The 144,179-nt window shown below is 40.8% G+C and overlaps 4 protein-coding genes across 9 annotated transcripts in view; all 4 read right to left on the reverse strand.

Moving 5' to 3' along the window:
* Positions 1-21,925: 21,925 nt before the first annotated feature.
* CDH17 (cadherin 17) lies at positions 21,926-46,918 on the reverse strand. 2 transcript variants are annotated; one of them, XM_027659182.1, is made up of 18 exons: positions 46,810-46,918; positions 44,005-44,074; positions 41,166-41,264; positions 40,372-40,509; positions 38,709-38,847; positions 38,088-38,246; positions 37,248-37,447; positions 35,655-35,786; positions 34,664-34,814; positions 33,720-33,935; positions 32,365-32,441; positions 30,872-31,063; positions 29,410-29,654; positions 27,558-27,688; positions 26,393-26,629; positions 24,377-24,493; positions 24,154-24,270; positions 21,926-22,677 (listed from the first exon to the last, which is right to left on the reverse strand). In XM_027659182.1, exons 2-18 carry the CDS (start codon positions 44,047-44,049, stop codon positions 22,571-22,573), a joined length of 2,502 nt encoding a protein of 833 aa, XP_027514983.1. In that variant the 5' UTR covers positions 44,050-44,074; positions 46,810-46,918; the 3' UTR covers positions 21,926-22,570. The 2 variants fall into 2 exon arrangements, with proteins under 2 accessions (XP_027514983.1, XP_027514982.1); XM_027659181.1 differs by lacking the exon at positions 46,810-46,918 and adding an exon at positions 44,367-44,457.
* A 12,798-nt stretch (positions 46,919-59,716) lies between these two features.
* Positions 59,717-68,615, reverse strand: GEM (GTP binding protein overexpressed in skeletal muscle). 2 transcript variants are annotated; one of them, XM_027659179.1, is made up of 5 exons: positions 68,472-68,615; positions 66,424-66,766; positions 63,233-63,309; positions 62,540-62,744; positions 59,717-60,934 (listed from the first exon to the last, which is right to left on the reverse strand). In XM_027659179.1, the coding sequence occupies exons 2-5, from the start codon at positions 66,755-66,757 to the stop codon at positions 60,657-60,659; spliced, it is 894 nt and encodes a 297-aa protein (XP_027514980.1). In that variant the 5' UTR covers positions 66,758-66,766; positions 68,472-68,615; the 3' UTR covers positions 59,717-60,656. The 2 variants fall into 2 exon arrangements, with proteins under 2 accessions (XP_027514980.1, XP_027514981.1); XM_027659180.1 differs by having other exon boundaries at positions 68,467-68,615.
* Positions 68,616-101,807: 33,192 nt separating this feature from the next.
* RAD54B (RAD54 homolog B) overlaps positions 101,808-144,179 on the reverse strand; it is a 64,424-nt gene continuing 22,052 nt past the window's right edge. Inside the window, exons 1-13 of one of the 4 annotated variants that reach the window (XM_027659093.1) lie at positions 141,364-141,725; positions 126,408-126,608; positions 123,012-123,299; positions 120,387-120,549; positions 119,456-119,681; positions 114,371-114,578; positions 113,668-113,807; positions 112,790-113,080; positions 111,258-111,433; positions 107,519-107,780; positions 106,161-106,227; positions 105,649-105,849; positions 101,808-102,630 (exon numbers count right to left, since the gene is read on the reverse strand). In XM_027659093.1, coding sequence (XP_027514894.1) covers positions 102,404-102,630; positions 105,649-105,849; positions 106,161-106,227; positions 107,519-107,780; positions 111,258-111,433; positions 112,790-113,080; positions 113,668-113,807; positions 114,371-114,578; positions 119,456-119,681; positions 120,387-120,549; positions 123,012-123,299; positions 126,408-126,432 — 2,274 coding nt within the window. In that variant the 5' untranslated portion in view covers positions 126,433-126,608; positions 141,364-141,725 and the 3' untranslated portion in view covers positions 101,808-102,403. Of the gene's footprint in view, positions 102,631-105,648; positions 105,850-106,160; positions 106,228-107,518; positions 107,781-111,257; positions 111,434-112,789; positions 113,081-113,667; positions 113,808-114,370; positions 114,579-119,455; positions 119,682-120,386; positions 120,550-123,011; positions 123,300-126,407; positions 126,609-134,425; positions 134,430-141,363; positions 141,726-144,179 lie in introns of those variants that run through there. The other 3 variants (XM_027659094.1, XM_027659092.1, XM_027659091.1) reach the window with 3 other exon arrangements.
* The window catches only part of FSBP (fibrinogen silencer binding protein), a 6,670-nt gene continuing 4,310 nt past the window's right edge, over positions 141,820-144,179 (reverse strand). Inside the window, exon 2 of the mRNA XM_027659095.1 lies at positions 141,820-143,316. Within this exon, the coding sequence (XP_027514896.1) occupies positions 142,791-143,316 (526 nt within the window). The 3' untranslated portion in view covers positions 141,820-142,790. The remainder of the gene's footprint in view (positions 143,317-144,179) is intronic.

Below are 144,179 nucleotides of genomic sequence, written 5' to 3' on the forward strand. Positions count from 1 at the left end.
TCACGACCCTTTCCACTATCTCCTCTCTGGGGTGCAGACCCCAACATGACCTTGAGAAGGGTGAAGGGGAGGGACAGGTCAAATCCCAGAGACAAAGCACAACGGATTCGTCTATGATTGCTGTGGGATTAGGCATATCTTGTGCCAAGAAGGCTTGGTGACACACAGGAATGGAGTAAGCCCAGGAAAGAGTCCTACAAAGCAGCAAACTAGCCACAGGGTTTGACGAATTTAGGTATTTCTTTCCTATAGTTTAGGGCTTTGAACAACTGCATAAACTGGTTCGTATTTCAGAGACTTGGATACTTGATTCTGACATGGAAGATAAAGTCCTTCACTAGCCTGACTACCCTCCTGATCTTTCCTTGCATACAGTAGTACAAAGTGTTAGAGAGTGACAAAGGTGATTGTACTGCCTGAAGTGTCTAGCTTGACTTGTGATTGCTTGCAATGAGCAATCAAGGCTTGAACTCAAAGAGCATGAAAGGTCTGGCATCCTCTCGTAGCATTCCGAAGGATACACCACTTCCCAAGATTAATATCTTCTGCTGTCTGAGACACAGGAATGGAGGAGCTCTGTGCTTCCTACAGCCCTACCATGGTCCCAGAGAGCCAGGGGAGAAAATTCCCTGGTTCCTATTCCACCACAGTCTGGTGCAGGAGTAGGTGTGACTTTCGCCAATAATGACAAAGCAGTGGATGAATCATAGCAATTTTCTCAACCTTGATTGCTCCTTCTGAAATGTATAGAATTATCAATCATGTTACTATAAAACACTTAGGTACAGCAGCCTCCCCAGGCCCATTTCAGGCAGCATTGCAACAGGCACTGTGCAAACATGAAGCTGGGCATTGCATGATCCATGAGCTCCTATTTTAAGTGGACCTGAAAAATAGAAAGAAAACCAGAGAGACACAGGTGAAGGGATTTACCTCCCCTGACCTGCAGTGATCTAAGTTGCAATGCCCTACTAATGGAGTCCTGCCTTTTAAATAATAGCTAGCATGCAGGAATATGCTTTTCACATGTTTTTTTCAAGAACAAATCACAATAAATTAAGCTTGACATTAGTATATGCATGCAAAGCCTCAATTAAATTCCAAAACACACTTTGTTTACAAAAACCTTTACATACAACATTTTCTTGGGGTTTTGTTTTTTCTGTTAAAAGTCAGTCACACTCAAAATATTTGTTTTTTCTTCAATGGAAAATTGTAGAGTCACAACCTCGAATGAAGATCGGCAAGCAAATCTCTCTAAGCTGCCATGCCCTGTGGATAGAGGCCATGGTGCTGCCCACAGACTTAAACTGCTTTGCAGAAGATTTGGCAAGCAGAAATGTCTGTGTCAGTCCCAGTGAAGCCCAGACAGGGTAGATGACATAGGACATCACAGTCAATGGAGAAGGAACTGGGATACCTCTTTTCAGTGTATATCACACTCACAGAAATCAGTACTCAAAGTGTACAGCTTCAGTACCACCCTGACAGTTGAGATAACTTAGGATTGCTGGTACGGCACAGCTCACCATGGTTCTTCCTGCCCCTTTATGCTGTTCTGAGACCCCATGGGTGAGAGTGAGCCACAGATGCGAGGGAGATGTACAGCAATAACCTGTAGGCTCCAGCACGTACAACCATCTCTGTTAGTCCCTAAGAGCTCAGAGCAAGGGCACAAAAAACACTTAGTGCCAATATCAGTATGTGTATTTGGGCATTAGTGAAGTTTTCTATTCTACTGGCTATTTTCTATTTAGCTTTACAGTATTACAGTTCTGGCCAGACCATTGTTCCCATTGCTATTTTTCCAATAGCTACATGTTGCAGATTACTCCTTACTACTACATGGAGCCAAAGAAAGTCACAGATGATACAAGAAGTTCCATGAATAAAAAAGCAAACTAGAAAGAGCAGAAATTGTAGTATGATATCTTAGAAGACTCACACAAAAGCATGAGCTATGTTATGCTTGTTGGGTTAATTCCAGTAACAGTTTCCCTTTTCCGCTGTACACACTGCACACATGGTGGACAGAAACAATTTTAGTCTCATTCCAAATTCTAGGGAAGATCCCTATTGACCTTGGTGGGCCTGAGGTTCTTTGCTCTTTTTTGGGTTGCTGCGTTTGGACAATACGATGGATAATTACACATGCTTTTCATTTTAATGCTTCTTCTGGACATTTTTGTAAGGTGAACACTTAAAGCACAGCACCACAGAGACACAGTCTCCTGATTTGAGGGCAGCTGCTGAGCTGATGCACACTGCAGTGCAGTTTAGGTACAGTGTACCCAGGTGAAACCACAAAAAAAGGCCAGGGGACTTTTAAACTTGACATTAGACAAACAGGGTTGGGCATAATGAACTTTTCAGAGCTATCTTGCTTTTGCAGAAGGATGAAACAAGTCAGTGATGACAGAACATGAACTGGACAACTAAGAGGGGTCTGTTTCGAAGGAGCTCATCTGTGAAATGGTGGCTGGTGCCCAGAAAGTGCAGTCCTGGACACAGCCTGTGGCCGGATGTCAGCTGTATTTCTGTTTTTCTGTGGAAGTCATATTCTAAATATTGAAGGAGACGTGAGGACAAGAAAAAGAAAAATTAGTTTACTCCACTCAAGGATGGATTTTGGTAATGAAACGAACAGGGTGTTACAAACCAGAAATGATCTGATGGTGTGCAGCAATGATTCATCTGCTCAGCAGAGATTACAAACAAAAGAGACCTCTGGCTTTGCTGCTGTTGCCGGCCAGTGCCAGGATAAACAGTGATGAACATATCCATTGACACAAGGAAAGAAACACTTGCGTAAAGAGAAGGATTTGCAGAGCAGGCTCTTTGCCCACCTCTGCTGAATGTTCCCGCCAGCAGCTCTGGGTGCAAAGAAACCCTGTAGTCTATCCTTATCCCTGTCAGTCTGTAACACCTCAAGCTCTGCCCCCCTGGTGTTGATGCTGTGCCTTTCATGGGTGATATTTATTGCCTATCAGGAGCTAGAGGAATACTGCCTCCGAAACAGCCCCATTTAAATCCTAGTAACTTCTCCTTCTTGCCTGCCTTGGGGCTGATTAAGGAAAACTACTGACTCCCCACCTGCAGGTGCTCAACACATCTTGGAGGAGGCCATCAGTGACAGGTGCCACCCACTCTAATTGGGCTATAGCATCCCCAAGATACAGACCAGGGACACTTTCACTTTCAGGACATGTGACCCTGAGAGCTCCACAGAAATCAAAAGTTCTGGTGAGAATGGTACCTCTGGTGCTTGGAGAAGAGACAGCACTGAGCCAAAGGTGTGTCTGTGGTGTGACAGTGGTTCTTGAGTGGTGACACTGCTTGTCATGTTATGGTATTTTATGAAGTTTTGCTTTATTCAGATGGGCTTCTTAGATTGTGATTCTGTGATTCCCTTCAAAACATGGACTCAAGGACAAATGCTACGACAAACACACCAATGGTAAGGGATAAATATTATAAAGCTTTTTAAAGATTTTTTTTCTTTGGCCAAGATAACACCTGCTAATTTTAAACTATTTGAGGGATAAGAGACCCTTCTCCTCACATTGTTAGATAGAATCACAAGTTGATTGCTGAACAGCCTTTCTGGTTTTAAGCAGCTACAGACCCATAAATATTTCCGCCAAGGCTTGTCATCTCCACAGCAGTTCCAGCCCCTGTTCAACCATACCAGCAAGCAGTTCCATGAAGGTTTGCAAGGGCAGTGTTTACACCTTCCAGCCAAGCTCCAGTGAGGAGCTGCGTCATAGTGTTTGTTCTTTCCACTCAGCGAGATTTGCAGATTGCCACTCCTTCCTTGTGAGGAAAAGTCCAGGTCTCTTCTGACAAGTGGCCCTCTTGTATGGGCAGTCACCCACCATCCATCCCACACTGGAGCTGGGGTAGTTTGTGGGAAGACTCACTGTTCTGAGCTGTGTACTGAGCTGGTGAGATATCCCACCCCAATCCTGACACCCCTCTTAATGTCATCATAACCTGAAGCCAAATAGTAGCGAAGCTCTGGGTGTTGTTTAGGTGTGTTTAACTTTTCCATAATAGACATTTTAAAACCAGCTCCTGTTTTCAATGTGGAGTTGAAGATCATTTGAAAGTCACATGGGGACACTCCCTGCCTCTTCACTCAGCTTCCTGGAATGCACACCATTCTGTGCTATGGATGACTTCCACTTCATTTACTGGAATTACCCTGTCCTCGATCACTGCCCAAGTGCTCTGTTAACAAACTCAAGTCACAGTAATAAATCTTTCTTGGGCTCAGCACCAGCTCTGCCAGAGCTGTGAACCCACGTGTCTTGGGATGATGTGAAATTAGTTATACACGTAGAGCACTGGAAACCTAGACCTACACCTCTTTTCCTGACATACCTCTGTACAGAGCTTAGACTTAACCATCTTTTCCTTTTCTTAGAAATCCTCACTGCAGAAGCAATTAAATAATTGCCAGCACCCAGCTCAGGCCTGTGTTACCAGTGTTGTTTTCACGCAGAACTCCTTTAATTCTCAGTAATCAGCACTTATTCAGGGTAACTCTACACTGAGGTAGCTGAGGGAACAGGAGAGCCAACATGAAGCACAACAAAATGTAGTCTTTATTGAGGACCAGAGCCTGCCTGCCCCAGCTGGGGTACTCCCACTGACCACAGCAAAGTGTCTCCTCTGGCAAAATGGGAGGATGGGGTCTGTGGTTTGGTCCCGTCCCATCGTACTAGTCCTACAGCGAGGAAGGTGGTGGCTGTCCTGAAAACCTGCATTCTGCAGGGTCTTGTTGGGGAAAGGTTTGATGTAAAAAAGCAGAGGGTACACACAACAATGAGCAGAACAGAAGCAGACTTGTTCTCTCTGCAACTTTTTCTAGTGGGTAGAGCATTTTTGGCAGGAGGTTAACTGATCAAGACTGGAAAAAGATATTGGCAAGAAAGAAAAGGGTATGGATGGCCACACAAGAACTAGTCTTTTTTTTCCAGTGGAAGGCAGTTTTCTCAGTCAAACAATGCCATTCATGTCAAAACTGAAATTTTCCATGGAAATATGGGTATGTCAAAAGCATTTTATTTTGGAGAAGGAAAACAACCATAAGCCTTTAAGGAAGGTGGAATATTTCAGTCCTGTTTTTAATTATTATTATTTTAAAATTTCAACATTCAGTTTTAAAAAGTGCAATGTTTTCTTTCACTTTAGGATAATGTTTTTCAAAATATTTGAACTTTTTCTCATATTAAAAATGCAAAAGTCAATGTGAAATATTCTTATGGATGGAAAATGGTAGATTTTTACCATTATCATATGCTTTATGAAATTTCATGGTGCTCTGTTCCAGTTAGAAAAAGAAATTCCCCAAAAGAGATATTCTCAATCCCACACAGCTCTAGAACCAGCACCAAAACACAAAGACTAGAAGGAAGGAGAAAATCCTGAAATGCAGTAAAAGCATCATCATGAATCACATTCTCAGCATGTCTGAAGTGCCTGCTTAGCCCCTGGACACCAGGAAGCTCTGCCTTTTCCTTCTGATCTCATGAAAAGTGTAAAAGTGAAGGAGTAAGTAAATGAGCTCCCACTCTGAAGACATTTGTAATTAAAAACTCCATTGCAAACAGATGGTCATCTGGGAGTTCAAGGTGTAATACCCTTTCCTGGTTCTTAATCTGCCTTCTGTTCCAAGATGGGATCAAAAAAGAAATTAGATTTGTGCTTAATTTTAACTTGTTATCCAGCAGTGTGTCCAGGTGGCCAAGAAGGCCTGTGGCATGTTAGCTGGTATCAGAAATAGTGCAACCAGAAGGCCTAGGAAAGGTGAGGCCACACCTTGAGTCCCGCGTCCAGTTCTGAGCCCCTCACTACAAGAAGGACACTGAGGTGCTGGAGTGAGTCCAGAGAAAAGCAACAGAGCTGGTGAAGGATCTGGAGCACAAGTTTGATGAGGAGCAGATGAGGGAGCTGGGATTGTTTAGCCTGGAGTAAAGGAGGGTCAGACCTTATCACTCTCTATGACTACCTGAAAGGAGGTAGTAATGAAGTGGAGGTTGGTCTCTTCTCCCGGGTAACAAAAGATAGGACAAGAGGAAACGGTCCCAAGTTGCACCTGAGGGGTTTAAACTGCATATTAGGAAACATTTCTTCACAGAAAGGGTTCTTAGGCATTGGAACAGGTTGCCCAGGCAAGTGGTGGAATCACCATCCCTAGAGGTATTTAAAAGACACGTAGATGTGGCACTTAGAGGTACAATTTAGTGGTGCACTTGGCAGTGCCAGGTTAGTGGTTGGACTCAATGATCTTAAGGGTCCTTTCCAACCTGTATGATACCATGATTCTATGATTCTATGTTCCTGAATGCACCTAGGTGTACTTTGAGTTTAGTGACTGCTTTGCATGGTCAGCAAACTGCTTCTGAAATCTTTTGTAGTTTTGTACCTTATGTTTCTCCTCTCATCCAGCTCCTGGATGAGTGCTGGGTGGGTGAGGGCTTTTCTTCTTTAATAACTACACCACCTCCCCCTGTATTTACATGTCTTTCCTGCTCAGCTTCCTCTCTTCTTTTCTCTTTGCTTGGCTTCCTCTTCTTTTCTTCTTTTCTACTTTTCCTTTAGTTGCTATCCAAGCTTTCCCTGCTAGTTGCAGTCCCCTTGCTTCCTCTCATGTCCTATATTCTCTGTCACAAACATTGATTTTCTCTTCTTGTTTTCGTAAATCCTGGGCCCAGTGAATCTCAAGTTATTCACACTCTTGGAGTGAACATGAAACATGAACATCTGACTCTTGAGGCCCTGTGGTCTGGACTGGACATTCAAATAAACCCAAAGTTTGTGGACATATCCATCACTGTGCAAGATGAGGAATACACAGCTGTCCAGTTCCCAGCAGCCCAGCTGCTTATTTATTTGCTTAAAAAGGCACAAGCTCTTAGGGAGATGAAATGGAAGAAGAGTAGTGACATACAAAGAAAGGAAATTGTTTGCTTCCTGTGCAGATTAGCTTCATCCAAACTCAGACTTCAAAAAGATTTGTTACTTTTAAACACAGCGGTTCTCCAAAGAACATGTCTACGATAAAATGATGGTTGCACCTAATCTGCTTTACGCTTTGTCTCATGTAGACACTAACTGTAGACGGGTTTTAGTATACACTGCACTCACTGAAGACATTAACTGTTATAAGGAAAGCACATTGTAAAACTACACACAGCTATAACTTTATTATGTAATGCATGGCCTGCGAAAATATGATTTTGCTGTAGATCTGAGAGATAACCTTCTACCAAAAGAAGGTGGTACTGTGTAGTTTATAGGGGGTTCCTGGCAGTCAAGAGACCTGGCAGTCCCAAAAAGGGAGCACAGTATGTGTTCCTCCACCATGGGATGACGCCAGTGGTGCATGTCTGGAAGTGATATAGTATAATCACACAATATATATATTGACAGTGCATAAAGCTTAACAGTCAGATTGATGTGGAGAACTCCTCATTCAAATGGGAGGAATGAATGGTACTGCTAAAGCAGAACAGGAGTGAGAGGCCCTGCTGACAGAAGATGAACACTTTTAGATTTCCATGCACCCAGCATTTAATTCAAGTCTAGGGACAACTGCAGTGCTCTAGTTAAACCAGGCTAACGGGTCATATGCAGGAATCACAGGTGTTTATGCCATCAGAAGCAGGGGTCTGCCTCCTCCTCCTCCTCCTCCAGCAGCACATGGGACCATCAACTGCAGTGTCCTGCTTCTCAGGCAAACCTTTTGAGTGCAATCCTGCTATGCGGGAATCCTACTGCATGTTGATACTGGGCAAATCTCTTGTTCCAGTGTTATTATTGGGATGACGTGCCGCAGGCTTGCTCTTCTGAGTCATAAAAGCCAAATTCTATCGTCTACACTAATGCTGTTTGTAACTAGTTTAGATTTCCATCTTATGCCACTTTCCCTTATATAGCTATTTTTCTTCCCCTGGTGTTTACTCTTTCCTGATATATTTTTAGAAACCTTTTGTATTCCTTTTCTCTTCCCTGCTAAGCAGGCGCCAGTGCCTCCTGTAGGATAGTGTCCATTAATCTGATCATTGTCTCATCTGCTCCTGTTTCAAATAATCCTTCCTGACAGGGGATGCCCAGGAATGTCCGCAGTGTTTCAGACGGGATCTCACACTGTGAGACACCAATACTCATAATTTGCTGTCTGCACATATTTGATTTTCTCATGGCTGTGTTGCAGCAGTGGTTCATGCTCGTCCAACAGCATACCAATATAATAGGCTTCCCCTCAAGCCATTCCCATCTCTGGTTTCAAAATCAGCAAAAATTGTTTTTGATCCCCAAGTAATGGTGCCCTTCACAGTATTAATATCGAACCCATTCCTATTACTTATTTCTCAAGATCACCTTTTATTCCTTTGTGATATTCTGGTTCTGCATTGTGCTGACAGTTAAAGATTACTCGTGTCTCTAGCAAATGCCATTGCAAAAATTACAGTCTTTGCTGAAGTCCCAAAGGAAAATATTTAATTAAATGAAACAAAGCCTGATCTTTGATAAACTCTAACTTATATGTATGTACTCCAGCTTAGTAGCTTTGTTTTCAATATGATCTCATTTACCTTCTCATTGTGAAAGCCTGGTATGGTTTTTGATCCCACTTCTATTCTCTACCTCCCTCAGTTATATTAAGCATTTCCCATTGGACAGTGAATCAAAATACCAGCTGACACTCAGTGGGATTAGATCTGTTGGGTTTTGGTTCTTCTTTTTTTTTGAGGGTGGAGAGGGGGGTAGAGGGGGTGGAATTCATCCTTCTGTCAGTCTGGTATAATTAAACTTTGTAAACCCGTGTGCCTTTGTTTCCATTCAGAAATTATTTTCATGTCTTTAATTATTCCTTCTTTTCAGTTATGCTTGTTCTTTAAAGCCATTCCTACTTCTGAAGTGAGAATACTAGTCCTGGTTCAGAACACTAATTTTTTCCTTTCTGAAACATCATAATTGTGATTCTTTACTCATAATTGTAGCATTTTTAACTTAATACCAAACTGCGGCTACCAAAACTGTGGTTGCATGTAACTAAATCTTGTAGAATTTAGGAGATGGAAGCCCATTATTAGGGTTCCTGAAGTTTTGTTTACATCTCAAATGCGATAATTTCTTTTAGTTGCCTTGCTTCTTTCCATGTTTTATTTAATTTTTCTCCTTGTATACTAAGACAAAGTATGAATTGAATCTTTAAGCTATTTAGTCCTTGCTCTGTTGTGACTACATTTCTTCTTTCCCTGTTACTATTTTTCCTTATTATACTACTGAAAAAATGTTTTATTTTTCATTTTCATTGTAACAACTATTCTGATTTTTGGCCTATTCTTACTTGACATTTGCACTTCCTGACATACAAAACACAGTTTTATTTGATCATAAGAATTTGTTTGTATTCTTCAGGGCCATAGATTTACATACTCGTAATTATTTGTATTCTTTAAGGACTATTCCTAATGTCTTCTTCAAGAGGATACTCAGTCAATTAAGTCTGGAGTGCTTCTCTGTAAGTTTGCCTCTCCCTACGAAGAATTTTTCTATTTTTGACCTAAAGAAGTGCCAAGATTAATCCTCACTTGGTTCATGGAGTTTTTCAGTTCAGCCAGCTTCACCATTTTTCCTCCCACTTGACCCTGAAATTGTGTGGGACCTGCAGCTCCAGCTGGATCCTTACAAGTCTATAGGGCCTGATGGGATTCATCCCAGAATCCTCAAAGAGCTGGCTAATGTCATCACAAAACCTCTCTCAATGATTTTTGAGCAATCTTGGGAATCCAGAGAGGTCCCAGCTGACTGGAAGCTGGCAAATGCTGTCTCAATTTTCAAGAAGGGAAGGAAGGAGGACCCCATAAACCACAGGCCTGTGAGTCTCATTCTGTGCCTGGTAAAGTTATGGAGAAGATTATTCTGGGAGGTATTGAAAAACACCTGAATGACAATGTTGTCATTGATCACAGCCGGTGCAGCTTCACAAGAGGAAAGTTCTGCTTATCAAAGCTGATTTCCTTTTATGACAAGGTAACCCATCTGATTGATCAAGGGAAGCCAGTTGATGTCATCCATTTGGATTTCAGTAAAGTTTTCAATACCATCTCTCACAGGATCCTTCTGGACAAAATGCCCAGCACAGCTGGATAAACACATCATGTGGTGGATGAGCAATCGGCTCACAGATTGAGCACAGAGGGTAACAGTGAATGGGTTAACATCAGACTGGTGACCTGTCACTAGTGGGGTAAAACAGGGCTCCATCTTGGGCCTTATGCTCTTCAACATCTTTATAAATGACTTGGACGCAGGACTGGAAAGGATACTAAGTAAGTTTGCAGATTAAAAAAAAACTGGGAGGAGCTGTTGACTCCCTCAAAGGTAGGGAGGCCCTGCAGGGAGATCTTGACAAGTTAGAGGACTGGGCAATCACCAACCACATGAAGTTCAACAAGGAATAGTGCTGGATTCTGCACCTGGATGGGGCAACCTGGGATGTTCGTACAGACTGGGGAATGAGATGCTGGAAAGCAGCACTGTAAAGGTACCTGGGGATTCTGGTCAATGGTAAGCTGAATATGAGTCAGCAGTGCCCTGGCAGCCAGGAGGGCCAACCATGTCCTGGGGGGCATCAGGCAAAGCATCACCAGCTGGTCAAGGGAGGGGATTGTCCCATTCTGCTCTGCACTGGTGTGGCCTAACCTTAAATATTGTGTGCAGTTTTGGTCACTGCAATGTAAGAAAGATATTAAACTATTAGAGAGTGTCCAAAGAATATGATGAAGCCATATGAGGAGTGACTGAGGTAACTTGGTCTGTTCAGCCTGGAGTAGAGGACACTGAGGGGAGACCTCATTGCAGTTACAAGTTCCTAGTGAGAGGAAGAGGAAGGGCAGACACTGATCTCTTCCCTGTGGTGACCAGTGACAGAACCCAAGGGAATGGCCTGAAGTTGTGTCAGGGGAGGTTTAGGTTGAATATTAGAAAAAAGTTCTTCACCCAGGGGTTGGTTGGGCACTTGAACAGTGCTCCCCAGGGAAGTGGTCACAGCGCCAAGGCCGACAGAGGTCAAGAAGCATTTGGACAACACTCTTGGGCACATGGTGTGACTCTTGGGGATGGTCATGTGCAGGGCCAGGAGCTGGACTTGATAATCTTCGTGGGTCCCTTCCAACTTGGTATATTCTGTGATTTTGTGATTCCTGGCTAGTACACCTAGAAACACTTAAATTCCTGTTGAGCTTTTTTCTTCAAGCTGAACTTGGAAAGTTAAAATATGTTCACATGACTGCATTCATCACTGCATCTTTAAGACTTGTTTTCTGCTTCAGATTGATGACTAAGACATACAGTGATGGTCTCCTGTTCTCAGCTCAGTTTCTTGAGATTGTATCTTTTCTGTCCTACTCTTTTTCTGGTGGAGATAGTGGTTCTTCTGTTCTTCAGTTAAACCACATCCTCTTTACTGCTTTATTTCCTCTTTGTACTTCTGGATGAACTTTTTCTTTTATTTGTTTTCTTTCTTCCTTGCTGAAGTGTGATACCACACTTCTCCTACTCCCTTTCCACACCATCATGCATGTCCTGTCCATCTTCAGGGTTACTGCTTGCCCATGGGTGCTCTGTTCCATCAACCACGTCAGGTAGGGCTTCATGCATAAATAGTTGCTGTCGGGTAACTCCTCTAGCAACTTATGTTATCTTTGCAATCACACCCACTTGGAGATCTCTCTACTCCTGCCTTAAAAATGAATTTAAATTGCCATCCTTGAATTTCCTCATCCTTGACATTTTTCTTCACAGTTGTTGCAGGGAACTCTAAGCTCCCTTTCTATAGACTTTTATTCATTGTTTTCCTCTTGTTTGGCCCAGTCTAGCCCTTCACTTAGTACTGCAGTTAAGTGGCATGATGGTAGAGCTGCCCTCAGTGTCCTCACATGTCCTGCAGAGAGTGACAGATCCTGAAATGTGAAAAAGAGGAGTTTCATCCTTGCAGCCTCTCCTGATAAAGATGCTGCTATTGTTGTTTACTGTCATACCAATACCATAACCAAGACACTTGATACTGTATCCAGGCTAGGATGCTCCTGGCCCTGGGTTTAAAAGTTAGAAACACAAAACAAAACAATATTTTGAGGGATGGAGGACCATTGCAGGTATTCTGCCAAATCTTGGATTAGCTGATGAATTGCCATACGTTAGCATTATGTGGTTCTACTGAGTTAACATTAAAGGCATATTTTTTTGGTTCTGTCTATGAACAAGCCCATAACACTGTGTGGGTGCATCCAGGGTTGTTCTGGAGCTTGCTCGTTAAAGGTGAAGTTCATACTAAGGGCAAGTCCAGGCTTTTGTCACTTATGTTGACAACAGAACTCTGCATCAAGTAAAATCTGGAAATTTATATCATCTACTCTTCAGAAATGAAGTATTTCAGAGATAGTAGGAAGTACTACAATTTAAATTGGCTTTCAGGGAACACACCTGCATCCATCATATCAGAATATGGAAACCCATATTCTACATCTCATACATGTTTTGTTATTATGCCTAAATACTCAAATGTCTCTAAATTCTCCAGTGTTGTTCCAGAATTTTTTCCGTATTTTAGCATTAGATTGGTGTATAGTGACATGATATAATACCTATTTTCTTGAGAAACTAGGATAATCTTTGTATTCCCTTTGCCCTGGGACATCTTTGTCAAGGTAATGACTATCTAACCCCAAAAAAAGTGACAGTCATGGTATTTCTACACAATGCCTTTCAAGAGACCATAGACATTCCTCTTCTGGATCATTGTTTTGATACTGGGATCTTCGATGCTGCTCCAACTAATTAAAAAATTTATTCTGCCTTTTGATGTACATTACAAGTTCATCAAAGACTTTTCAAGTGAGTGGCCTCCCTATTTGTATTATCCTAAATAGAGAGTAAATTCTTTGTGGGAGTCTGTTTTGCTTTGGAGCAGCCGAAACAGATAATCACCTCATCCCTACATGTACACACTGAAACCCAGCAGAACTCCTCTCTGTAGGGACAGATTCTTCTGACTCTGCGGTGAAGTCAGTGCTATCAAAGCAACAGGCGGCTTGGTCCTTGTTCTGCTCAGTGTTTAGATTTCTGTAACTTATCAACCAAGTAATCAAAACATCAAGGCAGATGCTGAGTAAAGGGAAAATGCATGTTATACTGTTCTGAGACCTCCTGGTTCCAACAGTGAAAAAATGTGCAATTTACAGAGGGCATTCTGCAGGAATTATCCTAGTAAGATAGTTCCAGTAAAAATCCTAGTACAGGTCTGCCCTACCTTGACAGACTAAAACAGCTAGCTAGGATTAAATTAAGGCTTAAAGGCTGCTCTGTCATAAAAAGGTGAGATTTAATCCTGGGGGTACAAATTGGGTTGGAAATCCTGGAGTGTGCATAATTTCTGGTGGACAGACATAGAAACCAGACATCTGAATATCTATCGACTCATGTAATACCTAAAATCAGACCAATTCACAAAGGCCCCCAGCACTCTGTTCCTTCCAGATATCAGTGACCTTCTTTTCAGAAGTCATCTTTGATCTGTCTTGCTCACAAGACCGTATCTGAAGACCATCATCCTTGAAGATGGATGGCTCCATGCATGGATCCCCCCCCGGCCTTTAAAGCAACAGGTTCCGTGAAGTGTCGATCAGAGTAATTTCAGGCTGATTTCTTCTACCTGCTGCTAAATAGTCTTCTAAACATCATTTTCAAATCCTTCTACATCCCTCTGTCAGCTAGTCCCCTGAAATGAAAATCATTGTTAGGTAACACCACTGTTCTCTGAAACTTCATCAGTGTGATGTGGTGCTCACCTAACCCTTGGCCATGTTTGCTCAAGGCAATGCCCTCCATGTCTTCACTTTCCAGGGTGCTTCTTTGTCATCTGGGGACTCCTCCCTGCTTCTACTCTGAACTTGGTGGTTCCACTTGAATCCCCAATGCAGCACAGCTGATCAGCCACCACGTCAAGGAAGTTTGTCAAGAATACCTGCATTGCTTCTTTTCGAAAGTCCTTAATTTTTCAGCTGACATCTGCATATTGGAAGTCATTAAAACACAGAACTACTTTTCACTGTTATCTAAACCCATTTTCAACAAAAGCACTGAGACATGCTGTGTTTTCTTGCCCAACTCTACAAGGGTCTGGGAAAGACTGTCATGTTTCATTGCTTAACCCTTTTCTGTTTGCTCACATCTCATTTTCCTCTCACATTAGTCATGGTCATGACTCTTTATATGACATCTCCCCTGGCCATGACAGCTTTAAACACATCTTGAACCCCAGGGGGTAGTGCAACAGGCTCCCATATTCACAAGCTAGGAAGGGTTATGTCATTGCCATCTGCCTGGGCCTTGCGGGTATGACCCAGGATCTGTATCTGAAACCTGAGCCTTCCTGGCCCAGAACCTGTAGGCCACGGAGGACACCAAAGTGCTCCTTAGGAAAAGACTTGGCGGTAGGCTTAGGGCTCATAAGCATTAGCAACTGCTCCTAACCAGCCCGATTACCCTGCTCCAGTGGCTGTCTTCCCTACTCTCCTTGCTTTTGAGGTTTCCTGACGTTTTAGTGACTCCGAAGTGCACCCGTGCTTTCCCATTGGATGCACTGTGCTCAAGACTCATTGATGTTTTAAATCGTGACCTGACTCTCAGCCATGGACCCGCCTTGCCCATACCTCCACCCTGGCTTTGGTCCCAGCCTGTTTGACTGCAAACCCTGTCTACTTCCATAACTTCTGCTTTCCTACAGTTTCAATTGGTCCACTCTACACCCTTGGTAGCGCACATTAGTTGCAACATTTGACTGTCTTTTCAGGCAATCAGCTGAGAAACAACGTCACTGGCAGGCTGATTATACTAATTCTGCTGTAAACATCATGTGAAGACGAAACATGGCACAAGGAGAAATGGCCTAGGAAACAACACAATGACAGAGAACTGCTTTTTCTCCCATACATGCTAGCTTTTACAGGAATGTTTCTTGTAGAAGTGTTTTACAGAAACACTTCTTTGTTAAGACTACCTCCAACTAACATTTCCAGATGCAAATCTGCACACTTTGAGAGCATCTTCAGACTACAATTGAGTTGTACATCTTTTTGCTCCTTCTGTTGTGTGCTTTGATGACACCATTTAATACCTCTGTAGGAGAGCACAGCTCTGTTATATAATACAGTGTTAAAAAATGGGACTCTGCAGTGGGTGTTGGCAAGAACTCAGTTTTCAGGTTAATAGTTTGGGCAGTTGCAGTGATGATGGTGAGTAATTTCTGAAGAGAAGACATAGGTCTTACTGTGGTAATTTATAAGTCTGGACCATAGTAAAACTCTGGTATGCAGTGCAGCAGAAAGCTAGCAGAGTTCGTTTAAGACCCTCAGTGATATGAAAGCTACTGACAATGTTTTAATAGCCACAGGCCTCTCTGAGGGGCTGAGAGACTTCCTAGCAGCAAATGAAAAACTGCAAAAGGAAACGAATGCTCTTTGTGCGCATGCAGGAATGCACATCAAAGGCAGACCAAGACTGGGTCATAGTCCCTTGCAAATCAGACAGCCTCTGGAGACTGCTGGTATCAACAATATTTAAAAGCCCAGGGTATCTCTCACTCCAAATATTCTGGGAAAGTGGCTATCATCACAGCTCTGCTATGATAATTCCTCCCTGAGCCTCTGGAAACACAGTCCTTTCCACATCTCTGGAATCTGAACATCCTCTACATGTCATCCCCTGAGTCACTTGGCATCTTAGTGGATCTGGCTCCCTCCCTCCCTTTCTCCTTCCTCCCTCCCCAGCATTAATGCTTTCTCCAGCAGGGCTCTTGCTGCTCCCAGATGCTCTGCTAAGGCAGCCAGCCCACCTTGGGCACCACCACGCTGCCACTGTTGCTAATTGTTGCTTATGCCAGGTGTTTGCTTAGTTTGTGCATAGTTGTCTTTTCATCAGAGCTGGGACATCATCCACACTAACAGCACAGAAGGAGCTGTGTGGTGGTTTCAGCTATGCTAGTGACAGGCAGGCAGGCTCTGCCTGAGCTGGCAGCCCAGTGAGGACTCTCCAGGAGATGCCAACAACCCTGTACAGGTGATGGAATTCCACAAGTTGCCTTGAAAGGCTATACCCAGAGTCATCCTCTACAATGCAATCACAGACCTCTGGAAAGGTAAAAGACATTAGCAGGTGACAAACTGCAAGCCCAACATCCAGGATGCTCCTAAAATACCTGATATTTGTAACTAAATGACTTGTTGGTACAAAATGGTTTACTAATGCTTGAACCCACACAGCCAGAAAAATGAGCAAAAATAGACACTGCCTAGGGCTTCACACGTGTCCCCTTCTCACTTCCCTCTTATTTAAACTAATTAAGCACCATTCAGCTTTCTTTTGGCCTCAGGTCCCCTGAAGTAAGCACGTAGGAAGATGCCCTCTTACCTACTCATTCACCCTAACTGATAGCCCACACTGACAGCCTTACTTATACAGAAATAATAAACCACTCTGATCTGTGCCTCACTTAAAAGAAGTGCACTGTGCATCACGGAAAAAAAAAGTGGAGCCCAGTAAAACACTTAACAACTGGGACCTAAGACAATAAACGTAAGGCTCTAAAAATTAGACTTGGCAAAAGGCATTGCAGATAAAATCAATAAGGAAAGGATAAGAATATATTAACACAAAATATTTCCTGGGGAAATGGAAAAAGTTTCATAAGAGTAGATTTTAACATCAACAGAGTTATCCAAAGGGCAAGAAAAAAATCTGTAGTCTTTCAGATGTTGGCCAAAAATGAAAGAAAAACAGGCGCCTTCTCAGTCAGGTCTAGCAGCAGGAGCCACCAGCAAAAGGAGCACAAGAGGGGTGGCAGCTGGAAATCCTCCAGCTTCTGAAGCTCGTGGCACTTGTTCCCTCTAACTCTTCTGTGGCCACCAGATCCAGAAGTATGTGCATGTATCCTGAAGTTCACTGATCTCCTTCCAGGTAGGAATGATGGTGATGGTTCAGAGTTGCTGCACAGCCTTCAGGCCTGTCCACTCATGTAGGTCTTCAGCTAAGGCTCAGAACACACTTCTGCTCTCATTTTTTGGTATATCTTGCTTGGTGCTGCCTTCCTGTTCTTTCTACCTGCTGCTCCCACCATCAGCTCTTCTGGTAACTCTTCACTGTCCGGATTGAATGTGTGAAAGCAACACAACACCAGCTATGCCAGTCCCCATCTCTTGTTAGGCCAGCTGGGACAAGTTAGTTTCAACAGCTGTAACTCAGCTAAATCAGTCAGTAAATCAGTAGTAAGTCAGTAAATCTTTGCTGGCATCACTCTAGTACTACCAGTGCTCCACTGCTTTCCTACAATGGCTTTTCAGTGCTGAGCAAGGACAGGCAAGTCACTTTCCTGAGAAGGGACAAGCAGCATGGGTGAGCTCACTACACTGAGCAGAGGGATGTGATAAACCCTCCATGAACCTCACCTGAGGAAATGTCTTCTGGGTTCAGCTGTTGCATCTCTTTGGTTTTGCCAAGCAAAAGAAATAGTTTTGCAATGAAAACCTCAGGGTGTGAACTTCTTGAAGTTTCTGGCAGGTGGAGAAACAACACGAGGTGTGTGCCTATGCTGACTGCCAGCAACTGGATCCCAGCTCTTCACCTGCCAATGGGATTAATGCACGGGAGAGGTCTCCCCTCATCTCCAGCTTCCATCTTCTTCCCCTGGAGTTCATCTGTGGCATAATATCTATTTGCAACTGCACTCATCGTCTGTCTGTGGGCCCCAAGCTCTAAATAGAACAGGCTCAGATAGTTTGTCTCCCTGCACTGTACAGTCTTTCACTATCAGTGGAGGAACATGCTGTTCAGCGACAAGTTCAAAGATCTGCTGCTGGTTTGCCTTTAATCTTCTGTTTTGTTTTTGGAATATGCAATCAAAAAACTGGAAGTGTTTTTCCTGGCTCAGGATCCTTAGCATGATCATGCTGTCCATCTTTTTGTATGTTTCCGTGGTATTTAATTGTACTGATGGATGCTCATGTTGTAATCCTTTGGTCACAGACTCTGGTGCCTCCTTTTTCTGAGCTCTGTCCATGGAGGATCACAGAATTACAGAATATTCTGAGTTGGAAGAGTGTTCCCCTGCTGTGGCACAGACCTGTAGCTCTGGGACTTTTCCTTGTGATTGAAGCTGTAAATTTCTGAGTCCTCTGTTCAAGACACAAAGTCAGTCAAGAGGCAAGGAGAACTTCTCTGAGGGGGTGAATGACACTGGAATCACATTTAGAAACTGGGCACAAAACCTCTGATGTCTAGAAGGAGTGGTAACTCTATGGATTATGTGGTTCCTTGCTCTAGTTTACATAAGCAATTAGCTAATTTTAGCTCTCAGTTCTGGCAAATCTGCAGGAAATAACACCGGGAATAAATGTGTTTATTTTTTTTAAAGCAAAGTCTTCTCAAACTCCTAGTGAGGTGCACCTAGGATTAGCTGCCACACAGAGAGATTAGGAGAGCATCCATCTGCTTCCAGCCAAAACTAGTTGCCCTTTAACATCTAGCTTCCTAATCCCACCTAAGTGCCCTCTATGCTCCCCCACATGGTCTTTGCCTACTCCGAGACCACAGCTCAGTACAGAGCCATTCTATGGGTGAAGACACAATTCTGCCTTCATTCCCCAGATCTGGGGGGAGTCTGTCCCCCAACGAGTGCTGATGGCTCCAGCCAGCCTGGTGGCATGGCCGTCCCAGCCATGCTGCTGACACCCAGCCCTCCCCAACCATCCCCATGCCACAGGGGGCTGCCTTACCTTTATCCCCATTAATAGACACAGCAGTAGCTGTGTGTGGTGGATACAGCCTTGTACATTTGAACATGTGAGCAGAGCTGATGAACTCTGCTTCAAAACATGGATTAAGGACATGTTTCTTCTCCCCAAGAGCTGCTGTTCTGTGGCATTTGTTCTATAAACCTAGATAAAAATCTTGTTCGTACTTTTCAAGTTTATATTTACAAAAGGGTTGAAAAATATGCATAATGACAGTTTAATTAATGTATTCCATTAATCCTGGAGATAATCAAAACCCTGATAAGCCTCTAATCTTATAAAAAAGGATTAGAAAGCACTGAAACATCTTTTGCTATCTGTGAACCTTGTAATGAGATGTTGCATGCTTGGAGGAGGAGCCAAGGAAAGGAGCAGTGCCAGAGGACATATTCTCAGCAGATTTCGTCACTGGATTTCTTGTGTGATATTGCTCTTGGCGGAAAGGTTGTAACTGGAGTCCAAAGCCATCAACACTGTTTCCAAAATTTGTCCTCCTATCAATGTATAAAGTTATTCTAATAATTTGTGGATAAAAAGTAGGAGAGCTTTAGCTTCTCTAACGTCTTCTTTTAAGTATCATGCATTTAAAGTACTAATTTGGTTTTAATGCTTGCAGACCTTACTAATTTCTTCAAAGTTAATCCTGCATGTGTGAAAATCATGCCAGTATTCTGGCATGTAACCATTGCCAGAATATCTTTTTTTCAAGAATAAAAAATGAGTATAAGTAAATATTTCAAAGGCGTTTAAAAAAGCAATAATACAGCCAACTTCAGAGAACTATTTTTTTGACATCTGTAAAAATTCTTGTTTCAGTGCTGTCTATAGCTTTACACTTTTACGCTTAAAGTGTGGTTTATGTGTTGTCAGTTATTACCAATAAGTGTCAATGAAACAACTTTGAAGGATATGGTGACTAACAGACATTGTCAAGAATTTGAGGTGATCAAAAAAAAGTAAAAATGTGCTCATTCTTTAAAACTTGAATTCAAAGCAAAAACATAATGCACAGGGCAAAATGTCCTAATAACTGCTGCTCCTACAGGGACCTGGGAACCACCTGGAGCTGGTGGGAAGCATGCTGGGAAGGAATAATAATAAGTATTGCTTCTCTTCCTCTCCAGAGACCCAAGGAAAACTGAATTTGTCCCTTGGAAAGGAGGCTGGGGGCAGCAGTCTGCTCGGGGCGGGGAGAGTTAAGGCTGGGTGAGAATTTTTGTCTGGCTCCCAAAAGATACTGAACCAATAAAGGACCCAGAGCAAGACTGGGTTAAATAAACCCCTGGAGGACTGGGGATGAAATCCTGGCAGGCAGGCAGGCAGGAGGAGAGGGAAGAAAATGAGAATATTTGTCAGGGTTGGAAATTTTTTGTTTGAGGGGGTTTTTCAGTTGTTTTTGTTTTGTTTTGTTTAAGGGAGGACTACTGCACAGCACAAAAAGCACTAAGAAGCATGTGATGCCCCAGCCACAGGTTGGCTAGCAGCTGCATTACTTAGTTATGCCTGTGTGAGCATGAACATCACAAGTCCCTTGACTTTGGGCAAGTGGGGTGGGGAAGAGGGCAGAGGTGAGGTGAGGCAGTCAGGGTGCTGCAGGCCCTGTCTGTGCTCTGCTGCAGGCAGAAGTGTGGGCTGTCAAGGGGTCATTGCAGCAGCAAGGGAAAATATGCTTGGCCCTAGAGATGTCCACCCAGGGCAGCTGCCAGAGAGGGAGCACCCCAAGGTAGTTTCATTCAGACCTCTCCTACCACACGTGAACCACTTTTGGTAAACACTTGCAGTAGAGTTGACTCCCAGTGCACTGAGACTGAAAGTCTTCAAGACCAAAGAAGTGTTCAAGACCCCGAAGATGGAGAGAACTTTTTTGCTTGTCTGAGAAGCTCTGCTATCCACTGGTCTAAGGGCAGCTGGGAGCGGGTGCAGTGAATTACCCCATGAGACACAGGAAACTGCAGCAATGTCTCTGCAGGTTGAGGACAGGGATAAGGTGCTGCTATCAAACCAGCCATGAATGCAGGTAAATAAGACAAGAAATTTTTCGATCCTTCTCCAGAAAATAAATTTTTGAAAACAGGAGATGAGCTTGGGTAAACTTATGAAACAGAAAGACAGGTCAAGGAGGTAAAGCAAAGGAGAACTTCTGCACATTTTCCTCATCTTCAGATAAAGCTGTGTGGCTATACACAAGTACAACAACTCCTGAACTTTGGCTCCTTTATTTATAAAACAATATACTAATCCTAATCCCAGGACACACTGACGTAACTGAATGTCATACTTTCCAAATATAATGGATTGCATTTCCATGATAAAATAAATACATTCCAGCAGTGAGCCCCACAGCAAATAACAGAGCTCCAACAGCTGGAGAAGCTGGGGTAAGAGGTACAACAATTGAGTTGTGTTGTTGAAGCCCAAAAGCAAAGTTTTTGCTGGCAGTATTCTAGGAAAACCTATTATAAATGCAATGCTACCAAAAAAGTGCTCTTTTCTTTCTAATTCTGTGCTGCATGCAAAAGCTGTTAAAAAATTCTAGGTAAGCAAATACACTCTTTTCCATATGACCTTCTCTTTGATATTTTCAAAAATGGATTATCTTTTTAGTTTAACACAATATTTGTCAGCTTTTATTTATAGCTTAAAAGAAAGACCTCCCACGAACTGTCACCAAAAATGCCCTTCTATAGGCATGCTGTCAGGAGAAAGGCTTTCCTTTCCTGAGTGTCATCCTGTGCTCAAGTACATTTTACTGTAACTAAGATAGAAATGCTTCCAGCAATCATTGCATCTTCAATCAGCTGGACACATCACTCACCTAAGAGCCATTTTTAATCTGTATTACATGAAAGTGAGGGTTAAATACAATAGATAACCAAGCAGCAATGTTTGCTGTCATGTACGCTCTCTTTTTTTAAATTTATTTTATAAAATAAGTAGGCACTAAAACCTTTAAAGAACATTTTTATTCTTATCTAATGTGTAGGGGGCAAGAGCAATATTTGCAGCAGTATGATACAACAGCATATTACCCAAGTCTACATGACTTGGCATGGTTTGTTTTCTTAACTTGGAAACTGTAATGAAAGGCCATGGCGCTTTACAAACTGGTTCTACTCTGTGGGTATCAAAAATGAAAAACTGAAATGTCACATAGTTAGTACAAATTCAGTATAATGTAAGCAGGCATGACCCAGGACAGATTACATATTGCAATATATTTAGGACCTCCTTTGCTGAGAGTTAGAGAGATTCCTGTCCTTTCATGGGACATCTTCAAAGGCAGTGCAGGACTTTATTCCCTTATCTGCTATTCAGTGACTTACTGAGATGGAAAGAGACAAGTATGTGCAGGTCAATAAAATGTAGTCCTTTGTAAAGTCCATATTTACTTCAGCTGTCAAACAAAGAAGGATTGTCCCATGTTTTCGTCCTTGCAGGAGCTCAGCATTTGGTGTTGTCATGAGTTAACACTTCAGTCAAAGCTGATATGCTTATAGTGGCTGCTGCAGAAGACTGTGCATGTGTTTTGTTTTGTGACTGAATAGTATGACATACAAAAGTGAGGCCAAACCCCTGGGAGTCTGCTTTAAAATGTTTTTGTCCTCAGTTTGTGATAGTAGACTTCTGGTCTTTGGGAGCTGCAAAGTTCACTTACTCACAACCCAAAGGGCATTTTTGCCACATTTTGTCACTTGATGAAACAGTCTTTAAGTCAGTCTGTTGAGTTCAGCACTATCTGTTGCATCTTTGTGATGGCTCTTTTCATTTTTCTGTTTGTATTTCATGTGGAAAAATGCGCCCCCTAAAATGGCACCTGAAAAATAGAGAGCATTCATCAGTAAAGGGAAGAGAAAACTTTCTAAAAAGATGTTTCAGCAAGGGCCCTGACATCTGCACTGTAATATCCATGGTGCTTTACCTCTTGAATAGAAACAAACAGCTTTGGGGAATGACCATGAAGCCTTGGACCAATAGTATGGACCCAAGGAGCTGGTGGGCAGGATCAGCTGCCCTGGGGCTCAGAGAGGCGTTCCCCCAGAGAAGAACTTCACCTCTAGGATCTGATCAGATGGCAAAGTGTCTGTTTTGGCCTTCCTCCCTTTGAGCAGAGATTTGTCATGTTTGTCATGACAGATGACTGTCCCACTGTAACAGCGTTGGTGCAGCTTCACCTTGAGCACAATGTGCTGTTCTGGGCCTCACAATTGAAGAAGGATGTTAAGGAATGGGAATGTACCCAGAGAACAGAAACAAAGCTGGTGAAAGAACTGGAAGGAATGTCCTATGAGAAGTGGCTGAGGACTTTGGGCTTGTCTCGTTTGGAGAAAAGAAGGTTGTAAGGTGACCTCACTGCTCTCTAGAACTCCATGAGGAGTGGGAAGAGAGATGGTGAGCTCTTCTCCCTGCTATCCAGGGATAGGACATGTGGGAATGGCTCGAAGCTTCACCACGGGAGGTTTGGACTGGACATTAGGAAGCATTTTTTTTACTGAGAGAGTGGTCAAACACTAGAAAAGGCTTCCTAGAGAGGTGTTCGATGCCCCAAACCTGTCAATGTTTAAGAGGCAATTGGACAATGCCCTTAAAAATATGCTTTAACTTTTGGTCAGCCCTGAAATGGTCAGGCAATGGGACTAGATGATCATCGTAGGTCCCTTCTAATTGAAATATTCTATTCTATCCTAATACTAAAAAATATTTTGTCTTGTTTTGAAAAAAGTTTTAAGCTACTTGTTGAAGTTGCATCAGCTCGAGCCTGTAAGAACATAATACCATTCAGTACTGCTTAACAATGTAACTATACTTTGTTCATGTAAATTCCCACAGCTCAGAGTAACTCTCCATATGAATAAGGTAAACCTACAAAGCTGAAATAAATGAATAAAATCATAACTATAAGCTACGGGTACAGATATTTTAAATATGACATCCCAATATTGTCACTATAATCTGGATGCCCAAGACAAGGCTCCAATCCCTTCCTTGACAAAGAAAAGGCAGTAGGTAACAATGAAGTGACAATATGCTACAAGTGCAGCAGTTTCTTCTGTCCTAGCTGATTGCTATGCCATTGTATGTCAATTAAAAAGCACAAAGTAAAGAAAGCTTTTCTTGAGACCAAACACTTAAGTTTTCAGCAATCATGGCACACAATCATGAGATCTCCCCTCTTTCATTCTGCAGCATTCATGACAAAATTTCATCCAACAAGTGAATTAGTGTCAGAAATGCAGTAGCACCATCATATCTCGGAGATCTGGCTTCAAATCAACCAAGAAAAGTGACTTACCAATGATGAGCAGGACCGCAATTAGAATCCCAATTGCCTGCCCAGCGGTTGGCCAGGAGTGCTCACGCTCTACTTCAATAAAGCACGAGTTTTCACTTGAACACTTGCAGATGTTTACTGCAAAAAGAAATGCCATTAGGTTAATGAGAAGTTTAGTAGTTACATTTGGTTAGTCATAAATATACATGCTGTCTTGAAACTAGTACTTCTGTGCATAGTATACCTTTAAGATGCACCTTGTTTTCCAATGCTGGCTTTCCATTGTCATTAAGTATTATTGGAACGTTATAAATCTTCTCTTCAAAGTTAGGATGTTTTGGAGAGAGGTAAGCATGAGTAGCTGTAAGTAGGAAATGGGACACTCATGTCAGCATAAGAAAGAAATTTATCTCAACATTCATACCAGTTGCAAATGTGCTTTTTTTAAGGTTGCTTTGCACGTGATGGTAGTTCCTGTTTTCCCCTGTCTTCCAAGGTCTCATTGGCTTGCAGACATGAATTAAAAAGGGATTATCCAAAAGCCTAGTCTGGCCTTCAGCATAATACAATCATAGAATTTCCTTCCCGATTTCTACGCCAGCCCAAATCTGACATTGGGTAGTGCAACACTGACAGCATCACATCTAAACCAAGAATAGCCCTTTATACTCAGAGAGACCAATACTATCTTAAATTGTTCACAGGGTAATTTAGTAGGATGGGCCATCCTTCTAGCCCACTTACACTGTTGCATCTGAGACACTTTAAAATTTGGAAAAGCCTATAACAGCCACTAAGATCAGATCAAAGTTCTACTAATGTCAGGATCATGTTTTTAGATCAAGTGGAGATTGCGAGCATTTATTTTATTTTTTCCTAATGCCCTCCTTCAACAATTTTCATCTCAGGGGCTTCTTGAGCAAGATGTAATTTCTTGCTTTGAACTTGTAGAAAATTTAGACAACATCCTGTGAGAGCAAGTTCCAAAGTCAATTAGCTCCTCATTCTATTTGCACGGGAAATAACTCCACAAGCTTCATTTAAGGTTCCTAGGTTCGTATACTGGAAGAGAGGGCAAAGAATGAACCTTTGGCCACCCTGACCATAGCATTCATGATTTTATAACTCTCTGTCATATTTTTTCCCTACTGTCTTCCAAGATAAAAGGTAGTAGCTTTCTTTGCTGCTCCTATGCACTTTCTTATATCAGGTTACTCTGTAACTCTCATTATCCTTGTTACTCTAACCCTGTTTCCAGTTATACTGCATCTTTGTGGAGATAGAGAGACTGGAATTCAATATTTGAACAAATCATGGATTTATACAGGGGCATAATGGTGTTCTCTGGTTATCTTCTCTGGTTCTTTCCTAGTAATTCTCAATATTTGATCTGTTTTTCTGAACACTACTGATAAATTGATCTCATGTTTCCATGAAACTGCTTACAGGTCGCCTTCCTGATTCATAATGGCCAGCTCAGCACCCATGATTTCAAAAGTGAGTTTGTGAGTCCAGGGTCCATTAGCATCTGCCATGTTGTTGTTCAGCCAACTCAGCCTTGCTAGAATGTTCTGAAATTCTTCACACTTGGTTCCTACTCCAATAACTTTGTATATGAGTAAATTTTGGCTTCTCATAGCATACCCATATGTATTGAATTATGCAGATCCTGGCAAAAAAACCTTTGGAAAACCACAGATGAATTCCCTTCACTGCAAGAGCTGACCATTTACTCCAACTCCTGAATTTTAAATTATTATTTATCCTTTAATTACTTGTCCCTTTAACACCATGGCAACCCAATTTTCTCTAGTGGGACACTTCATCAAACATATTTTATTAATTCAGGCAGGCTCTATCAGCCAAGCACTTATCCTTGCATTTATTGCCCCCTTCAAAGAGCTCCATTTGGTTTGTGAGGCACGACTGTTTTGCGCAGGAAATGTCAGAAACATACAGTTTGCAAACTGCTCTGTTTCTTTTTCATCAGTGATGTGTAGTCCTTAAGCAAATAGTACATGTCATTCTTACCTGCTTCTCCTCTCACAAGTACTCATGAGATTTTAGCTTGCAACATACCACATGTCATCTCTTGAAAAAAATAATTAATGACTTAGGTGTTCTCAACAACCTAATTTTTTTTCTACATGGAATACTGGATATGCAATAACAGGAGTGAAAAGGAATTAAATATTTCTTTATATTTCCCAGAGTACTAAGAGAGTCCCATGTCATTTTAAGAGTAGCTGTATTAGCTTACCATTGACTTTTGAGATTTCCCAATTGTTTCTTGTATTAATATCATCCGCAAGGGAAAACGTAAATTTTGAATAAAACCACTGTTCATCAGCATCAGTAGCCTGAATCAGAGTTCTCTCTCCTCCCCTGACCGGGTAGCAGAAGAAAGCAGGATTATCCTTAACTAAATATGGAAGGTTGTCATTCACATCCTGTAAGTGGAGAATCAAGGATGTTCTGGATTTCTGAGCTGCGTTATCTGTAGAGTTTAACAGAATGCAAAGTTACATGGACATCTTGAATTCACATGCTGGGTTGTTGCATTTGCAGCTATTCTAGAGGTACCAATAACTATCAACATGTCCAGAGGACAGAAACAAAGCTGGTGAAAGAGCTGGAAGGAAGTGAAGAGTGTCATTGTGTCTGAAGGTTGCAGAGGAAAGGTCACAGGAGGACCTGAGGAATTCATGGTAGTTCCCACTACTTTTTAACAAGTATGGTTTATTTATCACCAGCTCTTGCTTACTTCAGAGCGCTAGCAAGGGTAAGGAGGCAGACAGACCATCATATCTAGTAAGTGATCATATCCAAGGTGACCAGTGCTCTTTGGAGCTCTTTTAAGCATGAAACTCCTTAAGTTTCACATCTCTCTTCTGTATACAGGAAACGCAAGTCAATATTGAAAGATTCTAATGGCTGGGATTAGAAACCCTAATATATTTCAGAGTTGATAGCATATTAGTTTTATTCATAATAGAATGAAATTCTGTACAAGGCTGCAGACTACTCTCCAGGTATGTTTTCAGGAAGCCTAAAGATACCTATAAGAAAGACTAAAATCTTTACAGCTATAGAGGAAAAAGTGGCAGAAAATGTTGAAGCTGAAAACACTGAAGAAATTCTAACCCTCTTTATATGTCATGTGGCTCAAGTAAATATAAGTTCACGTGGTAGCTAACTTCATGAAAACTGTTTTAATCCTCATTACCTACAGCATCAAGATTTCTTTAAGAAAGTTAAAATCTTAAGAAATATATACTTCTAAGGATACATCGTAGGATGTATATCTAAGGATACATGTTCCTGTACTTTTCATGGGTTTAGTCATGGGAGGTATGATAATTCCTCATAAAAGAGTAAGGACATGTGGTTCCTCTGTGTGTATATGTGGTTGCTTCGTCACTTACTCAGCTCTGTTGCAACAACATCTATTGTGTACATTTCTGTTTCTTCTCGATCCAAACGGGAAGCAGTGTATACCTGCCCAGTTGTTGGATTAATTCTCAGCCATTTCTTCACATCACCTTCTAAGGAGTATCTTTCAAAAGAAACAGGGAAAAAAAAAATCACATATGCTATTCTGAAGCAGAAAAAGAATCTGACAAAGCAAACTGATTTTAGCCAAGCACCTCGGTTACAATTGTACTCAAAGACAGGGTTCTTAGAAAAGTCACAGTACTACAGCCAAGCAGGAGATACAGAAGAAGAGAGGCTAAAATCATCCAGAATAAGAGTGAGAGCAGAACCATGGAAATGGCACCACTACTCCAGTCTGTGTACTTGCAACTTCACTTTCCTCCTAACTGTGAAACCTGGGGTGTTCCTGAGCTTTTGATCCAAAACTGTGCTTTGTCCCAGTCCCATGTTGCTCTCTCCTCATTGCATTTCCCATGCCTTGGTTTCGCTGGGGACACAAGTCAAAGGCTGGGGGGAAGAGGGAGCAGTGCAGCCAGGCACCCTATTTTGGATCAGCCAGGGAACAGGATCCCCAGCTGGACTACAGTGGATATCTGCTGCCTGTCTGGAGAAGCTTGACAGAAGCAATTACCATTGGATAGCCTTGAAGTAGAGTGTGCTTTAAACATCACCACATAATTGCCTTTATATCATTGTTTAAAAAAACACCAAGGTCTCTGGGTATTTACTTATACAAATTTAATCATGAATATGCCAGTTAAAGCACAGGCACTTGCTTGAGTAGAAGCAACCTGACCTTCTCACTCAAAGTTTTTGTTCTTTCAGTACCCCTTACATTAGAAACAACATGCTAACATGCTTGTACATCTTCTACTTCTTATACTTTTTATTTTATGCTCTTTAATCTATTTTTTAGCAAAAATGTGGTTTATGTATTTGTGAATATTTGTCATCTGTCTCTGTCATCATCCCCTGGAGCTTCTGGACTATGTGGCTCACTTTCAAACCAGTTTGTCAGAAGGCCAAACATGATAAGTCGCCAAAAGTTAGGGGAAAGTAGAAAGCCAGATGAGAAACCTCTGGGAATAAAAATCCACTGGAGGCCTAAGAGTTATATTCTACAACTCTATTAACTACTTGGTGTTTTGCTAAATTTTAGTTAAATTTCAATAACTATTTGTTGATTTGTTCAGCATTCCAGCTGAGAATGGTGCAGCAAGAGCCCCAGATAATTCTCCTATCTGACTCCACTGTGTAAGGTACATTTACACCATGCAACATGGCACAGGAATTGTCTTGTACAGAGCTTTGCATCAGCAGTAGAAGCAGGCTTATTATCTTTGACAGATGGGAAAGAAAATTAATTAATTGTTAACTGCAGACTTGAGGTTGTGTGTTTTGATGGAGAAAAAGCCATGTGTGGCTTCCTGTGTGACATGAAGAGCAGCTACTCTCCTAGCAGTTCTTAAGGGTATGCAGTATATTCTTCATTCATTTGTTAAAGGGATTATGGATATGGAAAACCTGTTATTCTCAGACCAACTCTGCCTTTTTCCTGGAGAAATATATTGGCCTTCTTCCCTAGTGGTTTCCTGTTTCAAGGGCCCCACTGGCTGATGCTTGTCACAGTACAGAGAGAAATCTGGTCAGAAAAGCACTGTCCAGCAGGTGGGTCACTGGCCATCACCCCACCACACCTCTGCTTTCTACTAGGAAACACGGTTTCTGTAAAAAAAGTATTTTCCTGCATGCCAAATATTGGGCATATTTTCCTCGTACCTTCTTTAGAACAATTTTTGAAATACTAAATTCAATGAATTAATTACAGTCACACTTTTTTACCGTACAGAATCCCCCTCAGGATCATAGGCCTCCACAGTCATGACCAGGGTATTGACAGGAATGTCTTCAGACACTTCTTCTTTGTAAACTGGCTTGAGGAAAACAGGTGGCTCATCCACATTTGTTAAGAAAACTTTAAACAAGGTAAGGGAACTTGAGTTGTACTGCACTCCTGGCACCAGCGGTTCAGGGTTTGTGGCATTGATCACCAGGTTGTACACTGGCTTTGTTTCAAAATCAAGAGCCTGGATTAGAAAAAGAAAAAGGTGCTTTAAGCAATGACCCTGCTGCCATGAAGAGCTCCAGTGAGAAACCACAAAGTCCCACTCTTCTCAAGGAGGAGATTGCATCCCAGATACAGACAAAACAAGGGAGAGCTGTCAGGAGAAAAATGACACTGAGAACAGTCAATTTAAATGAAACCATATGCCTGTTTAGGGGCCTCCTCAACAACTGCATTTTCTAATAATGTTGCCACCTGTCTAAGTTTAATAACTATATCCTGTTTACAGGACTAGTATTTACAGCTCTGTATGAGAAGGCCTCAAAGGAACTCTGGGTGCCAAAGGTCATGCAAGGGTTGTTACACTGCAGAGTTTCTCACAATTGCCTCCTTGGAAAAAAATGACACTGAGGTTGATCCTGAAGATGGTCCACCAAACGCTGCATCTGCCTGCCCTTGCCCTGGCCAGCAGCACATGAACTGATTGCATACGACATGGGATCCCTTGGAAAATGAGTGATAAGTTTTCTGGACTCATAGTCGAAGCACCTTAAGAAGGCTAATTTCAAAGGGAGAGCAATTTTTCTATTGAAATTCGTGGATACAGCAAAAGCATTCCTCGTATTCTTGTCTCCAGCATTCAGCATATGAGCTGTATCACCCAATGCAGCACATGCTGACCTTGGCTTTGTTGCAGTCAATGTTTCCCTCAGCAGGAACAAACTGTCTCTCCATCCTGACATTGAGACTTGCTGGCCTCACTTTCACCTCCCATTGCAAAAGCTACCAATGGTCCAGAGCAACAGCAGGGAGGAGGACCTGCCCCATCATCACCCGCCACTACCACCATAAACCATGGAAGCATTTAACTGGTTTTCTCTTTTCCTATGCAACTGCAAAATCACTCAAATGATGCAATTTTTTGTCTTTATGGTGCAAAAGGACCTACTTTGTTGGCCTTCATTCTCTGCTGGAGAAGGAGCCAGCAGCCGAGTTGGTAAAGGGAGCTGCTGTTGATGGCTGGTGGTTAGGGGACAGCAAAGGCAGAAGGATAGGGGGGTGTGTGTGACAGGTACAGTGCCTGACCCCAAGAGTGAAGCCTTCTGCAGTCTGCACCATGCTTAGAGTGTCCTCACCCCTCCACTAGCCAACACCACTCCCTGCAAATCATCACCAAGGCTGTTACTGTTTATGACAAATAAATAACAATAAAGGAGAAGAATGAATCCATCTATTCACCTTGTTAATCTTGATGAACCCTCGGTTTGTTTTAGCATCTGTGTCTATGATGAACGTGTTGTTTGGATCTCCTTCCTTCACTTGGTAGATGATGAGGGAGCTCCCTGTGGCAGGCTCATCTCCATCGTGAGCTTGAATTTCTGATATCACAGTTCCTACTGGGACACTTTCTGCAATGGTCACGTTGTGATACTGAAGAGAGAGAGATCATTGAAACATGGTACACCAAGCACCATCCGTGGACAAAAACTTGAGCACTACAACAAGTTTGCAACCCACAAACATGAATGTATTCTAACCCACAGCAGCCAAGTGAGGGAGGGAAGTTTTTAGCCACACGTTTGTCAAAAGTGATGGGATCTATGTTAGTGGGTAGACTACTAGTATAGCAACATTCACAATCCTTCCTCCTCTGTTGTAACCACTGATGTGGCTCATGCAGTGCTCACATCAGCATGGACAGCACAGCTCCTCAGTACCCCATGAGCACTCTGGCTACTCCCAGTTAAATATTTAATTGCTCTATGCACCATAGACTGTTGCCACATTAGCATCTCAGCTGCATTGACTCTGATTGATGTGTGCCCTCATCCAGAACCTTCATCTTGAGACCAGCTCCAGTACTGAGGCCTTGAGGTGAGGTGTACAACCGCTGTGTAGCCACCTAGTCTGCATGTGACCATTCTCCCATTGCCATCAACAGAGACCTGGATAATGCAGTCAGCAAAGCCCCAAAAGCAACAAAGTTTTCCAAAAAGGACACCTGCACTGGATGGGCCAGACAGCTGTCCTGAGCCCACTGCCTGCATTGCCTACAAGAATGGTGGGGGCTTGGACACCTATATGTAGGCACTTCAGCCACTTCAGTGTCTGCAAGGGAGTCTTGGGCCATCAGGCAGAAATCACAAGAGGTCTGCAGGTCTCTCTGCCAGATGCCAGCACCTCCACCAGAGGAAAAGGCAAGAGCCTGATGCCCATTCTGGAACTGAGGGCCAGCAGGTATGTGTTTGGGCATGGATCACTGGACTACTGTTCCTAGTCAAACCAAATAGGGCCTTTGATTTCCATCTACCTTCTGGCTGTTTTGGGTGCATTAATACTGTGTTTGGAAGGGAACTTGGGCGATGTTAGGTTTTTTCCAATTAGCTATTTAATTAATTTTAAAAGCTTTTCTTCCCCCCTTTTCCTTCAGAATTTACACTTCTGCTTTAATAGAATAACCGCTTTAATAGAATAATTTCTTTCTGTACACATGGTTTTCCACCAAGCAAATCACCTTAAGTTTGAGAATTAACTATGAGTGAGTCCCAGTGTTCACTGTTCAGATAGAGCCTATATACAGGCTTGCAGCAATACTCCGCCTTTATTTTCAGTAGTGGATTACTCTGTTACTTGTTCTGTAAATGGTTAGTTTCCCATTTACATTCTACAGACGTTGAACATACACTCAAACAATTGTCAAAAGCATCCAAAACAATGTTAAAAATACTCACATCTGATTTTTCAAAGATGGGAATTTGATCATTGATGTCAATGACATGTACTTCCACGTCACAGATTGTTTCAAATGCTACACAGAAGAGACAAACAATGTCACAGCAGCCCCTCTGCCAAAAATAACTTTCCTCCAAAACAGTTCACTGTGAGCAAAAGTGAACACTGCCAGATTGCCCAATCCAAGCAAAGTCCTGCCGTTATAAGAAGCACTTGATCTCAAATATCTCTTGGTCACTGATGACCTCACTCTATCTTACCATTCACCTTTCCAATTTCTTGAGTGTCGTCCCATCCTGTTTCATTTTATGTCCTTCACTTTTTAAACCATATCCCTTTACCAGGATGATGATAGCTGTGAATTGTGTTAGCTTTCTCAGTATCACTTTTGTGTGTCAAAAAGTAAGCCCTGGGTTGTTATGCTACCTTGTCCTGTTGGCAGGCCATCAGGCAGCACCCTCATTTTTGTTACAGCCGGACTTAAACTTCAAATCTGTGTAAATCTAAGCACTACCTGAGCAGAGGGCATCCATAGCAAAGGAGAGTTGTGGGTTTAAAGTATAAAATGTCTGGTTATGTGCTGTTCATATGTAGCTGGATTTTAGTGTTTTACAGATGTGCTTCATGAGCTGAAAGTTAAGGAATATTCTAAGTAAACTGTTTGGATGAAATCTCAATAAGCATCCAAAACAAACCACCAGCTTTTCCCTCTGCAAAGTTTTCTATCTTCTGCCTAAATGATGCTATTTCATTTACAGACATGTCACACTGTTTTCTTTACATGCCAGTTCCTCCATCTATAAGTTTTGCTTAGCTATAAGGACTCCAGCACAAAGCTTTAAGCTTTAGCATGGAGTTCAATTTCTTTTCCATTCAGTGAACCACAAATGACTCTTGGGAACTTACATAATGGACAAGATTCTTTTCAAAGTTTAATTTCAGCTCTTAATGTTTTCAAATACGTTATCTGGACTGCAGAGCAGCTGTGTTTAATTTCTTGATTTTTTTTCAGTAAGTCCCTTTGAAAGATTTTGGGGGAAAATCACAATCATGATCTCTTCATTTTTTTTACCCTGTGGAAGGAAATCTCTCACTGGAGAACTTATTAACAAGCTTCCCAGTTTAGCCACACTCTGACCTAGAGCTGGTTTCCTTTCATGCTTGCACTGTGAATCATGATTAACTGCCCTGTGTCTCAAGTATGAGGCAAGTACCACACCAGAGCAAGACAGTTTTCAATGTTACTGCCCGTGCAGTGAATCTTCCATGTCTTCTCACATCCCTTGGACACTGAGCACGGCGGATGCCAGTGTCAACAGAGCTATTCCAGTGTTTAACGGCAGGCATTACATACCTCCATCTGTCACCAGCACCTCCAACGAATAGTTGGATGCATAGAGCTTGCTTAAGGAACGGCCAGTTAAGTGCAAAACCCCGGTTTCTTGCTGAATATAGAACAAATTGCTTGTGGGAACTTCAGGAACCTGACTTTTGATTTTGAACTGCAGGCGAGAGTTAAGGGTGTTCTCCTCATCCATATCTGTAGCAAACAGGGTGCCAATATTGCTTCCTGTGGCAGAGTAGACACCAGAGTCAGGCAGATAATGCAGTGGTCCTGTTTCTCCACAGAGGTACACACTGGCAACAGTGATACCAATGCAAAGAGTGGAGGGTGAGTAAAAATAAAACTGCATGGAAAACATTGTGACAGACACAATAATTTCACTTCTGGGAGTTTTTCTTTTAACATCCCAACCTACTGTTTTAGGGTTGGGGCAGTCCAGAAGGACTGGGCCACGTATTCTGATCAGAAGAAGTGGCTATAACAACAGGTACTTCAGTCCTGAAACCAAATAACTGATGTGAAGATTTAGGGACAGATTTGAGTAATGGTCCACTGAAGTCAAAGTCATTGAGGAGTATCTGGACAAGGGAAAATGGGCTCATACAACTTTTAGAGCATTATTTCTTGTATTAGTAATAAAAGGGGTGTTTTTCTTTTTACACTCGAAGCATTTGTCCAAAACTGTGACTGTGAGAAAATGCAATTTTATGTTTTAAATGGAACAGCATTTTTGTAGTAGGTGTCTTGGGTCTGCCCTTCTCAGGTTATTGAAATCCTTTCTACATAAAATATTGAAGTGAAAACAACAGGGCTATTTGCACAGGAAAAACATTTGTCTAGGAGACCTACATTTTACTCTTTGGGATCAGAATGTCTGCCTTCATCTGCATTCAGCTAGAAACAATAACAGGACTAGAATGATGTGTATAAATTAATAGAAGCTGTTTTCTTACCTCCAACTTCATTTTCTTGAACTTCAATTACAGTGAGGGCCTGCTTGCACACAGGGGGATTGTCATTAATGTCTTCCACAATAACATGAATTTGCAAAGGCTTGTCTGCCAATTCTCCCTGGTTATCTTTTGTGATCAAAAAGAACGTATACTGCAATAAGAATGGCATGATTAGATTTTTTTTAATGTCCACTGTGACAATATTTTACATTTAAATATGTAACTGGGGAAACATTCCACGCAAATGAAGTATCCTCTCATAAGTGTCTTCAATAATTTCATTCTTTTTAATTCAGAACTCTTCCATTACCTCTCAGTGGCTGAGATCTGAGTTCTCAAAAGAATTTAAAATTCCTTGACTGCACTCTGGCCCTGGTCTTGCAAAAATTCAAGAAAAGCAGGAATAACTCCTTTTTGTCACTTTGCAAATTCATCTGTTACACCTGGAGGTAGAATTTCTCCAGCATATCTGATCTCTGGCCTATTCTGTGCCCAAATTTCCTCCAAGAACAAAAGGGAACATAGGGTTTTCTGTCTAAAAGACCTCCAGATGAAAAACTTCAAGGTAACTTTACAGCTGCAATTCAAAGTTAAACTCTACTTCTGGTGTGGAGAGATCTCTAAGGCTCCTGGGGTCTGAAGCAGTTCTGAAACATCCAGATCTCCTGCCCTCCACAAATGCCACCACCTATCTCTTGCTTATGCACCTACAATCTTGCTATAAATGATCCATGTTGTACATCGTATATATGCTGTAGGCAGTGATTGCTACTGCCAGCTCAGTGGCAGGGTAACAACCTGAAGGCTGTTTACAGTGTTGCACTTTCATATATATCAAGTCATTCCCAAACAGAAGTGACAAGAAACAAAGCTTTTATTCATTTTTCCCCCTCTGTCCTTTCGACTGAGCTTTCTCATATTTTCTCCCACACCAATAATCACTTTCCAGCCATGGTCTCTAACATCAGTGAGGTTTTATGTGTTTACTTACAGTATCCTTTTCTTCCCTGTCCAATGGCTTGGTCACATAAATAACCCCATCCTGACTGATGGAAAATGGGAGCCTGGGCAGCTTTTCTTTTTCAAAAATGTCATAAGTTACATTTGGCTCATTTGACTGCACCTAAAAGAAACCAAAAAAAAAAGTCAGGATACGAAGTCAGAAGTGCAGACTGAGATTTAACAGGGATCATTTCTGGACCACAAACAGAAAAGATTGCATTCCTGCTAGTTTCATAAGTCAGAAAAATAACATTTTGGCAGGCTCCTGGGATGAACTGCAGAAAATCAGACTGATAATCCAGCTCTGCTCTCTGAATTGTGTGGTGAAGCCATCATACCCCAGTTTCTCCAGCCATCCAGATAGGCTACAACACTTATTTTTTTATGGAAGGGTTTTGTGATATGGACCTAAATTGACACTAATTTATTCCATCTCCTTACACTGGCTCTTCCTGCCTGTTGTTTTGGTTTATGTAATTCAGAGAAGTGAAACAACAAAACAAATATCTGGTACCTATCTGCACATAGGTGTGTGCACACTCTTTGCATGCATCAAAGTCTGTGATGAAGAATCTTTACTGGGGTGCTGCAGATTTAAAATGAAATAAGTACACAGACTGTCAAATTAATGAAGGAGTCAGTATTACTGTTTATGTTTCATACTATATAGCAGCAACTGCATTTCATTTACCCCTGGGAAGAATCAACATGTCATTGGCTGCCACATGAAATTTGTATACAAGTGACCCCAGAAAGGATTCACCATTGCACGGTAAACTTTCTTCCAAGTGTTTTCACTCTGGACTTCCTTGGTCTGTCACTGAGACTAGTGAGAATAGTATCGAGTCGGTTACTCTTGCAAACGGGACCCAGGGAATCCTGCCATGTTCAAGGGATGACAGCATTGAGGGTGTCAGTGCCAAGGCATTTTTCAAAGACAAATATTTCTGAAAGGCTCTTGGCCTGTTAGTTAATATGTACTGATTGTATGCATTGCTATTGGTCTGCAGTTATCAGCAAAATATTTTGTGTTTGCACTGTGAAAAGAGGAATACCATGGGAATGCAGGATGCGAAAGAGGATGTTTCAGTCCTCCCTAGGTACTTTTGATGTAGCAGGTGTGCTACATGATACAAAACTGGTCACATAAGGTGTCCCTGAGTGTGGGGGACTGCCCACAGCAGGGCTGTTGTGGAGCTTCTCCCCTGCCAAGCTCTTCTGCAGCTGGAAGAATCTAACCTCAAAATAACCTTCAACAGACTAACTCTTGATTTGCCCAAAGCCTGGAGGACCCATGACTGGACTTTGCATCTAAATTGAAGGGCAAAGTCCAATCACTCTAATGTTTGTATTGACTATATCTTGGTCACCTTCAAATTGTTAACTTTCACGCTAAAAATAAGTCAATGAGACCTGCACTAACAATCATTTCCAAAGGATACCATATGAAAAATAACTGGGAGGTGTTGAAGTCCTTCTGAAGAGCCCAATGTTGAATGCAGTGGGGGAATCTTCCCAGTTAGATGGGAGGAAATGACACTGTGGCACCAAGAAGTGCAGGGAGTGTGGCCAAGGAGCCTACCTTGCTGATGTTGACAGGATGGACCTGGGTTGAGTTTTCTTGGATGCGGATGGTGGGGGGAGCTTTCCACAGGCTCTCCTTCACATGGATGATCACATCGGCACTGCTGGTGAAAGCATTTGTTGACATTCCTGCCATGTCCTTCACGGAAACAACAAGTGTGAAGGTGTCCTGCTTTTGAGGATCTAAGTAATAAGAGCCTAGAGACAGAGTAAAGAGCCAAGTGAAACAATGCAGAGGTTGTAGGGATGTTTCATCTCCCTGTTGCCTCCTTCATGCACTGTTTCTTTATTTGCTTCAGACTCACTCCTTAGATGGTCCTCTGTGACAAATCTCAGCAAGCAGTTTCTCTGAATGATGCAGCACAGCATCATGTAGATACAATCCTATGAGACCTCTGTGCTGTGGTCTCATATTGTGCAGATGCCCTCACTCCAGTTAAGCACTTTTTCAGCTCAGCAGAAGAGACAGGCATTTCTAAATCATTGCAATTTAGTTGGGATCACATGGGTGGCTGAGTTTCCTCTGCATTTTTCATGTTACTGCTTTTGGTTCTCTAGATTTCAAGGAAGAGAATTAATCCCAAAATATGACATAGTGTAGTCCTGTGAGCCAGACGATCTATCTTCTCAGTGTACTTTTAGATCCCAATATCCATTTCTGCTAACTTCTCTTGGATTTGGTGGGACACAAAACAAGTTCCCCAAAACCAGGGGCTCAGTGGAGTATTTCCCACTGACTATATTATTCAGAATGTAACATCAGACCTGTGTTGTTTTGTTCCTATGTACACCCTGGAACTCATGCTTGCTCTTTGAAAACAAGAATCTTTTTACATACCCGTCCTACTGGGTGAAATGGCTCCTGTTACATTATCGATCTGGAAAAGCATTTCTTTATAAGGGTTGGGAAAATGATGGAGAATGCTGTACGTCAGCTGTGCATGGGGAGTTGCAGGATTATCGCGGTCAGTGGCATGGACATACATGAAGGGCTTGCCTATTTGGATTAGAGAAGAAAAAGTGGTAAGAGAAGAGACAGAAAACACGTACCCCATATGTACCCTGGCATTTTATTTCGCTGATGTGCAAAAAGTTACATATTTTTAGCATTCTCTTTCTGTGTAGTCTTTGGCAACCTTTAAACTTTAAACTCCTTCTAGCACAGGAGTTTTTTTCAGTGCAATGGAGAAACCAGTCATATTTGCCTGCTAAGTGATACTTGCAAAGCAATAAGTACTATGAAATATTTTTGATTACAGTCATCTCTTTGCACTACATAGTGGTGACCTCCTTGCCTTTTTATCATATTTATACAGGTTTTCATCCTTCTTTTGTACAGTTCTGTGGGAAGGAAAACCAGTAATTTTGTAGCTTGTTGAAATATAGCACCCACTTTATCTTCCTGTTTAATTTACCTACCTTCCTATAAACTATAATATTTAATTATTAAGATAATTACCTGGACGAGAGTTCTGCCTCACTACTCCAGCATATGTTATCTGGTCAAATTCTGGTGGGTTGTCATTGATGTCCTCCACATATATTGTAACAGCATATGGACCTTCCACTACATCTCCATTTACATCCAGACTTTCCACCTGATTTGAAAAAAGAAGCAACAGCAAGGAAATATTTTCATATATATAAATTAAAAGTCATAAATTAACATAAGGATGTCAAATGTCAAGTCATTCCTACTGTGAATAAGGTCTGGTGAGAGTCATCACTGGGTAGCTCCCTCTACAAGGACAAATTTGCCACTGTAGCTCATCGACAATAATTTACCACAGTATATAATGCCAACAAAACAAAAGAACCCACTCATGCTTCTGATGGCACTTTTCAGAGGACAATTTCTAACTTCCAGGCTCAGTAGAAAACTTGTATTTTTGCACAGCTCAGATTTTATGTCTTTCTTTAAACAGAAACATATACTTCCTAAAGAACAAGTAGAAAATCCAACGTGATATAGCATTTATAAATAATTGCTATTATAAATATTAACCAGGTAAATAGGCTGATCTAAAGGTTAGTAAAGAAAAATTAATTCTTATTTTTAATGACTTTTTTCCAAACAATTTCACTTCTTATTTTCCAGCATTCTTTGACTTTAAAGCACCAAGTACATACTACATCTGTCAGACTTAATTTATTTGCACATAGTAGACAAAATCATTATTATTTATGCCTAAACAAGCATAATTTTTTAGTTCTGTCATCACTTCTTGTCTATAAATGATTCACATGCTTAGGATTAATGTCTGGAGCTATAAAATTATCCTCTCTAATTCCAATCCAAGGGTGCTTTAGAGCTGAGAACTTGAAACCATTAAACCTGAAGTGTTAGACTTTAGTAAGATAGCTAAGGTTAGCTAAAAAATCATCATGTACTTTGTCTGTTTAGATACTGATCCTCTCATGGCCATTTCCTTCTCAGCTCCTAGTGCCTCAGAAAAAAACCCACCATTTTTGACATAGAATAACAGCACAAGGCTATACTGAGACCAAAAGACTGCCTATCCGCTGTCCCACATCCAACAGTGTTTACAATGAGATCCTTATGAAAAGGGTGCAATAGCAGGACAAGCATACAAAGCTTTTTCCTTTAATAGACTCCAACATGTGCTAAACAGCTTTCTGCTGTTATCTAACATAGGTTAGATCTGTATCTCTCTGTCTAAATGTCTTTTACTCACACCATTTGTTACCATGCAGATTATAGCCTTCCTAAATAGATTACAATAGTTTATTTTCCCACTCCAGACATGGAATTCACCCTATCAGTCTTCAGGGATAACAAACAAAACTCATTCATCAGGCCAGATTTCACTTCCAGTCAAGTATTCCCATATTTTAAGAGAATTAAAGGACTGGTGTTGGCATCAGGATAATTTTTGTTTTCTCAACACAGCTTTTCTCCGCTAAGAAGCATTTTCCTGTGCAGGCTTTCAGAACTATGAAACCATGTGTCTTCCAGCAAAGCTCAATGTTAAAAGTGAAAATGCTGTCTGTAAACATAGACAAAATAAAGAATTGGAAATTTCAACAGTTTTCTATTAATTTCAGGTTTACCAAAAGAGAGCAAATTTACTCTCTCTTTCTGATTTTCATTGAGTCTTTACCTGCAGCCAGTGCACGGGTTTGGTCTCCCAATCCAGAGACCCATTGAGATACAGGATGCCGTTCTCCGGCGCAATGCCTATTATTCCATCTTTATCACCAGACAATCTGAATTTCACAGCAGGTGGCTCAGATGTGAACTAAAATGGAAAAAAATCAGAGAGAAAATCATCCTTTTTCAATGTTTTCACCATAATAAAAATCATTCCATGCTTTTATGACTTTTAAAATCTATTGCCAGAAGTGTGTTTGGCTAGGAGAATGATATTCTGAGAGTCTGCTCGAACAAATCTGCTCTTTTCTGATCCTCAGCAGAGGAATTTTCACATTATTTCCTTAATGCTGCAAGAAATCGCAACTGTAGTTTGTTTCCAAAGCAAACGTCTGCTTAGGACAGGGTTTTGTCTGAGCACGGGAACGGAAAAAAGTGACACACATTCTCCATTTGCCTGGAAGCTGGATCTGTCCTCTGGTTATGGCTTTGGGAAGAAGAAAACCTCAGAGTCAAAGGAAAATGATGACACAAGTTACATGGAAACCCATTCCCTAGGAATGCTGATTTTATTAATCCCTGTCTTAGGATATCCTCTTAAAAATGTGTTTCATAGAGGGGGTTGTCTCCTGTTGTTTGCATGTAGACTCTCGAATTCCCAGAGAGAGGAATTAAAAATTAATTTCAGATCCTCTTGGGGGACTGTTCTTCCCACCAACACAGATGACAACACTCCTTATGTGGTCTCTGGGTGCAGGCTATGGGGGTTTTTACCAGAGTGGATAACAAGAGACACTTGATTACCTGGTAAAGGATGCGCACACCCCCTCCTTCTGGAATAGAGAAATTCATGTCCTTCAGAGGCCCAGTTACATGCAGGTCCCCCAGATTAAGGCACATAGCCTGTGAGAGAGAGAGAAAGAAATAGAGGAAAGCAGCTGAGGGTTGTCTTGCTGCCACCATGCATAAACAACAGCTTTCCATTACTGAGCTTCTTGCAAGTTATTTTGCTATAGTATAACAGTAGAGACTCTTGCTGGTTTGCACTGAACATCTCCAGGTTCTTTAGTGCACATCCATGTTTAAAAGTAGTGTTATTTATTAATTAATTTGAGAACAAACACCTGGCCCCTGCCCTTTTCTAACCACTACATAATTAAATGAGATTTGATCTATCTTCAACAGCAAACAGAAGCAGCAGAGATGAATGTAGACTGAGACCAAAAGAAAGTTTAGAAAATCGTTGATGTATCACCTGTGTCCCAGCAGGATCATCTGTGTCCCATGTAGGAGTCAAAAGGTCTTGTGACAACTAGTATGTCTGGAGGCCCAGTGCCACACCTGGGGATGGGGAGGAATGAGGACTGCACCCCTCATAATTTCCTCAGTAATTCAAATCTTTTTTTGCAAGGGAACAAAGTGGACCTCTCTGGGTCCCCTACCTCATCACCCTCAGTGCCATAGCCATCTGGACCAGCCACTAGAGCCCTGTGCCTTCACATCAGTTGCATATGAGTCCAAGCCACAGAGAGAGTAAACATGTCCTCCTGATCTTTGTCTTCTACCTGATGGCAAAAATGCCATATGGTTCTGCCTCAGCCTCTGTCTTTTTCTTAATGTTTGGCAATATCTTCACATCATATTTTTTCTGCTGATTTTTTAATGAGTGTTATAACCACCACTCCCTAGTTCCCCAAGACCTCCAGACACACTTCTGCCCCAATGTTTCAGGGCTGTTCCTTTTTTCAAACAAAAAAGGTAAAGCGAAAATGAGCCTCCAAGGGCAGCCCTTGCACACAAGACAATTCAGACTGTAGTTCAGATAATCTACCTGTTTCTCCAAAAGCAAGACCAAACTCCCCTGAATACCTACTCTTCACTCCCTGTCTTGCCAATGCTGAGAATTCGCCTGCCAGAATTAGGGCTCCATCATTTGGCTGCACGGTTAAAATTCCCTTTCTTCCAGAGTAAAAATTACTTTATTATGCTTTACACATTTAGAGTCCCAGGGCCACCCTGTCCAACAACCCATGGAGTTGAGCTCTGGGAGTGCGTGTTCTCTGCTGCATGACTTTTCCCCTGGATTTGGTCCTATTGCTGCTGGGACAGCTATTCAACCTCTCACAGAAAAACACAGTCTACATACTACCAAGGGAAAACTTAATTCTGCCTATGAAAAAAACATAGCTAAGTTCAGCACATTTTACCCTAAAGCACTGCTCTGTGTGTGTGTGTCACAAGTGGTGTTTCAATAAAGCCAGATTCTCCTTAATAATAGCCAGAAATGCTGCCTTCCTCGTCTATAAGGGTTTGTGACTCCCTTTGCCAAAAGGAAAAGCAGAGTACTGTGAGAGATGGGGAAGGAGGGGGAGGGATGCTAGTGAATTCTAGTGTCAAAAGAAAAATATGAAAAAAAGCCACCTAATGGTTAGACATCCAGGAAAGAGTAGTTACAACTTCCTTTTACTATTTTTGCTAAATGCCGACTGCTGGTCTCTGCCACAGACATGATAACAGGACCCTGAATCTGACCTCCTAAGGCTGTTCCCGTGTCACAGAAGTGAGCACAGCCTGGAGGCATTTCTCAGGGCCATTTTGTGGACAGATTTTGCTTGATCCTGTTCCTTACCATGAAGGAACAAAGGCTGATGCTATAAAACCCAACGAGTTCAAAGTGCAGTCTGTGAAGCAAGTAAGAGATATCACCTCTCTCGATTAAAATTATTTTATGTGGACCATAAATATTTTCAAACTTATGTCTATAACATGAATCACTACTCAAGAGTGAAAGGGAAAAGACACTTTACTCCTTGGTCCATATCCAGTGGCATCCCTTCTGAAGATGGCTATAACGCCTACGGAGTGGCTGCAGGGGGGGGTCAGCACTGCCATGGGCAGTAGCTTTTGCAATAAGAAGGAAAAAGGAGGTACTCACTACGGCACATCACTCCCACCCCTCAGGGTGTCCATATTCTAAGGTATTTTTTACTGAACTTGAATTTTACTCTTTTTTTAAAACTTTTCCGTTAATTTCAATTGTGAAGTAGAAGCCACCACTGCTGTAGCCTTTACAAACATCATTAAATCTATTGAATTTAATACATGAGGTCCATAAATAACATAATTAATATATTTCAGTTCCAGAAAATCCTCTGAAAAGGGATTCACATAGACAGAATAATGAGGATACATAATTAATGTGCACAGTTTAAACTATGTGCCATTATATGTCTTAGAATACATTTGTCATCACATGTATGGATTATAATAGAGAACACAAGATACAGATGTCTTCACTGTTTGGTAATTTATTCCAGTATTTTTAAATCTTTTCAAGTATGAAATCTAGTTACTGGAAACAGTGATATCTAAAGATGAAGCACAACAGGCAAAATAGGTAAATTGGTGCCTTTCAGGCTTTTTAAAGGTTTTTCTTAATGATTGAGATGTCTTCTTAGCTTTTGGCTGTGAGATTGCATACACATTTTGGGGCCCCCCTCCCACACCCAGAGTTACAGCCCCTCTGCTGGCACAACTCCCAGCCTAACCTGCAGGCTGGCATATCCCATGGATTAGAGTTCAGAGGCTCACAGGTAACCTTTGCCATTTGCTCCCAGACAAACAAAGAAAACCTGTAACTCACCGAGTGAATGACAAGCAGAAATTGAAGTCCACACAGCTTAAGCATACTGGAATATGCTTTGCTTCAGGTCCTGCAAAGAAGAGATGACAGTCACTTTAACGTCAGAGAGTTGGCCCAGTCTATTTGCAAACTAAGGTAACAGCTGAGCTTTCCTGAAGCTGCAGGGAGAGAGCTGAGGAGTGAACTCTGAAGGACCAGGGGCAGCTCTGCCCATGGGAGGCAAGACCGCAGGTGTTCCAAGCTGTCCAGGAAGCCTGTGCCCATCAGACCTGTGCTCAATGGTGCAACAGGTGCCACATGTTGTGAGAGCCCCAAAGAGCTGTCAGAGATCGAACCCAGTACACAAATTTAAGCCACACAACCTCATTGTTACAATGATTCTGTCACGCAAGCCCCATTTTCATTTCCCCTTTGCTGAACACAACAACATGTTCACAGGAAAAACACAACCACTCTTAAGGTATCTGTCTTCTGGTTCCTAAAAAACAACTGTTTGCTTCAACTTGCAGATGCAGAGGAAGCCTGAGGTTATCTGCATCCCTTAAAACAACACAGTTACTGGAAATGAAATTTCCAAGTCCGAGGAGCATTTGTCTGCCTCAAATTTCAGAGAAACGCTGAGCGCGCACTTCCACGACTTGTGTTACATCCTCCTGAAAACTAGATGGGTTTCTCACAATGAAATCCTACTTTCTCACTACTTCTAGATTTTAACAAAGAAGAAGGGCTATTTCTGAAGAAAGGTGAAGCTGATGTACTGTGCTGCCATCTTCAGTGGTGCTCCATGTTATGTGGCTCACACCTACAGGTATTGGGGGAGTGGGTTGCTTCAGTTGGATACAGTATGTTCCTAATAATGCCAAGGTCGAGGCTTCAATCCCCATACAAGGCCATTCACTTAAGAGTTGGGCTTGATCATCTTTTTGGGTCCCTTCCAACTCAGAATATTCTGTGAATACCCTTCAGCCACCACAGCTCTGTCCCATGGAGCCTCCCAGGGAGAAGAACAGAGTGTGGAGGCACAGCTCCCTTCAGACACCTTTCTGCTTGGGCTTCCCATCATGCTGTTTTCTTCCCCCTCCTTTTCTTTCCTCAGTGGCTGACCCAAAAGGGGACCTGTACATATAGAAACCACTGCCCACATCGCTGTTCTCTCTAGCACTCATTCTAGGACATGCTACAGGACTTTATCTTCCAGATCCCATTCTAAGCAGGGTTATATGGGTGTGCGATTACACCCTTTGAAATTGCTAGGCTCTTTCCTTGAGCTGGAGCTAAATGTGTGAGTACTGGAAGAAAATAATATGACACTCATTTGAAAACAGAAGTGACCAGGAAAATCATTAAATTTATCAGGAAACAAATGCTGAAGTTGAGTCCCCTGTAGCTGCCTGGCAGGGATGCCTGTCAAGTAGGTCCCTCACTGCCCTCCTGAAGCCAGAGGAGGTGGCACAGGCAGGGCAGAGAGAAGGAGAAGACACTTTGAAGCCCCTGGAAGGACACTTTGAGCCAGGACTGCTGCTGATATTTCAGTTAGAAAGTCAATGAAAATTCTTTCAATTTCTCTGTCTGTACAACAGCCTCTCCACTCCCCTCCTGCTGCTCTCTTCTGAATACACTGGCCAGTTTCAGCTGCAATTAATAGCAAAAAACTCATTTGTTACTAATTTGGGGAGCCAGGTGGGACAGAGGACCCAAGGAATAAGGCTGCATTTTGTGCCCAGCGTGTGCCCGGCAAGGGAGGCACAGTTATATATGCCCCTTGGCCAGCCAGCAATGGAGGGACACCAGGAAGCTAAAAGTACTGGTGGAGGCCAGTGGGAGGTAGGAGAAAAGGGTATGGGGTGGTCTGGGATACCATGGTCTGCATTAAGGGAAAAGAGAAGGAGCAAGGCCTACTACGGAGAGGAGAAAGTTTGAGGAAGGGACACATGCAGCCTTACTAGAGGGGTCAGAAAATGCTGGAAAATGCACTCCTTCATGTGGCTGCCCTACAGCACTGTGTCACAGCCGGGTTCTTCTGTCCAGATCCAACTATGAAATGCAACAGTGGAAATACAGCCATTCCATAGTTTGCATGATAAGTGCCTGTGCTGTTTCCTTCTCTTTGAACATAAACATCCTTTCCTTATGTCATGCCATTTGAAGTGCCTGTTGATTAGCCCTTGAACATTAATTTTTGGCTGGAAACTCTTACCAAGTCTCATGAAGCATTGCGCTGCCAAGGACTAAAGACCCAAAATACATACTTCTCTGTCACTCATAATAGAGTTTCAGTATATATAGATTCATACAAAAGTTTTCAGTAATAGGCAGCTTCAGAATTAGAATACTATCAGCTCAACTATATGCAGCCTGGAGTTTGGCTGAGGATTGAAGCCATATTTTCTCCTTCATTTCTTAGCTTCATCTCAGTACTATATCCCTAATAATTCCTTATGGTTCTCATGACTGAAATCTCTAGGATAACCATCATAGAAACATCCCAGTGACTTTCAATAATAAACATTCAGAGAACAAAGAATATTCCCCGAGGTTAAAGATCAGTAACAATCACAAGTATTTGCTTCCATGGAAAAAAATACTATTTTCTTTAGTTGATTGATTTCAGATGTTCAAATTCAGCAAAGAGAAAACAGAGGAAATCGATCCAAATCAAATACAAACCAGACTAAGCCTTAGCACAGCAGTCATCCATTTCACAGGGACAACTGAGTTCCCAACTCTGCCTGAAAATCCTTTAACAAAACCCTTGTTTCAGCTTTTAAAATCTTTCTGTTAAGTAGCAGTTAGATCATCCCTTACCTGCGACATGAAAAGCTTATTTTGCTCTAAAAATGCTTCTTTCTTTCAGCTGTGGGAATCACCTTTGCACAGGTTGGCAGTGTCTGTCTGTGCTTATCCACACAGTTTATAGTTCTTGCCTATAGAGATTCCGCAGCTCAAACATTAACTGCATGGAGAATTATTGATACTAATGACTAGGTGTGGTATGAAACAGCAGCCCTGTAAGGAAGCAGTGTAGCTCCAAGGTAATTTACAGCCTTCAATATTTTAAGGTCCTTTGTGATTTTCTTTCTGAAGTAATTCTTTTCAGTGGGGCTGTGAGAAATGAACACTCAGGGAGTGGGTTGGAGCTCCAGTGGGTAAGTTAGCCTTTCTGTAGAAGAGGAGGTGGAGTGGACAGGGCATGGGCCTTGGTTGGAGAACATTTGCTACTTTCCCAGCTGCAGAAATAATTCGTGTTCAGAAGACAATAATTTGGACATAAAGGTGGCTTGTTTTCGCAGCAGATCTGTGCATGGGGAGAAACCAGCCTAGTTATGAGAATAATTTGTTAGTTCTCAACTCAAAAAGTTCAAATTCTGTCTGAGCTCAACCACAGATGTACTTCAGGTAGCTTTGGCCAAATTGCTCTATTTGCCCTTTTCCAGATACTCATCTCATAATGGATGTAATCCTTTCTTTCTCTCGAGTGTCATCTTTCATGTCTCTTTAGGTTTACAGCCTTTCAAGAGAACTAGTCCCCACTAATCTCTGTATTTTGACACCTGCAGTAAAGGGACTGAAGTTAACTGGACCATAAAGAACTATGGTAAAACAAATAAAAAATAAAATATATTTGGTAAGAAAACATTTGTGCAGCACATTATTTTCTGAATTATGCATCTAAAGAAAGAAGTGTTTAGAATCAATTGCAGCTCAAAGGTGTACAGTTCTGGGGAAAGTTAAGCTTTCTGTTTTGTGTTTCAAATCACCCACTTCCCTCGAAATCAGTGTTTGTTTCTCCAGGAAAACACCTCTAGGCTGTGCTTTCAACAAGCTTTCAAAGACAACTGTTCTTCATTTGCTCATGCAGTCAGAATGATTCAGACTTTCTCAAAGTTGTCTGCTAGCAGTCTGCTAGCTCTTTAGAGCACAGTTCAAAACCAGCATCAATAAAGCATTAAAACTCATTGTTAATGATTCTAAGTAAATATAATAAGGGGAGGGAATTGAACTTTCTTGGAAATATGTTGATTTGAAGTACATACACATAGAATAATCGTGTTCAACCATTAGTTGAATATGAATGAGCAGTACTTTCAACATGGAGTATTAGTTTCAAAATAGCAAGAATTCACAGCAGCAAAACCAAATTAACTTTCACAAATTCCTGATGTCATTTTAGCCCTCCTTTACATGACAAGTGCAGAATAACTCAAGTCAGTATGTCAGAAGTCAGAGCCATATGAATGAGTCTCACATTTGTCTTTCAGATAGTAGTATCTCTGCTCGCAAGTCCAATTATTAGGAGGTGCAGTGTGTTATTTGAAATGCAAATATAGAAATGTAAGGTAGTTAATATGCTTCATTGAATGCCTCTATTTTTTAAAGCCACTGGAAGAGGTGAGGCTTCTCATACCCAGTGTCTTTCTCTGGTTGAAATAGTTTTCCAGGCACAGAGCAACTGCTTATAGGTTGCAACCATACAGGAAAAAAAAATCTCCCATGTCAAATTCATTACAAAGTCCAGAAACACTTAAGGCTTTACAACAGTCATAACAGGGTGCCACAGATAAAATCATGAGAACAAACTCAGCAATGTGAGTGGTTCCTTGAGCCAGCTATTTCTCTGAGTAAATCCAACAAAGAAAAGGCAAATGTCCAGGTGTTCATTGTGTGAATCATTGTTCAGTGAGTCGGTTTTTCCAGGAACAACTCTTCTCATATCATTAGTCACATCCTTTTCACTCTTTCCATTTATCAGGTCTGTCATTTGTCCCTCACTCCTTTTTCATTTTTTCTTTTTGGCTTTTCCTGGTTTCAGTTCAGCTGATGTCTCGCCATGTACCTGATGCTACCTCACATCTCAATAAATCCACACCAGAGCTTGGGCAGAGATCTCCCAAGCTCATTTCATTTATAGTTAGATGTGGCCATCCTCAAAGCAGGAGGAAGTTGAATCAGCAGCACACCTGACTCTGATTAACAGCACACCTTGACCTTCATTCCCAGAGGATCTGCTTGAAGGGCTTGGTCAGCCCCATCCTTTCAGAAGTTGCCTCACACATGTGATGCTCTCAGCCATGCTCCCCACCTCCTCAGGTAAGGAAGTCTGACCTCTCCTCCTGCACACAGACAGACCACACTGCCTTGCCTTTTTCATCACTGAGAGAAGAGGCCTGCTGAGAAGTTCCTTATTTGCTGCCATTAGGTCCTGGTCCCTGTTAGATGCTGAGCTAATGCTGTTAAACTCACAGGTTATTAAACTTGCCCAGGTCAAGATGATAGATTTTAGTTTCCCTATTTCTTCTTGCAAGCAATGACATAATGGAATCAAATGGCTCTTCTGGAATAAACGAGGCATATTCTAGAGATTACTTGTGTTTACTCTACATTTGAAGACCTCCAAAGGAGATTAAAATTTGAACTCCATACTGAAGCACAAGAAAATTAACTTTCTTTCAGTGTGCTGGTGTCCTCTAGCTAATTTTCATTATGTCTTAGGTAGCATATGCATTATAAGTTATGAACTGTATACTTCAAAATTACTTTTTTCCTTATACATGCAGAAGAAGCAGTTTTGTTACCTCTTCCGTTCATTACTCAATACATATAAAGACATGTCGCCAATTTGCACAGCTCAAAATATATAACACGCTGTAAAATCTTTTCTCAGCTACAGTCTTTTTGCAAAGCATAGTAGTATTATAACAACCATTAAGCTGGCAGGCTGACACTATTTTTTTAATCACACATGTATGTAATTGCAGATGGCCATAGGACCTCTGAAGCAGATGATCTTAGAGCAGTCTATCATCTGGATGTATGTGCCCACCTGTAGGACACTAAAATAGGCATGATAAAACAAACAAGTCTCTAGGGTTTTATTTATCACTGTGATCACAAATTCTGCTCTCTGAACTGGTACATATAGCAGTCATTGGATGAGAATCAGAAAAAAGCCCAGGAGCAAAGTCCAGAGATCAAGACTCCTCCTTCAAACTGAAGCAAGACTCAGGTGCTCTTCATTTCTCCTCTCATCAGACATCACAACCAGGCAATCCCTTCAGATCCTGAGGGATCTGTGGCTCTGGGTCCCAGGTGTAGGGACAAACACTTTCCTAGCACCATCCAAACCCCAGAGCTCAGGTAGATGCTCATGTTCAGCCCTGTGCTTAGTCTTCCCTGGTCCCCAGCACTGTGAAGCTCACTGCTTCACCTCCTCACCTCCTAGGTTTGCCCTCCTGTGGTTTTTCACTGGCCCTGTTAGCTGGGTCAGGAATAAAGCCTGGAGCTTTGGGCTTGGATTTTGCTCCATGTGCTTGAGCGAAAAAGCTCAGCAGTGTTTAAGCTTTTTATTATATCTGGTTCTCAACTTCTTTATTAAAAACTACTATAACAATATCCACATAGTGCATATGCATATATGAAATATATATATAGTGACTGACTTATAATGCAAAGGCAAACCAAAATTCAGTGGACCGTACAGACAAATCTGCAGTGCCTAGGCAGTCACATGTCCCACTGCTCAGCCTGGAATCTGGAAAACTTGCCTTTGAAGGAACACATGTTTCGAAACCAGCACAAATGACTGGAAACTGATGCTGTGTGTGTCCCTCCCTCCCACCTGCCCAACTTTGAATACAGACTTGATTTCTGCTTTCCTGGCTCTCACTTTGTCCTGGCTGTGTAAAATCAGCAACAGAACACCAGTCCAACACCCTCATCTCAAGTCTGATGACTCGTCTTAAAGGGTAGGATTTATTGTTGCCATGTTAAAACAAACCTAAGAAATGCAGAGCTTACCCAGTGAAGACAGAACTGTTTCAGCTTTATAGTTTATAATCAACCACCGGCTAGTTCTTCTGGGATGGGTTAAAAAAATTATGCTTTTTCCCTGAGCAGGGATAAGTCAATCCTGGCTTATTTTCACCTTGGTGTTAGCTCTTCTCTTCCCCACATAGACAATATTCGTACTGCCATTGCTTTACATCACAAGATGGAACTTTTACAGCCTGATAAGATACCAAGTGTTCCCTTGTACGTAGCATCTCTTATAAGTACTTGTACTGGCAAATGTAATAGCAATAAAAGCAGCAAGCTTCAGCTCATCAAGAATTTTTCCTGATACTTGAGTTCCCAGAGCATGTTTCCCTAAATAATATGTGCTTTTTGAATATTGAATTGACTTCCTTGAAGCCACTGACAAGAGTAGGAAGAGATAGCAAGGAACTGAATATTTGCATAGACTTTAACTAGCAATGAAGGTACTTTATGTCCAAATATCAAACTCTGTTCTCATTTTAGCACTCATTCTTTTCAGAGGAACTTCAAGATGGTCATAAATGTGGTTCCTGATGGAAAAATTGTCACAAATCAGTTCACAGATATTCACAGAATATTCCGAGTTGAAAGGGACCCCAGAGATCATCGAGTCCAACTCATAAGTGAATGGTCCATGGGGATTGAACCCATGACCTTGGCATTATTAACACCATGCTCTATTACCTCTCATCTCAGCAGGCCCATGAGGTTTGGTTGCAGCTATGTTTTCCATTGAAAGTATTATGAACTTCCAGAGAAGTGCTAAAAGTGGAGTCAAACCTTCTAGGGATCTGTCTATTTCATTTCAAATTTCACATCAAATTACATGGCTCACCTGATAAACCTGAATCAATGCTGACACTGACTTTTATTGGAAGGAATTTACATGCATTATAGGCCAAGCCAAGCATAAATAATTTCATTTATTTCACTTACCTACTTTGGTAATCAAGACCTAGTCATATGGCTGAACCATTAGAAGACAAGGCCTATGGTCTGCAAGAGAGGAGGGTGCACATTTTGTGTTGCAGCCACCTACAAGGAATGTTATTTAAAGTACTAATTCCTGTGCTCAGAATAGAAAATATCAGAAATACTGCATAATTTTTACTCCACCACATAATTTTTACTCCTGCCAGTGGTGTATGACCAGCTTTTGTTGGCACACCATACACAAGCTGGGACCTCAAGGGACTGTTTCTATGACTAAATAACTGTGGTATTGGCCTATCAGTGTATGTACTTTGTGTTCACTTCTGTACTTCCAAAGACTGCAGTGCAACCATTTTAGCTCTTTCTCTGTCTCACTTGTGACTTATATGGAAATGCCTCCCTGAACATACACCTCTGCTTGACATTTATGGAAACTCCATGACTTAATGCCTTCCCTCATCTCCCACCTTAAAGCCTCAAATGTGCCTCTACTTCATTACCTTTCAAGTTATAAGGACAGTCAGTAGGATAAATTCTTCAGTTCAGAGATACCTCTGCCTTTTGGATCTCAAGGTCAGTGCAGCCAGAGGATGAACCAGTACTTTTAACACTGCAGTGCCCATGAGAAGAGATGCTGTGGTGCTGGCCTGTGCTGGTACCGATAGCCATCTTAGGCTCCAGGGATCCAGGACCAGCAAAGCTGAAACTAAATGCTGTGCATTCAGGGGTTAAATTTCATTGTCAAATACAACAGAAAACAGAACAGACTTCCTCTTTATAAGCCCAAACACAAGGTTAAAGGTTTCACCAAGAAACAGAAGGGCAAAGCCATTTCCTTTTACCCATGACTCCAGCAAGGTCTTGTGATTGGCTGGGCTTGGGCCAGAGCAGCACCTTGTGTCTGCTCTCAAGTTTGCATTTCCTTTCTGTAGGTACTACCCAGACCATATCCCCAGCACGGGTACGGAAGGGCAGGGCTGAGCAAACAAAAGCCCTGGCACCCAGCAAGCTCAACTGCCACAAGTTGGAATCTCCTCCCAGTCCAAAGGGAGACCAGCATACTTTGCAGCTCATCTATAAAACAAAAATGAGCCTAGTGAAGAACACTTTGCCTGAATTTCTTCGTTTTAATGGATCTTCTCTAAGTGCTGAGTGAACCTAGTAGTTCATGGGATAGTGAATAAATTGCATCAATTACTGGTTAATGATACATTTACGTTTAGATAAGCATTATAGGAGTTCCAAGTATTTTGCAGACATGGATTAATCCAGTTTTGCAAGATCTGTAAGAAAAACAATCTCCTTTCCACAAAAGTGGTGCTGCCATTAATTTCAAGAATTCAAAAACCATAATTCAGGTCCAAAATACCATGTTAGGCTTAAAAAGGTCTTAATGAGAAAACCAATATGAATTAATGTCTTTTTATTCACCTTTTGTTGTGTGACTCACAATGTTTCAACACATTTATAAAGATTAGAGAGGTTTCTTTGAACAAAAGGAAACTTCTCACATGTTCATAAACTTGTAGAAGTTATCAAAAAAAATGAGGCAGTTTCAACACAGTCTGTTCAGAAGATAAAAATATAACTTTGTCTGAACTTTCTGTGTGCTTTTCAAATAAATAAGTGCACTATTTGGAATTACAAAGGTAATTATCTTTTCGTAGTCTGGACCACAAGTTATAAAAGAGGTTGCCTGTACAACCTAAATGGAAAATTACGCTTGCATGGAAATTTTATTTTTCTTCATCCAACATACCTCCAGTTCTGAGTAGTTCAGAGAAAAGTCTATGCTTATTCTTAATACAATATCTTGTTTCCCTGTGTGCCAAAGTGCAGGACATTTCCAGGCCCCCACTCGTGGGAGATAGGAGCACACCTTAAAGGAAGTGGCAGATGGACCAGGTGAAACCACGACATGGTTCCTTTTCATGCAGAAGGATGACATAACTTCTTACTCACAAGCAAAGCAACAGATCACTTTTTGGCACTTAGTCCTTTCTTGATTCAATAAAAAGGACACTGTCTCATCCTCAGAATGCCACTAGTGTGAGTAACATCAGCTGCACTACTTGCTTGAGCAAAAATCTGCAAGTGTGTTTGGATTAGGCATCCATCTTCCTCCTCTTTGTATGACACAATCCCAAACACTGGTAGGGGTAACAGTGCTGCCCTTTACAAACTTGTCACCTATTTTAAGGTTTCAATAGAAGATATTTATCTGCAAGAAGGTCTCGATCTGATAATACTTATGAAGACAAGTTTTGTTGCACTTAGAATGTAGGAGTTGTATCCTGTGGCCAAACATATGTATTTAAATCCCTAATTAGGACAAAAGCTGTGGATCAAAAATCAGTCATTTTCAAACTAATGCAAGAAAGAGATGCTCAGTGCATTTAAATGGAGTGTAGTTAACAAAAAAAACTATTTTTGATGATGAAGGATCTCATAAAACCAAGTCAGTGAGTAAAAAGATAGCAGGTGAGCAGTCACAGTTCACTGTGGTCTGAACATAGTGTGTAACTGCAGCCAAATATGCCAAAAAAAATGAGACATAATCAAAAAGTGTTCTGAAAGCAGAAAAGAAAAGTATGTTTTATCAGTCTCTAAAACCTAGCATCTACAGTAGAATGAGCTGCAGCCTCTGTCTCTCAAGCAGCAAAGCATTAGAAAAGGAACAGAGAAGGGCAACAAACTCAGTTAAGTGGTTCGAGCAGCTGCCTTAGGGGAAATACTAACAGGTTTGGGACTTTTCAGTGTGGAGAGGAGAAAGTTGAGGGTGAAATGATGGATAATTTCAGTTTCACAAAGCTAGTGAGAGAAAGTGAGAGAAAAACTGCTGTTCATAAGATGATATTCCTAAACAGCATCTCCTATTGCCACTTTCCCTTCCCTTCTCAGAGAGAGCACAGGGCTGGAAGTGCCACAGGTCCAAAGTAGTTGGGCATTTCTTCTCTCTGTGTCCTTAGATTCTTTTTTGATAATTACCCAGGGGCAGTCTGAAGTCCATAAACCAAGGAATATGAATTTGCTTTGCCAAAAATATCAGAGGATGGATTTCTGTATGGGTAGAGCACTGCGACGTGAGAGAGGCATATTTATTCCATTACCTCTCTAAACTGCAGGCTTATTTACTGCAAGCTTTTTCCACACTTTCTCTACCAACATTCTAAGGAGTTCCTGGGACGTGGACAGGAGTTCAGCATGCTCCTGCTAAGGTGCTTTGCATTTATTGATAGATTGTGTCAGTACAGCTGCACTGGGCACCTCCATTCCCTGGGCTTCATCAGCTAGGCACACCATCCCAGCCACAGCACCAACGCCAGTGCAGCTTCTTCTGTCAAAGTCCATGTACCAAAGGATTTTACACACATCCTAGTGGGGCTGGGTGACTTCCAAATACTACTGCTGGCAAAAATTCTGCCATGGGTACTAAGGTAGCATCCCAGCTCCAATGGCAGCCATTTATGACACAAGATTGCATCAAGGGGAAGAGGAAAACCTTAAAACACAGAAGACTGAAAGTATAGTTAAAAAGGAACTAAAATGATATTACAGTGGGAAAGCTTGAGAACATCCTACTGGGCATCTCTCTGGGATTCGACAGTATTTAGAGAGGGAATACATCCTGAGCAACGTTAGAGTAGAGCTGTGAATTGTAGAAATACACACACACTACTGAAAGCCACAGGTAGACACAGAAACAGCATCCTGGCCATGTCAAAATTATTGAGGTTCATACTTAGTTCAGTGGAAGTTAAACCACTAAGCAATTCAGTGAAACACAATAGCATCAGAGACCTCAGCAGACCTGGAAGTCTGGTCACCATGCTCCCCCTCACCCCTGCCTGGGAGAGCTGCCTGCCCAGTGCCTTCCCATTGCTCCTCCCAGCTCTCTCACTGCTAACTGGGCCTCAGGGGGGCAATGCCAGGTCCAGTGAGGAATGTGGCACCCTGGGCTCACTATACCCACCAAGAGAGCAGTGCAAGAGGGAAGAAATGCTAGTCCTGCATGCAGTAAGGACAGATGCAGGAGTTGAAGTCAGGCATCCTTAAGTGTAACCATGTAACAGTCTGAATTTTCTTATTGAAAATTCCCACCTCCCTTTCTCCTGTTGTCCCAAAGAGTAGTCAAAGTTTGGCTCTGGGCAACCTGTGTCTAGCAGGATGCTTTTGAGTGCACACATGCAGAGTATCAGCTTAGAAATGACTGTTACTTAAAAAATAATTGGATTTTAAAATTATCCATGCATAAAATTCAGAACTTGGAGGAAGTATGTTACACTAATCATTTTCTTAGCAAATTATTAACCAGGTTACAGGTGGCACTGTAAAGTGAGCCACACAGGACTCATGTGCTCTTTTGAGGGTGCGTTGTTCTCACTGTCTGACAAAAGGGAACCTGTTGCAGCACAACTGCTAAAATCGTAAGTAGTTAGTACATTGAATATCAGTGTCTCTAGGCAAAAAAACACTACTTTGATGATCTTACATACATGATTACAGAGGATAAAGGCAGAATACTGCAGGCTCCTGTGTGAGGTGGTCCCTGAGAGAGGAGGTTGGACTCACTGCAACACCTGTGGGAGATTTCTGGAGTGAGAACACCAGAAGGAGAGGGCAGGTGGGGGGATTGTCAGGCTGCACACTAACATAATGGAATTTCTTGTTGTAGCATATGTTGGGATTCACCGTATTTTCTGCAGCCATTCTTACCCTGCATCCAGTCCCTACATCTAACCCATGGTCCCTTCTGAAAGCAACCTCACTGAACCACAACTGGTGGGGACTGCAGGCAAGATGAGCAGTTCTCATTAAATATTACTTAATGCACCTGGAAGCCACATCTGATAAATACCTGAGGTGTGCTGAATACCATCAGAGCCCACAGCATTTGACCTTGTAACTGAGGAATGCTTAGTCCACAAAAGAGAGCCTGAGGAGGACCAGCCTCACAGCTCTCATGAGCATTTATCTCATACATTTGTGGGTCAGGCACAGGAATGATTTAAGCAATGCATTCAGCTCTAAAGTCTTCAGAGGTGTTGCAAAGCGTGAGTTGTAGGGTTCATTTTTGAAGATTCAATAACTTATTAATCCAGGGATCTCTTCAGTACCTTGCCTCTTCTCTGGGTGCAACAGCTTTCTCTAAAAAAACCTTCCCAGAGAGAAAGAAGAGCTGTAGCTGATTATAAAGACAATACTGCAGAGAACTCAGCTGCTTCCTTCCTCTGCAGCACCTCTCTGTAGATCTCATTATCATCACCAGGACTGATGCTGTCAGAAGCCCTTTGTCCCATTTCTATCTCAAGTCCTAACAGCCTCAGGGAGAGAACTCTGGTCTTTAAAGCTTTCCAAGGGGTTGATGTTGAAAGGCTTGAATATGTGAGGGTTAAATCCACAGTACATCCATTGATTTAATTGAAAATTTCTCTATTTTAGCTGACTATATTTTATCAATAATTCGCCCACATTCAAAAGCATGTAACACCCTGCAAATCCACATAGTGCCATAATAACGAATAATTCTTTAGTGTGATTTTTTTGTCCCAAAGCATAAGTAAACCTTTCTTCTTGCAGTTTGTCTGTCACAATTAAATTAATTAAGCTGGACATACCCAGTAATTCCACTTGCAGATCTGATCTATCTTCTTGAAAAGAGTTTTTTATAACAGTTAGTGCACTATAATTGGCATTTTGTGTGTTCTTGGACTCTTTTTCTATATTTATTTTATTTTATTTGGACTCCGTGAGTTTTGCCATTTTGGCCTTGGTGTGCTCATTGCTATGACTCACGTATTCCACAGCTACTGCCAGATCTCTGGGTCCAGTATTGTAGTTATTGCATTAGGATCTGTCATTATAGCCCTGACTTAATAAATAGCCAGAACAGTGATTAGAATTGCTGATTGATCTGTTCCGTGGTTTTGGACATTCACATCTGAGATGAACAGAGGGATTTTCAGCATTTCAGATTAAATTACTTTTAATCAGTCATTCCAGGTATACTAGCTGTCATATATATATATGTATATATATATAACTATATATATAGTAAGAGTTGCTGTATTTGGTAACCTGGTGATGATCAACTAAAACCATGATTCAGATTCATCTCATAAGCTTCAAAGGAGAGCCCCAGCTCTTCCTCCATTCCCACCTCACAGATCACAGCAGATGATTGCAGTCTCCTTCAGGTGAAACTCACAGTGTCCTTCAGGAGTTAATCTCAAGCATTGCAGTCCCAGGTGGACAATTAATCTACAGAATGAGATTAGACTGAGTCCAAAGCAAAAAAAAACCCTGAAATGTGCAGAGTATGGATACTCAGCACCAGCTCTCTCACTCCACATCCAGAGGTCGGAGAGTGTAAATGGTGTTTGAGTGAACTGAAGCAACAGCTCCATGGAGCGGATGCTGCTGCTGGTGTTTCTTCATCCCACAGCTTCCCCTGCGCTCTCCCTGAAAGCTCAGGGCAAGCCAGGAGCCTGCAGGGTGAACCAAGAGGGTCAGTGAGAGGATGACTGGGACACGCAAGGTGGAAGCATATCTTTAAACTGTTTTGGTCCAAAGGCAGTGCTGAGCCTTTCAGAGCAGCAGCCCCCAAAGACAGAATTGCAGTGGTATCTGCTCACCATAACCACAGGAAAAACAAGGTGATACATCATGCCCAACACATGGTTCTTTATAGCAACTTGTGACAGCTCTGGGGAATGGCCCTATCACATCGTTTTTTTCTTTTTAAAATCACGTTTTAGAAGGAATTTTCATTATCCTGGAAGGAATGGAAAGAGATAAGTGAGGGCATGAAAACTTACTAGGTAACTCCAAATTTTTATGATGCCATCTATGCATCAAGTGATGCTATGAACACAGATGGGTTTTATCCCTAAAGGCTGTATGATCAATATGGACATTTTACATTTCTTCGAAATCTATTTAGTTCAGATTTGTAGCTTGACTGATATAGAATAGGCTAAAGAAACATGCTGGTTGCATAGAGCTATACTTTGAATTCTTAAATATAATCTTAAAAATTTCTTTAATCTGTGTAATTTTTTTCCATTCTTGAATGGGGAAAAGGTTCTGAGAGTTTAAAAGTCCTGAAAACTAAATTCTCTAGACTTCTCGGGGCTGACCTTAGGTTGCATGCCAACAGCTCAAAAGCATTAATTCAAAATTCAGCAACATGCCTGTGCTCTTTTCAAAAAGTTTTGTTTTCTGTTCTTGTCAACACTTTATTCTAGATTAGGAGTACCCTTCCAGGGAGTTCTCATTAGCACAGAGTCATACGGCAGTGTGAGCTTTTACCCCTAGAGAACTGTTAGAAGTCATCCACTCAGCAGAGGCAATTCTGGGCAAACACTCAGCAAGCTCACTCCTTTCCAGAGCATTTTGTGCATGATAGCTGTGCAGCTCAAAATAAGAAATCCAGTTTTCACCGTATTAGTGTTTCATCTTGTTGCCTTCATCATCAAGGAAGATGAGCTGCCAGGCTGGAGACTTGGCTTTTCTGAACCATATGCCGACAAAGTGTAATGACTGTGCCTCTAACCAGCACAGTCGAGAGGAAAATAGCACAGTTACACCCAACAGGAAATGAGGATTAGGATGCACCATGCCAGCTACCTGCTTTCTGTCCCCAAATGTAGCATTTCACTTCTCTCCAAAATTGAGGTAATGGTACTCATCTACATTTCTAAAGTGTTTCCAGGCTAAAGGCCAACTATCTTTTATAGGAATGATTTATTTTTAACTCTGTCACCACAATCCCATTTCTATCAGAGGGATACTGTGACTTTGAGTCTCCAGGTGATTCTTGCCTTGCGATCCTAAGTTGCCGAGTAGCCTGCGTTTAGAGATGTAAGGAATCCTCACTGCATTTCTCAAGTAGCAATTTCGCCCAGCATTCAAAATATTTTCTCTACTTGAAAACATTCTTAGGCATTTCCCACTGAGGCTCAAAGACATTCATATATTTTATTTATTTTATTAGAAGGCATGTAAGTAAAAACTTGCATATCTGAAAAAAGATATTAGATAGAAAACAGTAATAAAATTAACATTATTATTTTAAGAAAATTGGTAATAAATACATTTCCTCTCAACATTAAAATGCTTGTTATTTTGCACAACAATAAATACAGCATAGCTCTGGCATGGAGAAAGGCCAAGACTGGATACTAGAAGTCCATGTGGTTTCATAAAAAATCTCAGGTGATTTATAAAGGTTTGGCATCCTGCACTTGATGCACTTTGATACAACTTGCACTTTTAATTTTACTATGATTTTTAAACAGTCCCATAATATTAAAATATGAGAGGAAAATTTGTTTGATTATAGGATTTTTCCTTTAAATATTTTCAGAGTAAAGATGTGTAAACTCACTGAAACTAATCCTCAATAAAAAAAAAACCAAACAGGTATCTTGGTGGCTATTCTACTAAAATGCACTTTTTTCAGCTGTGAGTGCCCAAGTCTGACCAGCCAACTAGCAAGGGGCCAATCCCCAGTCAGTTCTTCAATTCTTTACACAGTTTTAAAGAGGAAATATTAATAAGAGAGAGAGTAAAGACAGTAGTATTCACTTCCCAAGTCATGGCATTCAAGGTTCTTATACTATTATCCAAAAGTGAGAGGAGAAAGAATAGGTATTCCAGAACAGTTCCCAGCATAATTTTGGGTCATTCTGGTCTATATGTTACTTTTAAAACTACTGGGAAAAAAAAAGGAAGAGAGATATTTCCATACACTGTGCTGTTCTTATGCCAGCACATATCATCATAATCACAACTGTGAACCTAAGTCACTGATAGCCCAATCTAATATAGATTGATTGATTGTCCCATGACAAAATTAGATAATGTCCATAAAATGCCACAAGCTCTGGCAGAGTCCAGCACTCTTAAAGTACTGATAGGTCATGGCAAGACTTGGACTTGAGTTTGAAGGCCATGTTCTTGTTGTTCTTGGCAACTATTTTGCCCCAAAAACGCCTGGCTTTCTTGGGGATACTCTCTCTCCTCTTCTGTAGCGCCAGTCGCTTCTCATTCTTTTCCTTGCTATCCCTCCGGAGCCGGACTTGCCGCACGATGCCTTCAAACAGCTCTTTTACGTTGTGCTGCACAGCTGCTGAGGTCTCGATGAACTTGCAGTCAAACACAACAGCGCAGGCTCGTCCCTCTGCAAAATTGCAAGGTGGATATGTCACAGCGGGTCACGAGCCCCAGGGGCAGCAGGAGCGGAAGTGGAACAACAAGCTGCCATGTGTGGAGGAGTCAGAGTCATCAGGGAATTCCTCAAGCTTAATATAGGCCCAGATAAGTCTTTAATCACCTCGTGCTGCCTGTTAGCCCATGATTCATCTGCTCTGTGTCACAGTGCCTTCCCAGAGAGGGAGGGACAAATCCCCTCCTGGAAAAGCCCAGCCCCTCCTGTTGGCTGCAAAGGAAGCTGGGACTGACCGACTTAAGCTGAGACACCAAAGACTGGAAGGCTCAAAACCACGTGGTCATCTTAGATGTAGGCTCCCTCAAGCTGCATTTAAGGGTGACCTGCAGGCATGCAGCACAGCATAGGAGGTAGGGCACCATCCTCCTCCATGGGCTGTGGGTGTAAACAGGGGGCTGGGGACAGTAGCAACTTTGGTGTGAACAGACTTACATACAAAACCCTTAATAAAGGCAGAACTATGTCTGTGGCTTTAGGGGTGCATCTGAAATCATAGCTCTTACCCTCAGTTACGTGAACCTAAGCTAAGCTAAACCTGACCGCTGTCTTTCACACAGAAGCCAATTCATGCTGCCTTCTGGCATGCTGTGAACTCATTGACAGGACCACTAAAGAGACATGAATTCATCTGCCATCTTTCAAAAGAACTTTCAATATAGGCAGAGAGGAACGAGAACCATCCCTGTGCTTTCTATGAACTCCTCAGTTCAAACTCTTCACTTGGGGCAACCATGACAAGAGCCAGAGGAACTGTGCACATACCCAGAGACAAAAACTAGTCTAGCTCAGTTGGGAAACAGAAGCGCAGAACAGCTGAAGAGAGAAGAAAATGTCAAAACAGAGGAACCCATGTTTCTGATGCACTGAGATCACACTGTTGTGTGTTATGTTGTGTCACCTAAGCCTTGGGGAAGGCTCTCCAGGAAGAACTGGTTGCAGATGTCGAGAGTCAGCAGCAGCATTCTCAGCAGTCTCTCCATTCCTATTTATGGGCTTAATGGTAATTCGTTTGTTTGCAGCCAAGGGAAGGCTGTTTTAGTATCCCAAAGCAAGGCAGCAAGGAGACCTCTCTTAAAAGGCTGCACACTCCCTGCTCAGACTAGCAAAACAAAGGTTGAGAGGGAATTTTATTTTGTCAGTGAGGACAGAGAACAGGTTATAAAGAAGAGAGTCTTTGTCAGCAGAATAAAGGGGGCTAAACTCATTATATGCAAGTATGTATTCAGAATCCAAAGGGTTTCCAGCTACTGGAGAAATCACACACTGCAGTGGTCTTACACTAGGAGCTGGAAGGAAAGCAATTCAAGCTGCTTTTGTGGTGGTACTTAATAAATATAGAAAAGGGATTATCTGACATATAACAGCGTTACCAAGAGAGGCTTAAGGATGTGGCAGACCCCACCCAGTACTCTGTCCTGTGTTCCAGTCCTCTGTTGTTTTACTGCTCTTTTATTGCCCAGTCCTGATCACAGTGTACTCCGTCAGCCAGAGTTTGCCCAAAAGCTACCAGATGACGTTTAATGTTTATGTTGGGTTTATGCTTATCATTTTCCTTACCTGCCACTGAAACTTCACGGCACCTGACAAGGTCACTTTTGTTGCCAACCAAAATAATGGGGATATCCTCTTTCTGGCGTGCTCTGCGGAGTTGTATTCTGAGTTCAGAGGCCTTTTCAAAGCTTGCTCGGTCTGTGATGGAGTAGACAATCAAGTAGGCATCTCCCACTTGCATGCAGTGGTCCCGAATCCATTCTCCCTCACGCTGTTCAAATGAAATGGTCAGACATTGTTATGCCCAGAGCAGGTTTTACTTAGAAAGTAAAACATTAGAGAATCCAAATACATTCCTGCTGTAAACTGTAATGGGTATGGTTTGAATCACAGTTGTACTAAAAGTAATTCCAAAGTGGTGATAGTATGAATACTTCACGATGAAGGAGCGCAAAACCTGCCCCACATAATTCATTGTGCTGGAATGAACATGGTCTGGAATTAACATGGTCTGGAAAAAAGCTTGAATGTTTTGTTTTATCATTGAAAAGATGAAGAAGACTTGCACTTCTCAGGCTCACACTGCAGAGCCATTAGGCATGCTTGCCTTGATGTGAGGGTGGCATTAATCCTATATTTTCCCTGATTTTACTGTATGGAAAACACGTATTTTCTTTCCCAAAAGATACCTACTTTTGATATTAGCAGTCATTCATATGCACTTTTCTTTCAGTGTTTGACTAGAACAAATTGAAGTACCTTATTATCCCACATGTCGAGTAGTATAATGGTTGCACTTTCCCCATCCACCATCAGGGTTCTTTCATATGTGTCTTCTATAAAAAAAAAAGCAGAAAGGTTGGTAATGTATTATTTTGTGGCATCGTGTACATTACAAAAAAACAAGCAGTTGAATATGGGTAACTTGTTCACAGTTAAAGTTATTGAGCCAAATTTTAGGCTGGCTCACATTCAGTTCTTTCCTCATTTCCATCAGCACTGAACCTGCACTCTGTTCATTACTGGTTGTCTTACTTTCCATGATATATGAAGGAGGCTGAAAGATCAGGAAACAAAATGTTCATTATTTTGGCTGATATTCTCTTTATCTTATGTGGGAGAGAGAAAATAAAACCAGTGGAAGAAATAACCAAAGGCTGAACATTTGCCCCATGGGAGCTGCAGAGTCCAGTGAGGCTGAGTAATGGAAAATATTTGCTTTCGCTTTAGCATAGACAGTTTACGGGTGAACAGTCACTACTGCTGAGAGCAATACAGTCAACAGCCTACCAAGCAATGGGGACAGGGTGTGTGAGACAACAGCTGTTGAGTTTCGGGAGACTGAGACTTCTGTTGCACCCTACTTCTCTCCCATTTCTCAGTTTCCCATATTACCTTTGATGTCAAATAGCAAAAGAATCAACAAACAAAACAATCAACAAACAAAAAAAAGAAGGTCAGTTATTTTGTACTGAGGCCACAAAAATTCATATGTGGCAAAATTCTGCCTAGATCTGAGGAGGCCGTTCCCACTCTGGAAGGGTTGAATTTTAATCACCCCTTGCTGTGAAATCTCAGTCTAGCTTCTGCTTCAAGTACTAATCTCTCTTCTCTTCCACAGAGTCAGGGACATTTGAATGAGCGATAAGGGAGTTGGACCCATTTCTAACCTTACATTACTGGTCAGTGAAAAAAGCCAGTCTTAGGGCTTCTGAACATACCAGCCCTCTAACTAGCATTTGAAGGATCTGCCCTAGCCACGCTTGTAGATAGGACTGTGTCTAACCTGTGCTTCATAATACTTCTGCAGGGCATTGATGGAGTGAACTTTCCCCTAAATTGTAATCAGTCTTTCTGCAAAGCCGTGAAAAAGAATGAGCAAAAAATATTACACATTCAAAATAAAAATCAAATAGAACCCGTGCTTGAAACAGCTTAAAATGGCAAGATTAAAAAGACAGAGCTAATCACTAGGAGTGGTTTCCCTTGCAGGACCCAATACCATGACATCTGTGCTTGTGGGTTAGCTTCATCTTGCAGTCACTAGCAAAGCCTATCCATAAAAGTAGCTGTACTCCTCCATGAGCTGGCCACCCCGAAACTATCCCCTCTTGTAATAAAATTTCAAGTTTGCAAGCCAAAGTTTGGGGAATCGTTTCTTCAAGTAACTGAGCATCTGTGAGAGAATAAGCTCCATGTACACCAGAAGACAACATCCGAAAGGCTCCTTCTCCACTCTGTTGCACACGGAGAAAGTACAAATAGGTACTCCTAGAAAATACTATGCCTAAATAGTCATATTCAGCACTGATTTGCACCTCGATCAATCCTAAAGAACTTTCACAGAACATAAAACACACTGAAAGTGAGGTCTTAGTTCATGTTGTGCTTATTTTGAAGCTGACACTAAAAATGGAGAGATGTAACAACAGCAGTACCTCAGCAGAGCTGGCCTTGAAAATCTGTCACTGCTACACTCCAAGCAATGTTGCTGGGAGTGCGATGGAAAGAGGAAACCACACGGCTTCACATGAAGGAGAAGAAAACTGCCTGACAGGGGTGTGCTAAGCAAATCAGCTGCACTTTCTGACTGTTTGCCCCACAGACCTACTCTATGTCATTCCTTTAGCACTAGGAAAACTTTTATCAGAGATACTCCAGGCTGAGAAGCTGGTGGGACTACAGGAAAAGGTGATGGCAGAAGCTGAAGGCAGAGCACACCTAAATCCATGAACTTCAAATCCTCCAAAGGCATGAAGATCTGTGCCCCCAGTCTGAGACAGCAAGCAGGGAAAACATGAGTCTGACCCTTCTGATGCTGGGCTGTATTAAATCCTGGGCAAAACCTCCCCCAAATGGGGAGTTAAAGATAAAAAAAAAAGCTGTCCAGCCTATGCCACACTGAAGACTGGAAGAGAAGCCCAGAAACTCTCTGTGTTAGCACTGGCACCATTGCACCAAGGGAGTACAGGCAGGAGAAGGAAGGGATATTGGAGAGACAAAGAAAGTCCTGCATACTTGCAGATAAGCAAAACCAGGCAACAAACTGCATGTCCCCTGAAAGCAAGAGTGACCGAATCCTTAGAGCCACTGCAGATTTCTGTGGCAGCACAATGTTTCCACATCAACATCCATCACACAATATAGCTCAGGACTTGGTGCCACAGCTTCACCTTCTGCATGATCTGATCTTTCAGAATAAAGAACACTTTGCAATCCTAAACAAAGCAGAGGAGGATAGCAAGGGGGAAGCATCAAAGAAAACCCTGTAGCTTGTGCCTTTTCCTCCGCAGTGGGCAATAAGAATTTTCCTGCTCTCTTAAAAGACCTTTATCTGTTTTCCCCCTGGGGGAACCTATGCTGTTCAAGTAACATGAAATGAGACTTTTACTCAAAATTTTATATATTTTTCTCAAACTCCATACAGCCTGTGCTGAGGCAATGTATTTATACAGAAAGGCTGAGATGACTTCTAATGGCAAATATTTTGGAGGTGACTTTTTCTCTATATATAATTCCTAAATATTTAATTCTTGTAGACCATGAGGACCTTCAGTTATTTTCTCTCCCACACAGAAAGATGGAGTCAGTCACGTGAAGCCAGTGGTGACACAAATGTTGGACCAGCAAGAAAGCTGAAGCAGCCTCTTGTATAGCATCATCACAGGCAGGAATGAGGCAGTTTCCAACAGGTATTTTGGAATGAAATAGCATGGGAATCTGCTTTGTTCTCTTTCAGGGGCTTTCAGTCATGGTTGGTATCTTACTTATCTCATTTTCCTTTCTTGTCTTCTTAAAAGAGATGCTTGATTTGAATTAGTTTTGATGATCAGATCCAAATGTTTATTACCTCTGTTTTTTATTAAATGGCCTCCGTTTCTTTTGTGCCAATTACTACTGGTAGAGCTGACTGAAAGCAAACACAAAGACCCCAGGACATAATTACCTACCTCCCAGCACCTCACAGTCGCTGTCAATGCTGTCATGCACCCCTGCAAAGATGTTGGCTAGCGAGGACTTCCCCACACTGTGCTCCCCAATCAGCACCACCCGGTAGCAGTTGCTGCCAGACTCAGAGGAGATGACAGAGTCAGACGACTCCGAGGACCAGCTCCTTCTGTAATATTCATCGGGACTGATGGTGTATCGCTTCTGTGGGTTGTACTCATTGGAATCTTTCTGGACTAGCAGACTCTTTCCATCAGCAGGGATGCTCCATCGCTGCTGCTGCTGGTGCAGACTGCTATTGTGGGTGCGACGCATGGTAACGTTGTTGAGAGTCATTTTGAACTCCTAGTGAGAAATAGGGAAATAACAATTGTTACCCACAAAACATTTAGAAATGCATTAATGCTCTCTTACAAACTTCAAGGCAGCACATCCTCTGTAGAGAAAAGTTAGCCTTTCTGCACTCTTTCATTCTTGCTAGTACACTAAGAAATACTACTCATTAGTGAGTCAGAGCGTAGAGATAATGCCACCCTCACATGCTAAATCCTATCTTGTTTAGCCTTTACAAGCTCACAGATATGCCAGCTGCAGCTCAGACCTGGAGAGAGGGAGGCATTGCTATGTCCCAGGAGAAGAAGGAAGGGGCAGTGCTCACCACACCTATTGTACACAGCAGCTGTAGGCCTGCTGAGAGACTGTCTATGGCAAAGGCAACACTCCCTATCCTTTGGCTTGACTGGAGGTAAACAGAGGCACTGGTCCCAGTTGTCTCCAACTGCCAATGCGACTAGGTGTATAGCATCTTTCTCACTGTCTCAGTTAAGAGCTGAAACTTTTGGGAAAGCAATAAGGCATCAGTCACTGCACTCTTAGAGAACCCTGTTATAAGAAAAGAGCCATGCAAGCAAGTCTTGCTATGATGGGGTGAGTCTGGATCTTGTCTGTAGCCAGGTAAACAAAGAATGATTCTGCCTCAGAAAGTGACTTTTTGGCTGGTAAGAGGGACAACACAGTGAACTCCAACAGCTCTTCTGAGGAGGTACAGGTTACAGCTGCTACAGGAGGTATCACTATCATTACTTTATAGGTATTAAATCAATAACCACTTTTACTGCACAATTAGTTAGATAGGTTCACTCTTCTTGTCTAAGTATAGCTCATAATTACATTTTACTCAACAAACTCTATTTTGCCTTGCTTGGAGGCAGAGAACAGTGATGTCATTCTCACAGGCCAACAGCTACCATTTTTAGGAAAGTTACTTTGATACATTCCAGCTCCCAAAGCGACCGTTATTTAGACATTTTGCTTTTTTGCCATATATCTCTGTTTCTTGGCTCTCTCTTCCACATTAGTAAATAGGATAATTGTCCATAAAATGCACCCAATCACTTTCAGGCTTCTGTAATAGGTGGTGAACAATAAAAAGTACACCAAAGCATCAAAGCATCATGCACAAATTACTATTCTTCTTCACACAAGACTGTCTGAAAACTTCTGTGAATAAGTGCCCAGAAGGACATAGGTTAAATTTACAGAAAAAGTACTATCTCAACTTATTACGGCATACACAATATTTTCTCTGTGATGTGCAGTAGTTCAGGGCAAAATGAGATTATACGCGTGGTCCTAGCCACGGTAACTTTGCTGGCAAGAAATATGTCTAAACTAGAAATCATGCACTAAGCAGAGGCTGCTTCACAAACAAAATTAAATATTTACTACAGTTGAATTTTAAAATGCATTTTTCCCCTGCAGTATCCCTATTGAAAAGATCAGATGAGAATAGCCAGCTTTGATTCAGTCAAACAACAAAGCATAACTCACAATCTGCAATAAACAGTCACTCACAAAACCATCACAAACACAAATATTTTATGATTTAGCCTCTAACTAATTACCATCCTTCATTAAACAAAGCCAAATGTGTCCCTGTCACACACTACCTTCCAGGTTCAAACTGGTTTCAATACCCCGTACTGCTTTAAGCTGCCTGGGTCTCCAGCACTTTCAGTAAAAGACTGAGTCAGAATCCACTCTGCCTTACTTGTGCCAGGCTCCTCCAGGCAGTCCAGTCTCTCGTTCACACTGCCCTTCTCTCTCAGTGGACTGTGGTGCACTGAGCTGCTCTGCCGAAGTAAATTCTCTCCTGCTTTGGGGCTGCCCCTTTAATTCTTTCTCAGCAAACCTGGTTTATATTAAGCCCATCTGATCAGAGACAGGGCTTTTCCGTGACGTGGTTGGCCTTTCTATACAACAGCCAGCCCCCAGCTGGGAGGAAGCAGACATGCAGAAGAGCAAAAACTTGCAAACAATCTCAAAAGACTCAAAATCATATGATTGCTTTAATATTGCCGGTAAAATAAACACATTTGTTTCTTCCATGATGAAAACAGGAAAGTGGAACAAAGCAAAATAATACATGCCATTTTGCCTCAGACAGTTTTTAATATATATGTTATCAAAATTAATGATGATTAAAAAGTTGCTTAAGTTTCATTAATGCATTAAATTCTCTAAATATATTATGTATCTCTGTCTGCAAAACACACTTAAGCCCCTGCTGGATAAAACATTTCTTCAGAATAAAATATCTGAATGTTATTTTGCAATTGTCTTAGAAGTAGTAATATTACTGGGGGGGGTGAATTGTTAGTTTGTTTGTTTGTTCATTTGTTTTTTAAAGCTCTGATGTTTACAAATCTATTTTTCTCTGTCAGCCTCAAAGTGACTGCACCCAATTTCCTGAACTGCTTAACCAGCTCTCACTTCTGCTGCAACCCTTTACTAGCAAGGGCTGGAAAAGACATAAAACTAGAAATTCAGTGTTAGTGCAGCTGGGTATTAGCAAAGATGATCAGAACACACAAACTCTGCACAAAGACACACAGTGTTGAGGCTGTCCACAGGAAAGATGAATATATGGTGTACATACCATAGACCCAGGGTGTGGTCCTTAAATTTTTATAGCCTCATAGCTGATTAGCAGAAGACATTTTGCCAGAAGGAAAAAAAATCCAAACTTGTAGTGTGTGACAAGTGTAACAACATACTTCTTGATTAACAAACGAAGAGTAAGAAACTGTCACAAAACTCCTTGGTAGGGCTATCACAACAAAAATTATATGTAAATACTGTAGTCAGCTGTCAATTATTCAGGCTCTGGATTAAGTATGATGACCTCAAAACCAAGCTCCTACAGCTTTCCTTTATGTTTACAATCTCCTTCTTACTTTATCAGTCCCTGAATCTAATAAGAACTAGTTCTTATCCTGCATGTAGAAAATCTGAACAACTTTGGTTTTGAGGAGGGGAAGAATTTTTTTTTCATGCTACAGGCAAGTAAGTCTTTAACTGATGATGTACCTTTATTGAAGGGAGCAATGATATGCAGAAAAGAACATCTCTTTCTGTGATTGTAGCCTAGCACATTCCTCTGCAGTAAAATGTTTTTTCTTCTGCAAAAAGCAGACCTTTACAAAATTGTTCAATTGAAATCTGCTTGCTTTGTTTCCCGTTTGACTTTACTGAATTCCTGTGTCTTTCATGAGGATTTTCAGGGACCTCCTGAGCCTGTCTCAAGTTTGAAGGGCCAGGAGCTTTTCCCAAAGTAATAGGCACTCATCATGCAGATTCTACCAAGAGTAGAACTGAGCAAAAATATGTCCTGATTTTCTTCGCCTGTGTTTCAGTGCTTGGTCCCAGGTCCTGCATCTCCGCCTCACTTGTCTCTTACTCATCAGCCTCTGGATCTCTGCTGCTGTGTGATACTCCCAAATATCACAAAGTGCCACCTCCAACTGTGTAGGATGTACAGAGGGGCTTGGAATAATTACTGCACAAAACATAACAACATCTCTGTGAAGGAAGGTTTATGGCATGGACAGTTGTTTGCAAAAATACTTCTGCTGTTGGCATACTCAACTGAAATAGCTCATTTTTTTGAAACATGCTGGAAATCATGAAGGTGAGTGGGTGGTTGGAGTACTGTGCTCTGCACCTCTGGTTTACTTACTCTCTTTAAGTTGTCTGTAATTTGTCACCACTGAGTAAAAGAGCAAAACCTGTCTGCTGCAGGACTGGAGAGATTTATGGCCAGACTGATTTCAGCAGAACTGTAGGCTCTAACATCTCATCCAATTGTTTAACATACATTATAACAGAAAGTGCAGACAGAAGAAATAAACCAAAGTCAGAAAAGCATTTGTGTTTAGTTGTAGTTACTGTTAAATTAGGAATTGCTAGATGTCATCTTTCACATTCTCTTCATAAAATTCAAGGGAGAAAAAAACCCCACGTCGCTCCAGCAACCACACAATATATTTCTTCCATAAAGCCATCCATAAGGGTTGTCCCAACCATGGCACGAAGCATCTGTACTTAGGGAACTTGCACAGCTGTTTCCCTTTGTACTATCTCTTCTGAGCCTGCTCTGGTTTTCCAACTGGACAATCAACTCTCCAGGTCCTATTCTGTACTACTGTCTTCTTCCATATGATGGAGAGTTCTCCCTCAAGGAATACCATCAGCACTCATGAACTTCAATTACTCTATCTGTGGGGAAAACGCTTACTTGTCTTTAAAGCTGGGGAGAGGTGCAGTGTTTTCGGTCTTCTGGTACTTCCTTCCAAGGGATAACAGCAGGTTGATTAACAAAATACATGAACTGAGTCATTTTCATTAGGGCTGAGTATAGGCTTGGATTTCCAAATACAATCTCATGGATTGATGGAGACCAGTGCAGTCCTGGTCTGTTCAGCCCTTTTTCCCCTCTTTGCTGGGTGAGACCTCTTCAACTCAGACTGCCCAAGACAGAGGCAAAAGAAGTGCTCGAACATAACCACCCAGTGCAATACTAAATTTCAGAGCAATTGTTTTTCACCCATCTTATCCACTTTCTGCTTCAATAATCACATCTTCAAGGAATTCTCCCTGCAGCCAAAATGAAGTAAACATCGCAGAGTAGCAACTCTGCAATCCTTCCCGAGCCAGTTACGATTAGACAAGGTGATACACAAAGCAATTAGGCAGAAATTTTCTGTTGGATATAAAACAGCAGTGCTTTTTAACTGACATTTACCTAGCTAGTTTGTATTTATGTATATGAAGACAAAAGCAGTTCCTCAAATCACCTTCTGACATAAGGGTTGTCCATAGAGAAGACCTAAATCAACTTGGAGTAGGAAAGAAATGCAAGGGGAGAGGGGAAATGAAAAAAGAAGGAAAAATAAAATTCAGATTTATTTTAAAAGAAACTGAATGCAACATGTCTGAAAGTGCACTTTCTCCCTGTGCATTTAGTGGAGGAATACATCTTCATTCTTCCTCTCAGAAGACGTGATTTAGTAGACCATGTTCCCAGTAGTGAGTTGCCTGCACAGGCGTTGAATGAAGTCCACCCACCTTACTCTCCCCCAGGGTACCGTGGCATTTCACTTTTGCTCTGCCTTTCACATTTGGCAGTGCTGGCTGGCCCTTGGCTATTCTCAACCCCACCAGCAACATCAGCTATGAACAGAAATTAATTTGAGTGCTGGGGTGGATACTGCTGGACACCCTGGGAGTGCCCACAGTCACTACGTGCCCTAGGGAAACTGCTCCATTGTCATCATCCATTCCCACTGCACAGGGGACACAGGTATCTTGGTGGGCAAATGCAGAACAAAAAGCAATAATAGATGTGGGACAAAGCATGATTAGGCCCACAGCAACGGGACCATCAGCTTATTTACACCAGCTCATGTCCACAGCTTTGTTTTTACCTGTCCCAATTCACAGCCAATGACTGGGTATGAAGTCTGATGCTGAGTGAGAAAGGTACAAGGAATCAAATACTTTGAGATTGGGAGGTACGAAGTAGGGAAATGAAGAATTATGTGCCTGAGGTAAACTGCTGAGGGTCTTATGTGGGCTGCAGGGCAGAGAAAGACACTCAGAAATTAAGGAAAAATAAAACTCTGATTTGTTTTAAGGGAAATAGTCAGGATCACCTGAAAGTGCCACCATCCAATCTAAAAAAAAAAGCCATTGCTCCCTTCACTGGAGTAGATTTGGTAGACTGTTCCCAGCAATTGCTTGCGGGGAGTGCTGAATTTGTTCCACCAACTTTTTTCCTCCCACATCACAGCAGCATTTACAATTCTTTGACTGAGCACTAAAAGCAGAACATGATCCTTTGGTGAGGGAGCACAAGGATAGGTAAGAAGCAGTGATCTGTAGTCCTTGTGTACGAGATAGCTGTAAAAGCCAGCATTAGAGCTCTCAGGGAATAGGATTGCCTTTAATCAGCTGACTCACTGGAGAACTTCTTATTAGTCTATTACTTCCAGATAATCTGGATTCTGATGAACCAAAAGAAAAGTATGTTCTATATCTGCGCACTGCAGAGCTTTGTTGACTATAATGGGTGTCCAAAAGGTACTTTTCCCATTAACTTATTAAGCCAGCACAGCTGAAGTCTCAGCAGGGAGTGAGAAATGAGCAGACAGAGGAAGCAATGCAGTTCAGTTCATCATAAAATACAAGTTACTTTTCAGTCTAGTTAACTGAAAAGAAATTAAAACAACTGTCAGTTTTGGGGGGAGAAAAAAGAGCAATGATAAAGAGCAAATGGCAAAACTGGATTATTTCAGTACTTAGCAAAAGCTATTTTCCACTCCTGCAGTCAATGACGTTAATGAATTCTGCCAATAATTGTCCAGGGAACAGGATTAAGTCATGTATGACATAAATAGATGTGCTTTTCAATGCAAATAAAAAATCATAATATACTAATAATAGTAGGATGTGAGCTAGACATAAATGTTCTTTGAATACTGAGCTAAAAAAAATCTTCAGACAAATGGCACCAGCACAGACAACTTTTTGCAGTTGATCTTTGTAGTATGCCACACTCCTCAGTGCAATCAGGTTCAGAAGCCATGGTCTCCTTTGCAGTTGCAAGATTCACAGAATTCAATAACTTAATTTTATAGCACTAAGTGATGCTGGTAATTTAACAACAGGCAACTGTTGCATCAGCAAACCATAGGTTAGGAACTTCAGTAGAACAATGGGCCTCTGGTCTTCAGAACTGTTGAAGGAAGACCCAGGAAAAGGTCTGTTGCTCCAAATACCATTTCTTCTTCACTGTGGTGCCCAAGACTCTTACACTGAGTGCAGCCAACAATAATTATCAATACTCAGACATATTCACACAAAAGTACAAAGGAAGCCCTCAAAAAACAACCAATAGAAGCAAACTTACTTCAAAAATATTCCATGTGGTGGTCAAGTCTTCACTTTGAGGTCTTTATTGCATTTAATTATTTGCTTATTTATTTATTTATTTGATTGCATTCTACACAACAAGCCTGCCTGGGATGGAAAGAGAGCACCACTGAGCTCTGCAACCAACCTCAGTTTGCAAAACACCTTCTGTTTCACATCATTAAAAGGCGTTTTGGCCTCGTTGCCTGGGTGGAGAAGTCCCATTGCTGGGGCAGGGGCTGACATGGGGTCTTGGGTAAGGCAGGGGAGCCCTGGAAGAGTGGGCAAGGCTGTGGGTGTCTTCAGGACCCAACACCAACTTGGCTCACTCCTTGAGGAAAGGTAATGGACATGGTTGAGGCAGAGCTGAGTTTGGTTGGGCTGGTTTCAGTCAAGGTCACACCAGGGCTGTTATTCACATTTGCACCAGTAGAAAGGTGACGTGCTAAAACACACATCACAGTGGCTAAACCAGCTCTTCTTCCAAAAGTTCAAGTCACATCTGGACTACAGTGTCTGGGCATCAAATCCCTCCCCAGCTCCCTCTTTACTGTGCAGTCAACTAGAAGTAACAAAACCACAGCTAAATATGGTGTTCTTGGAGGGAGCTCTCATCTTTCCCCATTTACAGTATTACCCATCCAGTGTCCCTAGTTCAGCACTTGACTGCCTGCTCACCACACTAGCACCTAGTAAAATGATGCTTCATGCGATTGCTCAGTGATTCACTGCCTTGTTTGGATTTTCTGGCTCCTGGGTTCATGTTTATCAGCAAAATACACACTCTCCAGTGTCAGGCTGTAAGCAGATTGGAGTCATACGAAATGCCTTTGAGTAAGATGCTCTACACAGTCAAGCATATTTAATGTCTGTTTAATTGAACAACAGTCCCTCTTTTATTAACACGGCTTTACTCCCATGTCGTTCAGCATGTACCTTCGACTTTTCCAAAATGTAAGATGTGATAATGAACATATAAGTGAAGATATGTTTTTTAATTTCTTTTTGAAGATCTAATTCTTCATCTCTGTTGTACTGTGTTCATGACAGGACAGCAGGACAACTGAACACTGGGCCCAGCAGGTAGGATTCACTTCACCTCATTTAAACTACTCGCCTTTGTTCCCAGAGGGAAGCAGACAGGGTTAACCAAGTAGCTTCAGAGTGATTCATCCAACATAGGTTACATGAATCATGGAGATGCCTCTCTCCCCACTGACAACAGAGGGATGGGGAAATGAGTCTCTCTGCATTAATGCTGTCCTTAAACTGCACTGTCTGAAAATTATATTGGCAGTCAAGTGAAATGAAGACATCACTAACAGCCTAAAGGCTGATTTTTACAAGGGCCTTTTCAGATGGCAAATAGGACAAGGTTTAAGATGTAATCATTGCATATATAGTGCTGAATAGAACTTTCCTGCTGTAGTACAGGAGATGCATAAATGCACAAGCAACTTGTTTACAAAACTGGAGATATCAGTACATGAGCCATGTTCAACATGGATGGCAAGAGGGACACTTGCCCACTTTCACAGTAGCTGCTGGGACACTTCTGGAGACTAATTACTTCTGTTGCCATCCACACTGACGGAGCACCAACTGCTGTTTCTGCACAGCCTTAGACATATGGTATCACGGCTTGTGGAGTTTTCTGCCCTGCTTCTGCAAGCCAGTGTGCTGTCACTGCATCACCACAGACATATGTCCTGCTCCAGCCAGCCAGCCTCTTGAAAAAGGAATATCACATCCAGCGTGTTTTTCAGGGAACATACTCAATAAAATAGCAGCAGTTACAGTGTTGTCAGTTTCTATCTTACTCCACAAAGTCAGTTCCTTATCACTGAAGGCCCTTACATTCCATAGGAGGCAGAAACGTGTGGCACAGCTACAGCAGGATCTTCTTGAACCCTCTAGCTGGGACACACACATGCATACATGTATGGCAATGCTGAAGTTGTCTGTGTGACCTCCTACAACCACCACTAGTTTGTCTTTTGCTTCTTCTCTATTGTTTCAATAAAATTTATTCATTTTGAAAGCTGGCAGTAAACGCAGGAGCTGGGCATAGAAGAAAAAAAGCCATAATTAATAAATCATCATTTTGATGGCTAGCAGGACCTTCAATAATTTCACTGCATTGTGCTCCAGTGCAAATCATGTATCTGCAAAATGTACATCTCAGCGATAATGTGTAGGACAATACCATCCTTTTCAGAAGCAGTGGGCTCTACAAGGACTCTGTCAAATGTTTTTCCTCCTTCATGGTAATTAACATATTATTTAATGCTTTCTGATTATTTTCTACACTAAAAGCTACTAAAATTTCCCATGAATATGGGAGGACTTGTTCTCATCAAACCAACTACACTGAGGGTGCCACTGACTAAAAGATGTAGATGACTATAAAAGAGAATGTCTGTCACTTGCTCAAGAACATTTCTCAGGTGAGCTGCTCTGAAGCTGGATACCTGACATGCATTGTTCCCACGAAGTACAAAATTAGAGAAACTGGTAGCAAAAAGCTTTGATTCCTTGAGCCTCTGGAAGTAGCTAAAGCCCTGTTTTTCACAAATCTGGTGTGTCACTGGAAATTTAATCAAAGGCCAGGCTGGCAAATTTAGAAGCTAAAAGAAAAATAGTTAATTCAAAGTCACAAACTCAAGGAATGTATTTCTAGCATGACTTATAAACTAGATCTGATTGTTGATGCTCTACAAATCTCAGTTCTATGTAGCTCACAATTCGGCCACTGGAGCCGAGTGAGTGAGTCGGCCCTGCTGTCCCTCCCGCCACACTGTGCCCTCCCTGCAACCCTGGTCTGATGGATTTTAAATAATTCTGTTACATTGCAAAGTAAGACCCAATGTAACACAAACGTGAACTGAGATGATAAAATATATCATAGTGAACAAAGAGAGAAACAAGGGGAAACAATACAGACACGTCCCATTGCAAAAGAAAGAGAAAATATTTGGATCTCCTAGTTACAAGCCCACTTCTGTTTGACTTCTGACCCAAGACAGCTGCTGGAAATTACATCACCACTTCTGGCCAGTATAACACTGCTTCCAGTAGCTCTTTGCCTTGTTAGCAGGGTATGCACAAGAGCAACTTCAGCTGAGTGAGTCAGTGGAGGGAAGCAGGCTCCTTCAGCAGGCACAGCAGAGCAGCTAAAGTTGTTTTGGGTACTGAATTGCCTTCCATGCTCTCCCTCACTCACAGTTTAAGGAAAAGATGAAGCTAAAATGAGAAGCACCCTTAGTGGACAAAACATTCTTTCATTAGAGGATCACATGGAAAAACTCTGTCTGACAGTTTACCTGAACATCTTCAAATATCTGCTCTTATGAAATGCTCTTTCTTCTCTTACAGTGGTATACACCAGAAGTAACCCTTAAAATAAGTCAATATCAAGCATAACTGATATTTAAAAACATGTCCAAATTATGCAAAGGCAAAACAAAAGTCCACATGTTCCACAGGGAATGAACACCCCCTGTCCCATATATCTGCACATTTCTGGTTCAACAATACTGTACAACACCTGTGCCTCAATGCTTCTCACACTTCTCATGGAGAACAGAACATAGCTGTCACCTTCATTTCCCTGGATTCTCCCTGCTGTCTTCACTCAGGAGGCCCTCAACTCCACCTTTGAATTATTTTCTGATTAACCACATGATTAGTATTGTCTTTATGTGTTGCATATAACTTGTTATCCTTCTGGCTAAATGAAAAAAGAAAAACTGAGGAGAGGAAGAGAGGTAAAGAGACAGAGAGTCAGAAAGATATGTCCTGCTCTCAGAATAGCCTGTTTGAGATCGTGCAGGTTCAAGCACTGTCCTTTACTTGAAGATGTTATATCACTTCTGGAGTGTCACTCATACTTTTTACACTGCCAGCATCCCAGGAAAGTGCTCCCAGCTCTCAGTGTCTCGGTTTCTTATTACTTACAGTCATGTGACTATACTAAGAAGCGAAGCCTCTGCAGCCCAAAATGACTAGGAGAGACCTAAGAGCTCCACCATTTTGGCTTTCCAAAGGACCTCTCAACCATCAGTAACATAATGATCCTTATCGTGGATTTTCACCCAGCATACAGGCAGGGGAGGTATTTCTTCAGCTTTCTGATAAACCAAAAGTTTCCCTGTAGGTGCCCTCACACAGGCTGACTCCAAAACCTTTGCAGCTCTACCTGAAGTGAGCATTAGCTGCTCTGTTCACACCGGGGGCTGTGGAGCAAATACACGAAGTCATGTGTGGGCTTGTTCAAATTCAACAGAAAAAGGAAGATGCACATTCGATCGACTTCAGGCCCAAAGTCTTTGGAACTGGGAGAAAGTGAGGATGAGAATGTGGAGATGAGGACAGCCTGCATTAACAACATTTTATCAGTGATGAGAGGAAAGTTGAGACAAGATGGGGGAAGGAATTCTCCCCCAGGAAGATGTCAGGTTCTGGAGGTATCAGACACAAAATGTAACTTTCTGTGAAGGACATACCTGGCTTGCAAAGATCTGGTTTTTGGACTATTTTATTTTCCATTTCTGAAGAACACTGGAAAATATTGTGCACAGTGAGTGGAAAAGTTCCTAAATTTTAGAAAAGTACAATAAAAAGTCACGTAAGGGAAAGGGCAGATACTTAACAGACAACACGTGAGAAGTGAGCTATGTTATGGCACCCTGAACTTACTTGGCAACACTCTGCTGTTGGTCTTACAACTCTAATTTCACCTCCAGACCATACCAGCCGTTTCTCAGTGGCAGCTGCATGTATCACAGTCCCCTGCTGAAGATACTTTTTCACCTTCACCAGATCAGCACCCAAAACTGAGAGAAATTCAGCTGCCTGGTCCTGGCCCTGGCTTGGTCTAGAAGTAATGGAAGTAGCAATCACATATATTCATCTTCTTTAAAAAAAAAGAAACCCAGTGACAACAACAATCATAGCAATGTCTGAAGACTGACAGCCACATCAGCTCTGTGCATCCTGTAGCAATGCAAAGGACACAAAAAACCCAAAGTAAGATATATTGCCTTGCAAAGGCAAATGCAACATGCTGTCTCTAATATTAATTACTAATTACATTAGAGCTGCACAAATCACCTGGTAATAACTTTTTTGTTTATTAAAATCTGCGTCACTACTTTAGTTATTGTCTTTCCATGATGCACTCATGGAGTGTATACTTCCCTGCAAATGGAGCAGTGAGTTCCCAAAACACACCTGTTTAAATACACAAACTGTCCCATATGCATTTCGGGGAAAAATGATTTATCAAACATCAACATACATGGAGAAATTCCTGAGCAGATTGAACAGACCCTCCTGCTTACTGTCACCTCGCCAGCTGCAGTGGAGGGAAGGAGCTGCCAAGTTCAAAACTTCATGAGAACACTCACAGCTGCCACAGGAACTCTCTCCTGTACGGCTCAGACAAGCCAGGGACTTCAGTTGCCACCCCAGATGGGGAACGTGCAGGAGGTTGCAGCTGAGCCAGCCAGGCCCAGAATATTTGAGGTTATCATCACATGGCTACATATTCAAGCCCATGTGGCTGTAAGTCACAGCAAACATTAAAAAGCTCAGTCCAAGCTTTTATTTAATGCAGCAAGTCTGAAACATCTTAAAGATATAAATAACCACTGCTAATACTCGGTGTTACCCAATGGCTGAACTAGGTTATACTATTTTTTGGTTTAATTGGGGATAGCCCAACATATAAATAGATTATGGTTATGTTTAGCTGGGTACAAGGATTAGAGACTGGCTTAACACAGAAGTAGATCCTGATTTCCACTTCAGAAATAGAAAGAGATTAACTTGACAATAACAACAGAGGCCACACAGAGTGACAAACCAGCGAATAGTGGCTTTCACTGGTCAGGGATGTTTGTCAGTGACAGTGGTCTGACAGCTCTGATGTTTATGTCATTTCCTGTGCTAAGAAAAGGGCATCCCTTAAGTATTATGAGACAGGTAAATACTCCAAGGGAATAACACTGAAGAGTAAATTATCTCTGACACTGAGGGCATACACCAGGTTTTAGAAGGCACCCATTGTACTCTTTGTGCTGCCTCCCTCCAGAGCAGCAGCACTTGGTTTTCAGTGGTTGCACTGTGCAGTTTTATTCAGATGTTTGGAGCAGATCTCTGTATCATTAGGTCTTTGTCTTTAAATCAGTAAAATGACACAGGAATAACACAGTGCTTGTGAGGAGTATTGGAAAAAGCACTTAAATTATTAAAAGAAATCATAACTGATGTGGAAAATATTGCTTAAACAATAATTTGCTTCTAACTGTTTAAAGAGAAGTTCTGAAACTGTTACAAAACTGGGGATTGAAAGAATTGGAAACAAAATCATTATTATTTGACATACACAGTCAGAAACCAAGTCACATCGTGCCAAGCACTATACAAACATATATCAAAAATATAGTCCTTGTCTCAGACAACTGTCAGCCCCATTATTTAACTAGAGGCATGTGAAACAGAAGCAAACAAAGAGAGTACACTGGTCAGCAGGAAACGCAGCGGCCAGAGCAAATCAGCATCACAACAGGCATCAAATACTTGCAGAATAATCAATGACTTTTATGTAGACTTTAACAGAGAATGAAATAGCTCTGTGGTCTATAGGGATCTTCTAAGCACATGGGACAGCAGAGGAAAAAGTATGGAAAAGTGAAAACTGTAGACAAATTCTCTTTCATCACTATGGAAAAGAGATTTTTTTTATGGGGAGCAGAGTTGAGTGCATTTTCTAACAGAACTCTAAACAGCTTTGGGTCTTTCAGGACACCTTTACATTACCTACAGATTTTATCATCCAGTTTCAGGTCATGTTCATAATAACACAACATTTGGACTTAGACAGTTGTTAACCTGAGTTCTGCTTGGTTTTCTCAGAAATAAAAGAAAAGAACTTGTCAGTACTTGGATTTTTCCTTTTTTGTTTGCTTTGTTTGTTTGTTTGTTTGTTTGTTTTCATTTTTAAAACATGTTTAGAACACCTTAATCTAAATTTCCAGAAGTTAGCAATAACTTCAAGTTAACAATAATTTCCTGATGCTCTGGTACTCTCTTCAGTTCCTTTTTTTTTAGCCTCATACCATAGAAAAAATAGTGTCAGAAAACTGGTTTCTTACCAAACGTATTGAGCTGGGCGCAAAAACCTGTGCCTGGTAACATAAAACCTTTTATATTAAAAGACCAAAGACTTTCCTATGTAAGAAGACAATGAAACATAAAACCAACCACAATGGAAAAAGTGGAATAGATTTACAGTTTTAAAATAGCATGCATGATACAAAAGTTCATGGGCTATTTAAATTTCAAGAAAAAAAGTTGGTGGGTTTTTTCATTACTGCAGAATGCATTCATTGTGGGTTTTAAATGCCTTGATTTAGAAGTAGAAGGCGATTTTTATTAATAGCACATGTAATCCCAATACAAGAGATTCTTGTGGCAGATTCATTTGCTCCTTAAACAGGCACCCTTAGCACCAGTAGGAAAAAGGGCTGTGTAAGAACTTGGCAAACGGGGATCCCGGTGGCAGGGGGTTCCTGCTGGCAGTGCCACTCCTATCTCAAAGGCAGGGTAGGCATGCTGGAAGTGTTCTGAGGACAAGCCATAAACATGCATCCTCTCCCATCTGGAAGGAGATTCCACACAGAGATACATATGAGCCACGATGGTTCCCCAGTCTAGAACATCTGGGGCAAGAGGACCTCAAGATGCTGCTCAAGAGTACAGACCCAGCCATCAAGAGGCAGAGCGAACACAATGCTCAGAGGAATGAGAGGAAGGAAAAGTCACCTTGTTTGCTGCCACTGGCTGTAGCTGACAGTTTTATTCTCTTTCACCCTGTTTATTCTAAGAAATTCTCTGACATACAGGGAGTGCTGGTCCCTCTGGTTTCTGTGTATGGATTCAATTTATGTCAGCCTTTTCAAGGAAATAGTTCTTCTGAACCAGGGAAGAAGAGAAAATATAATCCTCCCAACTTTCTGAGAAAGCAAATAGCCACCAGGAAAACCCTCTGTTCAGCAGACCTTGACATTGTGGTAAAGCTGTAATCAAAATAAGTGTCCCATAATCCACCTTATCAGAAGCCCTGGGAGATGCTGTGCTTCCCAAACTTGCAGATCCCCAATCTCCTCCTCTTTGGAGAAAGCTGCTTTTCACCACATGGCCACCAAAGCAGGAGACTATAGCTCAGGAACTGAAGTAGGCAGCCAAGGACGGTCACATCTGCATGCAGGAGCCCAGCTCTGCAAGAAAGGGATGGGACTTCATTACAAAGCCTTGAGGTTAAAAGGTAGTCATTAGTCCAAGAGGCATCTGAAAACTCTTGGGTAAAATCTTTAGAAAGGCAAGGAAGAGTTAAAAAACAAGGGGAAGGTTTTAGGAAGAGCATCACTCAATTGCAGAGTAGTGGTGAAAGAGAGCCCAGAGTTGCAATGACACTCCCTCCCTCTGACTGTCCTTTGAAGGAATTTAAGGAATGCCAAGATCGGGTCTGATACTGTACTAAATGCTTGTTTATTTTCTTCTTGTTATAAATTTGATGCTTAAGTGATTTCTGGCCCTAAAAGATGAATTCCAAGCTGTCCTGAAGGTAAAAGGGCAAGAGCTGTCATTACCAGTGGAGTTTCTGAAATGAGCTACAGAAATACTAAGACTGAAAAATTATAAATCCCAGCTGTTGATGCTCCCAGTACACAAAACAGAGCTGTTATGAGCTATGATAGCTCTTAGGAGAGGGGAGAGAGTTGCCAGGATTGCAGAACCTCTTTATATTAATAATTTTATATAAAGTTTCCAGTGGAAACATTTTGGCACATCTACCCTTAAAAAGTCAATTAAAACCTTGTATGAAATACGTTTCTACTTTTCAAACTTTCCTTTCTTTGTGTATTCCCCTAAGAACTCAATATTTGCCAGTGAGCTAACCCTGAGGCCATTCCAGTGTTCCATAAACTAACAAACTGTGGGAATGAGGGAGCTGTACCATCAGCCCATGGCCACAGCCAGTTAGGATGGTGTCTCTTCAGTTCCCTTCCAAGGTGACTCCCTAGCTGTGCATTTTGTCTTGCAAGAAGTTGTGCAATGCCATGGTAATTTTTCTGTTGCTGTTATCACAAAGAGAATTCAAGGTAACTACAACTCTTTGTCAGGGATCTGAATTAATGTGAAAATCTTTTATCAGCACTTGCTGTCCAGGCATCCTCTGCTCGTTAACAGCACAGTTACCTTCTCTGGTCATGGCATATATTGACATAGGCAGATTTTGTTCCTGAAAAGGCAGTTTTTAAAACTTGCTTTGGAGGATCTGAAGGCACAGGATGTCATTGTGACAGGGGTTTGGGGTGAAATCACCCTGCAACCAGGTCTGCAGCAACAGTAACAAAGACTGGAAAGCAGTGACAGCACAGAGAGCTCCAGGGGCTTGCTTGGCAAACAGGGGAGATGGCAGAAGAAAAAAAAAGTAAGCAGTTAATGAAAAAGGCACCTGCTGCAAACTAAGCATTGCAAAGCATGGCACAGCAGGGAGGGAAGTGTCTCATTACCCAGTGTGAGTACTGGGGAGGGTCAGGGAAGGCCCTGCAGCCAGAGTACACAGCAGGAATCCTACAGACATGATAAAAGCTTGATACATGCCAGATAAGGCCTGCCAGTTGAATAAAAGGCCCGTAGTGTTGTGAGCATGACACTGTACTAAATGTATGTGTCGTTCTTCAAAGCCTTTCAAAAAATGACAAATGATCTCAATGCAGATGTTTCTTTATGTATTATTCCCTTTTCATATGTCTACTTCTCCTCTTACAGATATTTTCTGGCACTTAGGTAAATGATTCAGTAGACTGCAGATCTGTCAAAGGCCCAGGCAGCTGTCATGATAATAGGGATAACAGATATCACATATAGTCCTGCATCCTTCTATCACACAGACAGTCCACATGGACCTCACCCGTGAGATGAGTGTGAATAGGAATTACTGCACAATAAAACTAACTGTAAAAAAAAAAAAAAAAAAAGAGGATGACAGGTCAGAATAAATTATGTGGAATATCAATACTGTCAAAACAGAAACATTCTTCTCTTCTGTGTTTGTCTTTTTATCAACAAACGTTTTTTAAGGCAGCCAATGCTGCATCCCCTGCTGGCTTCTGAACCAGTGCTTGAGCACAAGGGTTTTGCATGAATTTACATGTGCAGAGGTGAATGTGTAAAAAATGATTTGCACACAGAGTTTTTTCTTCAGTGCTAAAAGAACAGAAGAATCTGTTGGCATTAAAAAATGAGAAGTGTAAGTGAGCTCACAGATCTAAAAGCTACACATTGTGGGCCAGAGTCTGGAACATATGCAAAAATATTTGTATATGTATGTAGACAAAATCAAGTTTCCATTATAGCTCTTTCTATGTCAGAAAATAAAGAATTTCAACCAATTATATAGTCATTTAAATAGCTGTGCACTTTGTAGCCTTCCATTTTGTGTGGTCTTGCTTTACTTCATGTGTGCCATTTACCACCTCCTGTTGCCAATGATTTGGAACCCAGTTCCAGGAGCTTTCTATTAGTACACTGCTGCAGCAGACACCAAGCAACAATGTTGGCTGTAACACCACGTACACTCAAGTCATGATTCATTATTTTTGGTTCCTAAGAGTATACATGATCCTAATCAAATGCATTTGTAAGCAAGTCAAGTGTGCTTGAATAATGCTAACGAGGAAAATCTGAGGGCAGATAGGCATGTAATTTCTGCTTCATTTAAAAGGCATATTGAAAACTGAAAACCTATATTGGTGCAAAGCCGATTACTAAAACATAAATTATACTTTGGCTTTCTGCATCTGTCAGCTGTAAGTACTGACAGCTTAGGAGCAGGGTTTCTCCATTGCAGCCACAATGTGGTTTTTCTTCTGGAGATGTATGTGTGTCTAGCTTTGCAGCCACATCACAGTTTGTCACTGAGGCCATGAAATACTTATAGGGTTTCTTCTATGCATTTGAATTGCAGCAAGTAGAACAGTCCCACAGGTCCCACATTCTGAAAAATTAAATTTAGACAGTGTGCCCCCACAGATTCCAGTAGCAGGAACCTAAATAACTGCCAGAATGAGGGCCACCATCACTCACCAAAAAGGTACAAAATATAAACCAGTTTGTAAGCAGCTGCACTAAAAGCCACTCTTAATAGTGACTAATAAACCTCATCGGCTGTACTGATGAGAGTTCCACAAGCCCTGAGCTGTGCCACGATGTTGGCATGCCAGTTGATGGTCATTTCATCAATTAACACAGGTGGGCACCAGACGATGAGCCCTGTAGAGGTAGGTAACCACAGGTATGAAACAGAGGCTTGTACAGTAAGGACTCTTTTATGCAAATCTTTTGCTAGAAGCTACAGGGCTCAGAGAGAAGTGTCAGCACCAGTGGGGCAATGTGTTATTCTGGCAGCAGCATAACCTCCTTTTCTGGAATTGCGTGTGTTAACTCCACAGCCTGATTTACCATAGCTCCACAGCCTGCACAGCAGGTCTGTTGACTGCTGTCCTGCAGTATTTCAGTAATCCTGTTCATTACAAACAGCAGACAGTGTCGCTGCAGGCTGCAGAACAGCTTACCAACGCTGTGCTGCTCCAGTGCTGCAGGGCTGTGAGAGCAGCAGCTGAAACAATGATGCTGCAGTGCCTGGGCTCAAACGCCTTGGAGGAAACAAAACAAAAACTGCTTAGCCTTCCCTCTTCTCCGCTTCAGGCAGGCAGTGTTCTACACTGAGGCTAGCAATGAAGTGTGTAGCGTACAGGAGAAGTGACTATGATCACATCTAGCACTTATAACCTATACATTACTGTGAGTACAGCCAAGGTAATGATTGTATCAGTCCTCATGTCCAACACTGGTGCAAGGGAAAAAAATGTGTGCATGAGTTCTTTAAGTGCAATACAAGTGTGAATATAGGTGACTAGCACTGGCAAAACAAGCTACCAAACCCCACTAGAACAACAGCACACCTGAGGGGTTATAGGCATAAAGGATTTTGCATTAACAATATTCTCAGGTGGTTAAAATTCCTCATTGTGCATGGCCTCGGGTGCCACTTCTGTGGCCAAGATTATCCTACCTCTTTGTCTGAAAATCACAGACTGCTCACTATCTTGACAGCCTGGTCCCTTTGGGATTCCCAGCACATCTAAAGTATTCAGCAATATCCATTTAGCAAAAAACAATCAAACAAAAATCCCAGCCCAAACAGTAGTCATTTCCATCCTGAAATGAATTCCAACAGGTTTCCCATAGCAGCCTTGGGGACACAGCACTCATGAAGGAAATGGGAAAGCAGTACATATGCCTTTCTTCTCCTGGAAGGGACTCAAAGCCATACACTTCCTGGGCTGCTACTGTGATGTATCCCTGAGGAACCAACACAGAGCCTAGAAAGGAAGCTCAAGCCCACCTTTCCACTCCAAATCTTTTAACCACTAGACTACATTCCTGCTTTTATATATTAGAGTGTTTCCATGAATATTATCAGCCCACTGTGTCAGTTTCGGCAAGAAGCTGCTCCCTGTCACCTGCAATGCTTCTATAAACCAGGAGTTCAGGCATGCTCCTTAGAAGAAGCTGCAGAGCTGAATTCCTTCAGGACAAGGAGCTCTCCTATGAACGAACAGTGTAAGGAACTGACTATTTACCAAAAGGTTGCCTTACCTTCTGTGCAGATTCCTCTTTTCATGGCTGAAAGAGAGATAAAGGTAACAGAACAGGGTACACACAGGCATTAGATGTGATTTTGTGGGTTATTCTGTAAGGCTAGGTCCCCCTACACTGCACTGGAAGGGCTCACCTGCTCATTTTTGGATCCGGCCTTCTCCTTTCCCGACACGCTCAACAAGTGTGGAACATGCTGCTATGATTGCACACACTGACCTGTTCATGCACCAGACAATAGTTGTGGGCAACTCTGAATCCCAGTCTCACAGAGGACTTACAAGGGATCGGTTCTGAGGAGTATTAGCCTCATGGGATGCAGAATTAGAGCACCCATCTCTGGTTCTGGGCATATTGAATATGGGACCCTGGGGACAGTTGTCTTAAAGTTCATAATGCAGGGTCACCAGTGAAGGGCTTTTGGAATCTAAACAACCATGGCTGCCTTCCTCCTACACTCTTCTCAAAGAGTGGAGGAAATACCTGACTTCAGCTGAGGGGAAACTAAGTATTTTTGTTTGGATAGTACCTCCCAGAGAACGAATGCTTGGAGACAACTAGCCGAAAGCTTGTGAGTCCAATGAGTTTGATGTCTAAAAACATTTAAAAGCTGTGTGGATTCAACCCTCTGTGTGTGCATGTAGTCAAGACTGCTTTGTGTCCACTACAGTTTGAAGCTTTGGGCACTCATCGTCTAGTTTAAGAGATTGCTCCAAGCTCTATTAGGTTTCACCAGTCTCTTCATGGTTTTTCTGTTTTGCCTGCTGATTTATTGTTACCCCATCTCCTTCCCCATCTATTGACTTACTCCATATAGATGGAAATATATCAGAAAATTATCATCTGGGCAGCTCAACGGGCTACAGTAAAGGAGCTGCAAATTTGGTAGCATACCCTGTGTTTGCAAGGGGCAAGACAACTCTCTTACTTGTGCATTAAGAAAGTTTAGGACGTTGCTTCAAAATCAGAATAAAAATCTTTCAGCTAATTATCATCCTCTTTTTTTTCCCCATTTAGTGTAATACGTAAATCTTCTAGACTAGCAGAGTCTCAGCTGTTTGTGTGGCTACTGCACATAACAACATGCACAGAGGAGCAGCTTAGAGGAGACAGAGCCTCTTATGGGCCTCACAGTTTAGATTTTTTTTCTGTGCAGTATTTTGCAATGATTAACATTTGCCGCAACTGTCTTAATGTCTTAACTTTCTATATGCAAATCTCTCAGCCCAGCAAGAGTCCATCACAGCTTTTGGCTTTGAAAACCTCTCCTTTATATCAGCAATGATGGCAAGCAGAAGGCACAACCGTCCTGATTAATTAATCCCCACACAGCACCTCCTAGCAACCCAAGGCTGTTTTGCTAACACTTCTAGCCAGGGCTTGTGAGTGTATAACTTAACCACATGGGAATGCACTAGCTCACTCTCATGAGCTCAGAAGGCTTTAAAGGAAACATTACCTACTTCAGTGCTTTCTCTGAGATACCCGCAATGGCTGGACAAACAGCATGACCAACAGACAGTCGCAGCAGGCAGGAAGAGAAGGTCTGATGCTAAAATACATAGTTAATTAGCAACTCGTCCATTTTCCCAAAAGTCTGATGAAGCCAGCCAGTCAAACCTTAGCTCCAAACGTGTCCGCTACAGCAAACATCAAGGAATTCCAGAGCACAGATTATGCCTTTCTGGAAGGCACCTAAATACTAAACTTGTGTCCCTGAGTTTGTGCAGCGTTAAGTGCTGATAAATAACCAGAGAAAGTCCATCCAGGATCCAGGGCCATTTACAACTTTCATGAGTTTTTGTCACTCTGACGTACGCTATCTGCGTAAGAGTAGTTTCCAGACCCCATATTCCAGCAGCACTGGAGCTTCTCAGATGTACTAGTGAGTGCAATGTGACATCCCACCCTCAAAACCACTTTCTGCAATATTACATTAAATCCCCCTGCCTGACTTGGCATTGACAGATTTTTAAGGTGCCACTTCAGAGTATCTGTACCCCTGTGTTTTTTAAGATATATCTTTTACTAGAAAATCTTAGCTAAGCAAAGTTAGCAGAGAGAGGCATCTCAGCCATCCTGAAGTGCGAGGAGAAAACTATCTGCTTTCAGTGTTTACACTTGATAAAAAAACAGGAGACTCCACCACCAATGTCATTTATTTACCTCCACTAATTGCTTTACTTTGAAATGTGCACCCACCTGTTGTGCTTCCTCACCTATGGGAGGTCAGTGTACGTGCTCTTTGCTGAAATTAATTAACAGGAGGAGCAGAAATTTATATAGTAATTAATTTTCAACACACTATGCTACCAGGAAGCCCAAGGAATGTTTATAACCAGTCGTGGCTAGGCTTCGCGAATGAAGATTTATAACCAGTGGATCTCCAGGAAATAATATACACAAAGAGAGATCATTCAGGATTATGGCCCCTACCTGGCATCACATATTGGAGCATGAAGGTGGACTTGATGGACTGGGACAACTTTAACAGCTGCAGGTTAATTCTATGAGCTTAGAGTGCACAAAGGGAGGGGTGGTCTCAGGAGTCTTCCTCAATGTTACCAGTGATTATAAAAATATGTTTCTGTCCTAACACTTGCAAATAATTTTTTACTTCTAGAAATCCGGTTTTTTAGTTCTTCATTTAAACATAATAAAATGCATTTTATTGTCATTGAACTATCCTCTGATAACGAGAGGCATGCCAAAGTGACCTGGGAAATGCTGGTGCTCCTCCCTCTGGGCAGCACTGCACTACCCACTTAGGATGCTGGGATGACTCTTCATCAGACTTGTCTCCTCTGACCAGGACATCATGTCAGCAGCCACAACACCATCTTCTCCGCAGGCCTCCTCTCGCACACATTTCTAGCACCACAAATGTGTGGCTCCCCTCCTAAGAATGACAGAGAGAGCCTTTATTAATGATGGCCATCCAAAAGGTTGCTGGAAGTTGTTCATCCTCAAATCTGACCACTCACAGCAGCATTAGGTGGAAAACTCGAGGTAGTAGGTGGAAGACGCAGGGGTGGGTTCTCATGGGAACTCAGTGGCGTGGCAGCAGCAGCAAATAAGCCACCACATCTGGCCTGGGGTCACACTGGCAGCATCCCCACACAGCCTCCCAGTCCACAGCCACAGCCCCAGTGCACTAGGACAGTCCTCAGGGGACTGCTGCCTTCACTCCAAGGCAGTGCAAGCAGTGTAAGATCAGAACTTCTTACCAGAACATCTCACCAACACAACTGTTGTTCGCTGCAAATTATGTACTGAGTTCTCTCAATCAGACTCCCTAAGGAAAAAGGTCCATAGGTTTCCTAGCTTTCCAAATCATATGGGCAGCTGGAGAAGGGGGGTAACATTATTTTGAATATTGTCTGTTTGAAAGAAAGCCATTACCTTTCCACTCAGCCATGCCCAGGGCTGGTATGGGTCCTCACACCCTGACATGCCTGCAGCTCCTTGCTGGCCATGACCACAAATAGGAGAGATGCTCCCACAGGCAGAGAGGGAATGTCAAAGGAGCTCAGCACTGAGAGTGCATTATTCCCAGCAAGTCATTTCCAGGCTAAGAGGAACACCTGCTCTCTGTAACTTCTCATCCTCCTTCCCGGCTCTTGTTTTTTTGCTTCCTGACCTATTTCTCTATAAGAAAGCATAAAGGAGAGTAAAAGGGTTCCCACAGCAGATGTTCTGCAGAGCTCAGCAGAAGCCTGTAGTGGCTCCAGACACAGCTTCTGCTTGTCTGGCAGCACAACCAGCCCAGCATACCCTCAGCCACCCCAAAACAGGACCTGCTGCTGACAGCTGCTGGTAGCAGTCAGGGGCTGGACACTGGATACTTAATTTTAACTTTTCATTAAACCCGACTCTGCAGACTGTCTAAAAGCTGTACTTGTTCAAACACAAGCTCTCATCAGTTCCATCTCCAGGCGGCTCAGCAAGTTCTCATGTGTTTGGGCAAAGCAGAGCAGCACATAGCTTTGGCTAATGATGTGTAACCTCTACAAGGGATTTCTGGTCACCAGAACTTATCTGCTTGGCACACTGACAAATGAAATGGAAGCAGCATCCACTTCGATAGATGATTATTAGCAAATGTTTCTCCACATTTTGCTGAACTTTTCCCTGTGACCTTTCTCAGGTAGTACTACTTTGATTCTTACAAATGCCCTTCTGATGTCATCATGCTAGAATCAACCTAGTTAGGTTTGGCTTGGATGCTGTAGAAGATATGTCTTAGTGGGATGTATACTAATCACATGGTGAACACCTGGAGGTGAAGTGGTCATATTTGAAGAGGCAAAACAAGCAAGACACAGCAGTTTTAGATACCTTCCTTAGCAGGTCAGCCCTCTGTACCTTAAACTCTGTTCTATTTGCAGCTGAGCACTCCTAAGGTGCAATGCCTCACAGATAACAGGGAAAAGCAGATGGAGACTACCAGATTTGCTTGAACTGACTCTGAGTGTGTCCATGATTTGGCAAAAAACCAAAGAGCCAAATTTGAAGTGTTGTTCCTCTTCTGTTCAGTTCTTACCCAAGGATTTCAGGAGAAGTGTGGCCTGAAAGAAATTTTTGTGTGTGGTCTCAAGATTTTATTTAGTAATTGTAATGCAGTAAGAATTATGTCCCATGGGACTCTGACCATCCCAAACAAAACCCTAAGATCTAGAATCTTGATAGAATGATGCAAAGTGGCCAAATTTGGTAACAGATAGAGGCGGGACCTTCCACGGTCTTAGCTACCACTGAGGACAGTTTTGAAGGCTATAATGGGTTGTGATGGAACAACCTCTTGAAACTATTACAAGACATTGTAATTTAGAAAGTGCTCAGGCTGTCTTAAATTACTTATAAGCTCCTACTGAATTCTGCTGGTCCTGGAAATGAAAAGAACAGAGCAGTTCTAAGCAGTCATTTCTACTTTTCCCTCTTGGCTCATAAGTAAGCCTTGGAGAAGGACGCCAGAATCAGATAGATGTGCAGAGACAGGTGCTCTGAAACTCAGCCATTATGGCACCAAAATTTTCAGTGTTCTCCCCGTGTTCAGAAATCACAGTTTTGAGTCAAATGCACAAGCACACTGCAATGCCTGGAGAGAGCTGGGTACCTCAAGTGGGATCCATAAATGTCTATAGCATCAGGAAAAATCAGAAGGGCATTTTAATCATGGTGACAAGTCTTTGGCAACTAAACAGCAACCTGAGATTACCCTCAGGGAGTTTATTGGCTTCAATGGGCATTTAGTGTGTTCAGATGTTTCACACCTCAGCCTGCAGCTGCAGAGCGGTTTCAGGACTCTTGAGTTTTCCAGTGCCTATAGCAGCACTAAGGCAGAACTTAGGCACCCAAATCCCTCTGTTGCTGTAACCCATGGTCCTGGGGTTGTCAGATGCCAGCTGCAGCTTTAACTTACAAACTGTGGTCTTTCACATCAGTTATCAACCTGCACGGCTTGCCCTTTCCTCACTGGGAAGTATCATCCCATCACAATTCATGACAGAGCCGGTCACCAGATCAATGGTACCTCACTGATTTCATTGCAGAAACAGAGTGATCGTGCCTTACTGCTGTCTGGAAGCAGTAATCATGTTCACATGTCTCTTGTAGCAAAGTCACCTTCCTGGTCACAGGCGCTCCCGATGCATGACAGTGATCTTTTGTCACCTTCATCTTTGCGAGGCCCCTCTGGGTGGCGATAACCCAGCGCTCCAAGGGCTCTGCAGCTTCCTTGAGTCGGCACTCGGACCGACGGACCGTGAGCAGCTGCTGCCACCCTCAGGTCACCCTTCCAGGAAACCTCGACTTCTGCCTTTGCTGGCTCTAAAACAAAATGAAATTAAAATCGAACACAGCAAAGCTGCTGAGACTCTCACACCTTATTGGCATGTTGGCAATGCTTGCTGTGGGTACGTCAAGGCTCTAAAATGTTCCACATAAGAGCAGGAGCAGAAATATCTCTGATGTGAGTGGCACAGCAGGAGGACCAGCAGGGCCACAGTCACAGAATCATAGAATTGTTTAGATTGGAAAGACCTCCAAGATCTTTTAGAGTTATTAATCTGGCACTGCCAAGTCCCCCACTAATCATGTCCCCAAGTGCCACTCCACCACTTTCCCAGCCAGACTGTTCCAGTGCTTGAGTCCCCTCATAGAACTGAGTTTCAGGTTCAGGAATGGGGCTACTGTGCAAACCTGCAGCCAGGGAGCAGCACACAGTCCCTCTCTGCAGCGCGATGCCACAGCTCTCTGCTACCCAAAACCCTCCGAGCCCAGCACACCTGGGCAACCCGCCAGGCAGCTGCATCTGGCCTGCAGGAACACATAGCTCAAAACAAGCTGTGCCTGCCCCAGGAACGCGATACCTGCAAGGACTGGAACTGCAAGAGGGAAACTGGAAACCGGAGCTAAAGAAGGAGGTGGCCTGAAGTCACCTAAATTCCCCACTTGCACACCCCCAGGCAAATTCCCAGCTGGATTTAGACACTCACACCCTTACACTTCTCTTCCCCAGTAGTAATAGTGCATTTTCAGTCAGACTACTGCTGTGGCCAAGGCTGCAAAAAAGCACTGCATCAAGCAATCCTAATTGCTTTTTAACGAGTGTTTTGCTTGCATTTGTACGACAAGGCACCACTTACATGAGCTTGTACCAGCTGAGGGGCACAGGCCTTGACACAGGTGAGATGAGAGAGCAGTGAGGGGGAAACTGCCAGTGCTGTAAGGCAGGGCGTTGTTCTGAAGGCAGGCAGTATCCCTCCTTGCTTCCAGGGCTGCAGTGTTGCAGGAGGAGGGATGAGCTCGGTGGAGCAAACTTGGCTTCTGGCAGTCCTTTGTAGCCAGGGGGTAGGCTTTTACAGTCTAGCCAGTTAAACAAAAAACAATTTTGACAGGTGGGCAAAATCTTTGCTCTTATTGCTCTCCTGATATACCTGTGGTCTTTTCACCTCTGTGATACCTCTGCAACTCTCCTAGGGAAAGGAAAGGAAATTAATCATCTATAGACCACATTTACTGGCACATCTAAGTGCAGAACTAAATAAACCATGCCTTGGAGGAAATTTTATGTTCTCTTGACAGTGTATGCTTAAGGTTACTGCTGATAAAAAGGGTTTTTCTTGGAAGCTTCTTTCCAGAGGTTGCTTGCATGCTGAAGTAGGGTGCAAACAGAAATTATTTTCCAAACAAGTTTTGTTCATGAAAGTGTCAAGTTAAGCAATATTTCTATGAAGCAATATTTCTATGTCCAGTATGTTCTTCCTTTCTAATATTTTATCTGATAGATTTTGAGACCATTATAGCTTTTAGGAAGAAAAGCCATAGCAAGGTAATTTCTGGACTGTGTTTAGCTTTCTAATCAAAGTTGACGTTTCAGAACTTGCAACACTTTTGCAGTTTCTTAAAGAGCTTTTCACACCACTAAAGCTTGCAATATCTTTGGGAGTAGATACGCTGACTACTATTGCTTTTGAGTTACGCTTTTCTTTATTGCACAGCTATGCAAAACAACATACTTTGTCAATGACGAGACAAAGAGTAGAGCCATTGCTAAAAGCATCCTCAGGAAAGCTGGCACTACAATTTCAAGCGGCTCTTGGATTTAGGCAACTTTCCACTTATTCATTTGGACACCACAGGCTCCTTGGGAAACACTGGCTTCTGGAAGCTGCCAACACATAGTATAAGACCTCACAACTCTTTCCAGGCTGCTGATTTCATATGGTGGTATTGAGTTTTCCTCCACAAAGCAGGATTCCTGAATTCTTTAGTCATATGAAATTTTAAAATCTCACTGTGCCTGAGCAGATTTTGCTCTACATCTCTCACAGGTTTTAGACCCCAAGGAGCTCTTGATGATAGTCAGTGACAGTCACAGACCTTGCAGATCTGTACTTTCTCCATATTCCTAATACAGTCCAGGAGGTCTTTGGAACTTACGTTTGAAGGAGTCATTGGAGGTCATCTTGTTCAACCATCTACTGAGAACAGGGCCAACTTCAACATTAGATCAGGTTACTCAGGGTTTTGTTCAGTTCAGTTTTGAAAAACCGCTAAGGAGGAAGCTTCCACAGTCTCCTGAGAAGCCTCTTTCAGAGTTAATCTCTTTTACTGTGGTTTTCGGTTTTGTTTGGGGTTTTTTTGTTTTGTGGTTTTGTTTTTGTTTTTTTTGTTTGGGTTTTTTGGTTGGTTGGTTGGGGGATTTTCTGTGGGGTTTTGGGGTTTTTTGATGGGTTTGTTTGTTGGTTTGGTTTTGGTTCAGTTTGTGTTTTTTAAAATTACTATTATTTTATATTATTTATATCCAGTCAATTTTTTAATTCTTTAATCAATAGCTGTCTCTTCTTACGCTTTTGTTGTGCACCTCTGATAAGAGTTCAGATGCACCTTCTCTCTAAATCACGGGTCAGATTTTTTTACCTCCCACATATACAGCCAAGTGTTGCAGAGAATTTGATTAATTTATCTTCATACCACTGCTTTCAGATGAAAAGTTATTAACTGCACTTATGAGGTGGCACATAAGTGCCTAACTAGACAGCAACTAAAAGTCAGAGATATTTGCTAATTTGAAATGCACTGTTAAGATGATAAATGATAAGAGATTTCAATATATGTAGAAAGCACAAATTGGATTCACATCAGCTGCAACACAACTTATTCCCAGGCTGCTGTCCATCCTCTTAGCTGGCTGAAGCAAGGAAAAAGAACATGTGCTCATGCAAGATTTCACTGTGATGCACATGTACAGGGCTGTTAAATGTCCACAAGGCAACACTAATCCTGAACACCTGCAGCTTACAAAACAGTATCTGTGCCCTTTAAGAGGTCATACTGCAATGAATGTTGCAAACTTTTTCATCTGGACCATACTTTCAAATTTTCAGTGATTCACAAATCAATAGCAAAGAGTTCAATGACTCTGAAAGCTTACAGACATGAGCTGAGAGGAAACAATCACTTTGCCGGTGACTCTGCAGGTGTATTGGGTTTAAGTAGCAAGATTTTGGTAGCAGGGGGGCCACAGGGGTGGCTTCTGTGAGAAGGGGCTGCAAGCTTCCCCCATGTCTGATAGAGCCAATGCGAGCCGGCTTCAAGACCGAGCCTGTTAGCAATGGTGGTGGTGCCTCTGGGATAACACGTTTAAGCGGAGCTGGGAGAAAGGGGCAGGAAATGTGGAACAGCAACTGGAGAACTGAGAGCATGTGAGAGAAACAGCGGCAGAGCAGGAGGGGAGGAGGTGCTCCAGGTGCCAGAGCAGATTCCCCTGCAGACCTTGGTGAAGACCAGGTGAGGTAGCTGTGCCCCTGTAGCCTCCACAGCGGAGCAGAGATCCACCTGCAGCTCATGGAGGCCAGAGCAAGTGGAAGCCCAAAGGAGGTTGTGACCCCATGGAAGGACAGAGCCGGAGCAGGTTCCCAGCAGGACCTGTGGACCCATGAGGAGAAGAGCCCATGCTGGAGCAGTTTTGCTGGCAGGACTTGAGACCTACAGGGGACCCACACTGGAGCAGTTTCTTCCTGAAATACTGCACCCCATGGAAGGGACCCACTCTGGAGCAGTTTGTGAAGAACAGCAGCGCGTGGGAAGGACTCACACTGGAAAGGTTTGTGGAGGTCTGTCTCCCATGGGAGAGACTCACATTGGAGGACACCATCTTAGCCTTTGTTTGCCCAGTCTTGGTCCTTCCCCCTACCAGCTCCTTGCTCCTCTAAGTCCTCCCCACTTCCTTTTCTCTCTCTGTGACAATCCTGATCTCTCTGGTTTCCTTACCCCATACCACCTTGGCTCTAGTTTTACTGCTGTGACCTGGTTCTTTTTCTTCCTGGAGGTGGATGAGATGTTGGTAGGCTGATTTAGGACACAGATGAGAAAGCTCCTTGCTGTCAGCTGCCGCACTGTGCCCTGCCCAGCAAAGAGCAACTGGAAGCAAGAATTACAGAAAGAATCTCTTGAAACAACTCTGGTCAGACTATGTTTAGTTACCCTGTGGGATGTGGGGTATTCAGGGCCTGATCCCAGGTGGAAGCTCTGAATGCAGCTTGCTCAAACTGGTAAAACTTTGCAGTTTTTCCAGTTCTAGTGTGGAAGAAATCAGGAGACATTTAGCTGCTCAAAAGAAAGAAATCTTTAGCATACATATTCCTATTGCCTGTTTTTTGCAAATATTTATAAACTGGTGCAGAATCTAAGGGGAACAGTGAAAAACATGCTAATACAGAAGTAATGTCTTTTCCTCCTATCTCTTCCCACCTCTATTCTAAGTCCTAACCCAAAATATGAAGGCAAGAAGGCATTTCAGCAGAAGGGTTTCCAGGTTTGGAATAAGGACAAAAAAACCCTGTTTTCTCCTACCCACAGTCTCAGGAACAGATCAGCCATTTTGGCTGAAGCTTTTGACGCAACACAAATGTAAATCAGCCTGGCAGCACAAAATTGATGGGGGAAAAATTTAGTCCTAACAGGAAAAATTTCAAAGTAGCAACGGAAGGAGAAAAGTGCTGTATAGCTAGAATTGCTGTTAACCCCTTCGACACTTGTAGAATGTATATCAAATATAGCATTGGCATTAACAACCCTCAAAGGTTCACCTACTTAACTCATTGATTTGGTGATCTTATTTAGATCCCAGGTCTTCAAGGTTTTGGATAAGCCTTGACTCCTGTACGGAACTGTTGACTCAATGAGGCTGTGGAGCCTCATGTTTCCAAACTAGCTACAGGACAGGATAAAAACCCCATGAAAGGCAACACCTTTCAGCTGGAGGGAGGAAGTTTCATGCTGCACTTCTATTGTTGAACAAACCCTATCCCTCAAAAGGAACCTTGAAAAGGTTCAAGGGTCAAGAGGGAACTCACTGTTACATGCCATAACTCACACCCTAGAAAACTAAAACCTGGGCCAAGGCAGTCATCGTGAAGTGATGGAGAAGATTTTTGGCTAATTCACAGAAAAAACTCAAAAATCTAGCTTGTAGGGGCCCAGACTTTTGTCACAGTGACTGACATTTTGCCTATTTGGAAGGAAATGAATTAGAGGAGAATGAAGAGCATATGTTGTCAAGTGGGCGTAAATCAAACTAAGCAAACAAAGGAGTACAGGGAGAACTCAGGCTGAGATCAAGGATGAGAGAGAAGAGGAAAAAAGGCTGGAAGCAACAACAGCCATAGAGGCTTTTAGACAGACATATTTCCTTCAAATTGGACTGTATTTCCACGTGTTGATGAAAAGCCTGTTGAAACGTAGCAGCAACCAATGTACCTAACAAGGGAAGTTTCTGGAAGTTTCTCACAAGTTGGTTGCAGTGTTCAGGATTACTTATCTGGTCCTGACTGGTGCTGCTTGTGCAAACATGTGTCACCTCAAGAGTGGAACACTGCACCGTATGTTTTAAGTCCTGTGAAGTACCTATGCCTGCAAAAGCAGTCTCACTTTTGTACTAAGTAACAGCACACAAGGTCTTGTTAAAAACAGATTTCAATTCAGCTTATTCTTCAGTTACTTTATAAAGCCCAAAATGTTTTTTCTCATTGTTCTTTATAGCCTTCCCAGATCTTCTAGCCACAAACACATCATTGAATTAAGCCACACATAAACAATCATGATTTACGTCAACTTTTCATTCAATGGAAAGCACATGAAAGAACTACTTTCCTTCTGTGTAACTTGCCTGCAAGGGCTGGAGTATGTCTTTCCAAATTCCTAGTGGTAACCTCAGGCAGTTGTCAGAGCTTGTTCCATATTTCGCATTTTGAGAAATTCCCATGAGTTTATTCCATTACAGAATCATTCAGTCACCACTTGGCACCTCTCTGTACCAGATGATGAGTGAAAGAACTTTATGATCTTTGAAAAAGACCCTTAACCGCACTTGATGTCAACCTCTTGTCAGACTGCAAGATGTATCTATGGCAGTTGCCATACAAACGTGTATGACACCCAAAGCTTGTTATACGGTTCCTTGTCTGACAATAAGTGAATGGAACTACAATTCTGCTTGCTGTTCTACAACTGTTAATGATAAAGGGTCACCATCTCAATGACAAGAAAACCTGAGCCAAGATGGTTAAAAGCTGAATCAACAAAAACAGTCATATGAAACCAGTTAAAAAAAACCTTGCTGCCGTATACAGAAATAAATAAAACATCGCTCCTTCTGCTTTTTAAAATCAGGGTTGTTCTCAGGCAGGAACATGCAGTACACTTGTCTCTCTGGCAGCATGCCCTGTACCAGAAGTAACTCAATTTCTCCAAAATCCCCTCCTCCCATCTAAGAGCTGGCAAGGAACAAACACAGTATTGATTGCTGAATCTGAGGACTGGCTGATAGGCCTCCACGCCCACTGTGATTCAGAGACCTGCAGCAGCCACTCTAAGATTAGCAGACCATTCTCTAAGAACACATTTTTGGGATCTCTTCTTCTGACAGGGCCCACTGGTGCAAACCAGCTCAAATCACTGTCATTCACAGGAGTGCCCAACAACAGTCTCAGCTCAGATGGGGCACACCCTGATTTGATAACCCCCAACATCTCACACCTGTAAAGGCGCCAGGATGTTTAGCCAGCACTGCACTCACCACCTCCTGCCCCAGGCATACCTCCATGCTGATCCTATAGCACTAATAAATGTTAAATACTGGCCATCTTTGATTAGCATTTATTGAAAAAAATATGCTCCTTGTCATTGTGCTTACACCTGTAGTATCTGCTGCTCTTCATGCTGCACTGAAGAAGCAACTCTTGAGACCTATTGTTCGGCAGACTTGCCTCATTCTTTGGCATGTGTCCATAAGAATTACCACTTGGTGGATGAACACTTGCATCCTTCAAAAACTGAAAAAGGCAACCAAGTATATTAATCAACAATTCATATTTCAATCACTGCACTAGACCACAGCCCTTCAACAGCCCTTGCCTTCCCCTTTCAGCAGTGCAAGTCTTGGATCTAGGAGACTAGGACTGACTGATGGGATCATGCAACATAAACTACAGTGCTTTACAGCTGGCATCACTGGCAGTGAATCCCAAAGCCACAGATGAGACCATCTGCTAGACCAAGTATCAGGTCCTCCTGATACTTGCTTTTCAGCACCATCCACCTCCCCATCCTATAGGGTTTCACAACTATTAAGAGAACGGGCAACGTGACATTGTCGGAGACTTGAAATTCCCAATATACCTTACCAGTCAACAGTCAAATTAGGGTAAATTAGGCACAGGGACTTTTCCTAGGAGACGTTTCTCGCCTATAGGTGAAGAAATTCACATGTCCACTTGCTGCAGTCTGTATGAAAACACTGATTATTATACTATGATTACATGAGCAGGTCTCATTTGGAAGGCTATTGCAGAATGCTGTGGGAGAATCACATATGGCACAATAAATTAGTCTGTCTTCATGCTTACTATATTTTCAACAACCTATTTTTCCAGTGAGAACCATCATTTTCCAGGATACATCAAATTTCAGAATCAGATTTTCAATTTGCATCACAGGTAATGCCATGTGCAACCTGTTATTTGGGTAATATTGTCTTACCCAAACAATCAAGAAGCACATGCATACTTCCACTATGCCCAAGTCATACAAGGTTAATGAGAAGGACACATTTGGCTGGCTGGGTGGATGCTGGAGGAGTTTTCCACTGAGCATCACCATGTAGCTGCCACTGTCAGAGGTCTGGGGCAGCCTGGCATAGCAGGGCACAGACAGGGAATCACACTGAAGCAGTAACTGGAATTACGTGTGTTTGTATAGGCTGCTTTGGCCTCCTTAACCTTGAAGCAACATTACTTAGTGTGATAGCCCATTTCCCAGAACAATGATCTGAACCTGGATCACCTGCACAAATACAGCAGGATGTGTCTGGGGGCTCCTCTCCTCTAGCCTTCTAAGAGCTCCATGGTGGTCCACTGATGGCTTTTAATTTAAAAACTACCAGAATGAAACTACCCTGGAGGCCAACAAACAAAAGCGCTTCTCTGTCCTGACCCATGTTCAGCCAGCATGCAGCTCCAGCTGTATTGTTTGGGGTGCTGCATGACGTGACAGCAAGCACAATTGTCTGAGACAAGAATCCACAGGTGAGGTCAGAAGGCCCGCTGAGATACTCCTGAGGGGCTATGTTCATCAGAAAAGATGAAACAGCCTGGTGTGGATCCCGAAGCAAACTCTTCTTCTATGCCCAGCTTTCCTCAACAGCACTGCAGTTGGTTTGCTCCAAAGCAGCGTAGGCTCATGTGTGTTCAGTGGAGACAATCATGGTCCCACAAACAAATGAGCAATGGAACCTAACTGTTTTCATGGAACCATACACTTGTTCATGCAGGTGCAAGAAACCACATACGAGATCAGCATCAGCAGAGAACAGAGAAGGCTGGCCTGCTTCCCACAGACAGGGACGGGAGCGAACTTGGAGAGACTTACGGGCAGCACAAATCTAAGTATGATCAGTCTCAAATAAGTATTAATTACAATAATCATAATTATACAGATTCGCTAGAATCTCCTTATTGAGTTACAAAGCTGAAAGCAAACCTTGTGCTTGCTAAGTAAAATAAGGTGTGGGAACTCTGTCTAACAGCGAATGGGCACCACAGCAGCACAGCACCCAGATAAGCTGCCACACTCCCCATGCACAGGGGGAAGAACACACTCTTTAACAGTCAGCCTAAAATGTTAAAGAATTAAACCCTACCTATTAGCATAATTCTAATTGCTACCAAGACCACAATTTGCATGCCAAAAAGATGCTCAGAACTGATGAATTCCTCAATCATTCTCTCACTTTGGTCTTCATTATTTCCTGGTGTAATTCAGCATTTAGAGTCAAAGAAACCTCAAAAAACCCTCTGAAGTAAATTTGGACAGTAAATAGAGGTCAGTGCACATGTCTTTCAGTTCCCAAACTGCATCAAAATGCAAAGAGAATGTCTGATCATGGGTTAGGATGGACTCTGAACTCAGTGACAGTCTAGGGAAAAAGAGAGCACTAACTGTTATAATACAGAGAATAAACCAATTTAAACTGTTTTCTGAAAGTTAGCTCAGCTTTTGACCTCTGTTGTCACATATACCAAATACCAAGAGGTTGTACATCATGAGACAGAATGCAGAATTACCACAACGGAGCCTTAGCTCAAGGTCTTTCAAATTCTGTAAGTTTGCAGTTCTTCTGAAAATTATCCAATCTTATGCTCTTGTGGGCCTTTGAAAATACTTCACTTAAAAGCTACAAACTGATTTTGAATGTTTATGTTTTCAAAGAAGAAGAAAAATATAGTCATTAAAAAATAAACCATGAAAATATGCTCAGTACTCAGTGTTTGGTAGAAAGTGTCCTTAAAAGGAGTTAACTAAATGTAGATAAGCCTGTACTCTGTTCGTCTGAGAAATAAAGTTTATTTTCCCAAGTAAAAGCAATAGGAGAATTTCAGAATATTTTGACACAGTATCAATCTGTGGCCTCAGATTTTTGGACTTTAGTGACTATTGCTCTGAATTTCATAAAGTTGTAAATTTGAGTGAAAAAATATCTACCTTGTTATAAAGTTATAGAGATATGTAATTTTTCACTGTCATAACAGAAATCCAAATAGAATCTTGTTAACAGCATATACCTGTATATAGCATTGCCTAATCTTGTAAAATCTGGCTGAAGAGTTGCCAGCTTTACAAGCAGTAAATCATCATGATCAAATGGAAACTATAAACCAAAGTAGACTTACAGTAGGAATGTGCATAAAAACAATCTTACTAATTTTGTAATCAAAGGAATAAAAGACTGGAAAGCAAAGTTAGCTTCAAAAATCTGTATTATAATTACAGCAATTATGTAACTGTAACTTTGTATAAACACCAGGAATCACATTTACTCAGAAACTTCATCAGAAACACACAAAACAAAACTAGGCAAAAAGAACAAAAGGTAACTGCACATCAGTTGTTTACTTGGCCCATGACCAGAAGGATGCAAGTGGCAGGGAAAGGCACTTAAGTTTTATTAGGTGGGGAAGTTGAATTGGTTACATTCTGGAAAATGAAAGAAACATTCTCCTTTATCCTTTCAAGGAAAGGATCAGCAAGAGTCTGACGTTGCCCAGCGAAATGTTTCCACTGCATCAACTGTGACATGGAGAGTGGTTTCTTTGAATTAGTCTTCCCATGGTTTTGTCCAAGCTGGCAACTTCTAGATACAGAAGGCTTTTCTGAGGAAGTATCTGAAAAAAATGATGCAGTAGAATAATCAGAGAAAAATAAGACAGGAAATTTCAGTCTGAATCAATAAGCCAGTTGGTGATAACAAATGAGAGAAAATAGAACAGCATATATAATCCTTCTGTGTCAATGAAACCCAAACATATGTATTCACAGTAAGAGGGGGAAGGCTGTTTCTTGCTCAGTGATTGAGTTTATCAAAATCACCATATGCTAGCATAAAGACAAATCCTTTTACAGATGGATGGGACAGGAAATATCTTTTCTGGCAATTTCCTTTCCTCTATCTTCCTTAATTCTGTGACATTTGGGCTGCTCCCATTCTTTAAGTAAACCTGAATCTAGATGTATGGTGCAGCAGAATTCACACTAGCTTCAACTGCTTCCCAGAGGAATTGTTCCAGACAGCTAAGAATAGTTTATGTAGCTCTTTCATTGACTCAGCACACTAGATCTGTACACTCTGTACATCCAGATTATGCCAAGTTGTTCAATATACACAATACTATATATCACAGTAAGGAAAAGAAATTGCTGTGAAGCACAAAGAGATGAATTCACTTTCAACAAAGGATCCTAAAGCCCCAAACAGTACCCAGTCATTGCAGGGCATGTCACAGATTGATGGTTTTATGATTCATCTGATGCATAGGAAAATGAACAAATTATTTTGGATAGGAAAAATTGCATCACTGCTGTTACTGGTTTAAAACCTGTTACCAAGTATTTTCATAGCAGCGCTATGTGCTCCTTAGGAAAGACCAGGGATGTAAGTAGCATGACTCAGAGTATTCCTGAGTTTTTTAAAGTTTTGAAGAGTCTATAAAGACTCATACAAGACTTTCCGTTTGACTGACACATGATGCACATTTCAAGTAGACTTGAAATATATTCTTTTACTGGCCAGAAGAAAATTTAGAATAGATGCATTTAGAGATTCTGCATTCTTAACTCCTTAAATTATAATATGATGAGGTAAAACAATAGGCTTACAGTTTTGTAGCTGATCTGAAGGCCAGTAGAATAGCAAGCAACACATCTGCATGATCTACACACAGGTAATTTTCTCCTTTCAAGGTTCCTGTAGTTTCCTAAAGATGGTCCTAGTGTGAATGGACCACAGGAGCTTGGTCAAGAATATCCAGTCTTACTGGTGTATATCTAATGGAGATCATTATAAAAAGCTGGTATATTGTGAAGCCTGTATTATATTGTTTGGAATCATACTTGCTAAAAATGGATGAGACAAATCAGTGAGAGTTCTTGGCTTTTCTGTGCACAGATGTTCCCTGATGCAGTAATTTGACAGTTTTCTGTTCTCAGGAAAGGCAGAGATCAACTAGTGGTAGCTGCATGCTGGTCTGATCAAACTGAAGACCATGACTCCAAGCAATTTCACTAGGGAAATGATGAGCCAGCTTGTCACCTGCTCTTTAGAAAATTAACCTTCCCCTCACTCTGTCATTACCACCACTTAAGTCTAAGAATGGCCTTCAGGCTATTCCTTGATTTACTGCCAAAAGTTTCTGTTCACTGGGACCAGGATATAATTACCCTCGATGAAGTCCCAGTTACAGAATTCAAGAGACTAATGCTGTGGCTGAATTGATGGAACCAAGAAATGTTCAAAGCATAAGATAAGAAGTCAAGAGTGTTAAGACAGTTGCAAAGTGCTAAATAAAATTACACGGACCAGTGTTCATCACAGCAACAACACAAAATTTCTCAGGATTTCTGCAGTCCAGAAGCCGTACCTGCCTCACTGAACACCACTGAGAAAATCTGGCTAACATTTAACATGAAAGGTGCCTTTCCCACACAGATCCTGTAATAGTACCTAACTGGAGGCTGGTATATTTTAGAACATCACTTACTCATGCAAAAACAGAAGGTCTAATTTTTCAATCATTAAAGAAAGATACAAAGATGATTTAATCAGCATGTGGAGCAAAAATAAAGGAGAAAATCAAATTCTTATGGCTACAGAAGCCCTGTGCTTTTACTAGCCAAGTCCTCTCTGTTCTGGGTAGAATGAGATGAGGAACAAACAGAATTCTAGCCTATTACCTGAGAACATGCAAATCATCAAGCAAAATAGTCCCATATTGGGTCCACATTGCTTCATTTCTTGCCCATGTCTATTGAGAACACACGCTCTTGTACCCATTTCTTGAGTCCTTTTTATTGATGTATTTGTGTGCATTTAGAAGATATCAGTATTGGTACCTCACTATCACACCTGTAAATAGTGTACAGGGATATTTCATGCCCAAAGCAAATATATCAGAGCAACAGACACTCTTTCCTTTAAGAAAGTAGATGAACTATGAAAATTAAAATGGATAAGATGCAAACACACCTTATGACAATTTATTTTTTCTTAATCTTTCTCCTAACTTAAACCTATATATCTGTATGCAGCAAGGTATGAAACCAATTTTGATATGCCAAAAGAATGGGAGACAGGTTCCTACAGAAAGGATAGAGGCAAATATTTGCAACCTGACTTTACAACTGCCAGGGAGTCTTCCAGTATTTCTCAAATAACTATTTTAATCATGCTGCATCAGCTTTAGTTGCATGCTGCATCAGCTCAGAAATGAAGGCTTATATACAGTGAGCTTGTGCAGATCTTCATCTGGTATAGCTACCCTCAGATAACCTGCCTTTTAACTAGCCCTTACCAGCTACTCATTACTGTCCTTGAATATTTAGAAACAGAACACCATATTGTGTCATTTGATTGTAAGGAATCACTAGTTGAGCTGGACATAGCTAATTCAAATTAAGAGGCATAATAAATGAACTGGTTGTTACTGCAAGGAATTAATCTTTTCTTCTCTTAGTTTTGTCAAGGGCTCCTACAGATTAGATAAATCAGCCAATATTTGAAAGACCCTATAATGAACTTCACTATTTAAATCCTATTTTACTGAGCATCAAGGTTTTCTCCAGAGATAGACTGTATATTCAGAATGGATTCCTCAGCAATGGCCAGAGATAAAGAAAAACAAACTCACTCTGATGGTCAGTCTTTCCCATACAGTCACACTCAAGCAAATCATGGGTTACACAGCTGGAATCTTCATGAAGAGTAAAGAGATTTTTAAGCTCCTCAGTGGAAAAATGGATGTGTTCAGATGTCTTGGAAAGGTCTACAACTGCCCCGGAAAGGTCTTGTTTGCTAATCTGTCTTTGATAAATCTTTTCTTCTATTGAGCCTGTATTGAAAAGAAAAATGAAAAATACATAAATTGGGATAGTTTTTGACCAGAATTTGCAAAGAAGAAGTCAAATCCATTTCTTGAAAACAGTATACATAGAAAATGCTAAACCACTATATTCAGTTATTTAAGCAAAAGCAAAGCAAAAGCAAATAAACCAATGTGATGTCTCCATTTTAATTGAATTCAGAACAAATAATATGTTTTTAAAGATTGAGTGATTTCCAAAAACACTCTCTCCCTTTCTTTTATGGACAAAATTTCAACAGCTGTCTCACTCAACGGTAAGTTTGAGCACCATCTCTGACCTGTGGTTAGCAGCCTGTAGATATGTACAGTATGTTTCTGACCATCTCTCCACACTCTAGCCATAGCCTGAAGAAGCAAAAAGATGAAGGGCATTAACAGCTTACTTCACAACAATATTTTAACTAAAATTTGTAGCCTCCACTGATTGAATTACCAGTTCCACTCCCTTGTCCAAAAAGATGTTGTCCAAATAAAGCATTCCTCAATAACTGACTGTTTTTGTGAGTTTTCTGGTATTAACTATAAACAGTTTTGAAAATCTAATTTACTTTCTGCCATATATGCTCCCCTTTCTCTCTGTACACTATAGTAGGAAAGTGGGGGCTTCAACTCTTTCCTGCCAGAAATCCTCTCTTCGTATTTGTTTTCCAAGCACTAACAACCATTTAATATTTCAGGAATACTCCTTGTTCTCCCACATCTCCAAAATGTTTTTTTACCACAATATGTCTTTAAAAGTGACTTTTCCATTTCTTTTAAAAATCTAAAAATGGTGGTTTGTATGCCCTTCAACAAACAAAACGTAAAACTGAGTACTACTATATGATTTTTTTCAGAATGGTATGGGTTACACATACATACTGGGTACAAGTACCCACAATATGGTTTGCAGGCTCTGGCAACCTGTAGCAATTTTGTCTGATCTAGCAGACTGTTTCAAGCAACAAGACAAGTGACCACATGAGGGTACTAATTCACCCTTAGAAGAGGAACAGGGCCAAGAATCAGAGCTTATTTCAGGTACTAAGCACACACCATTGCTCCACAATAAAAAGTTTCTTACTGAGTTCATAAAAAGATTTTTTTAATTGTTATTGTTAAGAACTATTTTAACTGAATACTCTTATGCCACTAAATAATCCCTTGAGGCAAACAGTGCCTTTACAAGAATAGCACAGCACTGGCTTTGTTTTCTTTCTTTTGGCATCATAACCATGGGATTTTCTCATTTTTGTAATTCTGATCAGAATCTCTCCCTTTTTCTCAGGGATTGCAAATCAACAGCAACATTTCCTATGCAATCTTATCCTGTTTTCCTTTTCTTTTTAGAAACATAGCAACTCTCCAGTTAAAAAGATGTCAGGAGACAAAGAGGATACATGATTCACTCCTCCAAAGAATTTAATAGTTTTATTTTTTACTGCAAGAGGCATTCCAATGATCCCAATATATACAATATGCTAGAGAAATATTTCCTCTTTTCTTCTCAGAAAGAGCTTTCCTTAAGTATTGTACTTGTCCAGGCACAATGTGACAACTGGGAAGCAATAAGACAGGTAAAGACAGGCAATTCAAAATCAATCAAGAATTCATTTGATGCCCATCCCAAACCACACATACATAGTTGTTATCACACCTGAATATCCGTAGCTGGATTCCAGTCGATATCATATAGGATCAAATGAGATGCTCCAACCAGATTCAGTCCTACTCCACCAGCCTTTGAACTCAGCAAAAAGATAAAAGCTGGACTGAATTTACTATTAAAAGTATCAACAATTTGTTGTCTCTGGGAGACAGGAGTATTTCCATCAAGTCTGGTATAAGAGTATCCATAGCGTTTGCATGTCTCTTGTAATACGTTTAATGTCTGAGTGTAATTGGATACCAGTACGACTCTGTCAAACAGTAAAACAAAGTTATCATCTTATGCCTTGGTAAAACTAAAGTCTGATAACAAATTACTGAAGACATCTAAGAAAATAAAATTAAAAGTCAAGCAAAAATTACACATTAACCTGAGGTTACTTTTATTTCCTAAGAAATAAAACATTTCCTATTAACTAGAATCACATACTAGATCTGGATGTCTTATACCTACTGTCAAGCATTTAGACGCTAAATAATTAATGTTTCCCTTTGCAACAGAATTTGGCATAATGCACAGATTGCAGGGATTCAGAACCAATCACAAAGGCAGATTTTTCAAAAAATACCTCTGTTTTTACAAAAAAGCTGTTGTTAAGGCAGCATTTGCAGAGGATGTTGTAAGAACTAATAAATAATATATATGTGATTCCATTTACTGAAAAAGCTACTATGAACTCCTATAGAAAACCTCAGAAAATTCTAATAAGAAACATACTGAAAGTGGAGTAGGAAAGTCAAGATTCTTTTTGACATTTTATGATTGAAAAGAACTGGGATGAAGGCTAGTGAAAGATACCATAAACAATACAGTTTATGGTAGCCTGTTGTTTTTTTTTTAAAAAAAACAAAATAAGTCTGATCTAATGACCCAAACAATGTTGGTGTATTTTCTCTGAAATTTTGCCTAAGTAAGTTTCAAAGATCTGCAAATCTAACATTTCTGTCCTCCCAGATATTGAGGATGATTCTACTAAGTTGACAAATATCTTCTGAATTTAAGCCATAAATAAAATAATAGGGACAGTTAGGGCATTTTCTACCAGATCTTGTTCAGAGGTCTTTTGTAATCCAAAATAGGTGCAACAAATTTCATTATTTTTAAAAATAATTTTGATTAAAAACAAGTTCTGAGGAATTAGACAAATAATTTCATGAAAAAACCAGAAATAGTAAGATTTTTAAAATGTTTTAGAATATTTTTATTATTACATTTTACAACTGAACTACATCCAAGACTTGTTTGTAAAGACTTCGCAAGATTTACTATTTTTTCTCAATCAACACCACATTCATACCTTTGTTTTCCCTCAAAAATAGAATATAAACTTCAGAAGAGGACCAGAATTGAGTCTGTATATTGCAAAAACTATTTAGTACCCACGAGAGAAGAGACACAAAAGAAAAAGGAACAAAAGAAAGCACTGAATTAAATCAGTAAAATAATGCCTCAACAACAGCTGTAACTCAGCATCTCCTACAGTATTGCTACAGGGAGATGTGCTTTTTACTGATACCCCTGTTTTTTCTGACCTACAAGAAATAAAGCTAGTACTTTAGATATTTAGCTGTTGCTGGTCTCAATGGATTCTAGGTATACCAACTCCAACAACAGGCTCATCTTTCTGATTTGTAAAAAGAGAATATCTTCATACTGCATTACATCGCTGCCAAGAGATCTCCTGCTACTTCCCATTAGTGAATTACAATGTCCTATTTAAGCATCAATTGAAAGAAAAGCTAAACACTTTTGGAACAGCTGGACTTTAAGGCATGAGTCCATAAAAAATTATCATGTGACACCAGGTCATGTGAGATTTCCACAATCAGCAATTGCACAGAAATTAATCATGTGCATCCTATTACTCCATGATAAACAGAGGTTTTCCTACATGCCAGTGGCATACCACAGGGGAAATAAGCAGTTCCAGTCTCATCTGTTGAGACTGGTTGCCCTGAACAGAAAAGGCAGCAAGCACTGAGCAGCTAAGTATGATTAAAATAACTTATAATCTAATAATGAAAATATTTGAGTGCAATGTAATAGATTGATACATCTCTTCAAAGAGATACAAAGCATTGGAAACTCTCTGCAAGCAAAGCTAATATACTACAAGGTGTGGTAGGGAAAAAAAGGTGTTTTTTCCCCCTGGAGTTGAAAAAATGGTAACCCCCGAGGGGGTGGTGTCCCTTGGAGTTGAGCCAATCAGCACTCCTGCAAAATATAAACATATCACAACCAGACCAGAAAAGAAGGTTGATGAGGTTGTTGATGGAGGAGAGTGGCCATGTTCTGAGGCCATGAGGAGAGAGGGGCCCAGAGCCCCACTGGGGGCTGGCTCCCCCCCCAGCCCTGGCTGGGGGCTGCAGGAACTGGAACAGTGTTAGACTGGGCCAAGTATCTGTACCTGAGAGCTGGGAGTTTTTCTCCACTGTGAGTGGGCAGCTGGAGCAACAGCAGAGACAGCAGTGAACGGAGGCTACGGCTGAAAGCCAAGACATAAAGGAGAAGCAGCAGAGACGGCATGCAGCAACGTAGAGAGAACTTCTGCAAGGAGAGAGAGAGAGAGAGAGAGAGAGAGAGAGAGAGAGAGAGAGAGAAAGAGCAACAGAGCAGAACTAAGCTCTACAGAGTTTTGGCGTAAGAACTGAACCAATTCCCCCCAAAACCCCTCTGAGACCTCCTAGAGAGGAGGGGTGGTGGACTCCTACTGGATGGAAGTCCTAAAATGCAGCATGCACCAGGGAGAGAGGAGCTAAGAAGCTCAGATGTCCCAGAGCTGGACCGGGATGGCCAGACAGAATGTGGAGGGGGTGACCTTGGCCCCCCCCCCCCCCCCCCCGCTGCTGCTGCCAAGCTGGCAGCAGCTGAGACAGAGCACAGGAGCTCTGATAGAACAGTTGAGGCAAAGACTTTCAACTGAAAGCTGCACGAGACGTTCTGACTCAGGAGTAAACCCCCTGAGGAAAAGGGACCGTCATGAAGACCCCCTGCACCCCTGCTCATGGTGACGTGAGCCTGTCCTTGCTTCACAGTCCACGGGAGAGAGAGAGACCTTTGACTGGAGTTGAAGGGCTGAGAAGGGGTGAGAGGAGACCCCCCTTGTGTGTAATGGAAGGAGATCCAGCTACAACAGTCCAGCTACAGCTGCTGCATGGAAGAGAGGCTGCTGCTCTGAGAGTGGAAAGGATCTTCCTTTTCCCTTCTGGACTTGGAGAGAGAAGAGATCTGATCCATTGTAAATACTGCTTTATCATAGGAGAGATAGTTAAGATTATGTATATGATGTATTATAATATTTATTTGTGTAGTTATTGTAATATAATTCCCTTTCCCCCCTATTGAGTCTTGTGTTGTGCCTGGAAAACCCATCTCACACTGGGGTGAGATGTGGGAGGGGGGCTTGGACTTAGGAATTGGATTTTAGGGGTCTCAAACTACGACACAAGGGCTGTAGCAAATTATCTTACTTGCTGGAATTTAGTGTGAAAAATACAAGTATTTCTATCTGGAAAAAATATGAAGAGCATCTTTGAAAATTATGTCAGCTGCAAGTCCTAGTTAAACAAGAAAGAGCCAGGACTACAATACATAAATACATTTGGCACCTCTGCAAATACCTGCAATGCCTTTATTTTGAATGTTATGCCCCCATGCATTTGAAAAGCAAATCAATATTCAGAAGGTCACTCCCATTACCTCCCTTCCAGCTTTCTTTCACACTTGCCTTTCAGAGGAGTTGAGCTCACGGATTGCAGCTAACAACTTCACCAGCACCTGCAATTTTCCTGAATCAGTTTCAGAGAAAGTGTCCGGAGTATAATCTTGTGGGAAGACATCTATTACACCTTCGTAGAGGCTGGACTCATCAAGTTCCTCAGACACAGGATCACAGCTTTTTTCCTATTGAAAATAAAAGGACTACAGTTCCATATCCCCTCTAACATATTTTTTTTAAACTTTGCTATATTTTTATTACGACAACAAAAGGAGGCATCAAAAGCTGCCACAAAATAGTGTATCATGTGATCATGACAACCTCTCAGCACTGGACTGAAAGCAAAGTTTTAAAATAACCGTGAGTGTTCATTTTGGTTTACACCCTCTAATCTAAGACACTATTTGCAGCTGAATAGAAAGTTGAAATATTTAAAACTGAAAAATGTATAAAACTTCTCTATTTAAACAACCACACAAATATATATTCACAGAAAAAAACCATATCTAAACCTTGGGAGTGAGGAGGAAATCAATACACTGTTTATTCTTTCTAAATCCCGTAATATTTTCCATGAACTTCCTACTCATTCACTGTTTAGGAAAATGCTGTCATTAAGATTCAGTTATACAACTGGAAATGAAGAAAAGCTAGCAAGCAAAACCAATAAAATAGAAGAAATACAGGTAATATCTTGCTATACTTAGAAAATCAATGTTTCACAGGGAGGAAAAAGCCAGACTAAATGTCAAAACCACAATGGCAATAAATGACTTGCACATACAGTCCTTCCTATCCCTGTATTTTCTGAAGGCTTATGCTTTTGCACATGAAAAATTTCTAATGCTTATACTATGAAGTAAAGGCAATGAACTTTACCTGGCAGTGCTGAAAATTACAGGGAGGTCTGTGCTGTGGACATTCCTACAAAGTCATGAGGTATGTCATTTAGGAAAGATTTACATTTCCACACACCTTACTTGGAATTCAACTAGTGGCCACAAAAGTTACTATTACCAAGTTCTAATTGGCATACTATTTACCTACAGGAATGAGAACATTTCTATAGAAATAACAAGGTCTACAGCACGACAGGATCCCAGGAGAAGTGGAAATGGAGACATCCAATCTTGGGCCTGCAGCTCCCAGTGTCACTGAGCTTGAGAAAGCGAAATTGTCATGTGGACAGGGAGGATTCAGAGGAATCAGTAGACAAAGTATGTACAGTAATATCTAGTTAACAGTGTCCTTCATAAAATTCACATTTACGAGTATTTTTGTAAATATTCAAAGACAAGATTAAGAAGGAAAATACATGGAAAAAAATACCATAAGGCAATAGGAAACTGAAGAGATACCTTCCCTGAGTACATTCAGATTTCCTAACATTTGTTTGTGAAAGCAGATTTCCTAAAGCAAGTTGTACGTGAGAGTATGGAAATGACCTTAAGTGACATGCACATTGACCACAACATAGTTTTAGTAACCTTTGCCTGCTGAAATGGCTAATTGCAGGCACCCACCCCTATCCAAATAGATACCTTTATAGCTTTAAGCAGAAGACATGGATGATTGCAAAGTTTTTTCAGTGCTCCTATACATATTAGGTGAGGACTGTTTTCCAGCCTGCCTTGTAAACAGGATGTAATAACTCGAGAACTAAGCAGTTTTCGATACAATTCAAGCTGCAGTGCTGTTGGTCGGCAGAAGATTATGCTCTCCTTTTTGGGGGGCAGAAATTTGTTAATAACCTCCTGTGTTCGCCTTAGAATAAAGAGTCCAGTGAGGCGTGTCAGTTCTGCTGCTCTTTTTTCTCCTAATTCCTTTTCCTCCTAAAAGAACAAACCACAAAATTAATTATAATCTTGTATTTCATCAGAATGATGTTCTGTATTATTTTAATTAGGTATTTAAATAAAGTTTTAGAAGTATGATACCACTTTCTGACATGGGACTGTAATGACCAATTTTTCTCCAATTAGTATCACTGCATTAGCTTAGTTCTACATCAGGTTTCTAAAGTCTTTAAAAAAGGAAGATAACGTCCCAGATGACATCCAAGGCTTGAATTATATTCTAGAATTTCTCAAGGTGCAATAAAATCATGCAGATTTTGCAGTGCCGTGGAAAAACTAAGCATTAATGAAGTATTGTCACGTGGCAATGCACATGGCATTTTGGGGAATGCAAGTGTTGGAAGAACAGTTGTTGCCTGCAAATTAATTGGCAGCTGAAATGAGGTGATCTCAACATACGTGTACTCCTTCTGCTTCCTTTGGAGAACAAGTGAATTTACTTCAAATAGAAAGGTGAAAAGCTTCTGCTACTGTTAGTAGTCCTGAGCTTCACTTTATTCCATAGAAAGGAAATTTCACTTTGCTGTCTATGAGTTTTCTTCTGCATTTTTTCAACGAATTACCTTTGTTGCTGAAGGTTCTCTAGATCTGACAATTGGTTCCTCATATATCTTCCTATATGTGGATAAAGAACCAAGTATTCCGGGATTAACAAACTCTATTAAAGCATAAAATTCTTGCAAGTCATTTTGGATTGGAGTACCTTGAAAGAAAAAAAAAAAATTCTGCATTCAATAACTTTTTCTTGAAACTGATGAAAGTACAACCATTGAATGCAGGGTTTAATGTTGACAATGCATCTTGAAAATAGATGTTTTGTTTCAATAGGAATTACTCAGAGTCCCGAATTGATCTAAGACTTTATCATGAATGACAAGATACTGTCCTCCTAACTAAACAGTCTGCACATCTAATTTTCTGACAAAGGAATTTAAAAAGTCAAGTTCTAAATCAATTTTATTAAATAACTACAAAGGAAAACAATAAGCATATGCAAACAGAGTCCTGCTTTCCTTATAGAAGTTCCCAGACTCCTTGCTTGCCCCAGACACTGACAAATTTTGACTTTATTTAAAAAACATTGGAAATAACCTGTATTTACTGTATTTAATTTAATTTACTGGTTTTTTCTGCATTTAATACCCATTTAAAATACCCATGTCAAAATTCATATTGATCTCCTGCCATACTTGGAATACCTTTTTCCTTTACCCAACCTAGCACTATTAGCATAGCAAAATATTAAAAGTAACGATAGATACTAACCAGTAAGGATAATTCTCCTCTCACAAGACAGACTGGTGAGGGCTGTAGTTGTCTTAATAGTGCTATTTTTCAGACGATGTCCTTCATCACAGATTAGGAGGTTAAATTCTACAGCCTGAATTTGATCCAAAGATCGCAATACCATCTCATAACTGATTATCATAACTGAATAAAGTGGAGAACCAGTGAATTCTTCTGCTTTGTGGTCCTGCAGGTATAAAGAAAAATACATCAGACAACATACATCTTTGGAGATCACTCATCATATTCCTTAAACATCCTGTACCCAGAGAAATTTCTTCTAGCATGACACAAGACATTTACTATCTCCTTCATGAGTCTGGATTATTGATTTTTTCCTAATTTGCAAAGGAGATATGGGATCTGATACAGCAATTTAGAATTTCACCACCTCATTAAAAGAAAATTTATTATTCTTTTAGGCCTTCAAATCCTCTGAGACATATTACCGTGAAGGTGAAAAGCACAGACTTCCTGCAACAGCTTCCCAGTGCTGGCGTTTGGGTAAGCTTCAAATGAATAATTAAAGCCAAGATAACAAAGAGCCATAGGTAGCTCCCCATACATTCACTTTGGGATTTCAACCTGCAAGGTGCAGTAATGTGGTGCCATAGGAAGTTGCTGCATTCTACCAAAATTCCCCTTGTAGTTTTAAATTGAATATTATATTATTAAATATTATGTTATACAAATATTATTGAACCTATTGAAAATGTTTTATGTATCAGATTATAGAAGAGCAAAGTTCAGATTGCTCAGAGCTCAGTTGGGAGGGATTCTGTGGGAAGCCTCCATGGAGGGTAAAGGAACTCACAAGTGCTGTGAGTTTTTCAAGAACATTCTCCTGGAAGCATGAAAACAGTTCATCCCCTTTAACGATACGGGAAGTAGGTGGAGCAAGAGACCTCCTTGGCTCAACTGCAAGCTTCTGCATCTGACTGGGAAGCCTGTCAGAGAGGGAAAGTCTGAGAGAACTGGGTTTGTTCAGCCTTGAGAAAAGAAGGCTTAGAGGAGACCTTATCACCATGATCCAGTATCTAAAGGCTGGTTGTAGAGAAAATGGAAACTCCCTTTTTACCAGGCGTCACATGGAAAAAGACAAGGGGTGATGGGTACAAGTTATTCCTGGGGAGATTCCAATTGGACACAACAGGAAATTTTTTCACAGTGAAAACAATCAGCCATTGGAATAATCTCCCAAAGGAAGTGGTGGGTTCCCCAACATTGGGCACTTTGGAGATTTGGCTGGACAGGGTGCGGGGCCATCTTGTCTAGACCGTGCTTTTGCTGAGAAAGGCTGGATCAGATTACAGAATCACAGAATATTCTGAATTGGAAGGGACCCACAAGGATCATCAAGTCCAACTCTTAAGTGAATTGCCCATATAGGGATCAAACCCACAACCTTGGTGTTATCAGCACCATGCACTAACCAACCGAGCTAATCTCAGAGATGATCCTTGAGGTCCCTTCCAACCTGGTATTCCACCATTATTCTATCATTTACTTTGTTACTAGCCCTTAACATTGATGGGTTGGCCAATAGGTAAGGGACTCAGGAAATAGAGTCCCTAACCAGCCCCAGAAAACTTGTCTGTCTACTGGTAGATTTCCAAACCTGGTACTACTGGTCACAAAATGTCTCTGAGCATCTCCTCTTTTACATACCACTCAAGCCCTTTTCCTTCAACAGACACAAAGAATTTTCATGTCTATTGAAGGAAATACACACGATGAATAAAAACACATTGTAATGGGACAGTGAGCTTCTTCCAAAAAAGGCTTCCTAGAAATAGTTACATTTCTGTGCAGACTTGTGAATGTACTAGAGTTGTTTACCTGTCTTGCAATTATGCATAAAAATGAAAAAATCTACTCTGGGCACGTCCCTTACCTTTCAGCTTGGGTCCAGATGCCAATTTCCTGCCTGCTTCTTCCTACTTCCTAACAGTGTTCACTAACTAAGCAGGCTATGAGTGCAGCTGACAAGCTGAAGAACCTCTTTAATCATGACAGCAAATCAAGCTAGAACCTCAGAAGATATTTTTATTTCCAAACAGGATCAGTTACCAAACACAGACAACTAAATCTGGAGCCAGATGGTGTAATGCACTGTAAAAGCAGCACCACTTAATTATCACAACGTTTAGAGCCTCCTAGCAGGTGAGTCAGATGAATCTATGGGATGAATCTGGCACATTAATCTCACAAAGTACATTGAGGTGGATCAATCCCCCACATCCTGCTCACAAAGAAGCCCAGCACATGTTGAATGAAGCAAGGATTACTGAGGAGCAGGTAACAAGGGCATGCACCTATTTCCCCAGGTGTTTGGGATTGGATTTGAGCATTCCTGTTGTTCCCAGTACTGTAGTTAACTGACTGTTTTCTGGCAATATTTTTACTGACATTTTTAAAAAAAGGAGCAGAAAATTTCCCAACACATGAACAGAGACACAGAGAAGCCCTGTAGACAACACTCAGTGTTGTTCCTGCCCAGTATTCAGGTCCACATTGCAGCCTTGAACACAGAGGCAATGCCTCTCTAAACTTCTCTTGCAATGGTCAAGCATCAGAAGATGTCCAGAGTTCAGAAAACATTTTGTTTTCCTACACTTTCAGACGGTGAGGTGAGACTGCAGGAGAGGGATGAGGCACTGGCAAACAGCCTCCAACACCCCTCCTCTACTAAATCATCAACTCTTCTGGACTGTTTGAACCTCTTAAAAAAAAAGTAGGAGAGTCCTGGCATATTGTGAGTTCCCTGCAGATAAATATAATATATTTCTGCCTGTATATAAAAACAGCAGTGGATGATGGACTAAAAATTAAAATAAATTTACAAGCTAATTTCAAGTAATTAATTCATTCTCTTAACTGGCTGCAAGATATGTCTGTATTATAGCCTCCATTTTCACAATTACCCAAAGTGACTTGACAGGTTTAAGCGAGTTGCCTGGAGCCACATATGGAGCAATTGTCAATCAGTATTAGAACTCCATAATGTCCCAGACTTCCTCTTTGAATACACCTTCCTTTGCATTAGTTTAAATCCAATGTAGCTGGTGAAGAGTAAATTCAAAAATGCTGAATCATAAACAATGTAAACCTTCAATAAATTATTTCTCAAGATTTTTTGACTTAAAAAACAAATTCAAACAATCCCAGTAGAAGTGATACTCTGGAAACACAGAAAGGAATAATTCTCTCAAACACATCTCAAATGGTGATAACATGGATTAACAAGACCTAACATCAACTTTTGTGGGGATGCCTTCATTTTAAAAGAGATGTCCTCTATATGACATCTGCATTTTAACAGAATTAAACTCTAATCACATTTTGAAAGCAGATAATGGTCTGGTGTTTTGAAAAGTCTGTTACTGAGGGGTTCGGATCAGGTTGTGGTGTTTCAGTGTGAAAGTGAGGAAAACATTTTAAAAAAGCTGCCAGCTCTTTAAATACATTCCTCAAAGGCAAGAAGATAAAAAAACATTTGAGACAAGTTCTTCCTTTTGAGTTATACTGGAGAAGTAACAGTATGGTAATTGATGTTTTTCCAGAGATGACAGACAGTAAATTATTTGGAAATACCTCATTGCACCCCAGGCAAGTCATATTGTGTCTTCGTTTTGCATGACAATGTATTCTTGCTATTTGGGAACAAAATGTTAAAAGCTGCTGAGTGTCCTCAATCAAATGGGTCCAACAAGATATGTAAGAATATTAAAGTTATTTAGATTTAAAGAAAATGCAAGCTACTGTAATTTTGGGCCATAGTAACTGTCATCAAAATCAGGCTTTCTCCTCCCAACATTATTCAGAAAAAAATGCAAGAAAACATTCAATTATCTCCAACTATCCTTTCAGGTGAAAATGTTGCTATATTATATTTTGCCTTGTATCTGCTTCTTTTAGGAACGTTCATATTTCCCATCCTAACCTATATTACATTACAGTTCCTAACAAGTCAGTTTGCTTCATTTTCACATCTTGAAACAAGCTACTAAGAAAAGCAAATGATGCTAGGTGCACCTATTACATGTAGATTGTCTTCAGTGGAAGATCAGCCATTTCAAGAGTTCGACAATAATGAGCGGAATTTAAAGAAATAATTATTGTTACAAAATTTTCTACACTCTACCAAGAAGTTAAAAAACAGGTTGAAAACTTCCATTTCATCTGAAATATTCACTCTTCCATACAGCCAAAAGGATAATGTAAGACACTAAAGGCAAATCTGGTTGATGTAAGAATTGGGTGACCTTTAGAATGAAGTACTATTTGTTTCTTCAAGATACTAGTATGAAACTATTAGATTAAAAAATAATTTTGGAATACAAGTATCTTAATCTCTGTTGCAAGCACTGATGCAGGTACTACAAGCTCTCCACTTCCTTGGAACTCCGCAATGTTAACACCAGCAGGAACAGCTTCACTATAGGAGGGGACAGGGATCAGCATCATCCCGCTTCTTAATGGGATTTGTACTTGTCTGCATTCTTCTACAGACGAGAGATATTCACATTACCTAACACTGAGACTCTAGGCTTGGTAACTCAGGAGACCTTAAACCATCCCTACAGAAATCTGATTCTTGACTGTGACAGTAAAGGGAATAACCTTCTGAAGTAACCAAAACACACAGTTGAAACAAATCAGAAGTTTTCAGTACAGAACAAAAGCAACTATCACAGAAACAAAGTAGATGCTCTGGTACATCAGGTAGGGAAGGTGGGCACTTTGACAGACAACAGAAAACTCTTTAAACTGAAGAGGCACAAGGAGGAGTGTGTCACCTTTTACATCTTCACAGGAGAAACCTGAGGAAAGATAAGACAGATATATGCTACACAGGCAGGTGAGCTTGAGTTATGCCCTGGTTACTGACAGCTGACTGCCCATATGGACAATTCTCTGAGGAAGAAATAAAGTATTACAAATAAATATTAACAGAGAATTACTAGGTTTGGTCTCTAGTTTAAAAAAAGGGGGGAAAAAAATCACAATTCCTATACTCTGAGCCAAATATTACCTAACTTCCTTTTGGAAATAAATCATTACCTGATCAACTGTAAAGACTTTGATCCTTTCACTTCCCAACCATTTCTGAAATTCTTTTTTCCAGTTTTTTACCAGACTCCCAGGGGTGACAATTAGTGCCCGCTTTAGTACAGGTTTGCATCCATAGGCCCCTTGACGTAGAAGAGTCCAGACAAGTGCAATGCATTGCAGTGTTTTTCCTAAGCCCATTTCATCAGCAAGAATAGCTCCAAATCTGCCACTAACTCTGTAAGATATAATGAGGCAGTGGTAATATTTTAAAAGACATATCTATAATTATTTACAACTGGTTTAGAGATTTGCTTCTGTGGTTGTTTTCTGAAGTATAGAGAACCTATTTATACTTACTATGCTCTACTGGAGGGTTTAATTCAGTTATATCAGAAGACCTTAGAGTGAAAATCCTTTTCTATATTATTGCCTTAGTCCTCCAAAACTAGAGTCTTAATCTACTTTTAGAATTGAAATAATTATCCAATATTTTTAAAAGTTGTGTATACCTTAAGGAATCTATGACTTGAGAAAACACTTCTGAAAACAGTCCTGTATTTTTCAACAGGTTGGCAAAACGGCTTGTTTATTCTAAACGTCTGAATTATAAATCACATAAATAATGATGAATTCTATGGTTTATAAATCCCAGAAAGCAGTGTTCTTCAGCATGGGTTTGATTGTATCTGTGTGTACAAGACTCAGTATTTCCAGACAGGTCATTTGGTGCACGAGCTTCTCATCACATCTGGTAAAATCATGGCAAGCATGATGAAACGTTCAGGTCAGAAAAAACTTGTGCAGCCTTTATTGGGAAAAAATTACTAATATTAATTAATCGAAAAATAGCTCAAATCTTCCCATTCAAATTGTCAAATTTCAAACATGGGCATGAAAATATTACAGGTATTGAAAGCCAAAAGGATAATTTTCATCTTACCTCATTCCCATTATACATTCATACAGAAATATAACTCCTTCTTTCTGATGTGGTCGGAGATTATTTGCAATGTAAGGATCTACAACTACATCCACCACTGGTAAACGTGCCTTATTGAACGTCCACTGATGACTTGCATTTGGTCGTGGCATAACTAGAGAATCTGAAGTTCAAAGCATATGTGAGTATGGAATAAAAACATTAATTTTAGTCTGTTAGCAAAGGGTATTATGTCTAACTCAGCTGCAGAATAAAGTAATGATATAATTACTGTTCAAGACACTGTTTAATATATTGACCATTCTCAGCCAGAAAATGCATTTACAGAGTACCTAGATTGCTTTCTAAATAAAAAATCCTTTTACAAAGGTTTTCCAAATAATTTGCATTTTTCTCAAAGGTAAAGGTGATAAACTGAGACATCTGAGGGGTTTTTTTTATGATGGGTGAAACTGCCTACCTAATAAATGTTGCACAATGACTTTGAATGCATAGGTTTAAACCAGAAGAAGTTTCAAAAGACTTCTGAATTGAAAGTTTAAGAAAAAGAACAAAACCAATGACCTGCATAAAGTCTAGACACTACATTTCAAGGAGATATTCTTGTAGTTTCCCAGAAAAGACTTCTCTGCCTGAAAAACAGAGGTAAAAGGCATTGATCTGTTGAAGAAAAATAGGCAAGGACTGAGTATGAGCTGAAAAGACTGCCACAATGCATGAATGAAAGAGGTTGACAAGTTTGAAGACACACAGAGACAAAGAGAGCATGAAGTGCTGCGCTACATCTGAATAGCAGTTTTGCTTGCCATAATTTTTTTACAAACTCTAACATCCTAATTCTGCTAGACAATGTCCATATTGGGTTGCTTCTATTGATGCTACACACCTTCGCTGAAAAGTTGTATCGTCAGAGGACAGAATGAGAAAGCAGTTTATAGCCGCTCATAGTCTTCTGTCACTAGAGTAGATCTATACTGATAATTTATTCATGGGAATAGATCGGTTGAAGGATTGTATCAGTCAGGGAGATTTTGTTTCTGACTGACAAGGGGCTGAGTTCTGATGGATTACATCAAATAGCAAGTGTATATATTTAAGAGCCAGTGGTGACAAAAAGATAACTTTTCTGACAAAAATTTGGATGAAAATGGGGAATAAACAATAGACTAAAAGCTTAGAAATCATACGTGGAAGGCACAGCTTTACATCTTTGTCACTGTGCTTTGTTCTGCTGAGAACAGGGATAAATGACTTTGAAAAAGCTGCATTTTAATCAACTATAGTCATAGACTTCAACATGAAAACCTTGGACTGTTCCTGGTCTTGTAAAGTATCTCAGTAACTTCTGCAAGAGGTTATGCACTCAGGCATTAAATAATGTGATTCCTCTGTGTAACCAAATCTAATGACTGAGAGTCCAACCTACTGATGTGTTGAGGGCTCTCAAAATCTGTTGGGAGGTATTCAAATTCACCAGAAGAGAAGTCACAGCAGACAATCAGAATAAAATGTAACACTTTAACAGACTAGTGCAGAAACAGCACAGAAGTTAATTTGTGTGTTGAATATATCGGCTTTTTTTCCAGATTTTCAGTTAGAATGCTAATGCAGCATCACCTTGCAACCACAGGAAGGAACATTCGTAGATAAAACGTAATCAAGTTAAACTCAGACCAGAAGCTAGTCTTAATAAGGCTCCCGTACAAAACAGCCAATTATATCACTTATTACCACTTGATTAAGATTTCACTGTTTATTTACATAGCAGCCAGGAAGTGGCTTCAAAAAGTTCAATATTATCAATATATGAGGCAAGAAGTAAGATGGAGGTATTATAGTCAGAATGTAGAAAAAATTTGTATTTTTTTAAAATATGCATTGCTCTCCTTAGTAACATTTTTTAAACTGTGTCTTTCCATCTGAAAGACAGAGCCACCAGCAGAACATAAATGGTTTATTACCGACAGACAAAAGAGTATTTCTGTTTAGATAACCAAGACCACTTCCTGAAGCTATCAATTACTTACAGGGTCCCTCTTACACAACTGCTTAACCAGCCTTTTTCTACACAATATGCTACTTCCATGGGTCTTCAGCACACGATACTTTGAGCGCTATAAACCAAAACTTTTATTGCAAAATATATCGGGTTGAGTTTGAGTAGTGCAGTTACACTCGCTGGCTGTGAAGGACCAGACACTGTCAGAAGCAATTCTCTGAATCTGGTTCAACTTCTCTATTACTGATGCTCCACTGCAATTACTATGCTGCCACGTTATGGCAGTGCTTAACTGACCCCAGTGGGAAGATGGAAATCATCTAGAACTCCCAGCACGTGTCAGATTATTCCTCTGATCAATAACTCATTTTCCTTGGCAAAACTCTCAGAAATCACTCTAATGTGTTTCCACAGCCATCTGTAACAACTATGAGAAACTTTATGCAGTGTAGAGTATTTCCCTTGTTAGAAACACACATGATAAAATCCTAACATGGTTAGACACTATTACTATATGTCAGAAATATTTCAGTAATACACCAGAGAACATGAAAATTTTGGTTACACGTTCAACATTTTTTGAGAGCTAGAGGATGTTTAAAGAAACTTAAAAATCTGCATCTTACTTGAAGCGTTTGGATCGTGGCGAGGTTTGTAGCTTTGAGAATCTTTGAGCATATTGTCTTTACTACTGGGTTGACAGACATTTTTGAATGGTTTACAGAATGGTTTCATATTAGTTTGAGATAATGCAGTTGGGACTGTGTCATGAGTCCCTATTCCAGCCTGAAAACACCTGCCACTGTTGAAGTCATCTGCTGAAATTACACTCATCACTTCAACTTCTTTTCCTCCAACCATCAGTGTTTGACCTTCTTCAAGACTGTCTAGCTCTTTAGCTTTATATCCAGTACCTAAAAGAATATAAATATTTATGAATTAGGACAACACAGCAATTACTACCTCCTTAACACCAGTACTCATCTGCAGGAAAGAAAACCAAAACTGTGGAAAGGTATTTGATTCTGAAACATTTGATTGTTACACATAAAGCCTTTCTCTCCTTAACAGAGATTGACGTGTGAGTGCTAACAATCAGAATCAGGTAGCAGAATATGTGAGCCAATAATCAAGTCATCCTCATCCACAATCAAGTCTACTGAATGTCAGATAATAATTTAAGAGAATTTTTAAAAACTTGCCCCATATCATAAAATCTAGCAGCTTGCCTTAATGACCATTCTATTCCTTTCTTCCTTTCTTTCATGCCCCACCATGAACTCCCCTAGCATCTCTTGCTATTGATCTAAACAGAATATTCTTCTTTTAAAACAATTCTAAATTAGTTTTTTTACAATTAAAGATTCAGACACATCTGAAATCTTTACTTCTACCCATGCTCCAAAACATATATGCTCTGATTATTGTCCAGATTTATCAGTTAGCTCAAAAGTCTGTGGACTCGATCAGATGGGCATTCTCAGAGCAGCTACATATACTATCAGTCTCATTACAAAATACAGCTGGAGCTGCTCCTTTCTTTTAAGATAACAGTGTAACAGTGGGGGTTCCTTCTTTCAAACATTCTAGTGGTTGAAGCTCTCACGTAAGAAACAGAGGACATAAATAATTTATTTTCTTAACTCAGAGAGTTAATTACTTCAGAATCCTTTACCTCAACTGTTGAATTTGTGTGAATTTGGATAAACAGGCTTGGATCCTCAGCTGGGCCAAAATTAAAAAAAAAAAGGGCATGACTGTGTAGACCAGCAGTTAAATCACTCAGCTGTGAACAAAAGGGCAAGGCCTCCCAAGGTTTTACACATATTTTATCCAACAAACACTACATATAAAGACTGCTGGAAGCTGTTTGCAAAGCTCAGGTCTCCCACTTCTAGGAATATGAAAGGTTGGAAGGTGAAGGTCTGGATTTGAATTCTTTTAAGAGAAAAAAATAACTGAGGTGTTTCACAGTCTAAGTAAGTGCTGAAAAATAGTCTGGCCAAAAGGGAAAGGGAGTTACTGTTCTTCTCTCCTCTAAATGTATTTAAAAAGCACACAGCGAACCTTGTTTGGTTCTTGAAAGAAGAACACTTGTTTCAGAAAAGAGCTTGAACACAAAAGAATGCACGAGCTTTCCTAAACAAGGTGGCTGGGGAGGGCATTTATGACCTCTCCTTTGCTCTGCATTTTTGCTTTCTGTTATTACCTTCACATAGCTTCAGGGTGAACACACTGAATACAGGTGTATCCCTCTGCAGATTTTGGTCTGAAGAGTCTAATTCCAAGACAAGATGGGCTTTGAGGGTACTTGGAAACAGGAAAGGCAAAAAGCATCCTACACAGCTCAACTGTTGATGCAGTTTCCAGAAATAACTGTTTCTGTAACATACAGCAATTTACAAGAGACCACCTCCTAAATTCTTTGTACTGTGTTATTAAGGAATTAGGACATTTGCAGAGGAGAACAGCAAGATATTCTGCTGTCTCAAAACCAAGTTATAGCCTGTGCTGGTTTTAGGTTCCCTTGCACCATCTGAGATCCAGCCCTGGTAAGCCTATGAAAAAGACAAAAATTCTTCCTTTGACTTTTTCTTCCCATTTAAAAATAACAATCCTGAATGCTCACACACATTTACTATAAACTTCTGAGTTTTAATACAATTTTGGAAGTAAGCACCACTACTGGACCTTTCCTTCTCACTTGGTGGGCTAAGTAATTGCACAAATTTAAAACTCACACTGCTTAAATTGATCAATTTATGATTTTCTTAGAATCAATAAGCATTGAAAGCAACTCTGAACGGGCAAGTTAGCACCAATGACATTAGTATCCCTGTGTTATCTGACACCATCAAACATGGCAAGAAGACTTTTACCAGCAAAAATCGGAATGTTCATTTTTCCATTGTGTTTGCTGCTAATTCAAGAAGACAGGACTTGAAAAAAAACACCAGAACAACAGGGTGGTGGCTGATGCATTCCAGGCATTACTCTCTTTCTCTCTGCCTTTTTCAAAAACAAGCAAGTCTGTACATATATTGCTTTGCTATAAATAAATTCAAATTAACTTCTAAGTTACAGACTGATTTGCAAATCAAAACTGCCTGGCTCACAATGTCATGATTGTAACAAAAGAGCAGAGAAGCCATCTCAGACCTAAAATTTATCAAATTATGTTTTGTAGCAACACTGTTCAATCCTACTCCCTTACAGAACATTTTTGGCTCGGTTAGCAAACTTAATTCTTGCTTTGCTTTCAGTAAAAAATTACTGCTTCAAGTTGACTGCAGCCTATGGTTTGCAAGTCTTATTTTTAACTCTGATATCAACCCAAACTATGTCTTACAGCAGCAGCTGCTGCTAAAACTACAAGACTAAAAATTGCTACACAGTTGACTTTGACTGTGTTGGAAAATGTAGCTGTTTTCCTGTCTTTCCAATAAAGATAATATTTTTAGCTGTTAGACTGGCTGAAAAATAGAGATCCAACCTCTGAAATTCCTGGTTGCTGCACTGCAGACTGGCATATCTACAAGGAACTTAACTGTGTATTTTCCCCTAATTTTAACACCTTCACTTCCACATTACGTGAGCAACTAAAATCAACTACTCATCCCTCATTTGGCTTTCTGCTGAATTAGTACAGCCATTGATTTCCAGACCTCTCTCTGGACTAGCGTTTGGTGTTTCTGTGAATCATGTTATCAGCCTGCTCCAGCCTCCCCCATGCATCTGCCCTATATGTAAGAAACATAAAGCTTTCTTGTAGTCTTTCCAACCCCCGCCCCCCCCGCAAAAACCAAAACCAAAAATAAAAAAAAACGAAACAAAAAACCCACAAACAAATAAACAAAAAACACACCAAAAAAACCCCACAAAAAAACCCAACTGTTTTTTCATCCCAAAGGTCAACATTGGTATGGAGAACTAAATTATTTGAAGAGCTGCGTGTCTTATTCAAAGCACTAAGTGATTTTATGCCAGCTGCTCCCTTACACAAGTATGCAAATCAACAGTACCTCTTCCAATGTCTTTGCCTTCCATATCTTTCAATATTACTGACTTTCCTTTTGTAATAAGAATAGCATCTCCTTCCCACTTTTTGTGCTTTTTCTTTGATGCCTTACACCACACAACACTGAAATATTTCCCAAGGCAGTCGGGTGCTTCCTGAGCTGCTTCTTCCTTTGCAGTCCCTGATGTTGGCAAATTGAGCCCATCTAAAAGGGAAATAAAATAACAAAGAGTATCTCAGGTTATCCTGACAAGGCATACAGTCATTTGCATTTCAAAAAAATCAATTACAATCTATACATTTCATCTTATATAAACAATGAGGTGCATTGCCTGTCCTGAGCTGCTTATGGTAAATTTGGACTGAGAGAGAAGAGTACATCAGGACTCAACCTGAAAAAAACCCAAAACATTAAATTGTTTCAGAAAGTATGCATTTCCAGGGAAAGCAGGTTACTTGGTGCATTAGTAAGTGAGCTCCTGATTTGACACATATACAAGACGAGTGGAAAGGCTGGGAAAAAAGCAAAAGGGAAATGACCATAGCAGAAAATGAAAGCAGAGTCCTGGTGAGATAGTGCTGGGCAAGGTTCTGGAAGCAAGGACAGGAACACAGAATTCAGGAAAGGGAACACAGGTGGCCAGTAAACAGATCTGGAGCTAAAGTCATCCATACTAAGTGGAAGAATAACCATAAATGTAGTAATGCAAAATATTGTTTCAACTTCTTTCCTTGCACCCTTGAAAAATAAATAATTGTGTAAATCTTGAAACAGACCATCTCTTGAGTTCAACTCTAATGTTGTTACCAGGCTTAGATTGATTTAGATTTGTCAGCAGTTACCCAATTATAAGAGTCACAGATGTAAATATTAATAGGAAATATTTAGGTTAATAAGGTTAAGAAATCATAATAGAACAGACAGTAGTTGATTATAATATCAATTAAGAATAAACACATGCTTTCAAGAGTTAGCAATCTGAGATAAGTAATGGTAAATAACTCCCCAGCATTACCTAAAGGAATATCTGTAGCATTCCTTTTCAGCACATGCACAGCTTCAAAGGGAGAATCAGACTAATTTTCATTAAAATACCCTTGCATTCTGGCTAAAACCTTAAATCGGTTTGCTCCTTTGATTCCATCTGGGATTCAACACTATACAAATCTCTTACAGAAAAGTGCTTATGCCACAGACTAACCTTTCCAAAACTTCCAAGTGTGCTGGTATTTAAAGGAGAAGCAGCAAGAGGAAACTGCTCACAACAATGGTCCAATAGAGAGGCAGTTTTACCACTTCTACATTGTCTACATATTCTGAGAACTGCAAAATACTCATAAGTTACATGCCTAAAACACGTGCATTTTAGCATTTACTAAAAAGGTATTATCTAAATGAAAAAAGCTATATTTATTGAATCCAATTTTCTCTTCAAAGCGCTCTGAAAGTTGCATTGTCTGTATACAACCCTATGCTAATACAGTACTTAAAGCAGATAGGATTTTCCATATGTGGATGTTTCTTTAGGGCATTAGCCAAACATCTGTAGAGTTTCATGTGGCAGATGCCCCCATGTCCAAAGAGTAACAAAGCAACTACTGAACACTGCTATGCCACAGAAGGATAAGAAAATGGAACAGAGAAGTCCTTCTTGTAATGTCAGGGACTCTTTGTAGATGAACCCTAGTAAACGAGTCAAAGAACAATAATAAATCCTTGCAGTTCTGTAAAAATGTAAAAAGGTTCTACTGGATCTTCAATAATCACAAGTGATAAGATTTAGAGAAGTGAAAGAGAGGGGAAGAGGGGAACCTGTACCTTGCTAAAATACAAAAGACTACTTTTACTCTATATTGAGCTTCTAATTGCAAACTGATTTGACAGACAAATACAAGATTTTTTTTTTCTCCAACTGATTCTCTTGGTTTAATCAGCAACTTCTTCCCTCATGTTAAGATTTTAAATGGTTACTGCAAGAACTGGAGATTTCATTGCAGAATTTTCTTCTTCTCTCTTGAAGGATGGCCATTCACAAACAAACTTCTTTGTCTCCTCCACTGACCTCTCACATGAGTTTGGTGACCCCTGAGATCCGTTTTATGGTCATTGCTCTTTTACTCAGGGAATCCTGCATGGTGTTATCTGAACCACTGGCAGATTAACTTTCAAGGCAATAACAAGTCTTCAAACTCTTCTTATCCCTGCTTCATTTAAAATAATTACAAAACCAATAATTTATAAACAGAGCTGGAAATTGTTAGCCTTCTGTAAAAGTGACTTTTAGTGAAAAGGATTTCCAAAGCAATCTGCCCCCAGTGAGAAGCAAATCAGCACCAATATTCCATACAATACTACTATGTTCCTATGGGAAAAAAGAAAAAACAAATAGACTCTGCAATGTTCAGATTTCTTCCCTCAATTTGTCTTCTGAATTATCATAACTTCTGTTTATAGAAATATTCAATAACAATTTGTTTCTATGCCACATAAATTATTTTCCTTTTACCTATAACTACGGCTTAGTTTCAGATAAAAGTGCAAGGGGTTTTTTTTAATTAAACATTTTTATGTAAAAATAATTACATCCTTTCAAAATTATCTTCCATATAATTTCCTTGCATAGAAAACCCAAACCTGTTCACCAGCAATGCTGATTAGGTACTTTAATTCAACCTTCTTTTTATCTTATCAGTTTGTTTGTATCAGCATCACACCTATTTAACTTCAAAGATTTATTCCAGTGCAATAGCGGAATATTCAAATTTGATAAATACAGTGTCACGAGCTTTTCAGGAATTGAAATGAGACTTGTATGCTACTCACGGGGACTAAGTTCATTGTTTGATACAGGGGTACAGACAGCAGCGGTTTCAGCAGAAACCCCTTGCTGCTCACTGACCTTAGACAGTATCTGAAACAGAGCTGGATTTGCTGAGACCCTGGAAGACAAACTTCAGTTGTACATTCTGAGCTCTGCTGTTAATCAGTTTCGAGTGAAAATAATAAGTAACAGGAACTATGCGTGCACCACAGTACGAGAAACATCACAAAATCATGCCCACTCCTTTCTCTCCCGATGAGCAAACCACCTGGTCTGGCAGTGCGGTTCGCTTAACCATGAAGAAACCACAGCAAGCGGCAAAAGTCTCTCCTCCCAGAATGAAGGCCTTGGGAACTTTAAAGACATGGCTAACAGGGCTTTGAAAAACTTCCACAAATAAAGCTTTCTCTCTCTGCTTGAGAAAGCAAAGGCTTAAGTTTCAAGATATAAACCACACTCTAACTGATATGAGGAAAAGTTTCAGCCGCCTCAGGAAGGTGATGATTTACAGAAATCGGGACAGGATCCAGTAGAGGGGATGGGGAGCATTCCAATGGCAAACTAGTTTAACCAGTTTCTGATGAGCAGGATTTAGAGAAAATGCATCAATTAAGTGCATTAGGTTACTTCCAATGCAACAAGAAAGTAGCTGCATTACGAAAGACTACAGAAGGTAACTCAAGCGTGCATTTTCAGGGGACTGTGCACTGTAGCTTTTGCAGCACTGTAAGTACACACACGTTACCACAAGGAGTGAGGGACACGGGGTCCAGTGAGCCAGGCACTCGACGCCTTGGCCTGAGGTGTGGGTTAATGGATAGCTTAACCCCATCCAGCTGCAGGCTGCTGCCAAAGCCTAAGAGCTCACCTTTCCTCCCCTCTCCTCCCCTGCTTCTCATCCACTAGCTGCAGGCAAGCCAGCTCAATGAATCCCATCAGCAACTACAGCCAGTACAGGGAAGGGGTACATGAGGTTTGGAACAAGGAGACTGGGAGTCTGCCCATTCTTCTCTAGCAGCTGCTAGGCTGGGGTGATTTTGAAACCATGGGACCTGTCAAGTTAACCCAACAGCTCCACAGCTGAACATTGAAAGCATGTATGGAACAATGGGGAATTTTCCCTCAACTGCTCTGAATCTTCTCAATAAAAAGCACTGTTGCAATGCAAAAATTACAACTCAAAGAAGACAGCTTTGATTCAAGTTGCGTTCTATAGCGCTAAGGAATAATTAGGAAACGGAGGGAGGCAGAGCAAAAAAACTGGACCACTGTAAAAGGAGATTTGGGTTTTGAATGAATCCCAGCCCAAACTCTATGGCAGTGCTCTGCTACAGCTTCCACAGTCACTCTAAACATGTGCCATGGATCTTGCTCCATAGAGCAAGTACCAACTCCTTCTTCTGAGCAGAGGAAGTAATCAAAAAGTTTCTTCATTAAATTATTTCATAACATTTTGAGAACAGATGTTTACATAGTAGTTAAATGTCTAGTTGCATATGAAATACCTACATGTTAAACACTCCTAAGATATCCCAGGAATATTTAAAGAAATATGAGACAGATAGCATCATCCTTCATTTGCAAAGCAACTTCAGTCTAATGATAAAACTTAATACTAAGCTAACATGTAAATGTATATTAGTGTGCCTCTAGGATGGAAAATATGTATCAACTCTTCTCACAACACTTCTGTGACACTGTTAGAAGTGCAACCAGTAACAGTCGAGCTGACTTGCCCTAAACCCACAGGAATCAATGACAGCTAGGATTACATCTCAGAGTCACTTATTACAACCCAGTGCTTTGTATCCCTTTCAAACACAAAATGTTTATGTCATTAATTAATATATTAACATATCAGCATTGTTAGCAAACTCACCTACAGATGGATATTTCAAGCAGGAATATTTTCTTTGAAAAACACATTATTGTTTTACATCCAAAATTATTTTAAAACAAAAATACAAATGATCAAAAAAATTAAATGTTTTTAAACTTCCATGTCAAAGTCTCTTTATAATCTGAAATGCCAATCAAACTAGCCTCTAGATTGCTGAACATACAATACTATGGGGATTTCCATTAGTAGATTTTATTTTACATAGCTAATAACTATCAGTCCCTAGTACATCTTCCATGCTAGCTGTCTCAGTTTAAGCACACATATTCACACACATGTACAATGTCCATAAAAACTGGTAATGAAAGAAAAATCACTGTTTATGAGAACAAAAATAACAGATTAATGCAGTCATAGCCACAATAAACTCTTATTTCTTGTAGAAGCTCTACTAACTCAATAATTTGGAAAAGAATCTAAAAATCTTGGAAGAAGATAACACCTTTTTTTTTTTTTGGTTGAGGTAAAACTTTTCCACCCCTGAAAGCTAAAAGTTCTTGGAAATAAATGTAGTTTGCACATTTTCTTAATTTCCTGAGGATTACACACTGGACATGCTCTAACTGAGGCCAAGAATAGACTTCTCTGTAGGCACAGCTCTCACTGCTCAGACCAAAGCTGGGTTTCTTCCATGTGTGCCAGCAGGGAATTTTTCCTTGGCCCTCTCCTTTATATACATCATCCCTTGTCCTGACACCAAACAGGGAAAGATGGCAGAGGGGACAAGGACATCTACAAGGAAACGTAATTTGGGAGACAAAGCCTGAAAACAAAGATTATTGCTGGAAAGGAAGGCTGATGTTAAACCAGCAGAAAACTGACAACTAAGTAAAAGACCATAAGTCTGAGCTGGAAGCAAAGCATGCAGAGAAAGGCAAGAAACCCTACAGGGAGTGAAAAGAGTAGGAAGACAACAGACTAGGTTAGGAGAACGGATGGGGAGGACTACTGGGACAGACTGGGACTGGGGTACGGTATAAGGAGCAGAGAGAGAATTAGGATTTTCTGAGCAGGAGCTGGTGCAAGAGAAACTTACTGCCCCTCATCTCTGATCCTCAAAATTCAAGGTTCACTAAAAAAAGCATATGGCTGAAAGCCATCAAGGGAAATCAAGGGATGACTTGGGAGGAAGAAATGAGAACAGGAGCAGATTAGGCAATGACAGGGAAAATAGAAGCAGAAAATGATGACAGAAGAAAGGCAACATGGCAGTGCAACATAAAAAATGGCAAGCAGTTGAGTGCAGAAGGGCACTGACTGCACAAAGACATGAAGAGCACTCAGAGCAACACAGCCTCATGGTAAACAGGGTCGACTTCTCTTCCCTCATCCTTCAATTTTTTCTCTAATTCAATTTTTAAGACTACCAAGGTAGTGTTAAAGGTAGTGAACTTAAAACTACTATAATTGTTACACTGTTTTATGTAATTTTACAGACCCAAGTTTGATAGCTGCTCTACAGGTGGATAGGGCTGCAATGGGAGATACAACATAACAGATGGAGGCACTTCAGCTCCTGAACTGGCTACGGGTTGACAGATCACAGCCTGCAAGACAAACCCAAATCAATTCTGATTTTAGGACTAGTAGAAGACCCAGAATCAAACAATTTCTAGTGGACAAGTCCATGAAGGCAAAGCAGGACCCAAAGCTTGGATCATCATATCACTTTCCCTGAAGTCCCTTCGGTACATTCTGCTCTTCAACCTGAAAAATTTTCAGTCTTTCAGTTTCTTTGCTGTGAGTAAACATGTGCAAAACTCACTGGGCAAAACACTGCATGCCATGATATTAATGGTCTACACTGACTTCAGTGACCTCTTAGTATAGTAATTCACTTCATAACCCCAAAGGGGAAATATAAGATTTTCAACCTTGTCTGTCTCACACAGGTGAAAACAACAAATGATATGGAATAATCTGTTTAGAAATGTTAATTTGCTCTAAAAGCCAAAAGATTAACATCTACCCATTTTGTACCCAGTAGTACAAAACTACATCACTCACCCACTCATCACCCCCATAAGCCACCTTCCATTAAGTGAATAGTTTTAAGGTTGTGAAGTCAAGCAGAGTTTGAAGATGTCAAAAATAACAGTGTTCCAGTGACCTGATCTGCCCCACTGTGCATATGCATTAATGATAAAGCCTTTACAGAAAACATGCTGCACTACACTGTCATGGGACCTCTTGCTCATTCAGTGCAGAGAACTGAACTGCTGGAAAGGTAGGAAAGGTGGCAGGAAAAAAAGCTGGGGCTGCCTGTGCCATCCCTGAACTGCTTCGCTGTAAACTGCAAAAGGTGTGGGATGAAGGAGGCCGAGAATGCAAGGACTGATAGAACAGTCTTGTGGTTAAATCAGCTGAATAATGCCTTAGAGAACTGGACTTTACTTGCATGTCTTCTAGATTTCCTCTGTGGTGTAATGGCAGCCATTTCACCCCAATTTTAGCAATAAATATTTGTCTGAGCACCTGACTCGTGATTCAGTCTCATTTGTATTAACAGTGAACACTCACGGGTGTAACTGGAAATTGTAGTTGTGAAAGATTAACTGTACAGTATAGCAAAGCACTGAGACAATGCAGTGCTCGATGATTCAGTCTGCACCTTCCATAAAAATGGGGCTTTTTGGTTTTATTCTCTCTGTGCCTCAATTCTGGCTTTATCTCCTAAAAAGTGGAGATTATACCAACTTCTTACCTCACAAGGATTGTTGTGGAACGTAATTACATCTGGGAGGCACTCAGATAGTATCATGATGAGCAACAGAGGAAAAAAATAGCTAATTAATTCAAAATAGTTTGAACAGTGTGCTGAGAACAAGGGGTAGGTCTATAACTGAACAAAGAGGTAGAAAGAAAATACCGACTAGTGACTCACTGAGTGGACACAGTCCATTCTGTGAACTGGAATTGGCAAGGAAGAGTACAGAAATACAACTCTTATCATGTACTTAACTACTATACCCAACAGAATGTGAAAGCTGGGTTCAGGTTGTGCTATTGGCAAGTTTTTGGGTACTTGAGCTTGTAAACTTAATTTTATTTTCAGATAGGAATCTTCTATATACAATACCAGAGATGGCAGATGTGCTTAATTTGAACAAGTAGGAACAATCCTATCATCACCTTTTAATGAAACATTTACCTCTCAAGGGTATCAGCTGCAGAGGAGGGAGGATGAACAGCACATACTTTCAAAATTATAGCTCTATGGTAGAAAACTATTCTTCCTAAACCTCTCAACTGTCTAAAAATGCAACTGACTCCAGCTTTTACTGTAAAAATTTAATGAACCAAGCTGAAAGCTTCTGTCAAGTCCACAGAAATAGATGTGCAACTCCTATTATCAAAGGAAAAAGCAGCATCATTGAGAATTCTGAAAGGCTGCAGGCATCTTTTGGTGCAGTGAGCCAGATCAGGTTGGTAAAACACTGAAACCAGTCAAATGACATCCAAATCAATTGTTTACTACACTTCTTAATGTTGCCATCCACACTGAAAGTTGTTTTGATTAATTTGTGAAGTAAAGGGTTTTTACTTCAAAAAATAAATGCAAAACTGATATCTGAAAGTAAAATTTATCCTTGGGTTCTGTAAGTATTGAATGTTGTTACAATAAATTATAGTCTAAATGGGATATGAAAAAATTCCAAATATTTAAATTATCAAAAAAAAGCAAATCACTAAGAAATAGTTAATCAACTATTACATAATCACAGGCTAATTGTAACATTCTCAAAAAGCACTAATTTTTGAAGCAGCTTGCAGAGATGTAAGTGTGCATCTTTTTGTGTTTAAATGTTAATGGAAGGTACACGGCTAATCCCACATGTGGTACTTTGAAAATACATGGTTTGACATTCTCTTAAGCATTTGCTATTACTTCTATCATTTTTTATCAAAAATAAAACTATTTCTGTACTGCACAAAATCTCTGTTCCTAAAATGCAAAGACTTTTAGATCTGTAACAAAACTCAAGCATGCAGAAAGGGATTTATTAAGATTATGTCTCCTTCGTATTAACATCTGTTTTAGTATATACTGGAAGGAAAAACACTTTTAATGTACTGTTTGTGTTTATTAATGGCCATCTTTGATGTCCCTGTATTACAGTAAAGAGTCCTTAAAATATAAATAACCAATAAAACTTGCGCCCACTGTCACAAGCATGAAACACAATATATTCCTATCCTAAATTATTTAAACAGGACTGTTTAAAATTTATGGCATTACCCTGGGAAGAGGCACACAAGGGATGAGTCATATTTTTTTAGAATTTTCATGTGTTATGCAGCAATGATTACTTGCAGAGTGGCTGATGAAATATTTGGAAAGGGAAAGAGTAATCTTTCCAAATCAAGTTACATAACTTTGATTTACATAAGTGTAATCCATTCAGTAGTCCAAGCAAAAAAAAGTAATATTTATGACCCAAACACAAAAACCTAGAGGTCTAGTTGTAATTCTTACTAGGAAACCAAAACTGGAACAGAGAAGGTGAGGGAGGAGGGAAGAGAAGAAATTCATCCTTGTGGAGGTAAGCAGTGCTCACTGTGCTGCCTTTGCTGGTTCTGGATGTAAGAAAACTGAATACAACTTAAATTGCATAGAAATTTCAATGCAAATTAATAAGATGATTCCATACAGGGACCCTAAAATTCAGGATCCCTTTAGCAGAGCCTACTTTGTGTCAACTCTGCCTATTTTTGGTCCTGAGCTGACCACTTATATAAGGAAACGCTAGAAGACATGGAGATGTGGCAGCTTTCCATCAGCAGACCAGAGCTACTTAATATTCCCAAGGGACTTCTTTGACCCTTGATGTCACTGTAAAGCCTCTGCAGCATGTGGAGCTCCTTATCAACTCACCATATGTGTATCTCTTTGGGTCTGTATGTGCCTACAAACATAGGCACATGTGCATGCTCAACAGAGAAGGATGAGATTTAGGAAAAGATTAAATTTACCTCTACTATATTTAATCTCAAAACAATCTTTATAGATGCCCACTAGACCTTCAGAGTTAAAGTACCTGAAACTCCTAACATATATTTAACTTCTGGACTGCTGAAAAATATTGTTAGCGCCATCTCAGGAGTTCACTTAGGAACAATGTGTTTTCAAAACTCAACTACACCAAATTAGCATATACAGTTATATAACAAAAACTATTCTGAAAGGAATAGATTTTATCTAGCAGAAATAATTGTAACAAACAGCAATGGCTAAATTCCCTAAATGAGCTTAATTCACTCCTTTTCTGCACACATACTATGCAGCACTCTGAATCCCAGAGCTACAAACAGTATTTTCCAGGCTATTGCTGGGTTTTTTTGAAAAAGAGCTGGACCTTTACCTATCTAGCTGAACAGTTCAACAGCTCCTAAAAACTTACTGCCCCAAAAGAAGGACAGCTGTGCTTGGGATCCTTGTCATCCTCTCTGGATCCAAACAAAGTGGTTCCTTTACTGAGGCTGTCTGTCCTGTTAGTGGCAAAATGAGGGACACATTTTCTTGCTCTCATTCAAGGCGTTCACAGCTGAGAAGTCCTTGATCCACTCTCAATGGCTCAATGTGCTCGGGCTGGACAGGCTCTCCTAAGAATTCATTTATTATGGACTACATCCGAAGTGTAACAACCTTGTACTGAAAATTACCAAATTATGTGTTTGCCAATGACTTACAAATAAAACAAACTTGAATGAGGTTTTATAGGAATGGCCAAAGACCAGTTTGATGCCTTTTGAGTACTTTTTCAAAAGCACAAGGAAACTGGAAGACTAGAAAGGAAAGACGATCAAAACTCAGTAAATCCTAAACATAGTATTCTCCAGGTAATCTGTTTCACAGAAAAAAACTGAGACATAAACAAGTACAAATGCATACACAGAGCGCACACATTATAACCCAAGAGGAGGTAACAGCATAAAGCAGTTTGGCCAAACTGATAGTTGATGCTACTAATGTCATCTGGAAGCCCCTCACCATGTACAACCTACTGCCAAAGCTTCCTTACAATGCAAAATGATGCAAAGATCACCTGGGTGAAACCTGCACGACTTACACGTCAATTTTTTGGGGAGGATGGGGACCTTACCATGTAGCCCTAAGCAAACACCACACTATGATAGAGAATGTGTCAATAGCAATGTATACACACTGATTTTAATTCTATATTTCCAGCACATGCCATACATAAATGCTTTGACTTCACAAAATGATACTCTTAATAGTATCAACAAGTGGTCTACTTCAAATTTACCTGCAAACTGCTGCTGAGTTATAAATTACTTTCTTTCACATGACATCGTCAGTGATTAATAACAAATACAACTTGACACTATGGCCAGTTTTTATCTGATGCAATTGCAGGACACGAATAACGTAACTAACCACAAGCAGTCCCATATCCCTTCTCCCCATCCCCAAACTAGATAAACGTTTTGTCCTATTGCTTCACTGTTAAACTAAAGCTTAAACAACAACAACAACAACAAAATCAGTAATTTATAAACTGATTTTCTTATTTCAACCATGCAGAAAGTTCCTAACTTTGAAAACTGACGTATTTCGAGAAAGCATTAGCAATACAGATAAGGATCTTACACGACATACAAAGTAAACAAATGGCAACACACAGGCTGCAGTACACAAAAAACCCGAGATTAGCTCAGTTGGTTAGAGTGTGGTGCTAATAACACCAACTCTGTGGGTTTGATCCCCATATGGGCCATTCACTTAAGAGCTGGACTTGATGATCCTTGTGGATCCCTTCCAACTCAGAAAAGTCTGTGATTCTGTGAAAATGACTGAGCCTCAACCAAACTAACTCCTGACACCAACTGAGTTTAGAGGGGCAATATAATCCAGTGGAATTATTTTTTCACTATACATATGCTTAATTATACTAATTATTGCAATTATCCTAACTACAGATGAAAATCAAGAGCCAAAAGGAAATGGCCAGGAAACAACCGATTTCTTTAAAAAAATAAATTTAATTGCATATGTAAAATACAAAAAATTCAGTAGCATTTTCCAAGTCTGCAGTTTTGCTGAAGAGCAAATAAAAATCATCTGTTATGTGGAGTAACTGCTGATTAAGTATTCAATGATAATTATATGACATTCTTCTTGTGTGAGTAATACAGAGTCAAACAAGGTGTTATGTTCACTCAGAGATATTTGGACATATCAACAAATCATTCTGTGTAATCAGCAGGATAAAATAGTGTGAAATCCCACAGCATGGAAGAAAGGCAGAGGTGGTGGGGAATGACAATGCCTACAGATGGCTGAGCTTTCCTTGGGTTCTCTGACCCTCATCCACCTTCCTACACACACGGATCAGAACTGAGGTTTTCAACTACTTTTCCACTGAGCACTGGTCAACACCAAGGCAAGTACTTCTGTTTTTATCAGAGATAGAAACATAGGTCACAGAATGGCTGAAATTTAGTTATGTGTTACATAGCCAGCTAACAGACACTATTTTAACTACTGTAAACAGCACCCTTTTTGGTTGGTTTTTTTTTAATCTAACATATAGACAGCAACATTTCTCAAATTATTTAAGACCTAGATATTTAAAACAGAATAGTAGCATGACTAGTTAGGAATACACACTGAGAAGCTACATTTAATGCATTTTAATGTTAAAAACAATCCTTCTAAAGTCCTCTTTTTATTTTCATGTGCAAAATGGAAAAGTAAGCAACATCTTAGGAAAACAACACTTTATCATCTTCTTGAGCAGTCTTTTTATCACATTATTGAAGTTAAAATTCACACTGAACCATTCTAAAGCAGCTTAAAACAAGATACAGGAAATTTTAAAAGACAGCTTATGCAGGCAGCCTGGGTATCACAATTCCTTATTTGTTCCTCCGACTCAGAAACAACTCTCATTTATTTATGTTAAGCAACTTAATGGCTTTGCCTATTGGAAATTAAGTGGGCACAAGTCTTCCCAAAGAAGACAGTCTGTGCGTTTTCATTGTATGTGGGAAAAAATCCCAAGTTTGAAAAGGTGTAGAAATATATATATGAAAGAAAGGAATTTAATCTACTGAAGTGGAAAACTTCAGAAAACAAAGTTTTAGCTATGAATAATCTCTCCTGGTCCTGGAGTACTCTCTCCTACCAGTTTTACCTGATAAGAATTCTGATCTAAGGCAAGCACATCCACTGAGATGATTCCACAGGAGTCAAAAGGTTACAGGAGGGAAGCAGAGAGGTACAAAAAAAAAGTGAAATAATTAGGGAGCAGCAGATAAAATTATAGACTGATCGTTAGACAATTACTCAGATAGATGAAATTACACAAGATGCCATCACAATTATCACGTTATCATCGTTACAGCTTTTTAGTCGAATCCTAAACATAAATCTATTAGATGTTGAGAATTAAATTACTTCTAGAGCCAGTTTATTTCAGTTATTTTAGTAGAAGGACATGAGCATACGGTAGAAAACTGTCCTTGCCTAAAATTACTCTGCTTGTATTATGTACATTATAAACATGCAGACAGTGAATGGCACTGCCAGATGTACTGAAGGGAGTAAGAGGATAAGAATGAGGGTGAAGGAGGGAAGGGTTTCCTACCATCCCTTTCACACACACTGACACAGTATCATTTGCTGGAACAGTAAAAATTCACAGCACTTCATGGTCCAGAAGGACCAGCCACAGCTGTGGTGCATGTACCCAACATTGGGAATACATGGAACAAAACCCAGGAACAGGCAAAGAGAAGTGAAGTCTGACTCAGACAGATAACCTGATACTGTAAAGCAGATGTGGAGTGAGAAAGAAATGCAGATTCACCAATATAGAAAGTATAACATATAGTCAGCAACACACTGCTCTGAGAGCAATATAATGTCACTAAAGGAGGAAACATGTCTATAGTGAAAGGAAATAAACAGCACCTCACTAGTAAAGAAATCAGCAAGCTCCAAGGGGACTTAACAGATGTCTCCCCCTTCCCCAAGCTCCCCAAAAACCAAAAGAAACAAAACTGAGAACAAAGCAAACAAGAAGCATGAGAGACCTCTGAACTAGAGCTGCTGCCTGCAGATAAGAATGAAAGGCTTCTCACTAACAAATGAGACAAAGCCAGAACAACCAAATGTGGAAGAACACTGACCATAACAGCACAGTTCTGACCAGGCTGGTGTATTTTATTTCTTTACTCTTTTGCATTCCTCCCCTTCCAGCACCAAGAACACAAGAGAGACTTTGCTCTACCCAGAGTCCTATTATTGCAACTACTTTGCCTGCCAGTTCAGAAAAGACTGTACGCTTTCCAAGACTGGAAATTCCTCTGGTTCTAGTCCTCGAAATAAAAATACCATGCCAACAGAAACCCTGGAGGTCACCTCTTCATCTAGCATCAACGGAAAATATTCTTAAGTCTCTAGAGCATTTTGGTGGTCAGCATAGGACTAGCTGTAATTCAAAACCACTGCAAGACAATGAGCTGTATGGGAATTATTTTCTGAACTATTAAAAACTTCTTCATTTGCATAATATCTAAGAACAGAAACAAGAAATAGAAATTAATTCCTTACCACTGAAAACCAGAATTCTGATTTTCAACTAAAAGGATAAGATCAGACACTTCCAAACTACAAGATGAGGGCAGGTAATTCAGTGCTGTTTCCTATTTCTGAGAAGTAGAACAAATAAAATCCTTATTTATTTATTAAAGGCAGCATTTTGATTCTTGTGAACTCAGGAAGTGAATGTCTCATTGAAATGTTTCCAGCTACACAAAACAGATCGATGTCCTTGAACTAAAAAATACAGCAGAAAGCCAAGGACTGTACAGAAACGATGGCCACTTTTCCAGGCACCATAATTTTCAGTGCACACAAAAATTCTCAAGACATTTACAGCTCTCTCTTCTCTAGAAAACAACTGAAAAAGTATTAGGGAACTCTGTATTGCCAACATCTGTTTTCACTGTTCTGTATTTTTCCTCAGTTTGTAAACAAAGACTTGCTTCCTCAACTTTTCCTACCTGTAACCTGTTAAAGTTACCCCAGGCCCTGACAGTCAAGATCAATTCTCTTGTGTACTATCACAAAGTTTAACCACAATTCTTGAAGCTCCACTAGGCCCTCAATTAAACTCACATGCTCCCATTCTTCACAGTTTTCCATAAGCATCTATCCCTGTAGCTACAAAGGTAACCTGGTTCACTCAGAAGACACACGAGGAGCTTACCTCATTCAGAATCTGCTGATGCAGATCAGTGCCTCATGCTTGCATGCTGAGGTTCTGTGGGTGTGGAGAAGGAAGCAAATTTGGGAAAACACTGGTGACGGGAGCAAGGAAGAAACAGTCTCCTTCCTATTGCTTTTGTTCATTATGTTGTTGGGGCCCTCTGAGATGGGAGGCACAGGAGGAATTACATCTCCTTTGTTCTCTCTTTTTCCTTGATTCTCTGCTTCATTTCCTTTTCTTGCGCTAAAGGTTAGAGGAAGGGGAAAGTATTGTTATGGGGAATAAGGAGCCAGAGGTCTAAGGCAGTTGTGGATCCATTAATAACGGGCAGGACTTAGAATTATGAAGAAATGAATCATCTGGGACTGATGTTTTCCAGATATTTTTCTTTCAGTTATGAACATTGATCACAACTACAGAGGAAACAGCTGCTACTAGGACAGACAAAAGAATCAATTTTATTTTTATTTGGGGCTTTTTATTTGAAACTAATCGAAAGATCAGAACAACAGCATCTATAAAAGGTACCCAGAATAACACAGAATCCTCTGCTGATTTCAAGTCACATGTTACTTACATACAGAAAGGATTTCTTTTCAGTAGCTTATAGTCCTAGTCATACTGATCAAAGGCACCTGCAACTGTCTTGGTTGCACATGCACTGTAGTAATTATGCATGCAAAAGAGGAAATCAGACATTTATGTGGTTGATCACCAGTATAATTACTATAACTGAATATACGATCATGGTAACTGTACACACAAATTACACATGCATGCAGTTTTAAAAACCAAGTGTTGCATTCATTTTCTCTATTTTGATAATATCCTATGGAAACACTCCTCCACTGGAAACAATTAAAAAGTATTAACTTTGAAAAATATGTACATTTATTCAACTGTCTACTGAACATTAAAAAAATATAACGATCCAGTAATTTTGTTTTCCAAGCTGATACGTCAGCAAAATCTCACCACTGTCGTAAGATTTACTAACTTGAAAAGAGTAAGACATTTAAACATAACCTCTTATTTCTCCTTCTTATATGTATTTATTAACCTGTAACTTCATTAAGATAGTAAAGGTGATTATTTGAAAAAACAATGCATATGAACAAAATTTTAACAAGACCTGACTAAATTTCATTAGCTCATCACTACTCCAATAGAGATAAGTGGAAATATTTTAAAAGTTTGGATTTTTATCAATCTAAACACTTAAATGTACAGGATTTGACTACTTCAGACCAGAAGAGTTGGTGCATTCAAACGCATACGAGGTATTTTTCTAAGGTACATAAACAACAATGTGGAAAATACGCTTTCACGTCTCAAGTCCAGCTTTTGATCCATCCATATTAACATACGGAACAATTCTGCATTTATTATTAAGTATATCAAAGAATATGACAGAAGTAATAAAATATTTAGATATTGCTGTATTCTGGCAGATCACGCCGTAGTCGTATTGCCTTCAGCTTCTCTACTTTGATTTTTGTTCGCAACAGTTCTTCTTCCAGTTGCTGCTTTCTTTTCAAACCATCCCTTTTTTCTTGGACATAAAGACCAATTTTTCTTTGGTTTTCTAATATTATCTGATGCTCTTCTTTCAGCATTTGTAACATCTGTGGGTCATAACTACACATTGGTCTAAAGCGTTCTCCAACCTCAAGCCTAAAAAACTCATCTCTTCTTGGTACAGGGGATGGAGACATCATCACTCTCATATCAACTGAAGACACTGATGTTGAAGGAGACCTTTCCATAATATGCACCAGCTGGTGTTCTTCCTCTTGTTCTAAGTTCTCATTTTGCTGTGAGTCTATAATCAAAGAAGGAGGAGGTTTGACATCCTCTTCCAATTGTAAGTCCATCATGACTGTCGCAGGATGGTGATCCAACATTGCCTGTGGTGAACTGGTACCAGCAATTGTTTCTTTATCGATACTAGCACTAGAACACACAAAATCATATTTAAATAATCCATTAAAAACTATTTGGAAAGGCACAGCTGTAAGTAACCAAAACTTCATTTGAATACTACTCTGCTATCCATGCCTGGGACCCTCTACTTCATTGCCTGAACACCACCTGTACCCCTCTCTCTTTCCACAGACACAGAATGTGACACAGACACAGCCATGTCACATTCAGAATCTATTGCTATAAAGGCAGTACAGCCAATAGAGAACTCCCCTTGGGAGGCCCTTCTGGCACTGGAGAAGCAAGGAAGGCTATTAGTGACATGAAAATATAAAAAAAACCCAAGCACCAAGCCATGAAAGTAACAGAGGAAAGAGTTTATATAATATATAACATGATTTTACAAGGAGATTAATTGAGATTGAGTGGAGAGAAATATTTCCATTTCACAAACTTATTAATCTCCCTCTGTTCTAATGTGCTCCCTGTTTCTGACTCATGCACCCAAGTATTTGGTTTTTTTCTAAAAGGTACAATAATCACTAAATAAAATTACGCAAAGAGCCTTGGGAGAAGAAACCACAGCCCAAATGATGACTCGGTCAGTCAATTTGAGAATCAAGCCAATCCCTGCTCCTTCTCTTTGAATTGGCAATCTTAATATTTTTCTGAAGTTTCAAGAGAAGACACTGAAGTGTTTCCATTAAGAAAGCCTATGGTTCTGTGCATTTCCGTTCAAAAGAACAATGCCCACTTTACTCATCTGTCTTTGTGTAAACTCCTGAGTCAGCAGCATCTAAAATCATGATTTGACATTGCATTGGCTTTGATGGTAATAATGGTTCAAGCTGTTCCTGACACTTCTCTACCATCGGTTGTGCTTGAAACCCTAC

This window comes from Corapipo altera, unplaced genomic scaffold (assembly GCF_003945725.1).
Source record: "Corapipo altera isolate COAL_440 unplaced genomic scaffold, ASM394572v1 52, whole genome shotgun sequence".
Taxonomy (NCBI): domain Eukaryota; kingdom Metazoa; phylum Chordata; class Aves; order Passeriformes; family Pipridae; genus Corapipo; species Corapipo altera.

Bases quoted from the DNA above. Each gene is read 5' to 3' on its own strand.
- GEM (XM_027659179.1), bottom strand. From the start codon at position 66,757: ATGACTCTCAACAACGTTACCATGCGTCGCACCCACAATAGCAGTCTG. The intron at 63,310-66,423 runs GTAGGTAATTAT...TTTTTTTTATAG, and splicing joins CGACTGTGAGGTGCTGGGAG to AAGACACATATGAAAGAACC. The intron at 60,935-62,539 runs GTAAGGAAAATG...GCAATTTTGCAG, and splicing joins CCGTGAAGTTTCAGTGGCAG to AGGGACGAGCCTGCGCTGTT.
- CDH17 (XM_027659182.1), bottom strand. From the start codon at position 44,049: ATGCTTAAGCTGTGTGGACTTCAATTTCTGCTTGTCATTCACTCG. The intron at 24,494-26,392 runs GTAAGCTAATAC...TCCTACTTACAG, and splicing joins GGAAATCTCAAAAGTCAATG to CTACTCATGCTTACCTCTCT. The intron at 22,678-24,153 runs GTAAGTCACTTT...TCTATTTTTCAG, and splicing joins TGCGGTCCTGCTCATCATTG to GTGCCATTTTAGGGGGCGCA.